This window comes from Paramormyrops kingsleyae, chromosome 2 (assembly GCF_048594095.1).
Source record: "Paramormyrops kingsleyae isolate MSU_618 chromosome 2, PKINGS_0.4, whole genome shotgun sequence".
NCBI classification, from domain to species: domain Eukaryota; kingdom Metazoa; phylum Chordata; class Actinopteri; order Osteoglossiformes; family Mormyridae; genus Paramormyrops; species Paramormyrops kingsleyae.
Genome location: NC_132798.1, coordinates 24,972,087 through 25,075,977, shown reverse-complemented (window position 1 = coordinate 25,075,977; position 103,891 = coordinate 24,972,087). Strand labels below are relative to the sequence as shown.

General features: G+C 41.2%; 4 protein-coding genes and 1 long non-coding RNA gene across 6 annotated transcripts; 2 read left to right on the top strand and 3 right to left on the bottom strand.

Annotated features, from left to right (window-relative positions):
* Positions 1 to 7,758: 7,758 nt before the first annotated feature.
* On the bottom strand, positions 7,759 to 27,495 carry plcxd3 (phosphatidylinositol-specific phospholipase C, X domain containing 3). Its single transcript, XM_023802829.2, has 3 exons — positions 27,276 to 27,495; positions 14,556 to 15,264; positions 7,759 to 10,919 (listed from the first exon to the last, which is right to left on the bottom strand). Exons 1-3 carry the CDS (start codon positions 27,439 to 27,441, stop codon positions 10,763 to 10,765), a joined length of 1,032 nt encoding a protein of 343 aa, XP_023658597.1. The 5' UTR covers positions 27,442 to 27,495; the 3' UTR covers positions 7,759 to 10,762.
* A 2,293-nt stretch (positions 27,496 to 29,788) lies between these two features.
* Positions 29,789 to 85,730, bottom strand: oxct1a (3-oxoacid CoA transferase 1a). The gene is made up of 17 exons (XM_023802934.2): positions 85,509 to 85,730; positions 83,468 to 83,576; positions 82,238 to 82,328; positions 75,441 to 75,576; positions 74,634 to 74,783; positions 74,397 to 74,503; positions 73,572 to 73,632; positions 59,252 to 59,359; positions 57,699 to 57,813; positions 56,353 to 56,447; positions 54,386 to 54,434; positions 54,071 to 54,143; positions 49,108 to 49,183; positions 39,921 to 40,010; positions 38,625 to 38,705; positions 31,041 to 31,142; positions 29,789 to 30,434 (listed from the first exon to the last, which is right to left on the bottom strand). The coding sequence occupies exons 1-17, from the start codon at positions 85,611 to 85,613 to the stop codon at positions 30,399 to 30,401; spliced, it is 1,584 nt and encodes a 527-aa protein (XP_023658702.1). The 5' UTR covers positions 85,614 to 85,730; the 3' UTR covers positions 29,789 to 30,398.
* LOC111839233 (uncharacterized) lies at positions 77,298 to 84,618 on the top strand. Its single transcript, XR_002837063.1, has 3 exons — positions 77,298 to 77,520; positions 79,509 to 79,592; positions 84,466 to 84,618. It is a non-coding gene; the product is annotated as an uncharacterized lncRNA (long non-coding RNA).
* Positions 85,731 to 91,206: 5,476 nt separating the features above from the next.
* Positions 91,207 to 94,428, bottom strand: LOC140586947 (uncharacterized). Its single transcript, XM_072708487.1, has 3 exons — positions 94,282 to 94,428; positions 93,712 to 93,758; positions 91,207 to 92,075 (listed from the first exon to the last, which is right to left on the bottom strand). The coding sequence occupies exons 2-3, from the start codon at positions 93,717 to 93,719 to the stop codon at positions 91,331 to 91,333; spliced, it is 753 nt and encodes a 250-aa protein (XP_072564588.1). The 5' UTR covers positions 93,720 to 93,758; positions 94,282 to 94,428; the 3' UTR covers positions 91,207 to 91,330.
* Positions 94,429 to 94,785: 357 nt separating this feature from the next.
* On the top strand, positions 94,786 to 102,046 carry fbxo4 (F-box protein 4). Of its 2 annotated transcripts, XM_023803166.2 has the most exons (8): positions 94,786 to 94,932; positions 95,113 to 95,722; positions 95,971 to 96,206; positions 96,291 to 96,511; positions 96,814 to 96,889; positions 97,018 to 97,172; positions 97,952 to 98,139; positions 100,128 to 102,046. In XM_023803166.2, the coding sequence occupies exons 2-8, from the start codon at positions 95,561 to 95,563 to the stop codon at positions 100,209 to 100,211; spliced, it is 1,122 nt and encodes a 373-aa protein (XP_023658934.2). In that variant the 5' UTR covers positions 94,786 to 94,932; positions 95,113 to 95,560; the 3' UTR covers positions 100,212 to 102,046. The 2 variants fall into 2 exon arrangements, with proteins under 2 accessions (XP_023658934.2, XP_023658935.1); XM_023803167.2 differs by lacking the exon at positions 94,786 to 94,932 and having other exon boundaries at positions 95,619 to 95,747.
* The last annotated feature ends 1,845 nt before the right edge of the window (positions 102,047 to 103,891 follow it).

The window sequence follows — 103,891 nt, the reverse complement described above, 5'->3', positions numbered from 1 at the left end:
TCAAAATGTAGGTAGTTTGTAGGTCTAACTCTGTGAAGTACTTGGCTCCCCTTACTCACTTGAGGGCTGCAGGAACCAGGGACATTGAGTAACAGGACTTTATTGTGGTGTAATTTAAGCCATGGTAGTTGATACATGGCCAGAGACCAATACCTTTCTCTTCCACAAAGATGGTCCAAATATAGTTCACAGTAAATGTAATAAATGTAGTTTTTCAGGGTTTGAGGTAGGGGTGTGCAAAGCAGCCGGTATTTGTATCTGTATTTGTATTTGTTGAGGGGGGAAAAGTATTTGTATTTGTATTCGTATTCGAGTAAAATTCAAAATAGGCGTAAAAATCCAGTTTTTTTGCGTTGCACTTCTAATTTACGCTATAGTGTAAGTATTCTTTAATTATATCCATTATAATAATTATGGATATGCAGTAGACAGAGTAACTTAAACGTACCATATAACTCCTACAAGTGCATACAATTCGACACAACTACACAAGCATTGTTTTAACCTTTTTAACCAAACGTTAACGTTACTCTGTCAACAGCCTATTGTCTAAATTACCGAGCTAACAGAGCTACGTAAACAGAGCGAACATGAAAGCACCTGATTGCAGACGTCAATAATGCAGCGTAATGGAATAATCTCCCGATCAAACTCTGCTTCCCGAAAGTTATAAACTGCCTCCGGAACCCAGTTAAGGTACAAAAATCTATTCAACAAAAATAGTGATACAGTTAAGTCTTTTTTCGCTCAGCCGAGCCTTCTCTGTTACTGTGTGGAGCAGCCTGTGTCAGTCACCTCTTTTACAACCCCCCCCCCGACTCCTGAACTCACTCACTCATCCGGGCATGCACTGCGGTCTCAAGAGGAAACGCAGCTTTTTGATATAAAGTTTTTCTTGTTCCCGAATACAAATATTTTTTTAAGTATTTGTTCGAAATAAGTATTCGTAAAAAACACATTATTTGTGCCTTTCCGAATACCGTATTCGGGTTCGGCTCCACCCCTAGTTTGAGGTTTGGGCGTAGACAAGAAGTAGATTCAACCCCTAGTGGAAGCAGAACCAGTAGAACAATGGCACAGTCCCACTGTTGATGTGGTATGGACATGTCACCTTCTCCTTGCTAAAGACCTTTGCCAGATGGTGATTGTTAGGAGGAATCAATAGATTCCCAGAGGACACTGAGCTCTCAATAATTGTAGATTGCACTGGTAAGGTAACAGTCCATTTCTTAAAGTGTGACATAATTGTGGCATATTAACCACGGGGAGGCCTAACACCTCATCAGAACTGTGAGAGTCTATGACTGTGTTGTGTTCATTGTGAAGTAAATCCACCTGTAGTGTGACGGAGTCACTGGTCTGGGTGATGCAACTTGATGCTAAGCTGACTGTTGATTCATTTTATTGGTAAGGTGGTAGTTTGATTAGAGAAATGCAGAAAGCACTGCAATAGAAAACACTGAGTCAGATCTAATGAATTAAGGCAACATTAAGATGTTATTTACACCTACCTTCCTCATAATTTCTGAGTGGCAGACTTAGGGTTAGTTAGTGAATGTATCTTTCTATAATCACTATTATTGTACTGTGATAGATGACTTTAAAGACACGGTTTCCTAGAAAATGCTTTCTAATTTCCTCAAAAACACTTGGGGCCATGAAAACATAATAATTTTGTTATCCCCATCCCATATCAACAGCAATGCAATGCATATAAAAACTAAATAAAGGATTTATTTGATAGCAAATGTAGGAATTATTAGCTCAGGTAAATTTTAATATTTACACCAATATGTTTGAAATTAATTAAAGTTTAATTAATTAGTATTTAATGACGATTATTGCCTAATCGTTATGCCAAATGGTTGGTTCCTCCAAACTCAATTGCGATATCCCCGTGAGTCTGTTAATGTGAGACTTAAATGGGATTCACTACAGTAATTACCAGTATCGCTTAGTAACCTGGGTTAGACGGCTTGTCCACCAAGCTGCGTCACCAGGTAATGTAAACGATTGTTAGCGAAGCTCCCCTCACGGCCGATGAGAGAGATTCTCGCGATATTTCAGGCGAGTTTGAGGTGTCAGAGCGTTGTAGCCAGATTGCACAGAGGCAGGGACTATTGTGAGCACTCAATGAATGGAGGCTGAAGTTATGTAAAAGACATGCATTTATTCCTAGCTAACACTATACCTAACATAAGACAGACATTACACCTAACACAAATTCCGAAATGACGGAATAGAAACAAACAATGTAATTATGGAAATGCTGTGACCGGATTTAAATGAGTAACCTTAAAAGGGAAATACTGTTCTGCAAAGCAAGCACAGTTTGTGGAAACACGACCCTAAAGTCATATGGCAGGTTAACAGAACAGCTTAGGTTGTTAGAATAAGTGGAAGTTGGTTTACTTGGTTGCAGAGCGGGGGGGGGGGGGTCTTGGCAGTTGGTTGCAGAGGCTGATGAGCTGATGGGATGATGGCACTCAGGAAGGCGCGGCGTGGGAGCAGTAGAGTGGAGCCCCTTGGATTCTCTCTCCTTGTGAAGCTTTGTCTTGGTTGCAGTTCTCTGTCCAGCTGGGCCTTCACCAGAGGGCTTCTTGTGGGCTTCTCTTCTCCAAGGCTGATGTTCTCTGCCTCTCTTCGGGCTGATGGTCTTTCTGCTCTTCTCGGGCTGATGGTTTTTCTGCTCCCCTTTGTTCTAAGGTGCCAGGTTTTTATGGTCTAAAGTTCATGAATATGGATGACCAGGAATTCGACTCCTGGCCCAATGGCTGGCCATCCATTTGGCGGGCTTTCAGAGGGGAGTCTGTATCAGTCCTTTTGGGATTTATGACCAGACTGATTCCCCCTTTACTGATGATTTTCATTAAGTTGGTATAACTTTTGATACATCCACTTTCATGGTAACCACTGACCAGATTTGGAATCAGGAGTGATTATCCATCAGTTTGACACCAAACATGCCATACCAGCTTCACAGGTTCACACCTCATACTATCTGTATTAAATGATTAACAATTACTTATATTATATATGTGACTGACTCACATCAGTATATGATACAGGTGTTTTGGGTCGCACCTCAACAGATGTTACACTTTGTACAGACATTACATCAAATATTCACATTAAAAACAGCACATCTTATCCTTAGATAGGCGTGGCCGTTTGTGGTACTACCAATTTAAGTTGCACATCTGGAAACAACATATTTTGGTTGATGTGGCTTATCCCAATTGATCTTCTCCAGAATGGATAATGTACACCTTAATTCAGTTCTTTTAATATAGCATGGTAGAACACAAAAAGCTTGGTAACGGACCACCAAGATCAGATAAGGACCACAAAGGAATGTGGAAGGAAAAGGGGGGGTTGTTAAACAAAGAGAGAAGACTCTGTGAAAGTTAGGTTACACTATTTAATTTTCCAGATTCTTCTGGTATAACCATGAGAACATACAGTATATGCAGTGGTAGCTATACCTATTTATTTATTCAAATTTATATAAGTGTTCAAGTGTAAAGGGGTAAAATAGGTGATACTCCATGAACATTGTTATAAGGGTGGCACACAAAACACTAAGATTGTCTAAGGACACTTACAAACATAACCTGTATATTTAGACTAGTAGTCATGAGTAAATCAATATACAGGGTATACAAAAGCCAAACGTAAAAGAAACTCTCTTTAGGGTGTTGGTCTGTTGGGTGAGTGAGATGTAAGGCAAGATGTCTGGGGAGGGGGTTGTGTGCCAAGTCGAGGGACCCCTGTCCTTGAGGTCCACTCTGCTGTCTGTAGGTCCCTAAATCTTTGGGCAATAAAAGTTGGAGTGCTGGCCTCCCTTGTTATCTCTGTGTGTGTGTGTGTGTGTCTGTGTGTGTGTAGGGTCACTGACCCCCCTTTGGTGACTAGGCCAATGTTTCCCTCTCGTACCAGGCTCGGCATTGTCTCAGGCCACCTGAAATTTAAGCTGTCATACTGCATGTGCATGTGTGATCCTACACAAACCAAAAAATTGGCATATAAGTGATTAATCTTTGGGGGTTTCTTCCAAAATAATTGTAATAAAATGACAGACTTACTATCATTTTCAATTCCCTTGTGTAATATTATAATTCTGCTATAAACGAGCAGAACAAAGATAGTTACAATTTTATCTGTTTGTTTGTTTTTCAAAAATCTGAAGAAGATAACAGTTGCTGACTGGAACGGAACTGAAGCTGCTTTGTGACTAAGAAGTTCACAAGGTGGAGACAAAGAGCCATCTTACAACCTCACTTAAACAAGTGACCTTTTAAAAACAAGAAACTCACTCAGTAATAACATGAGGCTTGCTGCTGGCCACTGAGCAAATGTAATAATAATAAATCTGGGTCATACCAGTACAGTGTGTGGTGCACTAAGTGGGTAAAACAGTGTCAGACTAATACACTCTGCAGCAAGCTTTTTTATTCAGTGCTGTCATACAGTAGGTGTCACTCACAGGTCTCAATTGGCTGAAGAGTTACAAGAAATAGATGTAAGGGTCATTTGAACACATAAGAAATTTACAAACGAGAGGAGGCCATTCGGCCCATCAAGCTCGGAGCTTAAGCCCACCCCAGCTGTAATTCTGCAGCACCTACCATTGTTTAATGCTCTTTCAAAGTCAAGTGTGATGTCACGTATTTCTTACCACAGCTTACCCTGTTAGTTTGATTGCTTTTACGAGTCATGGGCAATTTGCATATGCTATACGTCCTGGTCGCAAACACATAGCCTTTTGATTATAAGTTTATTACTGTTATTAAAAAGCTAAATTGGGTCTGTGAAGTAAACCATTAATTCCTGGTCGTTGGCAACTCGTTCACTACAAAGATTATTTATCCTGCTTCTTGTCCAAGCTCTATTATCGCCTTGATATCGTCATCTTACCCTTCCCCAGCAGAAGGTGTACACAAACAAGCGATTGTGTGTAACAGTGTATGACTGTCTCATGCAGCGTGTAAAGTGGAAAAAAAATGACCCAAAGTGCTGTAGTGATTACTAATCAGTCTGAAAGCTCACATGTGACAAAGCCTGGCACGTGTCCTTCGGCGCATCACAGACCCGCGTCTGCTGATTTTTATGCTTTTTTCCATTTTGTGTCATGTTCTGAATTAGCTTTTGAAGTAGAAAATCAACGTTTCAATAGAAAACCATTCAAACAGAACCATTTCTGAAAGTTTGGTCCACTCTGCCTGCCAGCTTGAACCCTGAAAAGCTTTTTACTCTCAGAGAGTAAGATGTCAGGGAGCCTAATAACTCAATGTGGCTATTTTATCCGAAGTGATTTTTACAGGAAAATACATTGCTTCCAATTCAAAGGTGACTGTAAGGAAGAAAAAAATAGCTAGTAAACAACAAATCATAAACAAGAAAAATGAGCTCAGGCCACAGGAGGTGTAGTACTTTACTTTCATATGATTTTACTGTTAAGTTATTTCAGATACAGGGGGTCTTCGGGTCTCGACATACGACGTTTCGAGTTTATGACGCTCACTCCCATAAAAACTTTCAAAAATTGAGACATGAATGTTTCGGTTTACACCATTAGTGTTGTACTTATGTCCTACGTGGGCGTACTCGTTTGGTTGCGCGGCAGTAATGCAGCGTATGAGAGAGGAAAGCCATCACGATGGAAGTGAAATTAGACATTGTAAAGAGATCAGAAAAAGGGTGTGTTTCAACTTACACCAAAATTCCGGTTACGTCACTGTCGTACGAATGGAACTGTGTCGTAATCCGAGGACCCCCTGTACTTTAGACACATTATGTTCTTTGTGGGGCTATTATATGCGCTTGTAGCTGGATTCCAGGTGAAATGTTGCATGTAAACTGGAGCACTATTAAAATCCTTCTAATCAGGTGGCCCCTACAGCGTGCCAGGGAAAGCTGTCTGCGGCAAGGAGGTTCAGAGGATGTGAATCGTCTAGCAATCATTGGGTTAGACGACTGGGTTCTCTGCCATTGTCACATCACCTCCCTGGCAACACTACTGCAGCTCAGGCCAGCAACATAAATAATGAAACAGAGTGGCTCACAGCAAGCACAACAAAGGTGTAGGACTGTTTCCAACCGTCTAAAGTGGAAATGGGTGCCATTTATTGAAGGGGAAGCCTGTGAATTTTTTCCCTTGTTGAAAAAAATGAGGAAAAAAAGGAAAATCCATTTAATTAGTTATATACTATATTTTGTTCATTATACAATATTCTTAATGTTTTATAGTTTGAACCGAAGCTGTGAAACAGTAAATGGTCCACTGAACCCCCACTCAAAGGAATCACATTCAGATGTAGCCGAGAGCAACAGTTAAGCAGCTGCCTAGAGTGTGATATTTTTTTTTTGATGTTTTATACCCTTCAGTCACTCTCATCCATTATTAAGTAAGTCAGGGGCACCTTAAGGTTCTGTGTTCACATACAAATCAATATAGAGAACAGAAGTAAAACTCAATTTTTTTTTTCCACGCGGCAAATATCCATTTATGTGTGTTAGGAGAAAGGATAGCGGTATCTCTGTTTTCCAAGCACTGCCGTGGCAACAGTTGGAGAACAAAGCAAGATGTTCTAGAGTGTGCTCCTGGCTCCCGCAAATGCGCAAGCTAAAAGACGTCGCATATGAGACCGGATCTTCCAGCAGGGCACCCAACAGGCAGACTGCTAGATCATAGCGTGCATCAAATAGAAAAAAATCCCACTGTTGATCACAGACATTTCATCGTACTAAAATGCATGTGCCCAGTCCTCAGGGGTTCTCACAGAAGGCATACATCATAGCCTTGACTAGACAGAAAAAAAAAATCTGCAATCCTTTGCAGTCATTATTAGCAATTTTACCATTTTAGATGTGCTTTGTTTCCCATAAGGCAGTGTGGCTGCAGTGTTGGGTCAAAAAATCTGGAGAAAACTAACTGGTGGCCTCTGGACAGCACCGCCTGGAAGGCTTGGCCACAGGTAAATGAGCGAGGGGAAATGATGAGAGCAGGCCCATTACAGTCATTGGGAGACACGGCTCTGATTGAAGCGTAAAACAAGACCAAGACCCCCATAAAGACCCGTGGAAACACAGCTGTCAACCACAGAGCATTTATTTGTCATTTGACTTGTTAGTTTGTGTGTGAGTGCATTATATATATATATATATATATATATATATATATATATATATATATATATATATATATATATATATACACATACATACACATACATACACACACGCACACACACATGCGCCAGTTACAATTTTTACAACATGTCAACATGTTTACAACTGTGGAGTTACTACACAGAAATATAAACCCAAAATTTGCTAAGCACTTAATTGAGGACATCGGTCATAGAGGCAATAAATGTATTCCAGATATAATGGAGCACATACTGCACACTGCCTCCTCTGGAATACATTTTGTGACAGGAGATTTACAGTACATGCTCATTTTCTAACTGAAAATGTATTCCTGTCTATAATGGTAAATGACAAAGTTCCAGGGTGAAATTATTTTTACAATGTAACCTATAGCTGAGAATGCTGTAGTCCCCCACATCTTAACCAGCTGAGATTAAACCAGAACTAATAATTTTCTACATGTCCTTTTACACTTTAGTAATTACTCATTGCGTGTTAATGACTATGCCATGATATTACAACAAAGTTTGAAATTTTACATAGGTTCTTTAAATGTAAAAAGTACCAGTTGCTTTTTGGTATTCACGTCATTAAAAAAAACAAGGATGATGTTTAAGAAATGTTTTTTAATATTAAATCATCTTCACTTATCTTTACACAGTACACATATATACACACACACACACACACACACACACTCACAAGAAACATTTGGGAACACCACACTCCAAAGACACTAAACACAAACATATTTAATCGCATCATTTTGGTGCACATTAAGAGTTTTACATGAAACAGAACTGACAGAGCACATTCTCTGAGGGCAGGCAGCCACAGTTACACAGAGCAAGCTTCATTCAAGCTTCCTTCAGATTTCTGGGCAGCTTCTGTCAAAACAAACATTTTACAGACACAACTACAGAATATCTTACATTTTCTTATCATGAATTGATGTAATAATGAAATGTGAAATATTATCATAGCAGAAATTAAAAAAAAAATCTGATGATATACAATATTGCACACATTTACACACTGCACATATAAATGAAGAGAATCAACTATACTAGCCTTAAAATGTCAACGACAGTCATTAAGTCCTGGTTTTTATGTCCCTTCAGGCATTTTCTCAACATAAGCAGAAGTGGAAAAACATTCACACATAGTATTTATCTAACATAAGATCCAGTATTTATCTAACATAAGATCCAGTATTTATCTAACATAAGAATGCCATTGTCCTCAGCATGCTCAAGGTCCTTGAATTGTACTATCATCAGTCAGAATACAGTTTATTCAATCGGAGAGTTTACCTATCTCAATAAAGGTGATTCATCAATTTAACAATGTTCTTAATTTGTCAGAGAAATTTCACGAGAGGAATTAACTTTGTCAGATTCCATCAGTGAAGTGATTAGTTCAGACAAAATGTTACTAATAGAAGACCAGACATTCAGGTTTAAATCATTCAAAATTATTCTATAATCTGGTTGAAAATAAGTAAGCAAGACATTAAAGTGCACAAAAAAATTATTACTAGAAAACATGAATGATGCTACTTGATTGTGAAAGCTGTAAGGATATGGACACTAAATGCAGTATTATAGCTTGGGGAACTAATTTGAATGTAACCAAAGCACCCTGAAGAAACAATGTGTAATTTCATGAAAGCCACAGAATATTTACTCTAGTGACAACAAAACTACATTTCTAATGACACAATTACATAGATTTTTTTTACTATACATTTAACAAATTAAAGTATTTTTAAGGTACTTTTGTTTGCACTGCATTGTATTTTTATTTCAAAGACTTATCAGTACATATTACGAAATGTTAGAAATGGTAAAGAACGTCTATCAAGTAATATCTGCTACTTACAATCACACAGATTTCAGCAAACATCTTAAGGTCATTTCAAAGATAAGTGATTCTATTCCTTTTCGTTTGATTTCACAAAGTTGTGACATTTAATACTTTAAACCAACGATCACACTGCAATGAGAAAAAGTTAAATGTACCCTATATACTAGGGAAGCCTAAAGCAGTTTGGCGTCCTCCCAGAAAAAGGAAGTTACATCCTAAGAAAGTACCTCACTGTTCAGATATCGTAATGGGTGGTGTTTTGTTCCAGACCAATCTTGAGTATGATACTATATAGTCTACAAGATTCATTCAAGCTTAACTTTCAACACTAAATATTTTATTTTTCTTGGAAGATATTTGCAAAAGGTGATGGGTTAATTTCATAAGTTCATACATGTATTACTTGTAATTTTTTGCAAAAATTAAATAAGTACAAAATATATTTAGCATACAAATGTTAATTTTTTTACAGAAAATTAATCCATCTTTAAAGAATTTCACAAGTACAAAAAGGTAAATCAAAAAAGATATCTGAATTCTAAAAATGTAAAAATACTAATACATATACCTGGAATATATACTTTTTTTAAGATTAATACTTAAGTTTTTTTTTTTTCAGAAGAGTGATTATGTAACTTAGATATTTCAAATTAGTTTTTTTTTCTCCAGTGTCTGCTTTCAGTGACACTCGAGTGCTCCTGTAAAATCCCCACTGTGATTTTTAAAGATTTCTAAGATTAGCCATTAAAGCATCAGATCTAATGTTACAGATTACTTGAGACCTCAGCTCTCCACCTCTGCTTAATAATCTAAGTTTTTAATATGCAGTTTCCCAAACACTTGAGCAGGTATTCAATATATCCAGCAAAAACATAAAAGCAAATACTTAAGGCATTCTTAAAGACACTCCAGCCGCTATGGTACTGGCTGCAGTAAATTTAATTCACCCGCTAACATTTGTCGCTGATATTTATTCCCTTTGTATATTCTGAGACTATACCGAAGGGGCTACATAGAGGAAACCTGACCTAATGGGTGGTTTGAGGTTGTCATCAATACAATGTAGCATCTTCTATTCATGAGTTCAATGAATATAAAGGTAGGGTACATGAGAATCATTGTCATTTGTTAAAGAAGTAGCAGATTTTATTAAAAAAATCATTACCCTCATGCAGGATAACGTTTACTGCAGCAGTATTAGCAATGGGATGTTCCTCTGGGTTACCTCTAAAAATGCTAATTACACAGCTTTTTTTTATGTATTCATTTCACATGTGATAGTTCTAACGCAACAACATCAATATCGTAGCCTCAGTCATTATGATACAAATGCATTTTTTCATGACCATTTCATAACACTTTTACAACTTCAGCATTTTTGCGCCATAACAATATTATTCACGATGTGTGCATTGCAGGGAGACAGTAACCTTCACTGAAATACCTGCCGGACAAGCACATTGTACACTTGATTTATCTTGCTTCAGCGAGCAGTAACACGGAAAAGAAGATGATGCAGAAGTACGACCAAAGGAGTACCGGATGTTGCTGAGAAGAAGCACGAGCACAGTAACTTCTTTTGCTCACTCCCCCAAAGATTACGAAACAATGCTATTGAACTCTGTTACAGCTCGAAAAAGGTAAATTAATAGTCGCATTAGACATGAGTCCCACCCAGTCATATATGGGTAGCCCTAAAAGCTCTAGTTCCCCTTGTGAACGCACCAGTGGGACCGAACCCTGATCAGGTGGCGCTATCGTCCTCCTCATCCAGCAGGTAGTTGAGGGCAATGACCGTGCTGATGAACTCGCCCAGCTCCACGAAGTCCGCCGTAATGATGTTTACACCGCCTTCGCCGGGTCTCTGAGAATGGATCCACTGCATCATGCTCGGCAGGGCCCTACCGGAGACAGTCATTAATGCTTCTGCTGCGAGTCAATTTGGCCCATTTTGTTTCAATGACACTTCAAGGGGATCAACCAATGGAAGAGCTACTGTAAATATCCAACAGCCATTTTGCAAGAGACTATGTAACAGTGATTTTACTTCAATCATCTCATATTGTTGCTTCCTAAAGACTTTTACTAGCTTTTCTGATCATACAGTGTTTTTTAAAAAGCAGGTTAGTACATTGCATGAAAGAAACAGAGAAAAGAGACTGAGATTTTAATTTTCAAAAGGCTACAATTGTTCTATATGTCTGTGAAAAATGTAACAGTTCAATATGGTGAGTCGATTTCATATCCTAAATATGTATTATGTTTAATGGCCCAATAGGACCATGTTTGGTATTTCAAATCCAGACCACTTGAGATGGTGATATATACATATATATAGACACACACATAGACACACACAGCATTTAAGCAAAGTTAATGACTGTGTAGTGCAGCTGCTTCACATATCCAGGCCTGGGGGTTTAGTCCTGCCTCCCCTGTGCATGTCTGCAGTTTTTGTATTTCCCCCATGTTGCAGAAGTTTCAACTGGGTCTAGTTTCCTCCCACAATCAAAAACAAATCGGTGTTTATAACCTGCCCACGGTGTGCGATTGCGTGTCTGTGCGTCTGGGATATGCTGCGCACCCACTGTGACCCCATACAGAATAAGTGCTTATGGAAGTTTGACGGAGAGCACCTGGTTTAAGATATCAGGCCTGCACCATGTTATAAGTACCACTGCGGTTTGGGAACTGTAGAGAGTTTCTGTAGAGAGTTAGTCCCTGCCATGTTGTTATCTTGGAGGGCACCGCCTTCTGAGTGGGCATTCACCTCCTGCGGGGCGAGCATGATGACTCACGGCCAGCACAGAGACTCACTCGGCAATAGTGCAGACATCACTCAGAAGCAGTTCCACAGCTAACTGGATATAGTGGAAACTGGCAGTGGCATGTCAGTGAACGGTGCTCAGCAGCAGAAACAACTTCTCCTGTAGCTCCCCACACCTTCCACTCACCTTTCCCTTAGACGTAGGTTTAAAAATAAAGTGATTTCAAATACGAATTGCAGAACTGCCATAAATGAATGAAGGGATTCTTCAGACTTAAAAATAAAAAATTATGTATAAATAAATGTTGTGTAACGCGTTAATAAATAACATGAAATTTGAGCATATATAAATCTGTTAAGAAGATTGTTTATTTCTTCAAATTATTTAATCACTGAATTATGTATTATTGGTTAAATAAATTAATAATCTTTGTTTCAATGAAGTATGTGATATGAAATAAGCCTTGAAACGCAAACTCACTTTTACACATCAAAATTTTGAGGGAGGGCTCTAGTGAATACTGGTTTTTGATTGGTGGATCATCTTCACTCAGTTGCTCCTGTTTAATCCAATATGGTCACACTGCATGAACAGTAGTCCCACAGTACCTGCGGTTTCAGTAACCACGGATATACTTATCTGCGGTTTACTGCGGTCCAAAATAAAAACTGTAAAAATGTGGAAACTGTGTCTTCTTTGTTCCTTCACCCTTTGAGGACTATAAAAAGCATGATGTTCATGGCTCTGTCATCTCGTTTGAAATAGGCTAAAACGTCAGAATCACTTTCGTTCAAGAAAGATTATACAGTACTATACAGCTGTACTTACATGTACAATGTACTTTATCATTACCGTATTTAATGTTGGTCATCTCTTACTGTGCGTAATTTATCAATTACCATATGTGAGCATATGGTAGCTAACTACAATTAGCAACGCGACTAACTTTACTCTTTCAGTATGTTATTAGTAGCGCAGTTGCTTTTAAAATACTGTAGCTTTTCCAGTATTTTATTTTATTTTTTTACAAAAAGCGATGTAGGGTGGCAAAACGCTACATTGGTAAAAAAAATACTACAGGTGTTTTTTGCTTGAATACTCTGGGGATGGATGTTAAAGGGTTGAAAAATACTTTCCAGACACTAGAAAAAAAAACTAATTTGAAATATTAATTTGCTTTAAGAGTATCCTACAGCACAAATATTATTACCAGATGAAACAGATGTGATGTAGTTATAGCTACTTTTTCTCTGTAGCTTATAGTGTAGCTAACTACTACTGTATATTAAAACAATAGCTTTCTTGTAGCTTAGCTACTTTTAATTATAAGTAGGTATATATAGCTTGAAAAGCTACTGCTTAAAAGTAGCTTTCCCAACATTGTACTTAAGTAAATGAAAATCATTTATGTACAGGGTTCGCGAATGGTTCACTTATCTGCGGATTAACCTAGTATTGGTATGAATAATGCTTATTGCAAATGAAATGGATGCTGCCGATAATATAATTCAGAGAGCAAATTGGAAGGTTGTCGCTATAGAAACTGCAATGGCAGCAGCTCTTTCTGCGTACAGGGTCGCCAACTCTCGTGCATCTGACATGACACGCGCTTTCAGACGGTCACGCTCACGCACAAAATCTTGCGGTAAATCTGTATTATTCCATTATAAAATTAGCTATATCTAAAACGTTGGAGTGGTTTGCAAACTCTTCACACTATTCTTGAATTGAAAATCGCACTCTAGCCCGCTGACAACCTGTGGCAACCCTGTGAGTAAGACATTGATGAAAATTTGTTTGCAAACTTCAAGAAATTTCTGCAACGGAGCAGGCTACAAACAAGAATATCTGATTGCGATGTAGCCACTCTGGGATACGGTTCCCATAAGCATAGCTGCTAAATGCATGGGTCTAACTATGTAAGGTGCTAATGGGAGATTTTGGGAAATATACCCCTGGAAGCTGCTTAGCGAAGTAATTTGGAATAGCATTTTCTTGGACTGACAACCACCTGTGGTTTCATCTATGGCTTGTTGCTTGATTGCTCCAAACTGCAACCACTAGAGGCAGGTCTCTTGGCACTCAACCAATCACTGAGACCTCGGTATCTTGATTGGCAAAGTGAGCATTTCAAGGCTTATTTTGTGTCATGTGCTGAACTGCTGAAATAAACAATGAAATGCTCACATGTATGCTTAAATTTCATGTCATTATCATTTACTTAATGCCACATTACACAGTATATTTATTTATTTAATAAAGTCAGAATAATCTCTCCATATAAATGATATTCAACTGTCATTTAACAAAGCAGAGAAAAACACAAAATTTATGCTATTCTTTTAAGACAAAAATATCCCCTCGTAAACTGAAAATAGAAGAGCCTGCAGGCAGAAAGACTGGCATGTACACTTACTCGACACTTTAATAGGGTCTAAAATGAAATAAATGAATACACCAGCCAACAAAAATTCCCTGGCATTAAAGCTGGCGTCAGAGCTTGGAAATCTATGACGGCTTCAGCATGCCAGATCAACCCCCAAACGACGTCCCATTTCCCTAATAACAAGAAATAAATGAAATAACACACAGGCACCAATGTGCAGTTTTAGATGCCTTATAGTAGTGAAACCTTGCTGAATTTCATTACCACTTAAACACTGCTTTTTATCTAGGCAGTATATAGCATTTAATCCTTAGCCGTTTGCTAGGTTTTCTGTACTTCCTGTTAGAGGGGGAGCATGGGTTTGATCTCAGAAAGCATCTCACCTCTCAGTGATGGTCTCCCGCAGGCCGCTGGCCACACCCTTCATGACCGTGCTGGCCTTGGGGGTGAGGACAACCTGGGAGACAAAGAAGGTGCCTTTGCGTCTCCGGTCAGCGACAGAAGATTGCAGGAACTGAATTAGCTTTTCTGGGTCGGTGGTATTGGCCCAGGGGGCAGGCATCATCTGGCCAGGCCACAGGAAGGGAACATCCAGTGCTACAGGATTATGGTAGAAGACTAGCACCTGCAGCTCCTTCTCCCACAAGTAACGGAGCGTCACCTCCTGAGCAAAGATGGCGGGGCAAAGCTTGTCCCCAAAGACCTCGCGGAGCATCCGCACCAGTTTCTCGTGATGGAGGTTTTGCACACCATAAAAGTGGTTAAAGTCTAGGAAGACCACCTCGCGGGCATGAGACGCCAGGAAGGTGTTGATCTGCTCCAGCCCTTCCTTCACCTTGGCGCTGAATAGCCCATGAGCAAAGTAAAGTTCATTGTCGGGGTCACGTGGTTTGGTGGAGATGCGTAGGTCAAAGAAGCGGATGCCAGCTTCTAGCTGGCTGGTGAAATTCATGGTCTGGGTGGCCAGCCACTTCCGCATCAGCTTCTTGGCCACTGTCCCAAACACAGAGACAAAGTTCTGCACGGTTTCTGGCTGCTCTGGTCCAACTGGGGAGGATTCGTCAATGTAGAAGCTGAAAGAGTCATGGGAGCCTAAAGAAAATAAATCACATCAGCTAACAGCCAAAGACAGAAAACAGTAACCGATCGAAATGCAAGGAATACCAACACCACACACAGAATAACTAATTAATGAACATGTACAGACCCTTAATTACTAACAGTAGAATAAAACCAGTTTCCCTCTCAACGGTGTCCAGGGGCCACCTCTAGTTTGATGTATCCTGAAGCGTCCTTTGCCTGCAGTTCATTTATATTAGATTTTATGTTTCACTATATTTTTGCACAAGAAACATTAGACGTTATCAGTACTGAGTTTTCTGGGTTTCAGCGTCAGGTATCAAAGCTTTCAGATTTGGCAGATGAGAGTCCTTACATAGGCCTTCGATTTTCCATTGCTGACAATGTATCAGCTGCAAATAGAAACCTGAAATTTCTTTTGTGATCTGCAAATATACGATCCTTCTAAGATTGTCCAGGTGCTTCATTTGCTGTTTTTCTCCCTGCCCTGTTAGCTGAGATGGTCCAGGAAAATAGGAACCCCTACAAGCACCAAATATGTACTTTGGCAGCAGAGTTAATGGGTGATTTATTGCAATGTAATTTAAGAAACAACAGTTTTTATGTTAAAACCAAAAATTTGCCCATCCATCTTCCAATTTTTCATCCAGTACAGATCTAGGTCTTGTGTCTTCCTACATCATCAATCTATCATAAGGAACATACACACAATTAGCTAAACTGCATGTCCTTCACTGTGGGATTAAAGCAGAAACAGCATGCCATCCAGTCTCTGCTTTTTAAAGTTACAGTACCAGTCAAAAGTTTGGACATGCCAAGCCACCTACAAAGGAGAGTGATAGTGTCAAATCACATGACCAGGCCACCTGACCTAAACACAGCAGAGATGGTTTTGGAAGAGTTTGACCAGAGAGTGAAGGAAAAGCGAACAATGAGTGCTCAGCATATATGTGGGACCTCCTTCAGGACAGCTGGACAAGCACCTCATGGAACTGGCGTAGAGGGGACAGTAGGGTCAGCCAGTCCTGGAGCAGTTGGGGTTAAGGGTCATGCTTAAGGGCCCAATGGTGGGATCACTCTGTCCACCATGGGATTTGAACTTTTGTAGTTTGGCTTTTGTATACCCTGTATATTGAGACTAGTAGTCATGAGTACATCAATATACAGGGTATACAAAAACCAAACTTACAAGAAACTTTCTTTAGGGTGTTGGTCTGTTGGGTGAGTGGTATGTAAGGCAGGATGTCTGGGGAGGGGGTTGTGTGCCAAGTCAAGGGACCCCTGTCCACTAGGCCCACTCTGCTGTCTGTAGGTCCCTAAATCTTTGGGCAATAAAAGTTGGAGTACTGGCCTCCCTTGTTATCTGTGTGTGTGTGTGTGTGTGTGTTTGTGTGTGAGGGGTGGCTAGATGGACACCATTTTTGTTCCCAAACCTCTCTTCAGGGGCACCACAGCCATTCTATGTTTTGGTTAAATTTCACCACCAGCACAATCAATTAATTTGTTAGTTAATACAAGGAGGTATTCGTTAGCCACACAAGGTGGGGCACTGGCCAAGTACAAAACATACGTGGGTGTATTGCTGGGAATACCGGGGCACCTTTAGGAGAGTATTTGAAATGGCTAAGTCTGGCTGGAAGCTTCTTAGCACTGGCTGTGACCATGTGATCCTCCAAAATGCATTACAATGCAGTGACCCATCCCAGGTTGCCCTTCCTTGGCACTCGCCCCGACCTTAGAAAGCGCAAGGAATCAATGAGAGGAAGCTGCAGAATGTTATTCAGCTGGTTTGGAAACGGAATGTTTTGCCCAGATTCACACTGAGAAAAGGTATTTCCTTATGGAATAAAATATTCCCGACAATCTGAACTGGATCAGCAGTTATTGAAACTGGATGACAGGATGGTTGATAATTTGTGTATATGGACGAATCACATGCTATTATGAGCGTTCCCATTTCAAATGGCCTTCAAACGGAGTCTTTGTAGTTAATTCAAATATCTATGACCTAGCGGTCACAGGAGTCTTTGAAGTTAAACTATCTGTGCTTCCAGACAAGTGTGCTCCTATATCCTTCAAAGTGTTCACGGGCTGTATGTTTTTCCTTAAATTACTTGCCTTAGACCATTCTGTGGTCCAAAGCATTCTGGAGAAAAAAGCAGAAATAGATCAACTTTTTATGCACCGAACCGACTAATGTGGGAGCCAATATTCAAATAAGCTGGAGCCATTTTAAGGACGGCAGTACTGTAATCTCACTTAACGCATGTGAGTACTGAAAGGTCAAAACTGTCTTATTCTAAAGAGCCAGTCTAATGTGTGTCTGATAGAAAATAATTTAAATGCATAACATCCATTTCAGGAACTTTTCTATGGATTCACATGTCTTCGGTAGGAGTTGGGGGTTGGAGCGTCATCAACTGGATGCCTAGGCTAAATTTGTTGGACTTGCAAACCCGCTCTCAGAACGAAACTGGTTCGTATCTTGGGAACCTATTGTAGTGCATCACACAGCACACTACTGTATACAATGCCAATTGTATATTTTAAATTGTCTTCTTTGTTAAGTGTAACTTAGGGCTGGGCGATGTATTGATTTTTAAGATGTATCGATATATTTTCATACGCTACTTTAAAATTATACTCGCAGAGCTACCAGGTCGCCTACTTCTCCTCTCTCTGGCTCTCGCAGGACTGCCCCGCCCCCTCCCTCTTCAAACAGAACCCGCGCCTCCCCTTCACTCACAAGTCCTCCATGCAGAGACAACATGGAGACAGACAGACAGGAGGCAAGCTAGCAAAGAGGAGCTGGTTGGTAAAATAATATATGCCAGTAGCTTATTTTTTAGCCATTTTGTCATTTACATGTATAGTTGTCTGTTAATAAAAGTGCCAGTGTGACATTAGGGATATTTGGCTCTAACTCTGTGTTTTTGTTATTACTTTATGACAAAAATATTGAGATATATATATCGTATACAGTATCCAGTAAAATATGTCAGTTATGTAAAATAATATGCGACATACAATGGGAGCAATGTTCATTACTGTGTAGCATATTTACCCAGCTGGACAATTATGTAATTTTCTGATACACTGTCTAATGATGCATGCATAGGTGCTCTGTTTTAACCACATATCAGTTTGGTTTATGTTCCATCCATCCATCATCCATCTATATGCTTATCCTTGTCAGTGTACCACAGAAAGGGCCAAAAGTGGAACAAAGGGAAAGCTTAAAATCACAGCACTGGACATAATCAGATAAAGAATAATTGGGAACGGAATATACATTTAGAGATTTACTTTCTGCTCTTGGTATCTGCTGTTAATTCAGAGGTCATTAGTGCCGGATGTCTTCAGAGATTCTGCTATGGAAACAGAGACGTTCATAAAATAATCACAATGTTTCAGATAACATAGCTGCAATTACTCTGGTGGAGAAGTTCCGCAATAATGAAACAAATTACACACATTTTCCTATTTGTAAATTACAATGGATACCTTAGGCAATTATGAAATCTTCAAGTTATCCTTCCTTTATCTCCTTAACTGATCAAGTAATTACAGAATTGACGTGGAAGAAACAGATAATTAAATTTATGCCGGAGCAGGGAAAACTGGGATTGAATACTGCTCTGCAGCATCATTTCTGAAGCTTGTGTGCCAATTAAAATACTCTTTTGGAAATATAGCAGTCTGCTATATTTTATTTTGTACTGCATTCATCACAATTTGCACATTAATTCCCTCTGAGGAGAAGCCTGTATAATTCCTGTTCGGAAATGTACTTGAGATTTTAACATGGTTGTATATTTGCGCAAAAATTATATCAATAAAAAATGGTAACCAACAGTGTTCCCAACCTTTGTGAACGTGGTGTATATTAAAAAGGAAGAATGAATGGAATTTGGCATAGCTAACAGGTACTGTCGAGGCAACAGACCATTCCCTTGAGAATTAAATTCAGGAATAAGACATGAAATATTTGTTTCTCACTGTTAATATCCATCCACCTGTCCATCTATTCATCTTCCAACTGGTCAGGGTTGAGGGGGCTGTTAATATCATTTGCATAAATTTAGTTTTATTTAGTTTACAATTATTTGTCTTAGTTTCTTAGCCTACTTTAACTTCTTTGCCCTACCCATTAAATATGATGCACATCTTGTAATTATCACAGACTGCAGAGTATCAAAGAAATCTAAATGGGGAATCTTTTCTGCTGACATTTAGTTTAACAGGCTGAGACGTTTAAATTAAAAACTGCTTTACGTTAGGAATGTCGGCATTTTAAATGAAGTTGCCGGGCGAATTTGTAATTACGTGAATCCGTGTTTCAATGAATTTGAACCGAAACATTGATTGGAGATGAATCCTGTGTGAATTCACTTAGCTGTGGCGGGCAGTAGGACCTGGCAAGCGGGACCCCCGCCATCCATGGCAGGCAGCCGTGAGTTACCTATTCACAGGCTACACAGGTTGGGCCTGCAGGTCACAATGTTAATAAATGATTCTATGAGGTGCCTCCAAGCTAAAAGCTGAAAACACTAAAACTCCACAGTCAACAGCCATGAAAAGCAACATGAAACTAAGCACGTTGTTCTTTTCCAGGTCATTAATGCTCCATCTCCCAGTTGCAGCATGATTCTCGATAGTCTTTGCAATGCATTACTGTCGGCTCGTAACGTTTCCTCCCGCATATCAAACTACAGCTTCCTTTCCACAAATGACCAAATCTCCTATGGCTAACAATTAATCATTAAACTGTAGAACCTCCCTAGTGTTTAAAATGGAGACAATCAGTTGGTCTTAATAGGTTTACTAACAAAAGACACTTAACTCTCTTATTCACCTCAACGAACCCTGAATGTGTATACCTAGCAGATGTGAAGGAAGGGTAGGCCAGACATTGAGAAGAGGTTCTTGGGCATATATGACCCCAGAAGGCAGTCCACATACAAACAGGTGCCATATATATTTTAATATTTATACAAACATACAAACAGGTGCCATATATATTTTAATATTTAATATTCAATCTTCTCTCAGTCAATCTTACAACTTCCTATCTTCTTATATTCTTCCATGACTTAGTAGGTAGGAAATTCAGAGTGGAGGATTCAGATTTAAGGACAGCAACATACTGTAGCAACTTTATCTTTAATTTGCTGACGAACAGATACAATACATTAAGTGAAATTGATTTGAAATTGAACATAGAAATTCAATTATGCAACACAGAGAACTGGCCTTTATATTATGAAATATTATGACCTTACTTCCAGTTTACGTCGCGCCTGTAGATGATATCAGTTACCAGAAACTCTCAGTTCCTACGGCATTGTAATATTCCTAGTTTTTCTCGGTGAATCTGCATTTAACATCTTGAGAGCAGCATGACGTTTTACATTAGGCCCCTCCCATCAATTTCCATAGCAACAGGCACCTTTGTAAGCTGTTCATTTGAACTGGCAGCCACCTGACAACCCAGGCACCAGGGAAGTAAACAGAAAAACATTTGAGACATTCAGAGTAATATTTAATTTTTGGTGCATTCTTCTGAACCTGATTCCCGTCTAAGCCTCAGATTCCTGTCTCACAAAGAGCACAGAACTGCTCAAGACACCTCCATTACCACTAAATGTGGATTTCAGTGAGAGTTCGAGAGCAATCAGTCTGTTAAAAGTGTTCACCTAACATTTAAGAATTAATTCTGAATTTTATTCTCTCTAGGATACAACAAATGATCCCCTTTGGTCCTCAAATCATGTGAGGAATGGATTGTCCCAGTGCATAAATGGTGATTTTTTTCACCACAAGAAAATCTCCTTGCAGTGTTTGAATAATGTGCAGGAAATAAAGTAAATGCAGGATGCAATACTTTTTATAAAAGATAAATAATAACTGGGGATATCAATAATTATCCATTAAAAATCCCAACATGCTGCAAAAAAATTATTCTGAAATAAATTTCAGAATGAAAAATTTAATCAATTTCACTTAATGTATTGTATCTGTTCGTCAGCAAATTAAAGATAAAGTTGTCCTCTTAAGTGGGGGGTGGTGGTTGGGGCCATAAAAATGAATCAGTTAACTAATTGATCGATTTATTGATTCATTCATTAATGAATTAAAAGAGAGAAAAATTCCACCAAATTCAAAGGAAGTGTGTGCTGGTTTCATTTCTAACTAAATACCTCTGGCATTCAGATAAAGCTATTAATGGGGCAGCTGTATAATTCAGGTGGATTTAATGGCCTTAAGAGTTTTTACAGCTGACTTTTCTTCCTTGGCAAGAAAACCTTTTAAAACATCCGGACAACTTTTCGGTGCCTGTTTGTCCTTTGAATAAGCCAGCAGCACTTAATTCCCCATGCTGCAATCATGTAATTTAACAATACGATCACAGTCCACGACAGTGACCTAGTTACACAGAAAATCAGTCAGTAATCTGCTGTCTGTGACAGAGACAAAATTATATATTACAGCATTAACTACACTGTTTAATCAGTCGTTTCTGCAAGTCTAAATCTTGTGTAAGAACATTGCTTTTTTTTGTAACACCCCTTGAGATAAAGCAAAATGTCATTTACTGTTCTAATTATTTTAATAACACAATTTTAATTCCTAATCTTTTATTTCTAATAGAAAAGATTATTTCCTTCATCTCTTCAGTATGAATCATCATGCCATTAATCATGCCGAGCAAATATTAACAGAGGCTAAATCTGTAGTTTATGAAATTTTGAAATTATGCAATTTTAAGGCTTGGCCAGGACACATGTCACTGTGGCTGATTGCCACACGTCCAACAAAGCTAGAGTTATTTTACTTGGAAGGGAAATGAAATGATAGTTCTGTACGGATATGTTTATATATCTTTCTTTTCAAAAAGATGCTTGCTTTTATACCTTATCTGGCATGATTATGTCCATTTTTACAGTGAAATTCAAGAATAAAACAGTAGACTGGTGACATATAACTGAATGAGAACTGGTGGCTGTGATTTGAGCCGAAGACACAGAAACAGAAGCATAGACCATCTGTTAGGGGCTTTAATGAAGCTTCTCCATGACACCATTGACCTGTACCCTTTTAGCTCTCGAGCAGATCCACACCCCCAAAGCACTAATGCACCTTCACCCCCGCGGTCCTCATCTGAGCATCTGCGTGGACACAGCTGTTCGGCAGACGGCAAACAATTAGATGACCCGGGAGGGGGGGGGGGGGGTGTTGCAAAACCATGTCTCATTTGTTTTTCACCGTCACCTGCACCACATAACGCAGTCATCAGACAGAAATCAGGGGAAAGGGGGGGGGGGCGCAGAGGACTCCCCAAATCCTCTTCTGTCATTCAGGACAGGGAGCAGATCGTCATCGCAAACTTGTCCGCATGAGATCAATGCGGAGTTTCGTACCTGAAGGTACGAATCGGTAGGTGGCTCCTGCGGTCGCCGCCTGCCTCTGTAGCGCCCAGCGTCCTCGGACCCGTGCCAGACGCGGGAAGAGGGAACGTGGGCAGGTCGTGCCCGTGGTCTCCTGCCCACTGTGCCAGGGCAGCACTTGGGCTAATAACACTCCTAACCCACCCCCCGAACACCCCCCTCGCCAGCTGCAGCAATTAGCTGCTGATTTCTTGAGGAAATTACAGCATATGTTTCATGTTGGGGAGTACAGCCGGGCCAGAGCTGTACATCACAAACTCTTACATTGTTGGCTTATTCACTCTGCATTTCCATCGTTTTTGGTACTTTAGCCCTAAGCTAACATAACATGCCATTAAATCTTTAAATATTTCACTAAAGGATTATTAGAATAAGCATAATATTTAAAAAAACACTGTATATATATATATATAATTTTATTATTTTTTTTAAGTAGTGTATTCATAAATATTCCAGTTCCTGAACTCAGTCTTTGACAAAAGCAGGTATGTCCTTATTCTTGTCCTTTCTGGAGACCTCTATACCAAATATGTCATTTTCTCATGGGCGATTTGCTCAGGCTCTCAGATTTCATAGGTTCTCAATAGGATTAATTTTGGGACTTAAAAATACTTTTCTTAAGCCTCTCAAGTGTAACTTCAGCCTTGTGCTGTGGGTCATTGTCTTTTTAAAACAGAAATGACACCACTGTTTTATCCATCTATCTTCTAACCATTTAAACTAACTTTTATCCAAAGTCACACACATTTTGAGAAAGCAAGCACTTTGGAGCACTTTGCGGTTAAGGGCCTTGCTCAAGATAGAAATCTGTATAACAACCCTGGGATTTGCTAACCTTCCAATCATAGTGCCCTAAACTGCTAAATCACACACCAGTTACCCTGGCCAGGATTATGGGGATCATTGTGTAGTGCTGGAGCAAAAATAGATAGCTAGATATTTTGTTTATTATTTATGGATTCAATGCCTAACAATCCATCCATTTTCTAAAACTACTTGTCCTGTTCAGGGTCGTGGGGGGGTCCAGAGCCTATGGGCACAAGGTAAGGAACAACCTAGGATGGGGCACCAACCCATCACAGGGCACACTCACACCAATGGGCAATTTGGAGACTCCAATTAACCTCAGCGTGTTTTTGGACGCCGGGGGGAAACTGGAGTACCTAGAGGAAACCCCATGATGACACAGGGGGAGAACATGCAAACACCACAGACTCCGAACCATGACAGAGACTCCGAACCCTGGCATCACAGGTGTGAGGCAACAGTGCCAACCACAGTGCCAACCACAGTGCCAACATGCTGCCCCATAGCTAATTTTATACACAGTTAAATGTTACTTGCTGGTTATACAGCAAATATGCTCATAAAGAAACTGGCTAAGAACTTATCTGTGTGTTGTAGCCTAAACTGAAAACATGCAATAAATCTACAAGCGTCAAAAGCACTTCGTGTTCTGCATTCCTCTAGTGGTAATCCTGCTATTCATATCTTCCTGACACTATACCCCAAGAAAATATAGACTGTATTAACATCCACTTTGACCCATACATTTAAAATATATAGATTATTAAAGTATACAGTACAGATTAAATGTATGCATTATTGTGCGGAGAATCAATAAGCTTGGCTGCTATGGTTTGAGCACCTTGCACCTTATTCCTGTTGTGACCTTGGACAAAATGGCTCAAAGAATTCCGCACAAGGTAATTTATATCTAGGCAACAAGGCTCAACAACTACCTATGAATTAGTTCCCAGGGTGCTCCAGCCCCTTCACCATGATGTGAAGCAGACATATCCTCAATCAACGTAAAAGTTTAATTTAACTAAGACAATCTTCCTGCTTTGAAAGAATAATGAAAATCTTAATATACCCTTGTTTTTTTAATGTGCCCTACAAAAATAATTTTTAAATATATTGCATAGTTTACAAGCTTGCTTTACAAGCAATGTCAGTTATTAGAGAACTCACAGTACATCATGGGAAAATAACAGAATTACACTTAGTAAAGTCAAATTATCTCATTACTCCAAAATATTCCCCTAATCTATTGCAATTAATTGTCAGTTTTTCATACATATTAGTGCATATCTGTCAGCCTTCTTGCCATAGCCTGAAGTTTTATCAAAAATCCTTGCAGTCCTCCTATTCTCAGAACACATTTTTCATCATCAGTTTACAGATTTCAAGTGAACATTTCTTTTTGCCAGGACATTGATTACAGGTCATTCCAAGTTCCATGATGATTCCAGCAGGTTGCATTATGAACCAATGCAATAATCATAATAAACTGAAGTGCTGGGATACTGGAAACATCAATATAAGTCAATATAAGATTAATCTGCATTCAGTGTTTACTTATCTATCATTCTAAAGTCAGAAATCTGTGAAATGCTTTCAGTTATACCACCCTCCCATGTCTGACATGTTCTTAGGAAATCTGATTGCACCATTACAGACACTGCACACCACACTCCTACAATTTGATGGTGTATGAAATGGCATTAACAAGGACATACTACAACAGTACAACCATGAAGCTGTACAGAATGTTAAAATGTTGCAATGTAACATTTACATATGCACCACATATTATGTGTATACAAACTATTGGCCTCCTGTGGTGACTTGAGGAAGCAAGTATTGAATTAAATTAAATAAAAACTGTGATAAACAGATTGTCTAAATGCTTCGTTTTTTTCTATAATCATTTCATTTAACTTCATAAATTGCAAATATATAATTAGAAAAGGTCTTAGCCTTCTGGAAAAACCTGGGGTAGTTAGTATAGTTCTGATCTGCAGCGCATCGTTTTATGAGCACATGGGCATAAATTATAATCAAAACCAAAACCAGCCAATACAACCCTCTGGACCCCCTTAAATGGGTGGGGACCTCAACCCCCCCCCCCCCCAAATGCTTTTACCCAAAGTTACGCCCTTGTATGAGAGATAAAAAGGAAAGAAAGGGGAATCTGTTAGAAGTAGAATTTTTCTTATGGAGTTTCTGGCAGCCTACCCTAATTATTTATCAAAGCCCATTCCGACAGGGGGGCGTTTGCTTCACACTGTATTTTAGAAAATATGACAGTTTCCTGACGTGCATACACAGTGATTTCCCAATTTCTTAGACGGTGCGCATGATGCTTTATTTGCAATCCATCATAAAATGCGTGTAATATTAAGGGTAGCGTTTGTGTGGGCGGTGTGAGCTCGAGGGAGAAGGCATCCATTGTGGATTACAAGGTTCTGTTAGGGGTGGGGGTAACGGTGCCTTAAAGAGTCATTAAAGGCTCTCATTCTACGTTATTATATTATATTATATTATACATAATCCTGTTCATGAATTTAATTTATCTACACAACATTTTCATATGCTTTGGTAAAATATTATAAAATATGCTACAAATTTTTGTTCTTCCAAAGTTCGGGAAACATGTCTCCGGTGAAAGCAGCATAATAAAATTTCGAAAAATAAATCGGTAAACGAATTAACGGCATAACAAACGGGCCCAGTATGCTGAAAATGTCCAACTGGTCTTAGCCCAGTGCAAGATAAGGATGCTTAACCATTTCCTCGTATGGTTCATCTCCTCACATGAATGCGCACTTTTTTCCTCTGCAGCACAGAGAGAATAGCTTCTGGCTTTATTCAACGAATACAGAGTTTAAGTAAAATTATCATTAAGAACAAGCAATATGATTAGACGAGGAAAACGGGGAGGCGAGAAACTTGGGTTAACAAGAGATTTGCCGGCAGGGACACCAATGCACTGCATTTTAGATACTGCCAACATCCCATTCAGAGGTACCTCTTGGCACCGATGAGATTAAGTTTTAAAATCTTAAAAACCACGTGCGTCCGAATGTGTCCCTGTAAAGGGCTTGCAATGGCTGCTTGCTCCTTGCTCCATCGGAATCAACAAGTTCATAGATGGCAGGCTGGTGCACAATTTACAAGCAGTTTATTAATCACTCGTGGGGAGTGAGATATGCTGCCGCTAATCACCGGTTAATCAAGGGCTGCTGCTAGCCAGGCCCCGAAAGCCCGGCATGCGGTCACCAAGGTTTGGAGAGGATACGACTAACGGCAGGATAAAACTGCGGCCAAACACACCAGCTGATCCAAGGCTGTGTCGAACCAATTATCATTCAACAATTAAATATCTGGCAGCTTCATACGGGCAGAACTGTGACTTACATGGAATCTATGGACGGATTTAAATGATTTATATTTTAAAACTGAGAAACGAGACCACATGTTACGTGCATTAAGTGACATGTAAATATATGAAATTATCAGTAAACACCATGTTTTCCGCTTTATCTTTGATTGCCAGATTACTTTACATAGGAATCTTGAAAATTAAGAAAAATAGTGGGCTAGTAACAGACGATTATGTATAGTAGCATTGTAGTCCTAAGAAACACCAGCAGAAACACTATGCAAACAGATACTTAAAAAATGACAATGTCATTTGAGTTTGGTTTCCTTACTAAAGGACGTGAAACAGGTTTCAGCGCGAACTGGCCAGCGCGCTCCTGTCAGCGCAGGAATGAAAAAGACACTCACCAGGTATGGCCAGGTTGGTGAGAGGAATATTGTGCAGATTCCCCGGTAAACTTGCCATCCAGTCGGCGAAGCGGAGCTCGTGCTTTCCGTGAGACGAAGCCATGGCGCCGCTGTCCCGGTGCCTCCGTCGGTGTGGCGGCGCGGAGCCCCAGCTCCGCTCATACATGAGGCGAGAGAGTGAGTTCGCGGCGCGAGCGGGGCCACACCCCCACGGCGACCGCGCGCGCACACACGCGCTGCATGTCTCTGTTAGACTGCGATTCGGGGCTTTACACACATGTCATAGCGGGCCATGCAATGCACGGTTCTGCTTTTGTAACTATGTAATCTTTAAACGTACTGTATGTAACGTACCTTGTATCTTGGGGGTCACTATTGACACTTTTGACATGTCATATGGTACCAGTCTAATGGCATTCCTTTAGGATTAAACGCATTTTCTCAAGTAGTTCTGGCGATCTGGGCGCAATCAGAGTATGTTTTATAACTGCTTTTCAACCTGTTCTCTTCAAGGTTATTGTAAGGACCTTTCATGCAGAGTCTACGTCTACGTGCGCGCCTGCCTGTCGTGCAAGGGCGCTGTCCACACTTAGAGTGCTGAACTTTGCTCGTTCTTCCATGTATGCCAGTAAACCTCAGTTTTTTATATGCATATTTAGTTTGTCTTTTCCTGAACAATGTTCAAATGGAGCATTTTATCGCAGGAAAACCACTATTACTACCAGCCGAGAATGGGAAAACTACAATTTCATACGTCTTTTTACAACGCACGAGCAGGCAAGGTAAAAGAAAGCCACCGATAAAAAAGGGGAAAGCGCCTTAGCACGTGTCTCGTTTGATTTTCCATTTCCCCACCACCTGGCGATCTCCCACCGCCCTCGTCATTTATCAGCCGGCTAATTGTCGTCTGTCCTCCCACTGTCCAATGCAGGAGCCAAAGCGACCTGCGGCAGTCTGCCCCCCCCCCCCCTCCACGGACGCCGGCGCCACCACTGTGGGGATCGGTCAAGACAGACTGCTGCTGTGTCGTCTGAGATTTATGGCCCTGGTTTTAATCCCTGAAAAGAGGGTATGTACCCGAAACCGCCCGATTCAACATCAAACTGAAAGTGACGGAGGGCCATCAAGGCAAGGAGAAGCAGTCGTCAGCCGGGAAAAGTCCCGCAGGCTGCTGTGTTGTTAAGCAGTGTCACCGTACTCATTGATTAAATTATGTGGTGTCAGAAATTTCTATCAGCCCATACAGCATGTTGCAATAAACACCAAATCTACAGCCACACATACAATTAACGAAAAACAAAAGCAATTCATTTTTGCCGGGTAACGTGGGAAAATCTTCCCATAATTAGGCTACAACTTCGTCTACAACGATCCGGTTAAGCAATTTGGCATAGTTTGAATAAAGGTATTTTATATGTTTAAAGGTTACGTTCAGATATGGTTGAAGCCCAACAAATGAACCTGGAGTTAGTCTTATTTGACATATACAAAAGATCTTTTTAAATCCTTAAACGATTACACATTTCTTTTTCTTGGTGTCGTTTTCATGTTGTTTCCCGTTGATTATATTTGTTTTTTATTGCCAAAGCAATGAAATTTGTTCGGCAAGAGGGGAAGTGATAGAAGGTAACATGCTCTGTGGATAAATAGATCGCTGACAAAATACAATCAGGCCTCCTTCGATCCTTCTCGTCAGACTGTGAATACATTGGGCCGTGCCTCTAGGCCAGGGGTGTCAAACATACGGCCCGCGGGCCGAATACGGCCCACTATGGTGTCCAATACGGCCCGCGGGATGATTTGAACAATAGTATTAAATATCAAATCATTATTATTAGTAGTAGTAGTATTAAAAAGGAATGAGTGTTAATGAACAGTTCCTGAGGACTTGTTAAATGCAGTTTTACAGAATATAGTGCATTTGTTGTAATTTGATGCACTATGATTAAAAAAAAATAATAATAAATTCGGCCCGCACATGGTCACATTTTCTTCTCATCCGGCCCTCACCCTAAAATGAGTTTGACACCCCTGCTCTAGGCGGTGCCTGGTTCTGTGTGTGAGGCTCACCGGTTACGGCCTTGGAGGGGCGCTTTCGGTGAACCTCCAGCTATGATTGGCCTGTTACTCAGAGACAGAAAGCCCCTAAGTCTGTGATAACATGGTTAATGCTTGGGTTGGCCCATTCAGACCTGGGTCAATACATTTAGGCAGCTCTTAGTACTAATGGAAATGTATTAGCTGTTTATTTTATGCCATAATCACAAACAGTGAAGTGGAATCAAAAATGGGGGAGAGAAAGCCAAACAGGTACTGAGACACATTCTGCTCATTCTTGATTCAGTTGTGCAGCATGGATGATTTCACCTGCTACATCATTTCCCAATGACTCTAACTCCTCCAGGTTAAGGGAAAATAATTTAAAACCTTAAAATAAATCTCTTACATTTAGTCATGTAGAACTTAGTATTTCAACAACATACACACAAAAAATGAATGCTCTGACAACACAATTTCAGTTAGCATGCCATCTTTTAATTTTTTTTGTACAACGAATGAGAAAAGCATTTGAGTAGAAAAGCGAAGGCTTTGCACTATTTTGCGAAGACAGCTGCATCGCCGATCTGGCTTTCCTTGAGGTTAATCTAACCAGTCTCAACCAATTTGGATCAAACCTGTTATTGTACTGGACTTCATATCTCCTGCACTGCTAACAGCACATTACAAACAACAAAGACCCTCTTGAAGTTAAAAAAAAATAAAATAAAACACTAACACATATATAATGGTAACTGACCATAGGAATGATTGGGTCCTTGTTTAAAATTTTTTACGCTAGGTAGATGTGCATCCAGCGCTATATTTGAGTTGGCACGTTCCTATGAAATGAACACATACCATTCACTCAAAGTTAAATACATATTCTACCGTACATTTACAGTATCAACATTAATATCCGCTGCACGTCATTGGACCGTTCTTCCTAAATACCCTTAAAGACCTATGCTATGATACAGTCAGGGATGTATTTCTCAGGAATTCTGGGTAATACTGTAGTGTATTGTATGGTTTGATAAGATCCTGAACTTTGTATTGCTGAGCACGCCTGTTGTCATTCATTTTTTAAATCTGCTGCATTGGCCTCAGATTTGGAGAAACCTGTTAAATAAAAATGAAAAATATTTGTTGCATCAGGAGAAAAAAAGGTAAACAGCATCATTAGTATTCATTACGACAATACAGAGCAGAACATGTCTATTCATTGGGAGGCTGCTTTCATAGCAAACTATCATGCAAATTAAACCAGATGTGTGTGTTGTACATACTTTAAGCCCTTGTCCTGAGAGTCACACTATGTGCTGCTTTTTGTTCCTAATTCACTTCAGTCCTGGGTGTATTTCAACAAGCACAAAGGTACAACATACAGCAAAAGACAGATTTACCCCCATAATTAGCCTGGGAGCACAGGTGCGCCCTACGCTTATCCTGCAGGGCTGTTTGCATGCTGTTTCGTTATCTCAACCAACTCCTGTGGCTTAATTGCAGCAATTTATTGTTAATTTTCAGCGGCATATAAACCTCAATTCCTGCCTACATAGTTGTTTTCTGCAGCAAAATGTGGATTTCTTAAATACATTACATGATGCAAATAAGGAAAAACAACCTCTTTAAAAATGCTTGAGTGAAAAAAAGAAAAACTGCATTATCATGGCCCTCTGGTATTTTCAGTCCAGGGTTTTCAATGCAGGTCTACCCATCTCTCACCTTGAAGTCGGCCCCCGTGCACTTCCTGATGTCATCAGGCGTCAGCCCCTCCCACACCTCGATCAGACTGAGACCCTGGTTCTTGTCCACGTCGAACACAGCCTGTATGTAATAAAGGGGAAACACAGTTACTGATGGCTGAGGCCACAGGAATTGCAAGGTCCAGTGCTGAACAATAACCATTTATTCCGGTTTCTTTTGCAAATGTCATTCACTGCGGCGTTGTTTTGTCTCTGCTGATTTCAGCCTTTACGTTCACTCTGCACTCATACCTAGGTGGCCTTGGTGTTCACGCTGGTGTAAACAGAACAGCAGGGTAAGGCACGGACAGCAGGCTGCCCCTGCTGGTCAACACGGTGCTATTGCGCCTCCCAGGCAGTTGCCCTTCACTCAAGCTGATGGTGATAGTTTTTGTGGGCAAGAGGGATATTGAGAGGAATAAAACGGGTAACCACATAGTCACAGTTTGGCATGTGAGGAAGTGGAGATTTTCGCAATGCTAAAAGCCCTTCCGAAAAGGCAGCATTTTAATTAAAATAGCCAGATCCAAGATTTAGATCGCATGCTGTCAACCACAGTGTCCATTATACTCATGCTAATGATACATTTCCAGCAATCCCAGCAGTAACTCTGCTAAGCTTTCCAAAAGTCTGATTAAATGCATGATTTTAGAACAAAATGGTCACATTTTAAAACAAGTAATTTGCAAGCAACCCATGTAATAGAAAAGAGGTTTGTCCTCTTAAAGCTTATATTTTTTAACCTGACAGTAATCAAACAGTTTATGCCCTATAAATAGAACAAACATTATGTTTCAGATTTGAGCAGTTGGACACAGGAGGCTGCGTCATTGTTCAGACTTTAAACTTGTCTGTCAGTGAAGGGTTTGCATCCAGAAAGCAGTAGCAGCTGCCAGCAGAGGCCAGGCATGGAGAAAGGGATGGTGACACTGATCTAGGGCAACCATGGTGAGGAGGAGGAGACACTGGCAAAAATGAGGAAAAAAAACAAACATGAGGGATTCATAAATTGTCAGTATGGAATTAGAGATCTCTGGAAACATACTGCGCCACCATGTTGAATTGACCCATTCTTCTGTGGTTCCCATTAGTGACTTAAAAGGGAACCACAACCTTGTCTGCAGTGCTTAAAAGCACACACTGATCTTGGTGCATCTTTGGTTAACGAGAAATGTAACAGCTTTGGGTGGCGATATATTTAGCGCAGGTTTCCTGCTGGGTAGTGCAGTCAGTCGTGACAGAATGAAGTCAATTTTCAAAACATATAGATATAGCCCTGGAAAAAATGAAGAGACCACAGCAACATTTTTTTTTCACTCATTTTGTGAAAAATATATATTTTGCAAACTGCAGCCTGGTTCTTCTCGGTTTCTCATTAATGAAGGGCTTCTTCCTTGCTTTATGGGTCTTTAGTCATGCTTCTAAGAGCCTGTTACAAACTTGTGTTGGCAGTGCATTTCACACCTACATTTAATGTTTTCCATTCCCTTTGAAGGTCACTTGATGTCATCCTCCGATTCATGAGGTACTATCGGATAAGTTGACCATTATCCCTGGCATTAGGAAGTAGCTTCCGCCCTTTCCCTGGCTGGTTGTTCCCAGTTTCTCCTGCTTCACATTGTTCTTGAGTACTGCTGTCTCAGAAATTATGAACCTGGAAGCAACCTGCTGCTCAGTGTAGCCTCATGCCAGCAGAACCAGGATTAAACCAGGATTTAAAAATGCAGGTTTGTTTAAAAATATAGTGGTCTCAATTTTTTCAGTATATACCCAACATAATCAATATACTATATGTGTTGCTGCATGCCAGTGCATTTATATTACAAACTGAAACTGGACAGCCTTTTTGGGAGGATGGAAAGGGGTCACTCCGCTGGCTCACTCACTGCGCATGCACACACTGCTCCAAAACGGCTGCCTCCGAGGCCCAAAGGAAAGACTGACAGCACAGAACATGCCTGATAGATAACAGAGCCTCATAAAAGCTCGCGTGAGTGGAGAGGCGAGCCTTGAGTAGCAGAGTGACACAGAATGTGCAGAACAGCTACAGCTTCCAGATTGTGTTCCCAGGTTCGCTGGATTCTTCATTTATTTATACCATCACATAACTCCAAGTATTAAATGTACAACAGCTCTTACTGGGCCCATTAAACATACACACTTCTATTAATAGCACCCCTTTCAGATACAGTACCTGCACAGGCTTCACCTTCTGGGTATAATACACTGGAGCAGTTACTACATTTTTTACCGATATTTAACAGCACCTCTGCTCTGAAGAAACCGGAAAGACAGATACTAACAGCACTCCGCAACAAAGTCCGAAGGAACTGACTGAGTATGCAGTTAGCATTACACTTAACCACTGACTCTAAACGACACAGACATTTTCAAGCTGTTATTCGCCAGCTTCCTTTCATTTATATTCCATAGCCAGCTTGGATAGAATTCACAAGTCCCAGCTTCACCCATTTCCTGAAGCTTACACAGAGCTTGACCTACTGTTGCTTCTGTATCACTTAGATGTTTGTTATGTAAGGTAATACCAGAAATTCTCTGCAGGAAATGCTCCTAACTGCACACAAATATTTGAAGAAAAAAAAAAACCCTCAGAAAATACCCTCGAGAACAGCTTCTCAATTATTAAAGCGCCACAAACCCCCCAGGTATCTGAAGCTGCTCCCGACAATCAATCCACCTCACCTTCTCCTTCTCCTGGTTCCTGCCCTAGTGGGCATCCAAAATGGAGCCATCAGAAGGACATACGCAAACACCCAGAGGTGGGCGTGCGCCAAACACGTACCCTAACGTGTGGCTAAATGTCGATGCTAATAACTACTGAAATGTGTTGATTGCTTGATTGTTAAGTCATGAGGATGAACCGTCGGACATGAGAAAAGGAAAAGGAACAAACTGAGAAAGACATGGAATGAAATACGAATAACAATCTATAGGAGGCCCCATGGAAATGGAACGAAAAATGGATGATATTAAGAGGACAACAACAAAAACAGAGGGGGAAACAGTGGGGGGTGGGAGGCAGAACAAGGGACAAAATAAATGACAGTCAATTTCCATATGAAATGGTGTTACTTCAGTCCAAATGACAGGAGCAAAAGCATAAACCAACTGAAATGACGGAGCAGGAAACATCTGATTGGGAATGAAAAACAATTACGAAATAAAAAGAAGAGATGTCAGAATAAGCCAGGCTGAAGCCAAATTACCAGATTGGGAAGCAGTGTCCATACTACATATATATACAAAATGTATATACAAAATGTATATACAAAATGTGTCTGCTGGCTGCTCCTGTGCTTTGAGGAGCCTCCTCACCTTTTATTCCTGCTCTTCTTCTTTTGTCGCTTTATATAATGTGAATTAAAATGTGCTTTGATGTGTATGATTAAAATACAGAAGGGGGGGGGGGGTGAGGCTTGAGACCTGCACAACCTGCACATGCACATTTCTGTCCTTCACGGAGATTAAGGACAGAGGGGGAGACGCTCGGACCTGCGTAAATGAGTTAGTGCAGAAAGGTGAGGTCTGTCTGTCATGTGCTGCAGTGCACCGTAATATGGAAAATTAACTCGGTACCAACATGGCTGCTGGACTTGAGGTCTGAATGTAGAAATAATTAATGTTACTGTCTGTAATGACTGATCTTGATAAACGAATGATCTAAATGAACGTCAGTCTGATAGCAATGAATCAATCAGAAAAATCTATTGCGTGCATTTCTGATTTTCACTTTGATAAGCGTCATGTTTATGAAACTTAAGCCACACTATGGTAAATATTATAACAACTCTATAACAGGGAGAGTTGAATTTCAGTATAAACAAATGTATAATTAGTTTGGTCACTGAATGGTTAAGTAGATAAAGTGCTGTTTGAAAAATCGCACGTTTGCGTGCTCCACAGATCTGCAAAGGGCTGCCCAGCCCACCGGTCGCATTAGCACTACATGACAGATTCCAGTTATAAACTAACCTCTCAGCATACAGCAAACACAAACTGGACCAGCGCTTTAAGCTTGAGCAAAAGGGTGGTTTCTTAGGTCGCCTTTGCCGTCTGAGCTGGATAGAGTGGGCGAGGGGGGGGGCCTCTGGGAGCAGCAAAATGTCACGGGAAGCAGGAACGGGGACGGGGGGAGGGGGCGGGACGTGCCAGCTGCAGCTGCGGAGCTTCAGACGTACGAGTTCTGATCTCTGACACAAGAGCATCGCAGCGTTGTCCCCCAGCGCTACCACAGCCGCTCAGCTATGAAATCTAATCATAAATAATAAAAATGTATGACGGCTCGCATATGGTCACCCCATCCTAGAGAAGAGAACAGCAGATTAGTGAACGCAGACAAATATAGAAAAGGAGATCAAGCAACACAAAATGAGGAAGATAACCTACTGCCATCTATCCGCCATCGTCTAAACACTTATCATAGTCTGGGCCGTGGGGGGGGGGGGGGGGGGCAGGAGCTTATCGCAGGCACAAAGCTGTGGAGCACGTATGGGAAATAACCAACTGCTTTGCTATAGATTTGGCTAGATGGGTTACAAAGGTATTCGTAAAAAATACAAATTTCAGTTATAGCTTTCGAATGCTTACATATTACACTCCTACAATGAGAAGGATTAAATATAAACACCTATAAAAAGTAGGGGTTTCCTCATTACTGACTCAAATAAGATGCTTTTAAGCATCATTCACTTGGGTGCATAGTCTCTCCTAGGCACACATTGTGCTGGTGTTCTATTTAAACTGAAAATCACGTTCAGTCCCGTTTCCCTACAGCCATGATGGATGACAGTCAGTGGCTAAAGAGCAGTTCAGCAGGGGACCGGATTTTAAGCAATTCCACTTTGGTCAAATGGCTGCCGGGAGGAGGGATGCTAATGGGGGTGGGGGGCCCAAGGGGTCCAGGCCTGACAGGCAAAGCACCATTTTCTGTACCCATAATTACATCCATCACACATGTGGCTGTCCAGCAGCCCCCTCAATATGCCCGCACACTAAGCCAGAATCTCAGTACATTTACGGGCAAAATCTACCCCTTAGAGAAAATCATGTAAAACACACACACACACATAAGCTAAGTATCTAAATCCTTGTGAGGACCATCCATTCATTCCTATGGGCTATGGGCATAACCCTAATCTATCACGACCCTAACCCCTAACCCAGCCCTAACATTAACCTTGAGTAACCAAACAAAATATAAGACTTTTTAGTTTTTTGATTGTATTCACAGATTTTTATAAAATTGAGCTTCCCCTTCGGGGGACTGAAAAAATTTCCCCACAAAGTAAAAAAAAACACAATGCAATATACACAATACCTGTCAATAGTTTGGACATGCCAAGCCACCTACAAAGGAGAACAATAAACTGTCACATCACATGACCAGGCCACCTGACCTAAACACAGCAGAGATGGTTTTGGAAGAGTTTGATCCGAGAGTGAAGGAAAAGCGGCCAATGAGTGCTCAGCATATATGTGGGACCTCCTTCAGGACAGCTGGACAAGCATCCCGGGAGGCCACCTCATGGAACTGACATAGAGGGGACAGTAGGGTCAGCCAATCCTGGAGCAGTTGGGGTTAAGGGTCATGCTTAAGGGCCCAATGGTGGGATCTCTCTGCCGACTTAGGAATTTAAACCGGCAACCTTCTGAGTCCCAACCCACAGAACTGCCCCCACCTCCAACAAATTATTTTTTTGCTTAATACTCAGTCAGATCATAACTCTATGCTATTTTATAGTTTTGTGTATTGTGTGCAAATAAAGCTTTATATGATAGGCATGTGCAGACTTTTGACTGGTACTGCATCCGATGACACGCACACACACACATACACACACACACACACTCCATATAACCAACCCCTTCCCTCAATTGATCTTTATGTCAAAAATTTCCTCATGTATTCAAGTTTATTGATTTCAAGGCAGGGTCATGTAAGGAACAGCCAATCCGCCGCACCGACAAATCAAATTTAAAGGCTCTGTTTTATTTTTATCTTGCTGTTATAGAATTCCACCTATGGTATCACAAAAAGGGCAAAGTGTACTATAGATCTGTAAACGTGCACATGGGCAATTTCTCCCTTATGAAAACACCCTTGGGGCAACTACTGTATGAACAGAGGTTCATACTTGCAGTTAATCGCTGAAGAGCGCAGCAGTTTCCCGGTGAGTTGGTGCATGTGTGCAGGTTTGTGTGTGTACATATATCGGGGGAGGAGAAGGTCCTTGATGTTGACAGAGCCGCTTCAGCAGCATGCGTCACGTGTGTGCTGTCCATACAGCAGGTTCAACCTGTCTAAGTAAGGCAGTGGGGGCTGCAGCAGGCATGAGGGATCGCTATGGCAACCTCGGGTGAGAACACGGCGACGCCCGTCATGAGCAGACACAACGAGCCGACAGCAGCTGTCTGGACTAGTGATCTCTCAGGTCAAGCTCAAACCAAAGAATTAAATTTTTGGGTGGTATATGAGAACATTGCTGAAAAAAAAATAAAACACTCTAAAACAAAAAGTTCCAGTGATGTTGGGTTGTATTTCCCTTGGGATCTGGAGTCACAGTGTGTCCTTTTATTAAATAGACAGCCCACAAATAATGGATGGGCCGAGCCAGTGTGGTGGTCCTGACCTGACCATCTCTAGCTCTCAGAAATGCAGCCCGTGCCTCGGCTTTGCTCAAGCAGCCGTTCACTCTTTGCTCTCTGCTTCACTTCACTCAGCAGGACAACATTTACTAGGCATCTGAGCATACATATTATGTTACTTAGCTACAAGTGCTCCAGGATTTCCATTTTCTTCTGGCTGCAGCCATTGGCTCCACATACAAGTACTCCGTGTGCTCTAAACCCCAGTTTGGTTTGTGATGCCAGAACATCGCCAAACTGGTGGAGGATATTCAACAAAGCAAACTGTGCAAGAAAAACTGAAATAATGCACTAGCTTCTCGGGAAGCTCCTTATTTATAAAGAAAATAAATGACACATCCTTAAAAGTAGAGCACTGAACCAAAGCAGAGCAAATCACATCCCTTGCCCTGCAACCTTAGTGGGTTCTTATATATATAACTAAAACAGGACTGCTGCTGTGAATTTAATTTTTTTTAATGAATAAGAATGTTTGCCAGGAAAACAAAGTATTTCACCCCTAATTATTGCCTGAAGGAATTGATTTAATAACCGACTGACCAAGAACAGAAGCTTAAACGGTGATTGCATCCTAGCTCTGTCAATGCAACAGCAACCCTCCCCAACACGTTATAAAACAGACCACAAAATTCTGTGACCACCTACCGGCACCTGCAAGGTTGTGATGATCCGTAGCCATTTTTCACGGTATATCTTGACTGCATGTGTGTACATATGGATGTCAGTGCTAAGTAACAGCCGGATCTACAGTCACCTTCTTTTTGATCAAAGACCTATAAGGCTATCAATGGCTCATAAGACGAAACAGACGATTCAAAATGCACCGTATCTACAGCGCTACATACTGCGGCTGGAATTCATCCCCACCCCGTTATAGGAATGAGGCAACGGGCCTCACCTTCTCCGTGATGATGCGATCCACACACTGCTTCCCGGTCAGTGGCAGAGAACACTTCTCCATGATCTTGTGTCCACCCCCCTGGAACCGAAAGACAGCAACTGGTTACCAGAGGCTCTATGGTTCGCTCCCCACCCACCAGCTGTCAATCTTGCATTATTGTCGCCTTATTGTAAACAAGCAACTTCCCAAAGGTGTACAGAGGTTCTGAAAGACCTTACAGGATGCAAATAATAAATATTATTTGGGAACCAAAACTGTACCTGATTTTTTTCCCCCCCAATGATCTGCAGCAAAAGTACAGTAGCTGTGTAACGTGAGAGGAAAGATGCCGGAGGAATACAGAGTGATGTGCGACTTGGTTCCGGCTTGACCTAGTCCGACTTCCGCCGGCATCCACATTTGAGACTGACACAGCCCTGGCACTCCACTGAATTCCTCCTTGAAGGGGCCCCCACTCAAGATGAGACTGGGCCAGCACAGGTTTTAGAAGAAATGAAACTGGCCGAAATGGAAAAAGCTCTCCAAGACACTCTGGTGCTACCCCTAAAGCCTTGGAGTGCTGTAACTCTAAAGTTACAAGGTTACAAGTTTGTTTGCAGCCAAATGACCACACAGCTAGAGCAGGAGAGAAAGGGTGTGTGTGTGTGTGTGTGTGTGTGGGTGATGGCTGACAAAGGGTGAATGCTCGCTGCTGCTTTCGCATTCTCCGGAGGAATGACCACCGCCCTTCACTCGGCCGCTTCTTTTGACAGACCCGTCCAATTATGCTTGCTGTACCCAATTACCGTTCCCTAATGAGTCTGTCTATTGAAAAGCCCACATTCCCCACTACAGTGGGACAGGAAGACCTCTCAAACGTAATGTAATTAAAGCCACTTCACTGGTAGCTCACTATCATTATCTGTGGATTAGACACCAGAATGCAAAGATATACTGATGAGCAACACACATGCATAAAGATACACACTCCATCCACAGGGTGTTCATTAAGAAGACCTGCACCAACTGTATATTATTATATACATTTTCCATCGATTATGTAACTAAAAATGTTAATTTCTAAGCTGATTTGCGTCTTTGGACAGCGGCAGAAAATGAGAACCCAGAGGAAAGGCTCACAAACATGGAAAGAGCGTACCAATGCCACACAGAAAGGGGAGAGGCATGCCAACTGCACACAGACAAGGCGGGCATCAAACCCTCAGCCTGAGAGCTCCTACCCACTGAGGCACCCTACTGCCCTTTAACTTAATAATATGTAAAATACTACATGGCTACCAATACCCCCATTACCTTGGCAGAATGCTCCATGGTAACAACCACTTTAGTTCCAGCACTGGCCACCAGATCCATGGCCCCACCCATGCCCTTCACCATCTTGCCCTGGGGACAAAAACATACAAGAGACAAGCGTGAGTGAGGAGACATTCTGGGCGTCATTCCTATATATTTCACATAGATCCAGTCTTGAGCACCATTTGCAAACATCACCTCCACGACCAAATTAGATTTTCAGGTCGTGTCATATTTTGTGTTGTGTACTCCTAATCCTGTCCATCCCCGTATCCCTGAAACGGGAAACCCTATTCCGAAAACACTACCCATCACCCGGCCCATTGCCCTCATATGCGGGTCGGTTCAGCTGCCCGACCAGGAGTGAGCATGTACTCAGTACTAATTTGTTTCTCTGGGCTCAGGCAAAGGACGGAAGTGACAGCAGTGTGTATGGATGTGACAGGTGGGCTTCAAAAGTGAGAGGCGACACTACAGGATGAGAGTGAGTTGGGGCTTTACAGTTATGTCTCTGTTTCGCAAGAGAGACTGGAGAAATGAAGGAATGGAAAAAGGAGGATGAAAGACAACAAGTTCGGATTTAGGGGAACTCCATACATACAGGCCTCCAGAAGTGTAGCATATACAAATTCTTTAGTTACCCTGTAACAGAAAGGTTTTTGATCTCTTCCAGTCACATGATCTAAACAATAACATATGGTTGCTGTCTGATGGATATCGCGGATGCCCACTTTTTGACGATTGTGACGTTTTACTATCGATGGAACTACCCCATTCTCCTCTGACTACTGACATTGTTTGACATAAGCATTTGACAACTGACCAATGAAAAGATGTTATATGAAGTCATCTAGTTAACTAGTATTTATGTTTGAACCAGTTATTGTACCAGTACATTTGTATTTATGATTGTTATTGGTATGGATTACTTTACATCGTTCATTTTAACAATTTAATGTTGATAGCTAGAGAGCTAGCTTACTAACATTACTGTTAATTGTGAATAAAAAAGAGATTAGTTTGTATCTTCTTGACATAGACATATTCGCAACACTGACAACAATCCACTAAGTCCATTTAAAACAATAAACCGTTCACTGATGGTTTCTATTTGTGGTACTAAGAGAACATCATTACATTGTTTTAGGTTTATTTTATAAAGTAGAGTTTTTTTCACATCAATGACATATATGCCTTCAGACAGTTATTACAACAGGTTTAGTCAAGTATATTGTCACAATATAATTGTATTTCATAGATCAAAGAACTGAACTGTAATATTTCAATGCATTTCGAAAACCGTTTTCTTTTTCAGAGAGCAGAATGTGTTTAAAGATGTAAAGACTATATAATGTATACATGTGAAAACTATATCCATGTAACACCATCTGTTTCAATTTACATCACAGGTTTTACCTTCATGAAAAATATGTCAAATTTTCCACAAGACTGTTTTTTTTTTTTTTAAATCAATCTTTTAAAAAGCTCGCATTGGTGAGTTCCCTGGTGCCATGCATTTCCATTATGCTGCTGTCAGAGCAAAGGCCCGGGGCTGAGGAGAGGGCTGACCTTTGACCCCAAGCACAGAGTGAGGAGTAGCAATTTAGCAACCCGGCAAGGAGAAAGGGAACGTCCTGAAACGGCAGAGCGGAACGCGCCAGAGCATCTGTGACGCCAGCTGAAGACTGCGATCCCCAGACGAGTCCCAGCGCGTGTGGCAGAGCATGAGCTGCTCTGCAAACAACAGGCAACAGCTGCATCATCACGCCGTCGGCTGTCACCGCCGGCACAGCGCCGTCCGTCACGGATTAACACAGAGGGTGTGAAAGCCCTCTTTTCACTTTCTGAAAACTTTGCATAGTTCTGTCTGGAATTCTTGCATAAAGATTTGCGTAGATCACTGTTTCCCAATCTGGTCCTCGGGGACTAACAGACAGTCCACGTTTTTGCCTGCAAGGGGCTCAGATGTACCAGGTTGGGAAATAAAGGTGTAGATCAGTCACACAAAACATTGCATTCAACTTGGAACTTTCACGTGAAGTGAAAGCATTTACCCAGCAGAGGGCAGTGCGGGGCCTGAAGCCTCGCCCAAGAAGGACAGGGCACAATTAACCCTGGACAAGATGCTGTCCATCGCTGGGCACACACTCATCCACACAACCACACATTATGGACAGTTCACTTAAATGCATGTTTTTGAAGGAAGAAGGAAACAAGAGCGGCCACAGGTAACCCACACAAACACAGGGAGGATATACGGACTCTACATCCAAAGCCATTTGAACCTACACCTCTGAAGGTAAGAAGCAGCAACTCTCCCCACCAAGCCACCGCGGTAGGATACTTGTATTTCAGACCAGCGCGTGAGAACGAGACAGACTAACACAGGTTTTTCAACAGCTGCACTTTTACCTGCCAAACCTGCTGCTGTCAAAGCTGATACCCATCTCCCGAGCGGGTCAAACAAAAATGCCAGTCACTAAAAATAAAAAGCCCTGGAGAATCACTATGTTAGATCACTCATGGAGTTGTCCCCTTCACAGAGATCCAGTGAAGAGAACTGATTATGAAAGGCTCTCACACCCTTGGTGCCACCAGAACTGCACCCCTCCCTCAAAATTCTGACAGGTCTTTAAGAAAACATGAGCAAAAAAGGGGCAAACCTGCTTGCTTCTGTGGTTCATGCTGTAGAAATACAGCTTTAACTGTCTCTACTGACACTCACCGGCTACGAACCAAGCTAGCACGTTTTATGAAATGAAAAGATCTGCAGCACCAGAAAACAACTTTAATCAGAGTATTACCAATGAGTAATGGCAAAATAAATCAGGCAATTCCAAGCGCATGGTTGGCTAGCAATACTGCGCCATACTGGAGTCTCTGTCTCGCCTGGTGTATGTACTGTATATCCCATCTTTGGGCTTTCCTCTGGGTATGCTGGTTTCCCCCCACAGCCCAAAAACATGCAGAGGTGGACTGGTGTTTCTGAATTGTCTGAGTGCCCGGTGATGGACTGGCACCCCGTTGGGTGGCACCTTCTGGAGGAGGCTCCGCAACCCTGCACAGGACAAGTGGGCAGAGAAAATGGATGGATGGAAAGCTTGTTCCCGAGTGACAAAGAGTGTATTTTATTTACAAAGGACAATTAATTTAGATTCACGTGTGGTTTGGCTTGAATAGGAGATTCTCTAGAGTATTTGCATGTGTGCAAACACAAGTCTTCTCGATGACAGAATGACAGCAGAAAGCTCAACACTTCACCTCGAGGGTCCCAGTCTTGGCCACCATTGCCCGTTCTAATTAGATTTTTGGTCCCATTGAGCGTTTTTATGTAATTTTATTTGTTGATTTTGAGTGAGAGAGAGACCTGTCTTGTATACATTTTTGGACTTGTGCTTAGAAGCCACTGTTGCTAGGAGACCGGAGCTGTGATGATCAGTGGCTCAAATCCATAACAAAAGGTACCTTTTGTTTAAGCGACTTTGTAGTAGACACTCTGCCCTTGAGAACATTCAAGGGAAGGACGAGCTGCGGTTTCATTCCTAGAAGGTGCTGCATGATACCATGTTCAGAAAACAAACTTGACAGGAGAGGCTGCCGATTCAACTTTCAGACACTGGACTCTTTCTTAGGGATCTGTCTGAGAAAATTCATTTGTCTGACCTCAGGGTTCTTCACCTGAGCTGATTTTGTGGCACGACTGACCGATGGACACTGGCAGCACAAAACTTCATGTGCAGATGGACCATACCGAGCGAGAATTAAAAATACGAATTCCCACAGCGTAGAGCTTACAGCGGGTGCAGAGCGGCCACTGAAGCACAAATGTGTAGCTGGCTTTAACAAATTAATTGCCACGATCCATGGGATGAAGAACTAAAAGGCAGGCGTTTGGGTGAACAAAGGTTTAAAAACAGGAGGAATGGTACAGGGAAGGACATGGGCAGACAGGAGGAGTGACTATCATGACCGGACCAGTGATGACGAGACAAACAGACACTTAAACATCAAGACTAAAGAGGGACAACAAACATCAGGCGTGGCTCATCAGGGTCACGCCAGGAAGGATACGGGAAGGTCAGGTGGCTATGGCGGGCAGGACCTAACATTAATTACGAGTAGGAGACTGGTGACATATTTCAAGCGTTTCTCTTGTTTCAGTTTTCCATCACTTTCACCAGCAAGAGGATAAGGGCTTTTTCTTAATCTTCAGTTGCTGCAGTGCCACCCATCTACTCTATGAAGCAATAAACACTTTTTTTTTAATGTGCCGTCATAAGGGTTTGACACTCAGAGATGAGGAGGTAAACCATTTTGTGAGACAACAGTCTTGAAAAGCTGAAACTTCTTAAGAAGACAACAGAAGAGGTAAGAGGTCAGACTCAAAGTTGGTGCAACGCCATGTGTAAGGAATTGGCGGCCCACTGCTTAACAACAGGAGAGTGAAATGAAAGTTAAAAGACTTAAGTGTCAAGAAAAGAATTCTGATCTCAAATCATTCAAAACTAAGATTTTATGCTTTGGAGAAAAACCCCAGATAATTAGCATATGGCAATGATACAGATATCCATTTGAAGCGAAGGCTTTGCTGATACTGAATATTTTATGATAACATTAGAAAAAAAAATACTGCAATCACCTTTTGATAATTCAGGTGTTTTGTAATCGGATACTCTCTGATGGCTACCTATGACTTTCTTATACTTCAGCACTGAAACTACAAAGGAAACAAGTGTAGGAAGACGTGACAGCATCGACACGCTAACTTTCTCCCCATCATTCAGTATAAATAGAAAACCAGGTAAATAGGCATCGTGAAGAAGGGAGGAGTGCATGTCAATCATTCATGTGTTTTTCAGATTCAGACACTTTCACTAGCAACACCTTCCACATTATAACATGAAGGCCTGTGAAATACCAGCAGCTCTCCTGTGTCGCATAAATCATATGTGCCCCAAAAAACTGCAATGGAGATAGATACAAATTATATATACTGTAGCAGGAAAAAGTAACAAGGATGCCTCAAAGTTCTGGGAAGATGATTGGAGTAGAAGGGCTATAAGCACCATGCATTTTCTGAACCTCCTTGTCCTATGTGGGGTTGCAGAGGTCTGTAGCCTGTCCCGGAAGCCACAGACACAACATAATGAATATATGCCAACGCACACCCTCTATACCTACAGACAACTTGGTAACTCCAGTTTACTTGAGCCTGTTTTTGGACTGTGGGGAGTAACCGAAGTACCCCTAGGAAACCCGACAATAAGATGGGGAGAACATGCAAACTCCACACATGTGGAGTCATGGTGGAGAGTCCATGTGCCCAGTCCCCGAGGCATGAGGCAACAGTGCTATCCACTGTGCTAATGGATTACGCTTATTAATGAAAGTCAGGGATAACAATGGTTTCATGTGGGACCACCAAGGTGACTGAAGCTGACTAAAGAAAGTGATTGAAGGAATGTTGGGAGGGGAAGCTGGTGAGATGCCTTCACACTTGTGTTACCAGTGTTACAGTTTCTGACACATACATACATACACAAAGAAACAAATAAAAAAAACAAACCCTGACATGCACAGAAAGGGCAACTTCAGATTATGGTACTTCAACCCCTAAGAGTTTCCATGGTAACAGATCAAATATTTCCCACGCACTTGCTATGAGTACGAGCGCCGACCCTGGCCACAGTGCCCCTCCTGCCCGTCGGCCGTCTGCATCGCCTTCCTGGCCTCCTGTCTGCCGTGGATTAAAACGGCCGCACCGGGCTGGACAGCGACTGCAGCCATTTCCCAGGCAGCAGGATGGCGACGTGGGCAGTGTGAACGCCGCATGTCGAGTCTCACTGATGGAGACGTCGACCGGGCCAGTCTTGGCTGTAGCCCAATCACTGACGCGGTGTATTGATTACGGAACAGGGGAATTGAATGTTACCAAGTGAATTTCTGGCCGGAGGGTGAGTTGGGGTGAAATGGGGGCAGGGAAGGAGAGTACCAGCAGGCCGGGGAGTTTAGAAAGATCTAAGCATTTATATATAAGTCATTCTGGCTAAGGATGTCTGCCAAATGCCACAAATGTACATGTAATGTACGTCACTGTTAAGACGCCACATCTCCATAATTATCTGGATGTTGGCATGAAGGGGTGGCACAGGAAGGCGGGGGGCTATCATTGCTGCCTCACACCTCTGTTGCTTTGGCTCGACTTGTGGGGAGTTTGTGTGTGGAGCTTGCATGTTCTCCCCATGTTGTTGTGGGGGTTCTTCTGGGTTCTCTGGTTTCCCCCCACAGTCCAAAAACATACTAATGTGACCTTGAGTTATGGGACTGTTATGTTAACGGCTGTGAGTTGGTGCCTCATCCTCGGTTATTCCCCGCCTTGTGGCCATAGCCTCCGGGATAGCGAAAGGACTTTCTAAAATGACAACTTTATGACTGGGGAAGCCAGAGAAACATGAAGCCTCATTTTAACGAATAAATGGAGCGTATACACTTAACTGTGTGTGACCAATGAGGGGAAGGCAGAGAAAGAAACCCTTAATAGGATAAAACACAACAGATACAGCTGTATCAAACAGTCCAGTGCATAAAAACCTCCACTGATATCAATAAGGAAAAGGAGTGGTTATTTTTAAACTTCTGATTGGACGTCTACTCAAAACAGAAAACACCTATATTTGGCAGTATAAAAAAGTACAAATTACAACAAAAAAGCATAATGGGATTATGATAAAGATTACTGTAGAGATTATTCAAAGACAGGCTAAAACACAGGGTCCTAGTCACTGAAAACACCAGGGAGATCTGCTACGATGCTTCTCAGTTCCATATTTCAGCCCACTCTGGACTAGGAAGGATGCTACAAAGAGACCAAACATTTCACCTTCTTCCTCATCTGCTACTGATGCTTTTTCGGCTAAGAACATCTTGTGTAGTCATCCTTTCAAGCATATGTTGTATGAAATTCAATACGAAAAACTGCCAGGCTTTGAAGCCGAGGCGCTGACACCCCTTCATGTTTTCTCCATTGTGCTGTTTGAGTTCCATATTTCCGGGTTAATGCTAATGCATATTCACCATATCGACATACCCCTCCCTGAAAGATTGCACACTTTGGAAACAAAGTTAGCAGCAAGATGGAATGCATCACAAACCATGTCCCACGATTTAATTTCCCTTCATTAACCTGTTTAATTTATGTATTTAAACCTCTGTCTTGGTTCCCTAAATATTTTATGTTTTTTTTTCCCCCCAATCGGCTTTGGGGTAAAATGTTTGTATGACTATGCTAAGAGTATAAAGCTGTCCACACAGTGAACTATTATTAACACAAATCATGGAGCATATAAGCAGGTCTCTCTGCCATTAGCAAATGAAATTCCAGTAAGTTTTAGGGAGAGGATTTGGGGAGATATTGGAATTCATATTAGACTGGCAAAAATAAACTAGATTAAAATGGAGGGGCGTTTAATAAGACTAGATATTTTTTTCCCAATAAAATTACCTGAAGAGAAAACAGACTCAATGCAGTATAAAATTTCAGTATATGTCACGAGGGTCAGCATCTGTTCTCATTGCCAGTGAGTGCAATGCATTTTGACTCATACAAACTACAGAAAGGTACGGCAGAGTATGTCCTGCACTGCCTCTACATTTAGGCAGGTGCTCAATGTCCCTTTCAGCGTCCACAGATTACATTCATGCATTTGCCCTCAAAAGACCAGTACAATGTAGAACCTGGAGATATAGCATGTACAGAAGATGATTATATTGATTGTCACTTTAAGAGAAAACTGGCCCCAACAAGTCCAGAAAATGCAAAAACAAGTTCTCTGAGAAACAACAAGTAATTACAATTAACATTTACGATACTGAGTATGTGAAAAATTTAATCTACATGTTAATGAATGTTTGTTTCGCCAGCAGTAGCATATTATTACTTCTTTCATATACCTATATGAGTACTTTTTCATTTCATGCTTTATCCACAGCTCAATATTGATCATTTTGTTCTTATGCATGAAAAATATAGTGTTGCAGTGACTGCATGACATGACCACAATCCGCAAGCAGTCCTTGACATTTTCGCTACTTCCAGAAGCTCAATTTCAAGGCCACCATACTTTGCCTTAAAATTAATCTCATTCTCAAAATGTACAGAATCTAAAACCTATTGCTTTGCATAACCTGCACATCTTAAACAGCATCACCAAGAGGAGAGTCGGGCAACCAGTGTCATTTAAAGGGCCACTAGAGGCTTTCATTAACCTTACAGGTGGCAAGTAGTTCAGTGACATTATAGCCTGTTTCAAAGGCAACATATTCAACTTGTGAATTTCCTGCAGCAATTTTCTTGCACACTCGTGGCTAACAATGAAATTCTGGTGAGCAGCTACCAGATGAATAAATGTAAACCCAAGACGGTACTGCTGTAATCTTTTAGTTAGGCTCTTTACAACTCCATTTGCAACATTTAATTTCAAGTCAGAAAATTACCACAACTGCCTTATTTTCTTCTGGCTAACTTTTACAAAAAAAATAGTTGTTTACTCGTGTGCAACAGACATGCATCCATCACCCCATGTAGAGCTGCACGTAACCAGAGACGGGAACGGCAGAGAGCAGGGTGGGGTATGTCATCGATGGACCTGGATAGACTGCTGTCAGACTGGGGCGGTAAAACAGAACAGCCAGAGGGAAGCCACACAAACAGAAATTCCAAGCGCACACCGCTGTGAGCCAGATATACAGCCGCAATCCTGGAAGTGATATGTAACAACATAACAAACCACTGATGACCCCCGATAAATCAAGCCTGGCTCCAGCTCTAAGATACAATGTTGCTCTAATGATTCTCTGGAGGGCATGTGCAATGGGCCTTCGGGTGGGCCAGCATCGTGATTGGCTCCTCCATAGAGGTTGGCCTCCTCTATATACAGGTATGCAAACGCAAAAAGAAAACAAACCTCAATTTTAAGGTCTCAATATGCACCTGAGCTTCAGCACAATTTTACAAATGTCACCAGAGAGTTAGAGTGCATATGGTGTCACTTAGCCTTGTTTGTGAAGTCTATCAGGTTTGCTTTTCAACATAAGCACTTAATTCGGCTAATAATCTTTTCATTAAAACTTCCATAAACTTTACAAGACTTGTCCTTAGACCTTGCAGCACTCATCTGCAGATACTAACCGGAATCATCCAGTTGGCCAGGTCTCCGTACTGGGACACCTGCATGGCTCCCAACATGGTGAGGTTGATGTGACCCCTGGAGAGAGAAAAAAAAGATCTATCCATCAGTCCATCCATAAGTCAAGCAGTCCATTGGTTATTTATGAAGTGAATCAATCAAATCAAATGAAGCAGGTAACTGTGGCAGCAACATTGCCACAATGTTACAATGCAACAATCTGAATTATCAAAAGGGTTCCATTTCATTAAAAACAATCTTGAATTGCCCTATCAAATTGGAACATCACATACACGTTTTTAAATGACCGGTATCTGCTCTGGACAGGTGCAGTCCATACCGCTGGCACTCCCCAGGGTGAAGCTGGCAAGCACCAGAGCGGAGAGCGAAGTGTCACCGCGCCCAATCGCCTGCAGACTGAACGAGGTCACCTTCTGAGCGCCTCATGTCAGCTCCATGTGAAAAGCAGCCAGTCACGCTCATTATCCCGACAGCAAAGTAGGCTCCCACTTCGGAGAAAATGACAGTCAGCTAGCCCAGTGCTGCTGGTGGCCACCCAATCAGAGGACAGCTATTCTCAGCTCCCCGACAGGGAGAAACGAGAATCAAATTAAACCAAGATGAGCCATGATTCACATGTCAGCCCCATGTCTAATTTCTGAACCAACAGCAAGAAATAAAAAAAAACATGTGTTTCAAGTGCATTTCGTGTGCATATATCTGTGAACCTGTGCTGAGACAGGGGTCTAACCATCTCACAACATGCTTGGAAAAAGTCAGGCCTTTACACTTTTTCCAGAGATAACTGCAAAACCTGCTCCATTAAACAAAAACTAAATGGGAAAAAAAATTCAAAATATTTTGCGATTTTGGGATTTTCCATATTAACAAGGCTCAAAGGAACCTCAAGTCAACTACAGTCCAATTGTTTTTTTGGCCAAACCATACAAGTGCTGGTACTTAGTGGCATGAAATGGCATCCCCCCAGGACCACAGTGTGACATTCAGAACGCAAGTGGCTTTTTATGATACTTAAAATGCAAAACACAGGACAATGAGAAACGGGGGCCGGACACAAGTATATTATATATGCTGACAATGAACGATATGGCAACATAAATGTATAGCGTCTGTTGATGTCCCATCAAATGGTAAATAATAAGGTACAGTGACCAGTGCCAGTGCAGGGGGAGGTGTGAGTAATCTCAGGAAGAGCCAGAGGATAAGGCAGGCAGTGGGCTATTCAGTCTCCTGTCCTTATGTTTCAGGTGCTATACAGTACAGCTACTTTTCCATTTACCGTTCTAGTCTTACGGACAGGGCCATTAATATGGGGGGGTGGAACAGGTGTGAACCGGAGCTTATTTAGGGCTGCGTGTGGGCGAAGGGGGGTGTTCAGCATAATACCGAAGAACGGTAGGTGGTATGCAAGAACTGTGGGAGACAAGAATGCCGGCTCTATATTGTACAATGTTAATTGGAAATAGCTTTCCTGGAAAAAACTGCACAGTAGACAGACTCTTAATATGTCTTACAGAGTTGGGTAGCTCACAAACTTAAGCAGCACCACAGTGCAAGTTGGGCACAAATCCAGCTGTCAAAATGACAGAACAGATACAGACAGGCACTGTGACAGAGTGGTGAAAGTGGTTACCAGTGAGAAAAGAGTTTACGGACCATGACTCAAGCTCACGTTGCTGGTAGCTGGCGTCAGAAAGACACCACGTTCTGGGCGGTGTTTGCCGTTGCCAGGCCACTGCGATGATGGAAGGCCGTCTTAGTATGAAGTCTGGCGGAGTAACGCTGACTGTGGCTCTCACGGCCACAGGAACATGTTTGCAAGTGTCACTGACCTTTGCAAGTAAGTGCAAAGCATCAAAATCCAGCGATTCTAGGCTGGGAGATGTCACAACATGCTACCAGCACTCTTGGACAGAACAGAACAAGAGACAACGTAGAAGAAAGCATCCGTTGCCATTTCTTGTCTATAAATTATGAACACCATATTCGCTCCTAGAGTGCAAGCTGTCCATGGTTAGCAAACTCTACCTAGACTTTCTTTTATTAGTGTTGTTTTTTGTTCTCTATAACCCAGGGTTTGTCAGAGTGATTGACCATGAGTCCTACTGAAGGAACTGCACAACTGACAAGGAGGTCTGAGAGGGAACTACTGAGAAAGAGTCAACAATTCAACCCAGTACTGTGCTAAATCTTGGTCTTGACTTTTTGCTCCACGAATCACAAAATCACAGCTAGATCAGCTGTATGCAGAAATCAGAAATGCCATCTTTTGCTGCTCCTGTAACATTTAACATCAGTTCTTGTGCAAAGTTTTTCTGACTTTAGCAGACAGATTGGAAGATGAATCTAAGCCCATTGCTGTATTAATTTATGTGGTGTCAAAATGAAGAAGAAAAAAAAAACTATATTACAGTGTGGTAAGGGCCAACTGTAAATTCAGAGCCAGTTGTCTGGTACTCAGTGGATAAAAACAAAAGTAAATGATTGGTCCACTATGGGGAAGTGGAAACGAATCTCTACTCTGAATACATGAAGGCAAAATGACAACAACAGGGATAATGAGCAAACCGAGGTATAAATAAGAATGGAACAATTAAACAGGCAGTGTCTGCACTCTGCTGTCCTCATAAGTAGAAAGCTCTCTTTGGCACATGCATCCATATAAATCACTGAATGCTGGTGTATCCTTTGGCGTATTGATATCATAGTAATGGGACAGCCATGTTAAGGGTTTGAAAAATCCCTTTTGGTATACAGGTAGTGCGTGCTGTGCATATGAAATAGACAACTTACAAAGGCAGGAGATGCAGTGCTGAAGGAGACAGACTAAGTGTCTGCAGATCCAGATTTAAAAAAAGACACATTACCAGCCAGTCTTTAACTATGACAGTTCAATAACCTTGGGTGTCGTGAGTTTTATTTTTGGTATAATGGCAGAATGTATTAGGGAAAGGATGAAATGACAATGCTTAAGCGAAATATATTTATTATCAGAGAATAAGGCAACAACTGGTTAACTCCATCGGGAAAGAACTGAATCCAGACTGTGCAACCGACCCCCACTATGGTCGGCAAATTTTTATAGTCGGGGGAATGTGTCTGGTGGGCAAATTTTATCGTCATGGAAACCCCCACCAGCCCCATCACTACCACCCCCCACCAATGCAGTGGACCTTGCTCTTGTGGTGCTGATGGAATTTGTCCCTGGGGGAAAAAATAGTTGGGGACCACTGGCTTAGACTCTATTCATCTCTAAATTGCGATATTTCTGGAAATGAGGCTCACCTGCTATGACATCACAGGTATCACCTAGTATGTCTTTCAGCAGCTAAACAGGTCATCAAATACAGTACTGAGCAAAAGTCAAAGAACATGTTTAACGCCATCTGGGTCAGTATATACAACTTAACATAAGAACATATGCAAATTAACAATCACACAATAAAAACTGACTGAAATTTCTTCTGTGCTCCAACAAGTTACTGGAACGTTGCTGGACGGCTAGATGGACACCACCTCAGGTCCCAAACCTCTTCTCAGAGGCACCTCAGCATTTCAATTTCATCACCAGGTCTCCACTTAACTTAATTAGTTAAATAACTCAATGAGGTACTGATTAGCCAAACAAGGCATGCTAGTAGTCAAAGGAAAGACACATTGGTAAATTTGATAATTGGTGCAAATACGGGAGCGAGTTTAGGAGACGATTTGAAATGACATATAATCATAGTTTTACACCAACATGAATAACATTTAAACTTAATTTTCTTTGACTGCCTAAAACTTTTGCACAGTACTGTAGGTGTACTGAATACCTCCCATGAAGGACAATCACTAGGCTATCTTTACAGTTACAGAAAATCAATGAGAATACCATGTATGCTCCAGAATATATTTAAACCCACCCCTGCCCCTCCTCAAAAAAACACCATCTTACATATGCCAGGTCACGTCTGCTGAAAGGCAGATGTGCTATAAATTATTACACGGTTGGGACCGCAGAGGAGATCAGCAAGCTGGACTAACAACACGGCCCCAGGTGTCAATGAGTGGACCTCCAGAATGGAGACTGTTTCACCACAGGAGCCCTGAAACGGTGACCCACCCACGCAGCACCATGAGGGTACGCCGGACCAAGCCGATAGCTTGACATTGACGTTCCGAAAAGCCGCTTCCCGCAGAATGAACTCAATCCCCTCTGACATTTACCTGGACTGCATGGTTCACATCTGATAGAGAACAATGAGGCCTGAGGGCTTTCCGTCTGTGCCGGGTGTGAGATGGGGCCACAATTAAAGCACACACCTGTTCTGAGTAAAACAAAAAAGTCCAGGAATGCGCGCTCAAGGCTGACAAAAACTGAAGCGTCCTCATCTGCTTCCCTTTGTGCTGCCTCCTCTAATATGACACCACACAAAATCAACTATTAAGCCCATTTCTGGTCCCCTGCCTAGGAATTACGCTTTACTGATTCTCATTGATCGGCACACCGTTCTGTGAAGTTGGCGCGATACCCCACGGCTGTCTGGAGGGAAGACAGGTGCTGCTAAAATCGCCGAAATATCTGCCATGGCAACCAGACTGGGGTGGCTGACACGTGCACACTCCGCAAAGGCCATTTCAACAAAAGCCATAAACAGTATATTCACATTTCCTATCAAAACCGGGCATCCTTCAATTAAAAAAAACAAAAAAAAACTGTCAAACCACAACACAGTATGGCATTCATGTGCTATTAAATTAAATGAACCACTTCAATGTATGAAGACAGAGAAAAAACCAACCATGAAAGAAAACCATTTTGTAAATGCATTCACACTCATGGGAATATTGTTTAGAAGTGATTGGCTTTGCCACTGAGGCAATAACAAAAAATTCAAGCACAGTAATGAGAGAAATGAGAAATGAAGACAATCCCTTCAGCATGGCTGCAGGACGTCTTACCCCCTGATCATGGCGAAAGACTCGTCGCTAGAGAAGTAGGAAGCGCCAGGGAGCACGGTGACAGTTTCTTTGCCTGTGTAAAGGAGAGAGGGGTCACGTCAAAAAACCACTCCCAGGGGGGTTAGGGTGGTCTCCTGCTGGGAGACAGGCACGTCACACTCCAAGTGGCCGGCCAGGCTCACGCCGTCCCCCCGGTCCCCCCTGTGTAACTCTGAAGGCAGCTGCTGGGCTGCTGACTGATTCTCCTTCACACAGTCTGTCTGATGAAGGGCTCCGTTCAAAGAGTCTGAGGGTGACTGAAGGGCTCTGAATTACCGGCATTGATGAGATCCGCGTCCACCTGGTCCTCCGTGGGGTAGGGGCCCTGGGGGAAAGACAGAGCACGCGGCCTTATACCTTCCAATCACTCTGATGGGAGTGTGCCTATGAGCACCTGGAATCTAGTACTTTAAACATCTGCCCTTGCTTACCAGTGTACTGTGGCATTGAAATGCATGATGTCCATTGGTTGGTGGCCCAACAAATGAAGTACTATAGAATCTATAGAATATATTCATCATCAGAATTCTTACATACAAATGGCATTAAAGCTCCTTCATGGGAAAAAAATCTTTGTTTAATTACTTAAATTTAAACATTAATTCAGAAAACTATAACTGTTGGCCATATACAATCATATATGCATTTGAGTCATGCAGTAATAAACAAATCTAAGGCCCTGTTTTTTGGATGGGGGCCACCGGAATACCCCAGAGGGGCCCAGAATGCTCAAACCCTTCCTGTTCTACTAGGCCAGCTCCCACTGTAGAACTACCATCCCAGTTAAACTATCTCATCTTCCATAATGAAGGGGCCCTCTATCATTGTCTAAAACAGCTCCAGTATGCTTGCTTGTCCAATCACAGCTTTGTTCTTCTCCTGCTTCCACCTGGCCCCACCCCCACAGGAGATCTGTTATTTATATTCAAAACCATTATCATCCAAATTATATAAATTCCATTACCCCCTTCCCTTTCATTTATCTCCATCAGACTGAACGCAGGACCACCTCACCCAAGCTTCCTCCCTCCCTCTCTCTCTTCCTCTCTCTCTCCCCTCCCTTCCCGTTTTCCGCTCTCCGCCAACTGGTTTATTGGAAACCTCAAGAGAAATGCATTCATACCAACTCGAATTTTATCACTGGAACCTCATCCTAGACAAAAGCCATTTCCACCCCTAACACTGCCAGAGCCATAAAAGTCACGAGAACAAGACCGCAAATGGTTCTTTATTAGAAATGACACTGATTTTTCCCTTCCCCAACCCAATGGTACATTAAAGATTGAAATTATGACTGACAGAACAAAAGATCAGTCTAAAATGCAATTTGACATCGCCCCCCCCCAATTTCAAACTGTCATTTGTTCAATAGCTGCATTCTCTCAAGTGAGCTTTCTCATTGTCATCAGAGCAGTGTTCTCAGTGGGTCCTCAGGGACCCAGAGCCAGTCCATGTTTTTGCTCCCTCCGAGCTCACGGCCAGACAGTCTACATTTTTGCTCCCTCCCAGCTCCTGGACCGGATCAGGAAACACTGCTTTGGAGCATTATTTCCCAGAAAGACATGTTCAGTTAAAGGCGCTTTCATGTAAAACAACTGAAAATTACCCCCCGTCTACACGGGAAATATAACACAACACTCCACAGCCTCCCACAGCATTCCCCCTCGCCCCGACAGCAAAAACATGTATAATCCTGCAGCATGCTGCTATACATACGCCTCTCAGCTGAAAGCGCCTACTGAACAGCCACTGAGAGCAGCAGTAACATTGTGGCCTGTCACATTCTCTTTGTAACATTCTTCCCATTCTCACCCAATCACGAACATGAATTAATCCCATCACAGGTCTCCCCCTCAACACACAGCAGACGTGCCAAAGTGTAAAGATGATGGGGGAAGAATCCAGCTGTTAAGCCCCCCCACCCAATCCAAAATCAACATTGCCAAGCCAGTCATCCTTATCTGCTATACAGTACCTGCAGGCGACTGCAGTGCTGCTACAAAGCTGCTACAAAGCTGCTACAAAGCTGCTACAAAGCTGCTGTCATTTGTTCTATTTTTAGCACTATTTTTGTCCTTCCTACAAATACTTGGTATTATGCCATGACCATTTACTTATGGAATGTTGCAAAAAAGTTGAGTAACTAGCAGTAACATTATGGTGCAGCAATCAGCATACAGGTAAAATTGGGGAACAGTTTTCAGTGTAGCAAAAGGAAACGTCTTATTTTGGGCAATGCTTACCAATCCCAGAATGCCATTCTCACTCTGCAAGTGGACCTTGATGTCAGGCTTGATGAAGTTGCTGGCCAGCATTGGAATCCCAATTCCTAGGTTTGCTGATGCCCAGGATCTCTTGTCAAGGATTTTATAGCCACATTAGAAAAGAAAAAAAAAAAGTTCTATGCCACCATAGCAACCAAAAGCACTATGGCTTATCAAAATTCATAAAAGCTGAACTTGCATGGGAACTTGATGGGCGCCCTTGATGACTGCAAGACACAGTAGGTCACGACCAATGTATTGGTCGTACGATTAAGCTGGATCATAATATGGTCCCACAAATTTATGAGCATTGGTGGAAAATCCACCAATAAAGCACTGATTAAGTCTCTTTAAACATTTATTATGAGGAAATAAGCTTTCCTGCTGGGGAAAATTCTGAGCAGACATTCGCCCTACTCTAACTTACCTCTCCTAGCCTAGTAGTAGTATTACTATTAAGGGAAATTTTTTCCGAGTTTTATTTACATTGCTTATTTTAATGTAATGTCAAAGATGGACAACCAGCATCAGACATCTACGTAGAGGTAAGAACCCTCTACCTTTCCTATACTGAACAAAAGAAAACATTTTTGACTAACCCAAAAACCACCACTAAGAGAGAAAACAAAACAGCTCTATGTAATGCCCTCCAAAGAGTGTGGGAATTAACACAACCAACAATAAAAACCAAATATACAACACAGAAGTAACTAAAAACCAGAAAGGATAGGAAAACTCAATCTTACACCAAGTCTCACATAAATATAGATGAGGTGTGAGTGATCGATTGGGAATGGAGGCATTGTATCATTACCATAGCAACACATTCAGACTGAAAGTGATTTGTTTGTGTGTGAACACTTTGAGTGTGACGATAGCGAGTTTCTACTGACAAACTTGCATAATCTTACGTCAATCAGACATTGCTTAATATTTCTGGTGCCTGTTTAACTTTTCACCAAAACATCAAAAATATATAAAATTATATTGCCTGATATTATCAGTTATAACAATTTTTAGCACCTTAAAATCTGCCTCATCTGTTTGGCTGTAGTAGACAGAGATCATACTCTATTAAAATGTAGGCACAAGGAATAATATGCATCTATGGTAACAATTTCCCCAAACACTTCAAAATACATTTCTTGCGAAGGGTCTTATTTCTCATGCATAATTACTCTCCTCACTTATTTAATCATTATAACCCAAGGGGAAGTTGCTTTCATGGACCAGCTGAAGGAGTAAGTGACCAACAGCAAAAAGGGGCTTCGTGGGCAGTTAGGGAGGAGTCCCCAGCAGAGAGATGCTAACATGCTGAAGGATACCGTACATTCCATTCTCAAACTCTAGGGCGGCTCGTCGAATGATTCGCTCTCGGACGATGTCGGAATCTTTCTTCGGCTTAGGCTTCTCTGTCTGGCCTTTTTTAACAGTCCGTTTCTGTTTGAAGAAAAGGGGAATCGAGCATAAGAACAACGTTGAATCATTATTCCCCAAGGAATAACGCCCCAAGGCGTCTCTTTATGAATTAGCAGAACACTTTCACACAGAGTGAAAGTTTGTTACGTGAAAATCAATTTAATCTAAACAAACAAACCTACGAAGCAGGACTGTGTCTGAGCAGCAGATATTGGATGAGAAGGAGATCGTTTTCAAAAACATCTAGCAGGGGTGGAGAGAGTGAACCCTGAGCCAACGCAACTGAAAGACAGAATGCAGAGGCAGACGGATGCTGACCTCATGTCGGCTCTGGTTATTGAACGAGTGCCTCTCAATAACACCCACTCCCTAAGTTTTAGGCGAGACTTCACTTCATGCAATTCCCAAAGCGCGAAAGGAATCCTCTAATCTAAACCGGTGCACCAGCCTGGGCAGAATAGGGATGTGATGGAAAAGCAGAAACTTAATGTCTCAGCACAAGAAAGAACATCATGGGGGGGGGGGGGCAATTACTGAACATTAACCCATATCAGTGTCAGTGATTAGCATACTGGTGTCATGAATAATTCATTTTTGTACTAATAGGAATTTCACGTTTGTCTTCACGTGTTGCTGTTTGATCCCATAGACATGCTTTGCAGTGGAAGCAGATTGCTGCATACCCTCATTTACTGGCCCATTAGGTTAAATGGACAAAATTAGAAATCCAAACCTAATGTGATAAAACTGCTTGGTCACACATAGGATTTAGATTTTTTTTTGATTATTTAAACACATTTAAAATGTAATGAAGTCTTAATATCTAAAAATTACAGTGACTACAGATTTTAGAATGCATTACTAAGCAATCAGCATCGCAATTACTGACTCTTAAGCTTATCTGCCCATCAGATTGTTTTTAGCTTTCGGTCTAAATCTCAATTTAGTTTTGTTTTTAAATGTTTAAATGCTGCCTTCTTCTCTCTGTATTCAACTTCCCTCAGTGGACGTCGACAGACATGGCCAGCATGGATGCCCCAAACATGGACAACTTCAGGATGCTTGACCTCTGTATCTGTATAATATATCTAATACTATTCCCTACATGCAATACTATAATCATACGTGTGACACTGACTGAACATCGTTTGAGCACTACCTGTTTCAGTTGCATTTTCTTTTTTATAGTTTACTGTGCTGTGAAAGTGTTTAAAAATTATTTATTGCATTATTGTGTTTACTCATTATTGCATTATACTAAATTTGCTTGAAGATCAGAAACAATTACATGTTTCATTCCCATTTATTATTATTGTATTTTCATTTTAAATGACCTATTTGCCACAGCATTAACTGGATAGTTGCATAATCAGTTTTGTCACAGTCCAGAAGACCCATAAACTGGCCTACAGCAGGAGCGAGAAGGCAGCAGCGCTCATTGCTGCCCTTGCAGCCTCACCTCAATCCTCTTCTCATAGTAGTCACCCTTGACGATCCTGTGCACATAGATGCCGGGGATGTGGATGTCCTCCTCGGCGAACATCCCGACATCCACGATTTCCTCCACCTAAGAGGACGGCAAACACACAGCATATTAAGTGCGCGCAAAAAAGGACCCGTCCCGTAGCTGCGTGGCATCTGCTTAATGGAGATGAGAAACAGTTAGTGCTACTGCTAATTAATCATTAATATAAGGCTTCATGAGGCCATGTTCAACTAACTACTATAGCGTGCATGTTCAAAAGCCAAGAGAACCTGAAATTCCTTATTACCTGTTAAATTACAAGCATAAAATTCATGATTAAATGTTCTTTTGACTGCAGCAAATACATATTAAAAATTTAGTCCCAGCCATAAAAAAAACACTTTGTATACTGATGCATATCATAAACACCAGCAGAGCCCACTGAGAAGTGAAAGATTTAATGCAGAAGTGCAAAGACTTAAGTCAGAGATGACTAATAGATATGAAGCTGAGGCAGAAAGACACCCCTAGGTGGGTGTGAAGGCTAACAGTGCATTTGTCTGCAATTCCCTGCCACGATGCTGCACAGCCATAGTTGCACAAAGCCAGACATACTCAGGCAAGGCAGCTTAATCCCTGTTAATTTGTGGCCAGGATACAACCTGACAAAAAGCATGACAGGTGATGCGGCCCATAAACAGCACTGCCGATGGGAAGGCCATAAAGCAAGCTTATTGGTCAGTGATAAACTGGGGGGGGGGTGGGGGGGGGGCAGGAGTGGTTCAAATTAAATTGTAACTGAATGAAGGTCAGGCCATCGTAGTCACACTATGTTTGTTAGGACCACAGAGCAGAGATGGCTGCTGTTTCACGGCACTAAAGTGGCCATCAGACTGTCCAGAGTCTCACCTAAGTCCCTACTGCCCACAACCACAATCAACCACAAGTACTAGGCAAGGGGAAAAAAAAAAACAAGTGCCAATTTTGGGAAGACACATACACCCACATACAGCAACAATCAAAGTCTAACTTACAACAGTAAGCTTGCATTTTGAAAGACGATAAAACATTATTCTGATGTTTCCACCCATTATACTGCAACAAAGACACGGTGTTTGAATGTGACAAAAAATGTGGAGGGTATCAAGCTTATGAGCTCCATACAATTGATGACACTGGGGACTCAAGTTATCAATAAGCACCTAAATTTATTAGAAGGTCATTATTTTAACTTAGTCTGGTGTAATACGCTATTAGCTGTTCAGTCCTGGGCAGCTCTACACGTAATCTTGCAATCATTATCAGAGAATGACATAAACCCTGCATGCATTTAGTGGAATTAGATGGATCATTAATTAAAGTACCCACCAGCCAGAGCACGATAAGCTGTTTGAAGATGGATGGATGAATGAATGGATGGATTCACCTAATTAGGTAACTGAGGTATGAAGCTAAACACAAGGTGTCTTTGCGGTTCGGCATGTCTAGTGCTTCCTGGGTCAGCTTCTCTACTCGCAGGATTCTCAGCAGTGAAACTGAGCTCAGAATAAAGTACTTGGGCGTAAGTTACAGTACTGCAGAGATGTACTGTAAGGCGAAACACTTAAACATATTTTCCTTGTATACAATCAAGCATTAATAATCAGAATATTTGCAGAAAAATAAAAATTCCCTCAGCTGGCATTATGATAAGAGACAAGGCAAGGGGTGCAGCAAGAGACAAGTCCCTGCTATCATGGTCCACAATTCATTGGTCCACATAGCACTTCAACTACATGTCACCTACACAGCCAGAGATGCAACACCCCAGAATGACATTCCATCAAAACCAAGCGTTTTTTTTTTTTTTTTTTTTATCAAGATCAAACAGGAGAAACACAAGAAGGAAAATCCAAGAGCAGTGGTCAAGTGTGACTGGCAGTAGACTCTTAAAAGTGCTCTGGCTCCTTCCATGGGAGCCGTATTAATTAAAGGATGACCTTTAGTGATTGATTGGTCTATTCAATGCACCCCTGACGTCTGGTGTGGAGATTATATGGAGATCAAAGCACCGATAGACCTACCTGCCGTAATCGATCCCGCGGTGGCCAGACCACAATGAGCGCAGGGTTATACACATCGATGCGGCTGGAACATAAAACGTTTGCTGGCCAGGTCCCTTTACATAAATAATGCAATAATGCAAACCAGCGAACCCCCCCCCCAAAGTCTAGCAAGAGGAGAGAATCTGTATTTATGCAGATAAATGACTATGACAATAACACTCTCAGCAGATAATGGGAACAAGATTAGATTACAACAGCAGACAGGGAGGAAAGAACAGGTGCTGCCTGTAAGGTCTACAGATCAGACCTATAATGTCATGGCTGATAAAGATTCTGCCCACTTCTTTACACTTGCTAAAGAATTCCATTGCAGTACCAGGTTTTTGATATGAAATTTGATCATATTAAATTGGTGGCATTTTCATAATGCAAAGAAAATGTATGTTACTGCTACCTCCCCAAAACCCCCAGCATCAAGCATACCGTCTGTTCCCAGGATGCTTTCTTACTCCCTAAGGTCCATCTTAATCTTAGCTCCACCTTTTCTTAAGTTTCCTTTGGAAACTGTAGTGGGGCAAAAACAGAAAGACACTGTCTTGCATTCATGGTGAGAAGTCATATTAAAGCGTTGATCCCTAATGCCTACTTAGTTCACAAAATGACAATGCATTGTGTATCTATCCAATTTAAGACCTTTTATATAAAAGGACTAGGGTCTGGTTGCAAATTCAACAGGTTTCAAGGAACAAGAAAGTCTGACACAGATGAAGGCAGTTATTTTCTGATTTGCAGCAATAAGCAGAACTGATGGCAACTGGCAGAGACCTGCTGCATCGAAATCATACCAGTATTTGTTTGCCGATTCGATATGTATCGCAATTATTTCATAGTATTTGCTGAAGAGCAGTTCAGGAGTGCTGGAGAGCTCGAAGACCCCTCCCATGTCACTAAAATCAGTAGTTTGCGAACATTTTGGATTCCCAACAAATTACACCCACACTGTAAGAAAGAGAGCAGTTGATAAGACCAAGTCTGTTGGCTGTATCATACTGAACACCGATATACTGTATTGGTGGAAACACATTCAACGTGCAAAATCATTTCAGACCCAAGGCAGAAACTGCCTCTGCAAGTCTCTCCCTAGCATTTAAGGCACTTTTTCCAGGAAATTCAGACCAATATAAAAAAAAATAATTAAGGTTATAAGGATGTTTGTTACCAATATGCGATCAGACTCAGTGGTAGAGTACACAGGATTTAGATCACTATGATTGTTACGATGCAGTTTTTTATTTTTTTATTCGAGAGCCACGGTATCCAGGGTAATATCTGCATACCACCACGAAGGATGGACTACGTCCTGCTGGACGCAAGACGAAGCTGTCTGAAGGGGATTCATCTGGACTGTATCCAAAAAACATAAAACCATAGCTGCCCAACTCACTGCAGAATTACATGTGCACCTTGACTCTCCTGTTTCCACCAAAACTGTTCGTTTGGAACTCAACTTGTTCCCCGGCATCAATATTCATGGTCAGGCTGCTATAGCTAAATCTTTGGTCACTCGTGCCAATGAAAAAAGTCAATTTCAATGGCACCAGCAACACCGTCTTGTGGCAATGTGAAACATGTATTGTTCTCTGATGAATCCACCTTCACACCTTCACTGACTTTCCCACATCCGGGAGAATTACCCGGACTGTTGCATACCCAGAGTTCAATCAATGATGGCTTGGGCTGTAATATTATAGCATTCCCGAGGCCAACTACTTGTTCTAGATGGGTGCATCATTTTCAAGGATGACTGAACCATTCTGGAGGACCATGTTCACCCAATGATTCAAACAACTGTACCCTAAAGGCGATGCTATGTGTAAGGATGCGGGGGAATGCACTTTTCTGATATATGCCATTTTAAGTGATGGTAAGTGTGTGTGCATATGTACCAGCAAATGGCATTTCTCACTGATAAACTCATCCAGCTTCCTAACATATAGCTCCGCTGCTTGGATCACGATAGCACTGTTTGTCCCTGCGGCAACCCTTAGGGGCTTTTCAATGATGACATGAGAATGTAAGCGCTGAAGCAAAAACTACCCAAATGCTTCTCCTGCAGACATTCGAGAAAAAAATTCAAGCAGAAAACATGTGAAAAAAATAGACAAACCACTCTGAAGGCACAGAGTAACCCGAGAAGATATTGGAGTGGGTTTAGTCCAGAGTTCAGATTTTTCGATGGCTTTTTTCATGACAGTTTTTATTTAATTAGCTGCTTCACATTAACATCATAATACTTCTTGAACAAAGCAGGGGGGATGCAAATGGTATGAATAATACAGATGTTGTTTTCTTTATTAAAGCACGGATTCTACACTTAAAAACCAGCTGAACCACAAAAACACAAGGATGACATTGGCATGAAAACAAACCGAAGAAATGCCCACCGGGGACAGTCTGACACCCTCATGCCAAATGAATTACACAGCAAGATGCGAGGACGCAGGGTCAGGCATTGAATTGACTCAGGAGGGAAATCAATGGCAAACCGTGAGACCAGACACCATGACTGAGATACCATACAGTCCAAGTTATTGAGAATGTGAATATTGTGTTTTTAATCACCACCAGCTGGTTCATCAAAGTTCCTTAGTGTGGGCCAGGGCGGTATACCTCGTTTGGAATGTCGTACCGGTACCTACAAAAGCTCAAGTGCTGAAAAATAAAACTGACTACATGCACACTTTCTGTGCACTGAGAACAGGATGCTTTTCTCATGTAGTTAAGTTGGTTGGTCTGTGGTCTTTAAGTGGCAGGCAAATGAACTCAGCCACCCAGCAAGCTCAGAAGGCATGCCCATAAAACAAGCTGTGTCAGAAAAGGGTTTTATTTGTGCACTTATTTAATGTCCATAAACAACCACATTAGATTACAAACCGTTGAACATATGACTGACTATCTGCACCATCTATCTTAGATGACATTATATTACAAACCTGACATTATATTACAAACCTGACATTAAAAAATGTGCCTAATTCTCTACGTTAAAATACAGAACACGTGGTGGCATGATGAGACGTAGGCTAGCACTGGTGCCCCCCCAACCCACCCCCCCCCCCAGGATCAGAATATGAGCCTCCTCCGTGGTTCTACATGTGTGGAGTTTGCATGTTCTCCCCGTGTCATCAAGGGGTTTTCTCTGGGCTCTCCAATATCCCCCACAGTCCAAAAAACATGCTAAGGTGAATTAAGGTTGTCAAATTGTCCATATGTGGGAATGGTGTGTATGCTCTGCGATGGGCTGGCGCTCCACCCTGACTTATTCCTTGCTGTAGCTACCGAAAACGGATGAAAAAACAGAACGACCAATCTCTGACTTAAAAGGTATAATAGACTAATAAAGGCAGACAAAATGCCTTAAATGATTAATGCGGAATCTGGAGAGAAATTAAACATTTGTTTAAAGCTGGATGAGGTAATGATGAGTCAAAATCCCGAGGTCTAGTTCATGTTGAAAACAGTGACTCAATATACAGAGATGAAAAAAGTGCTTTGGCAGTTTCCATTAGTAAATGCAAGACTGAAGACAGATGGACCACGTCAGACACTGTAGGCTTGAAGTTGAAGTCAGACAGTTTTATCCTTCAAAAGAGTGTGCTATGCTTTTGATATCATATCACAACACTATCAGCCCCATACACGGCTTCGAAGATTTCCAAACAGAGAATAATAAACACTTATCAGTTTTAATATTAACAGTCCGTGTTAAAGTTGACAGTCAAGTATAGGAGTTATAGTATAACGCACAGCACAGATAGAAATCTTCATCCAGCCACTATTTTTAAAGCAGATTGAAATACTGATTTGACTGAGTCCATGAAACAGACCAGCCTGCTTAAGAAGTATATGACTCAACTAAAAAAACAGAGAGAGAGAGAGAGAGAGAGAGAGAGAGGGAGAGAGAGTTTCTCTGATATGCACAGATGGGACAACTCAAAGAGAGATGGGACAACTCATAATAAAGTTCACTGCTCCAGTATTGCTCTCAAAAATCAAAAACACAACACACACCAACATATGGAAACATATCAGTTGTAATTTACACAGTTTAATAAATAGCATTTGCCCAAAATAACACATAAGAATACATACCCATAACAGCATGCACTTTCAAAGTAAAGACACAAGCTGTTGTATCAACTTTAGAACTTTAACTGACAATGTAATGAATCAGAAAAACGTTGTTACCCAGACCCAAGTTGCTGGGCCTCGTCGCTGCAGGAAATTTCCAATGTTAGCTTAGTTCCAGCTTCAAAGTTTACATACATCAAAACTTTCCTCAGGTTATGCAACAGAGTGCATTTTGACTCTCACTCCATCTTCTGTAATGTGCCACACTGTATAATTACCCTTAGTGCACACAAGTTATGCGTGAGTGAAGTTGCCTTCTCATACCACCGTCATATTTAAAAGGCTTTTATGCAAATCTAAAGCGCTTACTGCCACCCAGGAACATTCTGTCAAACCTTCAATTATTTCTGACTGCTCCCCATGTCGTCTCTAAGTACAGTAAAGTTTTGTTTGACCGCCCCCGAGATTGGGCCTAGCAAAGAGAGCAAACGGCTCTCCAGCCTTTCGAACCCAGCAACCTATGGGTGGTTTTGAGTGCTGACATACCACTCAACTGTAAACCCAAGTGTGACATCGTTTATACTCCCTGTGCAGGTTACAAAACTACATAGTAAACAATTCCATTAACTGCCAATGGACCTGCCTTTGACATTCACCAGAGTGAGTCAGAGGAAGGACACTTTTCTTCATATGAAAGCAAAGCTAACAATACAACTGGCCACTGGAAATCATTTGCTGAAGCACAGAATTTGCACAATGCTCCACACCATAAAAATGATAATGGCTAAACGCTACCATTTTCTTCCACTGATTCTCAAGTCAAGTCTGATTCTCAAGTCTAGATTTGTGAGCAGGTAAGAAAATGACTGTTTGGCAATACACTTTCCAACCAACAGAGAATAATCAACGTTCAGAAATGTATCAAGTGGAGAAATAACACATCTGAATTTCATCAACAGGCAATTAATGCATGACAACTGTCCATTTTAGCTGCCCAGATACACCATCCAAAGGACGACAACCACTGCATTTGGCTTCAACAGCCCAGACAACTAATACTTTGCTTTAAATCAATCTTCAACATTTCCCACAATGCATCTGGGGGTTTCTCCATTGTACAATACCTGAGATAACAGGAATTAGGCTACAAATCTATAGTGCAGAGACTTGTTGCCTGGCAACCGTGTGGGCACCTCAGTAATTTTAACGTTTTCTGTTTATCTAAACTGCCTTCCAGAATGCTAATGTTGCTCACCACTTTACTGTGCAAAACAATTTAGTCACTCTTCCTAACATGAGTCTTAATAGAAAGCAAGTTGTCTTCAAGGCATTACATGAGCCTCAACAACCTTTGCTGTGAGCTTGACAGAGAGGAGGGCAGTGCACAGAAAAAACTCAGAAATAGAGTTTAATGTGGACTATCACCCCATATGAATGTCCATATTGTGCCAGCTGCAAAACACATAGTTTTTCCATACAATTACGCAGTCCTTGAGGTATATTTTATTTGCCCAGTGCAAAGCATCCTCTGGACTAGAGATTTCATCCCAGGCACCTGGTAAGGAACGCCTGCATCATAAGCTACAGCTACACATCACACATGCATCCTTGGTGATATCCCGTCCAATTTTCGGGATCGAGAAGAGACAGATGCTTAAAGGGTTGTGCTGCCAGCATCTGCAAGAAGTAAGATTGCTAGAGGATGTGAGTCGTGCAGGATTTTCTCGAGGCTGGACTCTCTGTGCATTGAAAAGCAGCACAGGAATCTAAGTGAGGTGTAGGGTGAAGGAGTCAAGTATCAAAATGACCGTAATACAGCAAACTGGGTTGAGATTTCCATGTGCTCATCATTCTCCCTAAGTGAGGAAGCGTGTGATGAGCGTGGTCCTGCAGGAACGGAAAGATTAAAATCTTGATGTCGATGTACATAAGCACAAGTGTGCCTGCGAAAGAACATGGATCATTTCAAGCTCCTTGCGAAGATCTTGCAAGACCAAAACATTTGCTTTGGAGTGGTTAAAATAAATGGATTTAAAATCCTGGGAGCCACTAAGCAGTGTGGAGCGGCTTCCTGATTTTTATTCTTCCTGCATTTATCACAGACTATTTCTGTCGCTCAACAGAAAAAGCTGGGAGTGAAGTTAATGCCCCTCGGCACTATAAAGCATTTGCTAATTGGCCAGACTTCTGCCACAGATGGCCACTGACGTTGTCATGCATAGTTGCCAAGGGGCCATCAACTTCATACAGTACAACGTTCCTCTGACCTAGTAAAAGCATGAAACGGAAGTGTGTGTACTCGTACCAACACATGTATGCATGTGCACGTACACACATACAAAAGGATTAACACAGACCATTGGTGAGAAATTTAAGTGCTCAAGAAAACACACACTATCTGCTTCAGATACATGCATGATTATCCAGTTTCCAGATTTACATCTGGGGTCTCAGTTACCAACCTTGCATATGGATAGTTTTGTGCGTGAACTGTGCGTATGCACATTTTTATATAATCATGGAATGGTATTTTTTACACATAGACTGGCATACAATACATATTACTTGCTGCAGTGAGTAAAGTGCAACCACAGAAGTATCTTACCTATTCCTGACAGACCAACCTTATCCATGGGTGAAGGAGCTGCACAGTCAGTGTCACCATCTGGAGTGATTCCTGTCAGGGGTGTTTCGCCTGTGACGGCAGCTAGTTTACCATCCAGAGGTGACACTGACGTGGTGCTTCGGCCGCCCCCTGTGGCATCAATGTGGGAGATGTGGGCTGCACTCCTTTTTTTGGTAGCCATTTTCAGATCTAACCACTTCTTTGTCACCTCTGCCGCTGTTCACAATACAGGTGACACAGCATTAACTGCACATGTCACCTGTCACATGTCACCTGTCACATGTCCACACACTAGGTCCTTCTCTTTCTTTGACAGGCCACTAGTAATGTTGCCAATAAATACCATCTTTTTTTTTATCTATTACACCCAGCGAAACTTCTCTCTCATTCATTGAAGTTCTATTTTTCTTCCCCTCCATGTTTTTTTTTTAACTTTATTTAATAGAAAAATACTGTTCTAAAATAACAAGCATTTAATGCAAATATAATACAAACAGGAATGAGGACATACGGACACGTCTCAATGGTTTCCATTTCTGCAAGATATTCTCCTATTGTGTGGTTCGACGTGTGTTATGCATTAATTATATGTCCAGTTATATGGTTCATTGAAGGTGTTTCTTTAAATTAGTTTGGCCATGCATGCACAAAAACCAATGAGACCCCTAGAGTTACAGATCAGACGATCTTTGGGACACAACACACAATTGCAACTGGTTTTCTCATTGTGAATGCAGAGAAAACCAGCCATGTCATCAACATGTCTTAACATTAAATGGTGTAGGTACAATCTGGTGAAAATTGAAAATAAAACAAGTAGTCATAAAATGTTTAGGAGTCTTTGGATATTAAGCATCAGTAAAACTAATGAATCAGTTAGCAGTTCTTCCAATATTTATTGCCTTCAGACAGGAAGTGCAGCCTCAAAACACAGAATAAGAATTTCCCTGGTCCTTGACAGGCCTGGAAAGACATTTTAATTGATGGAGCTCCGCCAACACAGAGAGAAGTAAAAATACCTATTCATGTTCCTACTGTTAGTTTCTCTGCAATGTAAACAAAGGAGAGGATAAAGGTGTTCATCTGATATGCAGACCTATTCTGAAAAGCAGCTCCAGAAAGAGAGATGGGAAAACAGCTTCCAAACAACTTCAATGAAATTTCTGATTTTGATTTTCAGAGATTTCCACCTCCTCACAGCCATGTAAACCCCTTGCGTAACACTGAATGGGGGTAAATAAGGCAGCTAAAGCAACTGCACAATCAAAAAGGAAAAAAGAAAAATGCAGGTGTGTGGACATTTTTATAAGAACAGCTGAGACGTGGAGTAGTTTAGGGGTAACTGTTGACATGAACAAGTCTCAAATAATCTTCCAATGGCCCACGAGTACTATGAGTATCACAAAAACCTAGGGGTGCACCAAAAATGGCATGATCAGGGCAGATTGTACAAACAAGTGGCTGCAAATCAAAACAATATGCTTGGTTAAGCTGCTTTTTTTGGTATATTAGCATAACCAACAAAAAAACATGGAAAGGCAAGCAACTTCAGCAATGACCTTTACTGTGGCCATTGGAGAGATGACTCTACATCATGAATTTTGAATTTACTATTTATTGTTAATTATTGCCTGGAGCAATGCAATTGCTGCCTGCAGCAAACCAACAAATAACCAAAGTGTTTCATTCCTGTGTGTAATTAACAGCATATGGCAATCCTAGCAGCCATAAGTTTTGAAGCATTACCTGCCCCATCAGTACTTTTAACATTTTCAGGATCCATTTTATCCTGCTGCTCAAGCAACATTTCTTATGGTGAAACAATTTGGCAAGTTCCATCACTACATCAGAATCCTCGGTGCTTAATAACTATAACAAACAATTAAATTTGATAGCAGGTCACCTTACCTCAGGACTGGGGTGTCAGCAAGGTACTTAAAGTTTATTCGTCAAAACATGAAACCAAGAAGTAGTGCAGACATCTGTGTACAGTAGGTGTATCAGCATTATATTTACTCAAAGGTGGCGATTTCAGGTCCAAGACCAAGATTTTATTTCAACCAACCAGTTGAGTATAAAGCGTCACAGTGTACTCAACTGGTTGGTTGAAACAAAATCTTGGTTTGGATTTGTACTCTCTGGACCTGAAATCCCCACCTCTGTATTTACTACGACTCTGCTTTTTCCTGCTCTTGAATATTGTTGGTACGCTGGAATTCAAAAATAAGTTGCAAAGGGGAGCACAGGTTTTGATAAATTATTATTTCCCTCATAATGGTAAGTACACACCTTGCTATCCAAAGACAACAGATGGTCGCAGTCCTTAAAGGCAGAACCCAACAGGTGGCAATTCAGATTTAAGCAATTAGGGCTGCTGTTCGAAAAATGTTGTGCTGGATTCAACTTTCATTTGTCATTTGAGGTACTTTTAACCTACAATAAGATGGAGTCAACAACGTCTGCAATTATTCCTATCAATAATATCATTCTCTATCTACAGTCACACAAGATGCCAGGAGTGGGAGCGGCAGTGAGCCAACTCAAAAACGGGGCATTTTATACCTCTATTTATAGATTGAACACAATGTGCCTAGATGTAACAACTATGGCCATAAAAGACACAGAATCACCGTTAGGGGGACTCCCAGCTGGTGCAAGGATGGCTTTCTGCAGATCATGAACAGCCGTGCAGCAACGTGGTCGACATACCATGAACCCATGGGTTTGATACAAAAAAAAAACAAAAAAAAACATGCGTATTCAGCATGCAGGAAACTCCCACTGTAATGAAACAAGCTGGAAGAGTCAGCAGGCATTTTTACATTCTCCCAAAACCCTCAGGAGGAATGCTTTCCCAGGCCGCCTAAATTGCACGGAATATCATATTCCTCCGGCTGAACAATGCAATGCTTCAGATTTGGCACGTTAAGTTGCTACCACCTACACGGCTGGTTGAAGGCTCTCAGTCTGTTAGTATGAGACAGTGACCCTCTTGGCGCCCATAATTGTTTGGACAACATGTAGCAGAGAAAAGGACTCTGATTCCAGCCTTTTGTCACAGACTGAGCTTATTCACGTTTTGCTAGCCTTTAGCAAATGGTTTTATTAAAATGACACACGGTACTGTGGCACAATTCCACCATATTCTACGCGGGTGCTAAGGAACGGCTCCCGATTTATAGCCACGGTGCATTTTACACGCTGGTCGGCTTAGGGGGTACAGATTCAGACTTGCCAGAAGATGCTTTGGGTTTTGATGCACCTTCAGGATAGAGGGTCTGTTCGGTATGTACAGTATGGAAGCCAGCCAGCATCAGTCACTATTGGTAAGTGGTTATGTGATCAATAACGGAGCTATGAAATAAATAACCATCATGAAAATGTTGCCCCAGCTTTATTTTGGCTTTATTTCCTGCCACTTTCAACAAAATAAGCAATATTAAAGAATTCTATAAACTTGTGCTAAAAAAAATCTAACTTATATACAGATGTTCCTAATAATGTACAGTAAACATCAGCAATTTATTATGTTTAATGTATACCATATATCAACTTATGGAGCAGTCTGTTTGACATTCCCAGATATGATTGTTGCAAGTAATCATCCATTTTTAAAAATACATTTGCCAAATGTTGACACTTTAAGGATGTAGTAATTTTCTGCAACACTGAGGAATTAAAGGAAGCAGAGCTATGAGCCAATTAAAGTTCAGTAATGCAGGAGTAGGAAATATTTTGCACTTTGATTTTTTATTTACTCCAGTTTCCTCTTGCAATCCAAAAACTGATGCCCCTCAGATACCCATAATGTGTGAATATGTGTGCAAGTGTGTGCTCATGTCATCTAGGGCAGGGGTGTCAAACTCCAGTCCTGGGGGGTCGGAGCCCTGCACATTTTTGGGTTTCCCCTCATTTAACACACCTCAACTCCATGCAACTCATGGTGCTACAGCTCTTGAGCAGAATCGTTTGTGGTGGAACAGGGAAAAGAACTAAGTTACACAGGGCTCCGGGCCCCCCAGGACTGGAGTGGGACACCCCTGATCTATGGTGTCCCCAGCCTTGTGCTCCTGGCCTCCTGGGACAGACTCCAGGCCCACCATGATCTCGTACAGCACAAGTGCTTATGGATGATGGATATTCACCACAATCCTCAAATGTTAATTTGTTTAGTGAAAAGAAGATTGTAATTTTCTTTCATTACATTAACAAATGTTAATGGAAATCTCATATACTCTCTAGCTATATTGTGTCTTTCTATTCGTTTTATCATACAAGTCGGCAGTTCTTATCAATTCGTTAGGCCCCTCAGCTTCCAAAACTGGTATCAAAGAAATCACGGAGGGTTTTAGAGAAGATCCGCGTGTCTCAATGTGTAAAGCTGCGAGCAGCGCAAATCGCCGTGGGCAGGGGTATCTGTTCGGCACGCGGCCATCGCTGCGCACTGCATCGCCATCTGTCGCTCAGCCTCCTCCGTTAAACAGGCAGCGGAGAGCATGCCAGCCTGAGGCATAACGCATCGCTCAATCCCCCAGCCGTTCCTATAGGAGCCAGCACTCCGCTGCCTGCAGTCCTGCCAGCCCTCACTGTCGGGACATAAGCTCACCTAGAAGGCTGCTGCTTGACATATTTACCTTTCATGTCCTTATTTTGTTTTTGTGGGTTAGGGCCAAACCGGGGCACCCCGTTACTAATTTTACACTATACACGATGAACCGGCCACGTCCCAGACGTCCAATTTTTCTCAATTTTAAAACACAATGAATAATTATTATTGTAATGGAAACATGCTGCAGACAAACATACTCTTCCATAACTCCATCTTTATTAACTCCAAATCTGGATGTGGAGTTCAGAGGGATGACCCAGTTACTTAGACATTCTTAATATTTTCATTTCAATTTATATTTTTATTGTTAAATTATTGTTATGTGTGTCAAACAGATGCCCCCCCCCCCTGCTAGTTACAATAATGACACCTGGTAAAAAACACTGAAACATGTGAACTGGCCACTTAATGCTTATAACTAGCAACTCTGGCCACTTAATGCTTATTAGTAGCACTTGTGCTACAAGTATGCATGTCAGGCACTGAAAGGCTGAGGGCGCCTGAAACATGGAATCGCAGGAAATTCATGGAAGAAATCACTTGAGAACAAAACGCACAAAAATGTCTTATGGCACAAAATTGTTCACCTTCACCATCAAATGCATCACCTGAAAAGTTAATCGTTTTACAGTAGGTGTGTACAGCATACAATGCATTTGTAATTACATAATCACTCATATGAGCAGCCTTAAATTCTCACTAGAGGGACCTACCAAGCGAAGCTAGAATAAGCCATAACAAAAGCGAAGGATGATATGAAGTTTTTGCAACTCAAGAATAGAACCCACACTCCTGTCAGATGAGAAATTCTGGGAAATTTATATCCACCCGGCCTGTGGCCACATTACTGCAAAGACATTAAGTGAACTCAAAACCCACAGTATGCATGAAATGTCGACATACCTCCACAATTGTGACTTTGGCTGCTTTGCACATGGGTTGATTGAAGTTTCTTGCCGTTTTTCTAGGGTAAAAACAGAAAATGGAGACATAGTGTGAAATTCCACAAACACAGGGTGTGGGGGGGGGGGGAGGTCAAAATTATACACTTCTCCGAGAAAGCTTTTTCCGGTGGTAGCCTGACAGCCGTAAAATTGAGCACTTTGAGAAAGGAAACACTGCGACCTAGTGGTGACAATGGAGAAATGCACCAAGCCGGCGCAGAGTTCATCAAAGCGATGACTGCAAAGCAAGTGTGAGCAATGTAATGTTTTCTATTTGAATCTATTTATAAACCCGACCACAGTGCCAGGAGATGTTATCCTTTTTCAGCTCAATAGCTAGAATAAGACACTCATTTCACAAAAGAAACCACCTACTGCAATATAAAAATAGGGGGCCTAGCAATCACTTTACACAGAGAAGGCTCTCCATTAAGCACCTGAAGATGGGCAATCCTCCCACAGGTAAACCTATAACTAGCTTTCAATGTTTTTAACCAAAACTGCTGTTATTTACTTTTTTCCTGATAAGTCCAAGAGCCAGTGAGCACACAGCCCGCAGGTCCTGGAGCTACAGAGCCCCAGAAAGACCTTCCATCACAGGCTGCTTACAAAGGAGGCATGACAGAAGGCTTACAGGAGCAGAAGAATAATGCCTTTCCAGAACCCACAGGCTAAAAATAAGGGATGTGGTTAATAATGCAAGGTATCAGATAACTCAGGCCGGCCCCCCTGCCGACTCCGCTGCTAAGGGAACAATGAGACATGAGTCAGAATCCGGCGACACCTGAAAATGATGTTTCCGGCTCGGTCGGCCTTCCAGGCTTTGACCAGGGCGAAGTCGCCCGTGATGGCTCTCTCCATGATGTAATGCCTTCCATTGAATTCCCGCACCTGCAAGCAGCGACAGGGCACATGAGGGGCATCCAGGCGACAAAAACACTGCACTCCCGGCACCAGTGAGCCGACCTACTTCCATGACAGTGAGCCTTTTCGGGGAGAAAAATGACAGGTCATGTCTCACCTCCCGCTTCTCACTGGCGATGGCGATGCTTCCATCTTTGTGGTACTTGATGGGTGACCCCCCCTCCTGGATGAGTGTGCCATAGCCAGTAGCTGTGAAGAAGGCTGGGACCCCCGCCCCACCAGCACGGATCCTTTCTGCCAGAGTGCCCTGACGAAAAGCCGTCACTGTAAATCCACTCAGGAAGCATTAAAACCTCAACCTAATCGTGTCAATGCGCTGATGAGATGTAAACGCACTTAATTATTTCACTTGTTAATTCATATTCTGGATGCTACAAAAGTCTGACTCAACTTTGATGATTATATTTCAGTGAAACATAGTAAAGATATATAAATAATCAGCTATGAGTAAATGCTGCAGGAACTGAACCCTTTACTAGAAATGTACCACCAACGGCTCTATTCCACTCCGCTTTTTACAAATTACACTGCAATCGGCACAAAGGACTGTGCCTGGAGCTGCTAACATGTGGCAACACGAGGCAAGAAGAGACGAAACCCCAGAAACACCGCACTTGTGGAGTTTCATTTGATTATATTACATCTAAAAGTAGCAAACATCATACATGTTCTAAACCATTCTTGTTTGGATATTTATTTCAGGCAGAGCTGACTTGCACGTGTAAAACCTGCGCCAAACTGGCACTACACCCCCCCTCCCCCCCCCCTGTAAAGAAACTTGCCCGGTGTGCTGATCTAAACTGCTCCAACTCATTTCCATTTCTCTCCTGCCAGTTCCCCCAAGCCCCCAAAGAAAGGCAGCAGCAGGCGAGAGGGAAGCACATGGTTTAAGCAGGCGCCCTACCTGCGGTGTGAGCTCCACCTCCAGCTCTCCGGAGAGGTACTGGCGCTCAAACTCCGCATTCTCCCCCACGTAGGACGAGATCATCCGTTTGATCTGCTGGGTCTGGAGGAGCAGCCCAAGTCCGAAGTCATCAACCCTGGACACATAGAAGCCCACGGTCAAAACGAGAACTACTGAGGTTTATTATTTTGGTAAGGACTTCTGAAAGACACTGGGTGCTTTGAGGTACGTCCTAAGCAACAAAACAACAACAACCAAACAAACAAATCCAGTGCTTCTACAGTGAAATCCCTGCTGTATGAACCATGACTCAGGAACACATCTCACTTAATCTTGGATTATACCCTCTGCTTTGCAACCTTAAAGCACCATGACAATCTCTCCATAATCCTTGTTACTTAGCAAAAAAAAAACAGAACACACTCATGGTCATTCGACAGTGTGTCATTCCCAGGATGTGCTAAATAAAAACCAGAAGAGAATAAAATTACCATACAGCAACACCTCCTGCAGAATGCAGCCCAGTCACATTTCCAGCCAGTCTCAGACACGTGTTCAAACCATATTAATACAATGCAGTGAAGGGAACATCTAAATAAATGCCATGCAGAGCAAAGATGCAGTAAGTGACCTCACAAGAAAGACATTTCTCACTGCCAGCCATGTTTGGGATCTGAGCCTAAGCACTGAGACCTCGCTATAAAACACTGACAGCCTGCCCTACGGAACCTTAATTCTCTATTTCTGTGCCTGTACACTGCCACACCAGGCTTTTCCTGACAAGGCGTTACTGGGCTCGGAGGCAACTTGTCATGCATTCCTCAGGGGCAAAAAAATGCTTTTGTGCTCTGATATTTTACTTTATGTCTCTGTGCATTTTCATATAATTTCATATCATTTAAACATCTCAAGCTGATTTAGGACCAGCTGGCAGAGGAACATTTTCTCACAGTTTGACTGGCTCCTCTCTGCTTTTTTCATTGGCTTTGGGAATCCAGTTACAAAAAAAGAACATGCAGCAGTGTTATTCAAGGTCATATAAGGCTGTAGCTGCTCCACTCTGCCCTCTGCTGGATTGAAAAATTGAAATCAGCAGGTCTCAGTCCTTTGATGTATATGAATAGGATGACGTGGAATAAACCTTCCCATAAGATTAGAAATAAAGGGGAAATGCATTCTACTAAAGTTGTTGTGCAGGATACATTAACCAGCATGACTTGTTATAAAATAAAAGTAAAGAGGGACCATCACACTGTAGGAAATGGTCTTTGGCATTTGAAGTGCCACCAAAACTCTTTTCCACTCTCATTGAATCTATTCCATGGGTTGATTAAAGGTCACATTTTCCATTCTGCTGTAGGCTTGAACAAAAAGCAACAATTACTCGTAACAACCAAAATCGTCTTCTAAAATCAGGGACACGTCAGTTCCATCTAAATGCAAATATACAGTCCTAATAAAGCTGGAAATTAATAAAATCCCAGAACAATCCCAGCCTGCAATCTGCTCAATGTGTACACAACGGCACGGTGATTTGCCCTGCTGAAGACAGACCCCTGCTCCCTCTGTATTGCTACAGCATCGGCCTGTGTATTCGGAGTGAAGACACAGGCAACAAAATACCCACATTCATGTTGGCCTGATTTACTCTATTCGCCAGGGATAAATTTCTCAACCCCAGCGTTCCCCAATCCCGGTCCTGGAGGGCCAGTCTGTAACACAGTTTGCAGGTTTCCCTGCTCAAACAAGCCTTATTCAGCTCATCAGCCAACTGCCACGTTTAGTGGGCGTGTTTGAGCAGAGGAATCTACAAACTGTGCTGCAAATGGGCCCCCAGGAACAGAACTGAGGGGAACCTTCCTCTACCCTTTGACAGTCATCTTCTACCCAAGGACTTCTGTTAAGCAAACACAGGAAGGAAGAAAAACCACTCAGTACAGCATGGGTGATCACATGCACCCCACCTCCCCCGGCCCTGCACCTCATGCCACCATTTCCACCCGACTGTCTAGAGTACCAGAGGACTTCATATAAAAATGGTTGCTGACTGTCTTCACAAATGGGGAAGCCACCCTACCAGGTAACTGAAGGGGGCTTGAGCCCCCAAAATCCACAGTTTGCACTGACCAGTGTACTAAGGCCTGGACCTCAAACAGCTAGCACTTCATAGTTACTAGAGGGTTTCATCCAGAAATGGATGCAGCTGGTCTTCATAAATGGGGGATAGGGCTCAAGCCCTTGTTTTCCTGTGCTGTTTAATTGTCACCCACTTATCTGATGTTCTAAGCATTCAGTTTGAATGCCGCAAAACCTAAAATGGGAAAGAGCTGTTGTGTGATTGATTGTATAAATTGATTTACCAAGAAACAGGAAGTCTCTTTTTACAGACTGCCGAAAACCAAGTAAGTATCGGACATGGATCAATAGCATATGGCCGATACCCAGTCTGTTGCATATGTCTGGATTGGTGCTGATACCAATAAAGTAAAATAAAGTTTTACCTCTAGTAAAAATGAAAAAATATCTACTCCACTGTGAAATACAGAGGATGTGGGGTAGGGCTGGCTGATATCTAAAATACTGTATATTATTTTATTAATTAAAAAATATCCAAATAAACAATGATAGGCTATAATCGACACACACAACCACAGAAGCGCGCAATGTTAAGTCGCTTTACATAAATAGTCACAGCTGTACATTAATCTAGGAACTTTAGATGCAGAGAAGGAAAAAAGGAAAGAAAAAAATAATGAGTCCTTAAGTGAGAACTCGCAATACTTAGCTTACTATTAACTGGAGTGTCAAAGTACAAAGCACAAAGGGCAGAATTAATGGACTAATAACTATAAAATGACATACAGTAAAGCTGGGACAATGCACACCATATAATTTTCAGATTTTGTGTCTTTTTATACAAATTTATTAATAATTGCACTGTGTCCATTGTATCCATTCACTACCAGTGCTGTGAAGTGCACATGCAAACCTTCAAATATGAAATAAAATTCACTAATAAAGAAACCTGGAAAACCAAGGAGTGTTGCTTGCTTTTGTTAAACCATACTATAAATGAAAAACTGAATTTTGAATATAACTCTTACTTTACCGTGGTGTTGTTAAGTTTTAGACGGGACACCATCTGGAATACCTCCCTGGTATTAGCGTTTAAAGAAGTATATGGATTAGAGATGTACATTCACAGCAATACTGAATATGGATTCCATCAATTGTAACTGTAATTGTAATTGTGACATTAAAATGAATATCCACAAAAATTACTATTTGGGTGGGCTACCATATGGGGGGGTAGAAAGGGGAGTGGTGCCAGACAGTAGGGAAACGATCAATCAACCAACGCAGTCTTTGTACTTCCAATGGATGCAATACAAATATTATCACGTAATAAAATGCATGATTTGAAACTTAAATGGTTTGCATTGTCCCTGACAGTCAATTGCTTAAAACAAAAGTTTTGTGATGTCTTGCAAAAGGACTTATTGTATTGTATTATTTTTGTCCCCTTAGTGGCTCCATAGAAATGTGTATAAAAATACGGGACAAATGGCATACTTGCATGGATCAATACGAGACATGGCGTTTTATTTTCCAGTAAGGGACTGTCTGCACACCACAACTGGTAAGCTTTTAAAACAAATTAATAGCCTAGCCTAGTTCATCTAAAAATTGTCAATTATACTTTTTTCCCCAAGTTTTGGCTATACCCTGTGAAGACAGCTCCATCACATAACTGAAAGGAGCTACAAAGCTACGAAGGCTGTCTGGTTTCACACCAGGAAGTTGCACTTTAATGGCTGGCTTTTGTCATGCTTTGTGTGTAGTCTAAGCCTGCTTCTAAAATAAAGGCAATAATCGCCGATTAGTCACTGTGGATTTGTATGCACAAATTGACCAAATCAAGTATTATAATCAGTATAATCCATCAATCCATCCATCTCGGTCAGGGTCAAGGGGAGGAGACCTAACACACACACACACACATACACAAATGGGGAATTGGATATGAGACACAAATAAGCCTAACTGCATGTCTTTGGACTGTGATAGGAAACCAGGAAACCCATGTGATGCAGGAGGAACATAACTCCACATGCCGAGAGCAGACGCGGAATCTGAACCCTCAACCTGGAGGTATGAGGCTGAGTCATGGTGCCACATACTGCATCACCACCCTCTACTCATTCAGACCTTCCAGAACATCTGCATATTGTTTGTGAAGAACATTACAGAGAGAACATTATTCAGTATATATTTCACAAACACACACTTTGCAGAAGTCACCCCCTCAGAATAGGAGCAAAACACTAATGATTCACATTATAAGAAACTTTTTAAACAAGAGAAACAGGTTTACAGGGTTACACCCCACATAGCTGTACTCTTACTTTATGGAAATAAACTTTATAACCTTATCCATTGTGTGAGGTCACCAGAGTTTGACTCTCAGAAAGGAGAAAAATGTGACAGCATATCAATTTCTTTGCAAATATTTAACCAACCTTTCAAGGTTTCTTGTGCAATAATACATGCCAAATCAAAAACGACCTGGATGACTGGGACAGGTGCGAGTAAGAAAGCTCTGGAAAATGGAAATGTCCCTTTCAGTTGGTTGACAGACTAAAACCTAAGCCATAACCTCATTTAACCTCCTCTTGGCACAGCAAGCTCAGACAGACTGTCATGAATGCAAAATGGAGTTTCCATCGACACATCAAAGAAAACCGTTAAAAATATATATGGGACAGTTTGCAGCAGACAGCAGACTCTGGAAGCCTCTAGAAAAAGTAAAAGCGCATAAAGTACCAGTGAATGCATGTCCAGGGTTTGCTTTCTGCAGAAAAATGCAGGAGCTAAAAGTGGAGCAGTAAAAGTGAAACCAAGCTATAAAAAGCAGAGCCTCGGATTACGGGCAGCTGCAAGTCAGAGGAGCTCCATGATGGAACATGAGGATGCACAGTCATCGTGTTGTCTGGGCAGCCCGCCTGCCTTATTGGGGGAAGAGATCGGCAAACCAGATGAATCAGGTTAAAAGTAACCTTGCACCACCTGTCAAGTAACTTTAGAGCAAAGATCTTCCTTTTCATAACACAATAAGGCGAGAAATGTAGCCCCACTTCATGAATCAAATTGGGTGTTACACTAAGCTTGTGTCAACCCAGTATTGCAAGAAAAGGTAGAAATTCCCTAGATATAAGTCGAAATTGTGCCTAACAAGACTTGGCAGCATTTGCATCAGGCATGGGCTTGACCACACAATCCAGGGGCACAAATTAAAACCCATCTTCCAGTACAATCATCTAAAAATTCAGCAAAGTAGTTTACACAGCAATTTGTTCTAAATTATGCTGCAGCCATTACAGCTCCAGCCGTAACAATCATGTGAGCTATTAAAACAATATGCTAGAGCACATGACATAGCCAACCACTGTGCATGGCAGCAGAAGGTGTATAGCATCACGCTGTCCAACCCAAAGAGGAAGAAAGGGAGCTGGACCAATCATCTGCCCAGAGCACAATGTAAACATCACCAGATGATAACAGCTAAGCATACTACTTACGAGATTCTGAAGCAGTTTTAGTCCATTGTCCAAATATCATTGCTGTTTGATGAAAACCATTTATGTCCACTTTTTCACGATTGTGACTATTTACTATAGATGGAACATGCCCGTTCTCTTCTGACTGCTGACAGTGTGTGACATCTAATCGACCAATGAAATTAAGTTTTATGAAGTCATTTATTTAAGTAGTATTTATGTTTTATGTTTATTTGTATACATGATGGTTGTTTGTATGGATTACTTCATATCACTCATTTCAAGAACTTATCATTGACAGTTTGATAGCTAACTAGCACCATTTTTAATTGTGAATATAAAGTCAAACTGGCTTGTATTTTGATAAAACTGACATATTTGCTGCACTGACAACAATCTACGCAAGTCCATTTAAATCATTAAACTGTTCACTGATGACTAATAGAGGTTTCTATATGTGCCTGCATAATGTTGTTTTAGGTTTATTTTATAAAGTAGTTTCTGAGAAAATGTGTTTTGTCATGCACCTGAAATAGATTTTTGGGGATACTCATTTTCCACCAGACAGCGACTATACACACTAGATAGCTGAACCCTTAATATAACCAAATTCCACTTTCAAGCGTTAACAAGCGAATGAGGGGCACCTGTTCAAATGCAGGCATAAACCTCAAAGTTCTGTCTTCATTTTGATCCATAATCTGGTTCTGGGTGGGATGCTATTCCATCACAGGGAAAATACACTCGCTACAGGCAATTCACAGAAATGCAAATTTACCTAAATGCATATCTTTGTACTGCAGGAGGATTCAGGAGTATCCAATAAGAACCTGCCCAACACAGGTAGATCAGGCAAACTCTGCATGCATACAAACAGAGACGGTGCAGGATTTGAACCCTCTGGGACCAGGGTTCGAGTCTTTGCTATGGCTCCATGTAAGCAAAGTTTGCATGTTCTCCCCCCGTGTCTTCACGGGGTTTCCTCTGGGTACTCCAATTTCGCCCCACAATCCAAAAACATGCTGAGGTTTATTGCAGTTACCAAACTCTACGCAGGTGTAAGTGAATGGGGTGTGAATGTGCCCCACAACGGGTTGGGGGCCCATCCTGGGTTGCTTCCTGCCTTGCACCCATAGATTCTGGGATAAGCGCCGGACCCCCCACAGCCCTATATAGGACAAGCGGTTACAGAAAATGGGTGGATGGAATATAGGAGTTTAGAACCAGGTGATGCCTTACCCAGCATTATTGCTGACCGCAGTGAGGCTCTTGACACCAGTCTTCAACAAACTGTTAATCAGGTTCTCCGGAATTCCACATAGACCAAACCCTCAAGAAAAGACAGGAATATCAGACAGCTGACGTTCTGACTTATTACCGTCTGAACACATGGGATTATTACATCCGAAACAGGGTGAAGGAAACACCCAAAGACTCATTTCTCAGTCGGACTGTAATGTAGTCAACAAACATAGTTAGAACATGAATGACACAGTGCATCAAAGAAAAAATAACATTATAAGAAGTTAGGTAATGATTTACATTAAGTGCACCTTCATAATGCATTCATAGAACATTAATAAGCAGCATGGAAGTACACGTGAACATGCTTTAAATTGTTGCATTCATAACACTTTCAATGAACAAGATATGACAGCTTTAATATACATCAATAACAGACATTGGTGACGATTTACATCAAGTGTACCTTCGTAATGCATTGAGAGAAATTTAGGTGCACCTTCATATTAAGGTATACTTATGTGCTGCTTATTAATGTTCTATGAATGCATTATAATTGCATTATGAAGGTGCACTTAATGTAAATCATTACCAGATGTTCTCCAAAGCATGGTATCAGAATCGGAGGCTTGTGGGCCTCCAGGGCTAATCTGAAGTCATATCAGGGTATAAAGTGGATATAAAGTGGGCATCGCTTATTGGGCATACTGGGCTGGCTGAGGGGATCCATGCTGAAACCAACGAATACCCAGATTTGAGATAGCTCAGTCCCCCTGTGGTGGAGGGGGATTTCACTTCAAGAAGTTCCTTTCATACTGATGTTTAGGCTCACAGACACCAAGCCCAGGCCACCTCTTTTGGTCACATGGCATCGCCCTTATGACAACATGACCAGATCTACAGGAAGATCCAGTTCAGATCTGTTCCGTTTGGCAAAGGAAAGTGTTTGCTATGTGTACCAGCCCTGGAGTTTGAGAGGGTGACAGCAGAAAACTAGGCAGGGAAATTAACTAGATAGCAAGACTTTAGCACATGTTTACAGCAAACACACAAACCCGTGAAAGAGGATCCAGCAAATATGCGAACTGGCCGTTACATGAATCCCCGCAAACATCGCCATGGGATGGGCCTCAGGGGAGAGGGTGGGGGAGGGGAAAGTGGAGGGTGAATGTCGTCATCCGCTTAAAGTGTGTTTGCAAAGAGAGTCGAGAAAACTTCACAGCTTACCTCCCACCAGTAATGTGGAGCCACTAGGAATGTCTTTCACCGCATCTAAGGGGTTGTTGTAGAACTGGGCTTTCCGGTTGCTGGACGTAGAGAGGTAACAACCACAAATCTGAAGGAAGATGAGAAATACATGCACCGAATTAAGCCAGGAAAACTAAACCATGCTTCAGAGACACGCAACAACAAAAGGTGATCAAATATCTCAGTACTGCTCACTAGTCAAGGTAATCAGTAAAGGGAAGTAACGGGAGAAGCGTGCGGGTGGCTAATCCACTTCAGATCACGAATCTTGTTCATAAAACATTAGTTACCTTGAGGTTAACTTACTACCTGCCACCCTCCCCCTGGATTTTCAAATCACAGCCATGATACAGTTATGAGAACACTAATTACGAACCAAAAAGAGGGTGAGGTTCTCATATATTGAGCTACAAATAAAAATGCTGGTTAAATTAAAGGAAGTTTAAAGCAGTGTAACCCATTCTAACCAGCACACAGAACAAAACACACAGTTGGAGGCCCATCCCGATATTAACAAAAGACTTAAAAGGTGCTCTGTGCCCCCTCATGCCTTTAATAGCCATGGGCCTCACAGCTGACTAGGAAAAAACCGTTCCGCTCTCTTACGGAACACAAGTGAACTAATAAGAGTTTCCTAGGCTACTAAACCCTTAGCAGGCCACAGTTCTTCATACTGTAGCATTTCTGGTAGCTTATCAGAGCAAGTGCAGGTTACTACCACACAGGCAATTTGTTTGTATAGTGATACAACAATTATATTGCGTACATTTGTATCAGCAATAAAAACAATAAAATGGTGACACCAAAAGAAAAGAAAAGCCAGAATTTGCATCTGCTTGTTTCCACTGTGAAGATCCAGATCCCCTAAATTATGGTCTGCTAGTACTTTCATTTGTATGGGGTTAAATTATTTTATATTACTAGAATAATTCAGGTGTCTGCTGCAAAGTAAATCAACTTTTTTCTATCTCATTAAGATAAGACACTTGGCAATGGAGATTGGACATGCCCTTCGTGGAGGGTGCAGCGGCAATGAAGATCACTAAACAGCACCCCTGTCTGGCCCACAGCAGTCCTGCAAAGCTACTGCTTATATGAATGGATCTAAAGGCCATAATACAAACACTTTACAAAATAAACACATAATATGAAGATAATCATTTAAAACATTCTTTAAAAGACTCCAAAAATAGTTAATCCACCGCCTCATACCCATATCTTCCTCTGTGGTATTACAGTTTTGAGATTCTGAGGTTACCTTCGGTAACAGAAAGGCTAGCCAGGACCAGTTTTTCTTTTTATATATAAAGGCCTTACGTTTTACAGCAGATGTGCTACACATATGTGTATGTGTAATTTACTGATTAAATATTATTCGTGCATATAAACAAAATCAGCATGCACTAAATACAAAGTGCGTCTCTGGTTGTGCAAAAATGGGGTCAAAACGCGCCACACGCGGGACAAAAAGGGGCACGAGACAATAGGAAAAAGGGTGGTTTACTGTCATTGGCATGTAAAAGCTCTAGCCTAAATATTCATTTAGAAACGTGTTATATCCTAAGTAAATAAGTCCAGCTGAAGAATTAATTCACCAGCCAACTATTCACCAAGGTCAGGTAATACAATACCGTTTTCTCTGGTGGTAAATACCTTACATTCGGTTCAGACTACTACCTCATAAAAATAAAAGTACAATTCATAAACGACGCTCTTTAAAAATGTGTGGTAAAGATATTACCCTAACATAAACGTAAATAAGATATGACTCAATGTTCCAGGAAATAATACAGGGCAAGGTGTCATATTTAATGTAACGATATCCACAGTCAAAAAAAATCAGAGAAGTACAATTTCAATCAATACTGCTAAAGGAATGCAAACATTATGACGTCGCGACCCTGTTATTGCAATATTAAATATTCTATTTATGGTTGGGGAGTCACGGGATGAACACTAGGACGCACAGCTCCCCAAATCCTTAATTCACATATTCAAGCGCCCCTTAAATGTCACCGACCTTGTTCACCGAACGTGAAGCGACGTTTACATGAGCTCTGCAAGCCGCTGATAAATTCCTGTAGATAATTTTGTCGGCTCTTGATAAGATATTGAAGGCCGCCATCTTTTGGAGCTTCGCTTCTTTTTTCTCTTTTGAATGTGATGATGTGCAGGGCTGATGCCTGGATGGCTTTCGGCGCGTTGTCACACAGCCGCGCCGCGAATGACATGGTTACGGGGAGGCTGGGCCTGGCGGGGGAGTGAGAGGGGCTCGTCCCGCGGATTGTAATTTAACCGTTTCATCACCGCCGTGCTACTGCTTCCTGCATTATTTTTTTGTTAAATTACTAACTTCAAGGCGGATTCAACGCTTACCAATAAAGCACGAGCAAGGACAGTCAACCTGTCCGTACATGTGTGCGTGGCAAAATGTTCTGAATGACAAAAGGAAATGTCGGACGTTTCTAAATACCGGGTCCGTGATAAAAAATTGCATTGCAGTCAGAATTCGCCATGAGGCACGTGCATAGAGCCAGAAAGATGTCCTGCGTGCACCGATGCAATAAATACATATTTGAAAGTTCGATAGATTGCCAATGGATATAAGCATATAACTTCAAAGGAACTGGGTGAAGATAAGCTTTTCTGGAACTTTCATTCATACATTACGTAAGAACTGTTTACTAAGAAACACGTGTATTAAAAATAATATTAATCAAATGTTAAGAAAACTTTATAGCATTTCTGAAACGTACTATCCATGTACTTTTTGCTGAATAATATCGGCGCTGTGGTAATGTTTCCTGGATCAGAATCAGGTACGTGTTGGTTGTTCGACCTATGCGTATCGGCGGGAGAATATGCGTTGTGTATGAGAAAGAAGTGCTTATGAGGTCTTTGTCTGAATAAAAGTGACTTTGAAAGTGACATTTGTGCAGTGCATCTGCATGGTTAAACTAACAAAGTCACGTACGTATTCCGTTGCAGATCGCAACACATACTGAGAGGGACTGTTATTAATTCAAATCTCCTTAAATTAATACTATAATTTACTTATAAAAAAAAAACCCACACGAGGCAGTTTAACTCTTACTTTCGGTTAGACGAAAGCAGCTATTATCTGCCGAATACTTCTGCTTATTGTACAATAAAAATGGAGTTAAACTTAGTAACCGGAAACATTTCCATTTGGGTGTATTTTATTAATACTTAGTCACAAGTTAGTGTACTGCAATGTATGTTCAGTTTTTATAGCGTTGATATGAGGTCCAGCAACTTATTATGATGACTAATGATACCTCATCATTAGCAGTCAGAACTTTAGGTTACTCATGTATAATATACAATAAATGGTTAATATTCATGTTTTGTGATTCTATTCAAAGCGTTTACTCTCCTTTAACTCATGCATAAATCGTATACGTCATACCCTTTTTCTATTCGCACTCTATGTCACGTGACCAAAAATATTTTTGGCATGTGGACATGGCCGGGTCACGTGATGGTTTAATTCAATTGTATGAATATTCTGTGGAGTCTGAGCTAGAGACCTGCACTCCCACGGGAGTACCGCGGGACCCAACGCACTAAGTGTGGTGCTGGACAAGATTTGATGGGTGAATGCGGGTGCGGGCGGTAAGGTCCTCATGTATGTGCGGGTTGCGGGAGAATAGAACTAATCGCGGGACTCCTGCAAAATGGAATTATCTTAAAATTAATTTATTAAAAACAAATACTCATTTATCTACTGCACAAAAGCAACAAAAACGACTAAATTAAAATAATAACAATTTACAGGCTAATCGTCGTGCTCTGAGTGCCGGTGTTCTGTCGAAATGAGCTACTTCGTCGAGTTATCCTACCGTAGTGCTAATCGATAACCCTAACTCTTACCCTAACCCTAAACCCCCAAACCCCTTACCCTAACCCTAACCCAAACCCCTGAAACCTAACCCTAATCCCAAAACGGTGGAACTGCACATGCGCAAAAAGGCTCGATAGTACGTCTCAATAGGTAGTTCAACTCATCAGAACACCGGGGGACTTAACCGGACACCCCAAGAAGGAATCAGCCTGGTGCTTGGACGGGATGGCATGTTCTGAAAAGCTCCTCGTTCGTGTCCATGTTCATCATTCCATTTAATTAAACTCAAATAAAACGAAACATATTTGTGTATTTTCCGTTTCTTTTTTTATATATACTCAAAAGGGAAGCAAGTGAAACAAATAACAGAGTAGCGGGAAGAAGCGGTAAAAATAAAACTACTTATATGTTTACCTGCGGGATTTTGCGGGCGGGAGCGGGACAAAACTTGAATGCTACGGGCGGGAGCGGGAGAAAATAATATATATTTTTTGCGGGAGCGGGACAGAATCTTGCGGGAGCGGGCAGGAGCGGCACTGAAAAATCCGTCCCGCGCAGGTCTCTAGTCTGAGCTTCGCTATTTCGTCTGTCTGTATACTTGTGTATAGAGAGATGACAATAAAGTTCACTTTGACTTTTTGTATTTTCCTTTTTTTGAATGGCGACGCCGAACAATAGAAAATAGTTGTACTGATGCATGCACGTGTATATTTTATAAAAGAAATATATATATATATTTTAGTGATACGGTAGGTAGATTTTATCTGTTTAACTCAGGTCTTCTATAGCGTTAACATATGTCACCTTTGTAAACAGCGAAGTTGAGGTGTACTATAAGAGTCTTATTCTTGATGTATTATTTTTAGCCAAAGCATATTTTATTTCTTTGTGTGATGCATACAGAGTGATAAATGGCATTCTGCGTTGGTCGGGAGCTGTCATCTTCACTTCAATGACTGCCACTGGGAAATAACATTAGTAAACTGTATCAGCAAAACCGTCATAACAACTACCCAATGATCCAGTGACTTGGCAGAATACACCATACCATACAACTCCCATTGATCAGTTCATTTTCACCGAGTGAATGTGGCATTCTCAGTACACTGACTGACTGACGAACCAGTTCGTCACTACTGATCTGAATTACCATTGCAAGTTCCTTCACTGAATGAAGGAACGAACTGCAGACACAAAGTTCACGGTGTGACTGTTGTACGCATTAGAGCGCCATCTACTGGAATTTGTTAGTATTTTAATGTAGCGACATATATAAAGTTACGGTTATAATATGAGTACTACTTCGTCAGCCTACGTCTTAACTACTGCATACACTAATAGTTTATTTTGTTGCTTGCTTTTTATAGTGTTTATATTGTTTTGCGGCTAAATATTTTACAATGTTATGACACTTCTAGTTTTTTAACTTGCTTGTTTTGAAGTGAATGAATCAGTGATTCGAAGAGTCGAATCTTTTTCGTGAACTGAACAAAATTAGTCGTATATTAGTCATTTAAAATAAATATGATAAATATCATAGCTCTGGAGGTACAGTATCCGTCGGGCAGGATGGCGTGCTGGACCGGTGCCAACGCTGTAAGTAATGTAAATAGTTCTCTGTATCATGAATTGTGGTGCTATTCTGCTGTGTGGCCACCTTGTGTGCTGCGAGTAATCCAGGCGACTAGCATATGAGCAGTGTATATATATTGTGTGTGCGTGGTAGGGGGGCAATAAAACCCACAATGAGGTTAAATTATACCTGTTGTCAGTCTTGTGAATTGCACCAAACAACAGGACCCATCTGCCCATTATAATATTAAAAACATTTGTTACAATGTACTAAATATTTTCTACTGGTTGCTAATTTCAATGAAATGTAGCCCTATTTGTCCTGTATGAGCTTTAAATTGTGTAACTTTTGACCAGGGGCCTGTATCACAAAGCAGGAATTCTTGCTTAGCCGAATAGCAAAACCAGAGGCTGTTCTGAGTTTCCGATATCATGACACTGGTTTACGTCTTAGTAGGGTACATCACCATGGTAAGTTATGCTACATGCTTAACCTGTTCCAAGGCAGGTTATGAGGAATAATAATTTTAAAATGTGATTTTCCAATAAACATCTGGGCATTAAAACATGTTCTTTAACTTTCAGTTAAATCATTTCCTCCTGTGTCAGTTTACTGCACTGGGCCTTATTCTATTTAGAGCTGAATACCCTCTTTATGTTTTGATCCCGGTATTGACACAGGTGCCTCCCTGCTTACTCTAGCAACCTTTTCATTCAACCACAGATAAAATGGCAGATTTGTACATGTAGACTAGGTGTCTATAGCCTAGTTTATATCCTGGGGGGGGGGGGGCAGCTGAAAAAGAAGGTTGCAGTTGAGTCTAGCCAAATGAGACATCAATGGGGCAGTATCCAGAGTCAGCATAACATGACTTTTCAGAAGTGTTCAGAATCCTGAACCATAAGATCTATACTAATGAATCAGTAAGCTTTTATTGCACATTTTGCCGTATTGCTACAGCAAGCAGCATTTGTCCTGCATTTGAGCACGTCCCCTGTAACTCAACTATACTCAACTAGCTGCCCTTATAAACCTATGTGATCTTATGTTTAGTATCTTGGTCGGATTTTGTATTTTGTTTGCTGTGTTTCCTAGCCCCTAGTTTACCACGGTCCCATCTCCTGGCCTGTTCACTCGCCTTGATATTCTTAATTAGTAATTTTGTGTCTCTCACCCCCAAGTTCACCAGAGATCAATTTTAAAGCAAATTTGTGATTGCTGCAAAAGGTGATGCCAGAAAATATTAAATTAAGGGTACCATCTTTTTTGTTCATGCCATTTTCATTTGTTTAATTATATAAAGTATTCAACTGAATCAATAATCAAAAGCAAGTCAAATTTTTGTTAAACATGGAATAAACAATAAGGGGTGCCATTAAACTTTTGTTTTCTTTCAGAGATATCTCGCAGGCAGTATACACTTCATTTGGATTTGGAAAAGGACATCAGTGCATTATTTAAGCTGCTTTATTCAATACTATTTCTTCAAAGCTTTTAATTTCCTGACATTGCAGTTGGTTAAATGGTAGAAGCCCCCCGGATTTCCAAAATGTCTGATTGCAGTAAAATATGGTTTAAATAAATATAATTTGGTTGGATTTAAGGTAGTCTGGGCAAAATGTAAGTGAAGGAATATGAAGTCCATTTAAACTGTGGTACCTTAAATCCATCAAGTTACCCCGATAAGCCAGTAACCCCGCTTCGTAGTACAGGCCACTGCACCTGGGTCACCCTCCTTCTGTTCTGTTTGAGATTTGTTTTGTACCTTTTGATTTTGTAATTGATTAGCCTTGCTCTATATTCCCAGTTAATGTTTCCTAGCTTTTTGGTATTCGTAAAGCTTCCTAGTTTCTGTGCCACCTGTTTCACATTGTTACTGCACCTCCCTTGATTGGTTAATTGATTATGAATTACACCTGTCCTTTGTTTTCCCCAGTTTTCTGTGTGTATTTAAGTTCCTACCTTAGTTCATTTATTAGAATCTGTTTGAGTTGTGCTTACAAGGGTTTTGTTCTATTCCCTTACCTGTTTTTTTTTTTTATAAATAGACTTCTTGTAATTAGTCCAGTGTCCTAGTTAAGTCTTTAGTTATTTACCTTGGTGTTTCTCCATCTGTTTGACCCCTTGTGGTCCTTTGTCTTAGTAGTATTGTTTTGTTACGTGGATCATTGTCTTTTTCCCATCTGCACCAATGCTGTGCTGTGACAGTTACTGTTTAAACTCAAAACTTTTCTCTCATCATCCTGATATTCAGTCTTAAAGAACACACTTCAAACTGGCCACATTAAATGTAATTATTTATTAATTGCTAACAGTAATACTCTGTTAAAAGTCTGAAAAGGATGTTTGACTTCTGCCTGATGTTCCTGATGCTGACAGCAGTAGATAGGAATGGAAGCCTGACCTAACTTTGCCTCCTCTTTTTCTTTCTTCGGCAGGTTCTGGAGGTCTTCAGTGGCACCTCCACCACATTCCCACCAATGGCTGCCACTTTCACTTTTCCTGCTTTATTTACATGGAGGGCATCTTGCTTTAGTAGCACTTTCTCCATTTGCATGTCACAGATTTCCATTGCTACATCGTTCATTGGACATCCGTCACAGTTTACAACCTCCACTTCTGTGACTTCCACACTTAGTTCTGTCTCTAGTCCTTCATCCTCTATCACTTCCACAATGACATTGCCGATTTCAAGCCCAACAATGTCAAAATGGGCATCGCCTTTGAGGAATTCCTGAAGCTCTCTCAGACCAATTTCTATGTCAATATCTCCTATATTGACATTTTTTTCATCTGTGAGCTTTATATTAATTTTCCCTCCCTCCACCTGATGCAGCTTCATGTCTCCTTCAGCCTCCTCTTTTGGTTCACTAAGGCCAACTTCACCTCTCCTTTCTTCTGCTGCCGGTGTTTCATTTTTGGTCTTTCGACTCTTTTTCTTTTTGTTCCGATAATATAGCTGGAGACTCTCTTGCTCATCAGCTTCTGCCATGCCAGCATCCAAGCCTCCATTAGAGGAGCTAGCCTGGTTATGGGGAAGTGTTGTGGACGAAGACTTTTCCTCATCTTCCCACTGGATTACTTCATCCCATTTATCCCAGGCTTGCCAGTATTTATCGTCAGTCCAGGAAACGGCTTTTTCCATTCGCCTAGTGGTGAGAGAAGAAACAGCATTCGGTTAAAAAGGTATCAATACAGCAGAGATAACAGTGAATACCTCATAAAGAACAAATGGTTTCAAAATCCGGTTTAGTCGAATAATAATATTTAACTGGAATGAAAATTCCTGAAGAAATTTTGAGATGGGTGTATTCTGCTGACCGTGGTAGAGCTGGTGCATCTAATTAAGTAGCTGGTTGCTAGGTGTTCCTAGGTGGTTGCTAAGGTGTTGCTATGCAACTGTATGTGGTTGCTAGGGTGTCAGAAGGTGTTGCTAGGGTGTCCTAGCTGGTTGCTAGGTGGTTGCTAGGGTGTCGCTATGCAATTGTAGATGGTTGCTAGGATGTCGGATGGCGTTCCTAGGGTGTCAGTAGCTGGTTGCTAGGTGGTTGCTAGGCATTGCTAGGAGGTTGCTAGGGTGTATCTATGCAATACTAGGTGGATGCTAGGGTGTTGCTAGGTGGTTGCTAGGGTGTCAGAAGGCATTGCTAGGATGTCAGTAGCTGGTTGCTAGGCATAGCTAGGTGGTTACTATGGTGTTATTATGCAATTCTAGGTGGTTGATAGGGTGTTGCTAGGCATTAGTAGATGGTTGCTAGGACGTTCCTATGTGGTTGCTAGGCTGTCGGTAGGTCTTTGCTAGGGTGCGCTAGGTAGTGTCAGGAGTGTGTGGGTCATTGAGTTTGTGGATTGGGCAGGAGCTTTGCTTCTTATTGGGCTATTCATTGCAATGAAAAGATCAATCCATATTACTATTCATATGGTTAGTTAGGTATATGCTAATGCTAGCAAAAGTTAGCATTTAATGCATTCCTATGGGATTTTTAGTGTGTTTGATCGTGAATAACGTCAACCATGGTAACGCGAAATGCCAACAAAAGTAATAGCACACCTCACACCATAAAGGACATATTAAAGTTTTGACATATACATTGCCTGGGTGCACGCTACGGTACGACCTGCATTAATTGCCGAAATTCACGGAAGATAGATAGATAGATAAAGTTTTTTTTTTGACTTTGCAAGGGAACAAAGACAACTGATATGTCAATCCGTCCGTCTAGGCTAGCCCTACGACTTGGCCCCAAAGTGAGTTCCGTTCAATTCAATGGCTAAGTGCAAATTCGGAAAGTATAGTTTACTAGGTTAAGAGTAATATGGGCCTTTTCATTAAAATGAATAGACCCATAATAAAAAATCATCCAAGTACCATCAAAGTAGACAGCCAGAACATTTTAATGTTACATATACACATCGATCACCTATCTTCCAAACAACGCTCCTGGTTAGTGCCAATACACTTACTAACAATAGTTGTTACAAACTGACATTAATTGCTGTTAACGATAACAATTAACACCCCCCTCCGGTTGGCGAAATTTATATGGAGCAGTGTATCAGTCTGTATTAGTGGAAAAAATTATCGTGGGTGACCACCCCACCCTCTCGTCCAGTAAAGTTTGTCAAAAGCAGTCAGTGTTAACTGTGGAACTCCAGCCCCGCCCCCGCTAACAGTATTGTGGCGGACCCGCCCCCATCCCTCAGCAAAATTTACAGCGGGGGACCCAAAATTACAATGCAAATATTTAATTCCAGTTCAGCCCTGTGTAAAAGACTACCACTTACCTTGCCATCTTGATCAAGAATGATCGAGCTCCGCAAACATTCTAGAACTTAAAAAAAGCACGAGTAATGTTACTTATACTACGGGACCGTTGAATGCTTGAATCTGATTGGCTGACGAACGTTCTGAGGTGTGCAATTATTTTCAGGGAAACGCACGGCGAACGTAGTTCCAGGCAGCTCTCTTGACCGTATTACAGTTCCATATCACTTCGCATAGTTAACTTTAATAACGGAAATTAGCATACAGTACCTATACAGCACACAGGACTAACAAAAACAACATGACAGACGATTTTCCGAAAGTAAATTTTAATATTTACGGTGAATATGAAACTTTCAACAACTGGGCTGCAGCAGTATTAGACAGTCCAGATGAAAAACAACATAAACGGAAGCGGACATCAAAGGCAGCCAGCAACAACAAAAGATATAAAACGATCAGCGAAGAACAGCTAGACATACTCGAGGGAGAAAAACACGAAGAAAACACCAAAAAAACAACAGCTAATGACGTTTTTGAACTAGCAAAAGAGTCGTTGGATGAGATGCGGAAGAAATAATCCTACTCACAATAGCGATTTAAGTAGAAAAACCGGACGAATCCCTTGAAATATATCATCTGATCGATGTCTTGAGGTGTGGCAACCGTAGTACAAGCGGAATAATTGACTCCGGACCGTTGAATTATTAGAAAAATAATGCACACCCGAGGTGTAACGGCCACTCCGCTTCGCGTCGTGGCCGCATCACCACCTCGGGTGTGCATTATTTTTCTAATAATTCAACGGCCCGTCGTCAATTATTCCTTACTTATATAATCTAGCAGCTACATTATATAAGTAACATATATAAGATTCAGATAATTCCATTAGAACATACAGAATGTGAGTGATTGCAGTCACAAAAAACAGTAATTAGGACCTGTGTCCATTTTCAGTATAAGAAATATTAGACAAATTGCGTTTTAAGCAAAAAGTGAGTATTGACGTAAAGAAATAACGGCCTGAATTATACCGTAATAACATCGAGTGATTTGAAGAAAAATATTTTGCCATATCGCCCATCCATACGAAGGGACCAACCTAGCCCCTGGTCAGCAAAATTTGGCTTGTAAAAAGGACTATTACAGTACAGCAGCGTGGCATGTTGGGATATATGCAAATTATCTGGTCGAGTTTCCCCAGTGATGTCATCTCAAAACGGCGGCTTACACAGTCAACAGTAATTCTATTTTATAAGTATTTTTAAATGTTAATTTTGTTAAATGTATTAATGGTTATAAATGTACATGCATGTGGTCGATTTGATCACCAAATTCTAAATTTTAATTCTGTTAAAATATTTCATAAAGGTTTTAATGTGGTTTCACTAGTTCGTGTTTCTTGTTTGTTTGTCTCTCAGAAAAAAGAATCTCACTCGAAATCTGCTAAAGTATATAGCAACAACACAGAACAGCGTTTTCATGGAGGCAGCCATGTTTGTTCCCAGATGTGTCGCTCAAACGGGAGACGTTCGAGTTTGGGAGGGGAAGTCGAACGCAGGAACCGATTTCAAGTTCGACTTTCTGTCATAAAAACTACATAGACCAGAATGCACCATTACATCCCGGATGTGTATCAAACATGGACAGCTGATAAGGACGTGGAAGTTGTTGCACCGACAGCTTACGCTGTCTTTCTTGGAAGGCGTATACAAATTCTGAACGTTGTTACAGCGAATGACAGCTTTGCTGGCTACATATACTTTACTGGCAATTAGTTGTATGTGGCTCGTTAGTTAGCTAGCACCGAGTCTTTAAAGCTGATTTAAAAAAAACTCCCCCCTCGCTAGCTCACTGTCAGATATTGAAATGGCAGGCATCGAAAGGACTCCAGAGTCTGCGGTCATAAGGAGATTGAAGCGTTTCAGAGACAAATACTTAATGAGTCTGTGGAATGATACGCGTAACGTCCAGCACCCCGGAAATGTGGATGAAAACACAGTGACTGGCTGCTCCTTGAACAGTTTACCGGTGAGGTGAAAAAGATACCAGCAGTGTACGTAGCTTTCCGGTATCATAAACAGATCGCCAAACTTTGAGACGTTTTATTCGAAGTGATCATTAGACACATCTGCTTTATTATTTATATCTGGGGCGTCGATGGATTTTGTTGGTATTTGTTTTTGTTAAGAGCGCTCTTCCCAAACAGTTGTTTCAAATGTTTCGAGACGTTTCATACTGTAAGTGCCACCTCTAGTTACGCTCTGGTACTCTGACAGGTGGATGTGCAGTTTCGAATTATGGCTCTTCTGACTCCCCAAGACCTCTGTCGGCTGGGCAGCACTAATTACTATTGGAGGTCAGTGGTCAGAGACCCCCTGCTGTGGAAGTACTTCCTGCTCAGAGATATGCCTCTCTGGTCTTCCGTTGACCATACCTCCATGCCACATCTGGAGGCTCTGGAGGCCCCCATCTGCAAGGACGAGGAGGATCCTAGCCAAGACTTTATGGCAGAGTGAGTAGTACTCCTGATCCTCCAGTGAAACTTACTGTACATGACTGTCATCACTCTCTGACCTTCCTGTTCTCCGTTCCACAGCTACCTGAGAGGCAGCCCTGCGTGCAGACGTCAGTGGCAACCCCCAAGGCCAGCGTACAAGGCTGTTGCCTCCTTTTTACAGTCTCTAGTTGTTCCCACTGAGCCCCGCTTTGCGATGTTCGGTCCAGGCCTGGAGCAGCTGGACGTCTCCCTGCTGGAGAAGCTGATGTTCTCCCCGGATGTGCTGCCTGTTGCAGGAATACCCCAGAGGCAGATTGGAGGTATGGGCTGCAATCTTGCTGCAATGTTGCTGCAAAAAGTTCCCGCAGTGGTCACTAGAGCAGTGTGCAAGTCCTGCCCAAAACATTCACTGCTTCATTATAAATACATTTCTTGCCTTTTTATCCTTTGTTTTCTGCTGTAGCCTTTACAATACATGCCTACCTGTTTGTGTTTGTGGTTTCACCATTTGGAAATTGCATATGATTCAGCAGAACTCAAATATTACATGTATGCAGAAGTGCTACACCTTTTTCTGGTACTCATCAGTCCCCGTCCCACCCCCACCCCACCCCCACCCCAGGTATTGGGTCTGGAATTAGTTTCACATTCAACGATCAGCACAGATTCAATATTTTGACCCTGTATTCGACAAACAGGTGAGTATTTTGTTGAATATTTCACTGTGTTTAACATGTTGCACATGTTGGGTTCCGGGCAGAGCGGGAACGGCGGGGAGTTTTATCATATACAGGTGGATTTCCATGACAGACATAACTTTGCGCAGGACTGAGAGGGAGAGAGCACGCATTGAGCACCAGAGTGTGCAGAGCAAACTCTTCGTCCAGGATGACCCCAATTACAACATCACGCCCCAGGTCCAGGAGGTGTGTCGGGCTGTGGACGGCTTCATCTACGCGGCAAATGCTGAAGCTGGGAGAGGTTAGGAGCATTAAAACACAGGCACCAATAGAAATCGATCGCTTCTTATTGTCACTAACAAACTAACCTTAAAGACTGCTACACTTTTACACATCCATGAAGGATAATTAGTGGAGTGTATCCATGGATCATAAATCTTTATTTATATACAGTAAGTCCCCAAGATATGAACCAGTTCCATTCTGAGAGCAGGTTCACAAGTATAACAGAGTTAGCCTCAACTGTTTACCTGTTTACCTGTTTTCTTAAGGCTGATCTCACTGTTTACCATTATCCAGCTAGCCTGCATAACATATGCAGACCTAGCCTACCTCTCTCTTTTCGACTCCTATCAAAAACATTTACATGAGAAAATGCTTTTAATATTTATATTTTGGGTGCATTAACAACCAACAACTGAGAGGTTTCTGGTAGCGAGTGAACCTATGTTACTGTATCAAGAATATGTATGCACATTTAATGCTGCCTAGCATCAGAAATTTGAAATTCCGGCACAGTTATTAATTTTGCAGTCATTTAAAGAATTTTTTATTTATTGGACACGCACATTCTCATCTTTGAAAGTTCGCATCTTGAAGGTTCGTATGTAGACGGTTTTCCGTACTTGAAAACATTGAAGTGGGCAGCGGGAATGATGGTATCAGTTGTTGTGCTGGTTCGCTACTTACAAAGACATTGCAGGGATGCATTAGTAAACATGTTAAGCGTTGACACCCTCAGATTTTCCGTTACTTGCAGCACTGCAGCGCACACTCGCAATATGCCATTTTCTCTGTTAGATGGCGAGCGGCACAAGGAGGAAGCTCAGATCCGGGCCATGCTTGACGAAGCTTTGGGCTCGTCCTCGCGGCCTATCTTGATTTTGTCCTGCATGGCTAGAGAGGAGCCCGATGGAGCCAGAACAAGGACCCCTTGTGTGAACATGGCGCGATGGCTTAACCTGGAGCACCTAGCCAATCCATGGATGGTGAGCAACAGACATTTAGTTTTCGCTTCCTGTCTGTCAGTATAGGCACTCCATGTGTTTTACTTTAAAATGTCTAAGTGCACCCCCCCCCTCATTATAGCAGACACAATATTATGCTTGCATTGGATGACTAGGCACTTTTTATATTGCATACAGCATTATAAGCCTTAATGTGAAACATGTTTAGCTCTTAAGGAGTCATGGTATCACAGTATACAGTATTTCACAGTTATCAGTTCATGACTCTTAAAGGGATTAAAACAGAAGGGTTTTTTCTTTGAATAAACACTTTATTATACCTGAAACTTGAAACAATTTTTAAACGAAAGTATAGTACGTGTAAAAAGTATCTCTTTTGAAAATAAAACAAGAAAGCTGGACATCTCCTGTTTGAAATTAGGAGGAACGGAGGAGCACAATCTGGGGAAAAGTAATCTCTCTTTGATCAATAAAATATGTTGCTATTGAGCAAATATTCATTATTAATCTAATACAAAATGCCAGTGACAATTCTTATCAAGCTAGATATACAGCTATAATCTATAAAACATTGATATCAAGCTAAATATGCATTAATAATCTAAAAACATGGCAGTTGATTTCAGGCAGTGGTGGCTGGTGTTTTTTGGGTAGAGGGTACAAAGATACTGAAGCAGCAGTTCATAGCTCAGCAAAAAAGAAAATCTAAAAACAACACAACACACGATCACTTGCCGGCCGCTGAATTTGCAAATCAGGTCAGTCCGGGTCGATCTCGAGACGATTAACGGATAATGCTTTATATCATTATATATTATATCATTGGTAGGCAACTAGTCGATTGAGATTGGCAAAATATACTGAGGTGGATCCCCCCGACCCCAGTCAGCAGCAAAATATGACATCACGATTCAGGAAATTCTTTGTAAAAGTACCTCTCATTGTAAAAAAACATTGGACACCCCTCACCCATAGGGCAGCAACAGACTTATGCAAAGGTGCAAAATGCCAGCATAGAACAGTTATACCCTCACAAGACCACTGATTGACTGAGCCTTGAGGGTGAACAGCTGCATTTAAACAACTAACCAAATCAGTCACTAAATACGTCCAAGGTACCTGTTAGCTAGGCAGGTACAACACTTTAAACGCTATTTAGATGGATGGATGGATAGATAGATAGATGGTCTGTCTCTATCTATCTATCTGACTGATAATAAAGTATCTATCTATCTGACTGACAATAAAGTATCTATCTATCTGACTGACAATAAAGTATCTATCTATCTATCTGACTGACAATAAAGTATCTATCTATCTGACTGACAATAAAGTATCTATCTATCTATCTGACTGACAATAAAGTATCTATCTATCTGACTGACAATAAAGTATCTATCTATCTATCTGACTGACAATAAAGTATCTATCTATCTCTATCTATCAATAAAGTATCTATCTTTGTCATACAACATACAACTGCCATGCACATCCCCTGCCAAACTCCGCCCATGAGCAGGAGTGGCGATTTCAATCTGTGGTCAATAACAGTGGGAGTGTCTGAGGTGTGAGAGCTGCACCCTGTGGAAAATCTGAAAGACAAACAATTAGAGAGCAGCTTCAGGTCACCTGCATGCCAAAAGCTGAAGGACTTGCACAGACTCATTTGGCCAGTATCCTTCACCCGGGAAGAATGCTGGTAGATTATTAGGCGCATTGTACGAGAAACAAATTCTGTTTCATAATTAGTTTGCATTATTTAATTTATGTATAACATGTTTAAGTATACTTTCTTCTTTAGATATTTCGAGGGGGTATAGCACCCCACATTAACGAGTTGTCACTGCTATCAAGCTAAATGTAAATGATTTTTAATAATGTTTAATGAAAATGTCATTTTAAAAACATTTGTAAATGTATTTTATTGATGTAAATGCTCCGGTGCAAATTGCCAAAATGGCATTGGAACGTGTCAGCTGTCCCGTTACTAAATGTGTGTCTTACTGCAGGTCCAAGACACTGTGGCAGAATCACTGTCAGGGCTTTTGGATGGAATCGCTTGGCTCCTGAAAGGATGCGGCCTTAGACTGTAGCTGAGAGAATCCAGGGTTGATCCACTGGGAATGATTATGGGACACACACATCTTCATGCTGCTGCCTTTGGTTATTATATATATTTTTTGCTTGCTTGTAAAATACAATATGAATTTTGTAATTATTAAATGAGCTGTACTATTCATATTTTTTATATACTATAGTTTTGAAAATCCTTCTTTTTTTAAATCAAAACTTTCCGAAATATTTTATGATTGTGTAAATGCACCTTTTAATAGTGTTTTATGGGGTTTACTTCAGTTAAAATTTGGGGGAATTTCTTGATGCAAGTTTGCACTTAATGTTGTAGGTGGAGACTCCACAGTGTATAAAAGGATGGCATCAAGGATGGGCCTTAAGTACTAATTGAATTATTCACAATTGGAATTATTAATTATTACATTTATTAGATGTACTCTTTATAAATGTGGATACCACGGTATGTTTACTGCTGCACTTCAGAGAAGCACACTCATAATTCAGTTTGGCATGTAGTTCTTCAGCACCAGTTATGCATGCTGGAATATATAGTGATGTTTTAATTTCCGTGTTTAATTTGCCTTTAAACACGTATACCTTTCTGAACTTTCCATTTTATAAAATAGAGAATGCCAAGTTTTATGTATGGGGCTGAATTAAACTTTTCAAAATTGCCATGTTAAGTATGAACTGGGAAAAAAGTTCTTGCTGAATGTACAAGAAAATCTCCATTTCTGCTCTTTGCACACTACCTGGACTAGTATATGGAACCCAGAACTCAGAAGTGAATGGATGTTGAACGGAAACAGTGAGTTCAGTGGAGGAAATCTCCATGTATCTCGTATAAACAAAGAAAATTAACCCAAAATTTCAAATGAAGAACACTAATTCCTATTAAAACATTAATGATTTGGCCCATCAAAGATGTGTTTAGAGTGATTTGAAATCCTCTGAGAATAGTAACATCAAATATGGTGGTGGTGATTTCACTGATATTTACCAAAAAAAATGAGTAAATGGGTGGTCAGCAAAGAAACATTTAACAAGCTTCAGATCCCATCTTTCTAACATCAGAAATGACTAACTTGTACCACCAGGGGTTTACCTAGAAATTCTGCCAAGCATTGTGAAGTATGAGGCATCCTCATGATATCCATGCCCTCCAATGCCTCTGGGGTTAACTGAAGGGCCTAGTGCTCCATGGATAATGTGTAGAGTTATACATGATTCAGTTTTCTAAATTCTATTTGCATATGTCTGATGGGAGATGAAGTCCTGATCTAGCTCTTGGGTATTTTTAACAAGCTTCTGGACTGCATCTCCCATGAGCCCTGTTATGTTTTTCAGGTAGTTGTTTCACCACAGTAGGGCACTGTTTTCGTACCATTTCTTGTAGATAGAAGATGAAGCAAATCTGTAAATCTGAGAAGGAACAGAGATGTTCTGCAGAGGCTGTTGTCCAGGTTGGGTGGTGATCTCCTTTAGTTTTCTTTCTGTGTTTCTATGTTTGTTAGTTCATCATGTTTTCTCATTTTTAGTCATTCACATGCGGATGTAGCTTCGTGCCTGTTTGTAAGTGTCAGCAGGGGGCAGCACTATTCTGAAATACAGAAGATCATCTAACAAAGAGGTTGCATTTACACCTGATGCGCAGCTATTCTCAGAAGTCTGTATATGTTCCTGTAATGTTCTAGTACTTTTATCTCAGACAAGTTACTATCCAAAAATTAGTTTGAAACAACTTGTTTTAACAGGATCTCTTATTTTCTTATTTATATTGAAATATTTGTATTTCTAAAAATGCTGGATAATAAGTTGAATGGATAGTTCAATTGCAATAAACTTTTGAGAGAAACCACGGATTTATAACATAAAATGTATCCAGACTTTCTAAGTAAAAAGTGACTGATTTAGCAGATTTATTTAAAATTAAAAAGAAAACATGTTTTCTAATGCATTATTGACTACTACTGACCTGAACCATATTCTAAAGAATAGGTGTTTGGTGGGTGTCAAGTCAGTACCTGCAGTGACATCAATAATCAACCAACCCACTAATCAAGCAATCAATCAGTCAAATGGTTTATTTGATTTATGTAGTTTAGTGAATTGTAGAAGTGTGCTTGTCATAAATTGCTTTACATTGTTTTATGGACCATTCATATTAAATAATTAGCATTTAAATTTCCCAATTTATCATTTTATCGATATATCCTGAGTTGTCTTTTCTACAGACATTTAAGTCACAGGGACTTTTTTTAGAATTTCAAAATTAACAACAAAAAAGTCAATTATTAAACCTGATGCCCTTTCTGATAACACTTATCTGTGAAGACACATAAATGGGTTAGACTAAAATGACCTCATTTTGAATTGTTACTTTTTTTCTTTCTTTCTGTAGACGGGAATGACTTTTTAAATAATAGGGTTTCTAAGTGGTAATAATCTTCTTCATTAAAGTACAGATAAAAAAAGTAATTACAGCAATTTGGGTGCATTAAGTCCGGAGTTAGTAACAGGATTGGCAGTATTCTGTTGTGAAATCTAGCATAATGCAGAGCAGTAACCTCTGGAAAGGCACAATTTACCAGCCCCATTTCTACATTGGCTCAAAACCTCAGTACTTGGTCTCCTAAGACTCTTCTTTTCATTACCGAACACTGTCAGTTTGTCTGCCCTTTGCTGCAGTAGAATGTTTGTGGAAAGGTGTTTTGTATTAAGTCTCTTCGCAGAAACTGTAAATACAACTTAGACATTTACCTTTTTAGTCCATTAAGGCCAAAAGGAAACAGGCAGTAAACAAATTTCATTAAGCTGATGCAGATCTCTTCTCACTAAAGTACAAAAAATAATCCATTAATGAATACTATTCACTACAGCATTTAAGATGTCCTGTTACCTAATTGTACTACCATTTTGAAATCATGTCATTTTTGATGACAAAACCTTGTTTTTACTGCTTAGTGTTCACTCTATGCAAATATTAAACTAAGTTAGTTACAAATTAAAATAGTCACTAAAACACATTTTTTGGAGGAATCCTGAATGGCATAGGGTTATATTTTAGTTTGAGCTGTACAATTAGGTACGACTACACAAGTTGTGATAAATGAATGCGGCCTGGGGAAAAATGTGTACTATGGAAATGAAAAATAACTTTAAAAGTGAATTTAGACAAAGGACGAGTACAATAAACTGAACACCAGTCCGGTGGCTAGCTCACTTTTACTGTATTAGCCCTGTTGGCTAGTAACAAAGGTCCCACCCTTGAGTTTTACAAGGAACATGCCACCAAGCTGAAATTGCTTCTTCCTTTGGAATCAATGCACAGATTCTCCAAAGAAAAGAATGCAAAGAATCAGGACTTTTTTTAAACAAGGTTTAAATGGGCACCTCCACCTGCAATGACGGATTCAAGATAACTCTGTACACACAAAGTTTTGCCAAACCTGAAATATTGAGATAAGGTCTAAACACTAATTGTGTTTTTTGGAAATGACCTTTGTGTGTTATATGTGTTAAGGTTAGGGTACCAACGGCAGTTATTAAATGAAGAAATAAACAAGCACCTGAAACAAGGTCTTTTTGAACCGACTGCTGCGGTGAATGATACTTGCCCGGTTTGATCACTAATGAGGTATAAGGGAATTCCCACCAAGGCGCCAGCTATCTCTACCTGTGCATCAAATCCTCTCCCACA

Bases quoted from the DNA above. Each gene is read 5' to 3' on its own strand.
- plcxd3 (XM_023802829.2), bottom strand. From the start codon at position 27,441: ATGTATGAGCGGAGCTGGGGCTCCGCGCCGCCACACCGACGGAGGCAC. The intron at 15,265-27,275 runs GTGAGTGTCTTT...TATTTTCTTTAG, and splicing joins CACCAACCTGGCCATACCTG to GCTCCCATGACTCTTTCAGC. The intron at 10,920-14,555 runs GTGAGATGCTTT...TGTCTCCGGTAG, and splicing joins CGGGAGACCATCACTGAGAG to GGCCCTGCCGAGCATGATGC.
- oxct1a (XM_023802934.2), bottom strand. From the start codon at position 85,613: ATGGCGGCCTTCAATATCTTATCAAGAGCCGACAAAATTATCTACAGG. The intron at 82,329-83,467 runs GTAAGCTGTGAA...TCTTTTCTTGAG, and splicing joins CTCCACATTACTGGTGGGAG to GGTTTGGTCTATGTGGAATT. The intron at 54,144-54,385 runs GTAATTCAGAGC...TCCTTTACACAG, and splicing joins CGCGGATCTCATCAATGCCG to GCAAAGAAACTGTCACCGTG.
- fbxo4 (XM_023803166.2), top strand. From the start codon at position 95,561: ATGGCAGGCATCGAAAGGACTCCAGAGTCTGCGGTCATAAGGAGATTG. The intron at 96,512-96,813 runs GTATGGGCTGCA...CCCCCACCCCAG, and splicing joins ACCCCAGAGGCAGATTGGAG to GTATTGGGTCTGGAATTAGT. The intron at 97,173-97,951 runs GTTAGGAGCATT...TTTCTCTGTTAG, and splicing joins AAATGCTGAAGCTGGGAGAG to ATGGCGAGCGGCACAAGGAG.